General features: G+C 40.6%; 1 protein-coding gene and 1 pseudogene across 3 annotated transcripts; one reads left to right on the top strand and one right to left on the bottom strand.

Moving 5' to 3' along the window:
- Positions 1-13,349: 13,349 nt before the first annotated feature.
- Positions 13,350-14,378, bottom strand: LOC115858021 (ADP-ribose pyrophosphatase, mitochondrial pseudogene; annotated as a pseudogene).
- A 9,086-nt stretch (positions 14,379-23,464) lies between these two features.
- On the top strand, positions 23,465-138,247 carry PCGF5 (polycomb group ring finger 5). Of its 3 annotated transcripts, none has more exons than XM_030865068.2 (10): positions 23,465-23,538; positions 74,668-74,962; positions 91,814-91,910; positions 97,724-97,779; positions 97,893-97,952; positions 100,416-100,564; positions 115,776-115,874; positions 118,517-118,606; positions 125,995-126,054; positions 132,477-138,247. In XM_030865068.2, the coding sequence occupies exons 2-10, from the start codon at positions 74,851-74,853 to the stop codon at positions 132,522-132,524; spliced, it is 771 nt and encodes a 256-aa protein (XP_030720928.1). In that variant the 5' UTR covers positions 23,465-23,538; positions 74,668-74,850; the 3' UTR covers positions 132,525-138,247. The 3 variants fall into 3 exon arrangements, with proteins under 3 accessions (XP_030720928.1, XP_069899985.1, XP_030720927.1); XM_030865067.3 differs by lacking the exon at positions 23,465-23,538 and adding an exon at positions 72,433-72,576; XM_070043884.1 differs by lacking the exon at positions 125,995-126,054.
- Positions 138,248-144,179: the final 5,932 nt, after the last annotated feature.

The following is a 144,179-nucleotide window of genomic DNA, read 5'->3' as shown; positions in this document are numbered from 1 at the left end:
TTATAAAACAATTTCCCCAGAGAGTTTATGCTTGACTCAGTATTGCTCGATCTCTTAGCTTGAGTGATTTATTTCAGAGTCCTAGTCACTCAGAGATAGCTCATATGAAAATGGTGTTCCTCGTTCTACATGATCCTTGAATTTCTGACTAATTTTTGATGTGAATTTGATCTGATAGAAGTTATATGCTTTCCTATTTCTGTCATTTGTGGAATGTCTCCCTTCTCCTGTGAAACTCTTTACCTCTCTCTAGTGATTTTGTTTACTGCTCTAGTGAACAGCATAGGATTTTTCCTCCAACATCTAATTTGTACAATTGGTGACATTCATTTCTTAAGAAGGTATTTTTAAACTCTTTGTATTATTTAGAAAATGAACTACAGGTATTTATTTCAATCTAACAATTTAATCTTATTTCCTTTTTAAAATTAAGCAACTTAATGGATTTCTTTCCTTCCTTTTCCTCTCCCTCTAGATCCTGAATTCAATCATGTTGTCACTGTTATGTAACAGTTTACCCACAGCTACTTCCTGTAGCTATTCCTAATCACCACTCAGGACAAAATACAATATGTTTCTTTCCTGTGGATTTAAAGACTAACTTTTTAAAGAAAGAATCTGTGTTATCCCAAACTCTTTATTTCTTTATCTGGTCCTGATTCAGGAAGAATTGCTACAATTTGTATAAATCCTTCTTTGAGGCTCGGTCCCTGGCTATATCATTTGGTCTAGTTTTGTAGCTTCCCTTCTTATTACAAAATACCAGCTCATGCTCATCATTCGATCCAATAAATGTGTGTTGAACACACACTGGTATAAGTGCTATGGGGACACATATCAAAGATGATATAAAAGCCTAGGCACACCATGGTCTCTGACCTTCCAAGAGTCCATTCTAATGCAGGAGACCAAGGCTGACATGAGCAACTCCAGTTGGCGTTTACAAAGTGCTTTGGGAGCACAAAGGAGGGCGACAGGAACTGTGGTGCCATTGCTGCATTACCGGAGGTGACTATGCCTTCAAGGTCTCTATTAACCTCTTGTGTAGACCTTGCTTCCCTGAACTATACCCATCTTTGCATCTAAGAGGCTCAGGTGATAAGTACAAGGGCATTTGTGTCTATCCACCTCAAGAGGCCATATTTGACACCCTGTACTTCCCCATGTACACCCTTCCGGTGGGTTCTTTGGCTGTTGTCATTCCACACTGCGTCTTCTAACGCATGCCCAGAAGCCCACTGTACCCCAACACTGCGACCATGCCTTCCAGTGCCTTTGGTGCTGGGCTCTACTGCCCTTACTGCAATCACTAAAGGAGTTCTAGAAGCTGGGAAAATATTTTAATCCAGTCTTTGAGGTCTGAGAAAGTAGTCAATTACAGTTACTGGGTGGGCCAAAAAGTGCCTTCGTTTTTTAAGTAAAAATAAAAGACACATTTTCACCAAGAACTTTATTGAACAACATATTCACCCTTTTGTTCCACTACTTTCTGCCATTTTTCAGGCAACTTCATAATTTCATCTTCCCAAAACTTTTTATCTTTTTGAGCAAAGAACTGTTCCAGGTGCCTTTTACAGTCTTCCAGGGAATTGAAATTTTTTCCATTAAGAGAATTTTATAAAAACCGAAATAAATGGAAATCCGAAGGTGCGGTGTCTGGTGAATATGGTGGATGAATCAGAACTTCCCAGCCAAGCTGTAACAGTTTTTGCCTGGTCATCAAAGAAACATGCGGTCTTGCATTATTCTAATGGAAGATTATGCGTTTTCTGTTGACTAATTCTGGATGCTTTTTGTCAAGTGCTGCTTTCAGTTGGTCTAATTGGGAGCAGTACTTGTTGGCATCAATTGTTTGGTTTTCTGGAAGGAGCTCATAATAGAGGACCCCCTTCCAATCTCACCATATATACAACATCACTTTCTTTGGTGAAGACCAGCCTTTGGTGTGGTTGGTGGTGGTTCATTTCACTTTGCCCCACAATCTCTTCCATTCCACATTATTACACAGTATCCACTTTTCATTGCCCGTCACAATTTGTTTTAAAAATGGAACGTTTCCATTACGTTTAAGAAGAGAATCCCATGCAGAAATACGGTCAAGAAGGGATTTTTCGCTTAATTTATGTGGAACCCAAACATCAAAGCAATTAACGTAACCAAGCTGGTGCAAATGATTTTCAACGCTTGATTTGGATATTTTGAGTATGTCAGCTATCTCCTGCGTGGTATAACGTTGATTGTTCTCAGTGAATGTCTCGATTTGATTGCTATCATCTTCAACTGGTCTACATGACCCTGGAGCATCATCAGCGAGAAATCTCCAGCACGAAACTTTGCAAACCCTTTTTGACACGGTCGATCAATCACAGCACCTTCTCCATACACTGCACAAATCTTTTTTTCTGCATTTCAGTTGCATTTTTACCTTTCTTGAAATAATAAAGCATAATATGCTGAAAATGTTGCTTTTTTTCTTCCATCTTCAATATTAAAATGGCTACACAAAAATTCACCAATTTTGATATCTTTTTTTTAAATGCACACTGATATGACAGCTGTCACATACAATCTAACAAAATTGTTTTGAATGAAGTTAAAGACAACTAAGTGCTACTAGAGCCATCTTATGGAAAAAAATGAATGAAGCTTTTGGCCAACCCAATATTTTTAAGCACTTATAATGGCCTCTTTTGCTTAGCCCTCAGGAGAGGGACTTGGTGAAAGTTCTGCAGAGTGAGGATGGAGATGGGAGAGATGACCTAAGAGTCATCATCATATGCATTAAGCACTCATAAGTATATTTTTTTCTCCTCACAGTAAATTCTCTGCCTTCCTAGAGGCATACTGATCCCAGAGGTTGGGAAATTTTATCTCCTCTCTGTTGAGCTGTACTACTTAGGGATCCTAGAATCTGACTCTCAGCTTCAAAGGTGCTTCGAGATTTATCCCAGGAATCAAGTCTCCCATGCAAATAGGAGTCTTGATGGAGATGACTTGACTATTTCCACGTGATGTGGGTGGACTAGTTATACGTTTCTAAGATCCGTGAGGGAAGGGACAGTGTATGTTTTGCTCATCACTGTAACTCTAATGCCTGGCACATAGTAGGTACTCAATAAATATTTTTGCCTAGCAAACCTGATAGAGTGACCAACTGTCCTGGTTTGCCTCGGACTGAGAGGATTCTGAGGACATGGAACTTTCAGTGCTAAAACCAGGACAGTCCTGAGCAAACTGGGACAGTTGGTCACCCTACTTATCAATAAACCCAAATGGGCGAAAGAATGAGTGTCCACATGTATTGAAAAATTCAGTTTAGTCTACTGCCTTTGTACTGTGTGTTTCTTCCCTGTGATTTTTGTTTACTATTCACACAAAACACTTCACTTGTGGTCACCAAATGTGTGGAGGTTTTCCCCCACACCAAACAATTCTCTGATACCAGGTGGATGTCCTACAATTTAACTCAATTCTGACAGTATGAATCCCATAGTTTAAGGGCTCAGATCCCATAGGTTAAGGGCTCAGTCCCACAAGACTGCCCACCCACCCCCAAAACCCCCCACACTTCAGAGGCCAGTCAAAAGTCAGGTTATCACCTGTGCTTCTGACCACTGGCTATAGATCAGAGGTTTCAATGACGCTCTCTTTGGGTTTAAGTTGCTAGAGTGGCTCACGGAACTCAGGAAACACTTACGTATTTTTATTAAAGGATATGTTTAAGGATACAGATGAACAGCCAGATGAGGAGATACACAGGGTGAGGTCTGGGAGGATCCTGATCACAGGAGCTTTTGTGCTCATGGAGGTGGGATGCATCACCCTCCCAATGTGGATGTGTTCACCTACCTGGAAGCTTCCCAAACCCCATACTATTGGGATTTTATGGAGGCTTCCTCATGTAAGCATGATCAATCATTAATTCCATTTCCGGCCCCTCTTTCTTCTCTGGAGAATGAGGAGTGGGGCTGACAATTCCAAGCTTCTAATCATAGCTTGGTCTTTCTGGTGACCAGCCGCCATCCAGGAGCCACCCAAAGTCACCCCGTTAGAATAAAAGATGCTCCTAATGCTCTAATTACTAAGGGAATTCCAAAGGTTTTAGAAACTCTGTGCCAGGAACTGGGGGCAGAAACCAATACATATTTTCTGTTATCTCCCACCATGGTTAACTGAGGAATAAGCTGTAGCATTTAGGATTAACAAAGAAAGTGAACATTTTCATTGAGTTTTGTTTTGTAGGTTATTAACCAAATCAAGCTAACTTAATGAAACAGTGCCTCTCCATAATACAAATGATACAGTGATATTTTAGAATCTGTAACAACATTAAAACCACCAAGAGTTTGCAGAACTTATAAATATAAGATTCTCCCTACACTATGCCAACACAATCTAACAGCATCCCAAAGTGAGAAGCCATGAAAGAATTTCCTTCATTAAATTGCAAGTCACTGCAATGTCTTCTCTCCCAAAAGTAATCTGAAAAAAATCAAAGGCCCCGTTGCTCTGGAAATGAAATGATAGTGAAAGAATAGTCGTCTAATAAAACAACTACTTCTGGTGAGAAGTATAAGTCATGAATTTGTATTACATTCAAGACTCGACAATTAATTTTTCTAAAATACCCTGAACAGCCACACAGATTTTCTATTTCAAATTAATATGTATTGCATTCAAAATGTGGGGGAGGGGACAGCAGCATAGCTTATTTAATAAGTAAATAATATCAGTTACCAAAAAGTGTCCTGTAATTTTCCATGATTTACCCAGCCACAAACACAAATTCCTTCAGCATTCCTATGTATTGATAACTTTTCACTTCCAACTGAAATCTTAGTCTCACATGTGGCTTCTGCCTCATTCTTCCTCTATGTCAGACAAGTCTTAAGAGTCTGCCTTTATGATACTTTTCTAATTCTTTTCTTCTGCCCAAGTTGATCCTAGGTCTAACATAATGAGAATAGAAATAAAAAGTGGATCAATTTATAGTATTTTTGGGTTTGTTAGCCAAGAAGTGATGAAAAAGAAAGAAAGAAAGAAAGAAAATACCATGTACTGAGTACCTACAATGTGCCAATAAATAAGTTTACTTAATCCTTAAAATAACTCTGCAAGGGGGGTATTGTTATCCCCATTGACTTATGATGAAACTGAGGCTCAGAAAGTTTGAATGTACTGAATGAGGTCATTCAGCTACCAAGCTGTAGAATTCAGATTCAATTCCAGTCAGTCTATCTCTAAAGGCTATGCTCTCCCACTGTATCTTATCTGGGTGAACATACCCAGGTGGCTTGGTAGTCTATGATAAATGAATAATTTGGACCCACATAATTAGAAAGTGAATTTTCCTGGTTTTAACTAATAAGAAATGTAAGAAAATTACCTTGTATAAATGTGTAATCCTACTTTTAGATTTTATTATGGACATGATTTTATAACTTCCTATTTTGATTAAGGTCAATTAATAAGCTGCCTATATAATAAATTTTGCTTGCCCCTCTCCCCAAAAAATAAAACTCACCACTTTTTAGATAAACCTGCTCTCTTATTTTAGCTTCAGTGTATATTAGTAGATTAAATTGGGATTTTATATTATCTCAGAAGTTCATCTAATTTAGGATATCTCATTTTGGATCAAATTATCTGATACACGATGCAATGGATCACCCATAAAGCCACCATTGCTAAATAATGTTTCTTTCATTCAAAAAATATTTAGCCTCAAATGCTTAGCTTTATTAAAACTTACTTTACCCTGTTATATTCTTTGTTAGATTATTTAAAAATACTAATTTTATTTACTTTAAATTATTTTTAGGTTATGAAATCTAAAATATATGTCATTATCACAAATTAAACAATGCATATGTGTATAAAGAGAAATGTCATAGAAGAGAAGAGGTTAGAGAAACAGGCAGAGGTCAGTTTATGTTGGTCCTGTGGGTCAGATAAAGGACTTTGGATTTGACTCATATTCGGTAGGAAGCCAATGGAAGACTTTAAGCAGGAGAATAACATGATCTGATTTATGTTTTAAGAAAAGCACTCTGGACTTCCCTGGTGGTGCAGTGGTTAAGAATCCACCTGCCTATGCAGGGGACGTGGGTTCGATCCCTGGTCTGGGAAGATCCCACATGCTGCGGAACAGCTAAGCCCCTGAACCACAACTACTGAACCTGTGCTCTAGAGACCGTAAGCCACAACTACTGAGCCCACGTGCTGCAACTACTGAAGCCCACATGCCTAGAGCCTGTGCTCCGCAGCAAGAGAAGCCACCACAATGAGAAGCCCGTGCACCACAGTGAAGAGTAGCCCCCGCTCACCGCAACTAGAGAAAGCCCACGCAGCAACGAAGACCCAACGCAGCCAAAAATGAAAAAAAGAAAAGAAAAGAGAAGAAAAGCGCTCTGGCTGCCATATGAAGGGTGGATCACAAAGGAGGGCAAGAGTGGGATCCAGAAGGCCAGTTGAGAGGTGTGGTCAATGTTAGGGAAAAGACAGTGGTAACTGAAGATGATGGGGAAACAATGGAAACAGACAGAAAGGATCATGTTTGGTATCTTATTCGTGGGTTGAATTGAGGGTTGGGCTGGCTAGGGAGAGCAAAGTGTCAAAGATAGCTCCTAGGTTTGAGGACTGAGCTATGGATGGCAGCATTTTCTGAAACGGAGAATAAGAGAGAAGCAGGATGCTTCCCTTGTTGCAAGATTTATATGTGTGCATACTTGGGGGATGGAGTGGCTCCTAGAATTTAATCCTACTCTACTGCTCACATACATTTTGTAATTTTTCAGATGTGGCCAGTAGACTCTAGGGTGGTCCCCATGATCCCAACTTGCTGGTACTCATGCTTTGTGTCATCTTCTCCCCTTGAGTATTGATACCCATGATTTGCTTCTAACCAATAGAAAGTAGCAAATGTGACAGAATGTACATGAACACATATTCATGGCTCCATTACATAACATTGTAACACATTTTTTTCTAGGAAACTCTCTCTCTGGTTGGCTTTGGAGAAGCAAGCTATTTATTATGAGCTAGCCTATGAAGAGAGCCAAATGGCAGCAACTAAGGGCAGTCTCTGATTAAGAGCCAGCAAGAAACTGAGGCCCTTAGTCCAACAACCTGAAATGAATTAAATGCTGCCAATAACTACATGAGTTTGGAATCAGATCCTTCCCCAGTCGAGCCTCAGATAAGACAGCAGCCCCAGTCAACACCTTGACTGTGGCTTTTTGATACCCTAAGGCAGCTAAGCTGAGCTCAGATTCCTGATCCTGACACATAATAAATGTGTCATTTTAAGTATATTTGAGGTAATATTGCTAAATAGAAATAGATAAGTAATACACCAATTTTCTTAAAAGAAAATATAGCCGTAACAGGATTCAGATTTCTCCCATATATAAATTCCTATTCCTGTTTTGAAAATTTTGCTTTTTATAAGTATATAATATTTATAAATGTGTAAGTCTATATACTCTTTCCAATAACATACATATAAAAGTTTTGCAAATATCTGTCAATTTAACACTTATAGAATTATAAGCTACAAGGAAACTTGGATAGGTGAAGCAACTTGCCCAAGTTCCTACAGCTAGTCAGTGACAAATCCAAGAACAAAACTTACCACACTGAAATGCGATTTTCACATTCACATAACATATGTGAAAGTCTTGACAATCTTGACAATCTTGACAATCTTCCACTTTTAAAGTGTATACTATCAAAACCTTTCGAGAACTCCCAAAAGGCAAAAATTTTCTCACCTAGAAAGTATACTGCCACATGTGAACTTTAGCATTATGAAATGCATCAAAGCTGAATCAGACGGATTTATTGTGTTTGACTCCTTCCTTCACTCTAAATTTTTTAATAAGAAAGGAGAAGATGGTTTTTAGCTTTTATATTTTACTCAAGATCTTATTCAATACACATGCAGCCATAGGAGATGCTGAAAAAGAAAGAAAGCACAGCCTCTGCTCTCAAAAAGCTGCTAGTTTGAAGTGGCACAGATAGATGTCTGGGCTTAATATAAAGCTGTCTGAAAATGTTTCATTTGGCCCTGATAAGAAAGCATAAATGATAATGCATGCAAAGTGCCTGGCACAGAGCAAATGTACCCATTACTGTTATTACCAAACGGAAGGGACAAGGGAGGTGCCCAGGGGCAGTATGTACCAAATTTTAAGAAAGTGATGAACCAAACCTCGCCACCCAATTACTTCATAATTACCCATAATTTAACTTTCAACAGTTTGTCATCCTATTTGATAAAGACCTTTATGAAAAGAAAAGAACGCTCAGCAGCAGTAACTGGAAATGATTCATAAAAGGGAACAATTGCCCAACCCTTGCCAGGTGGAGAAAGTTGCAGAAAGTTGCACCAAAACAAACAAATACTTTTGGCTGACGCTAGAAGGCTGAGTAATATTTACAGGCAAACTGCAGGGTTTAGCAGGCAAAACCTCATAGCTCTTCGATTCTTTTTGGCAGACATATATTGAGCATCTACTGTGGATCAAACCCCGTGCTAGACACTAGGGATGTAAAAATGATTAAGAGACAGTCTTTGGCTCCAAAAAAAGAAATTGTAATAGAGTTCTGTGATCATGGGGTTTCTTTACGGGGTGATGAAAATGTTCTAAAACTGGTCCTGGTGGTGGTTGCACAACCTTGTGAATATAGTTAAAACCATTGAATTGTACATTTTAAACGGGTGAGCTGTATGGTATGTGAATTCTATCTCAATGAAACTGTTAGGAAAAAAGTCACAGTAGATGTTGGTTTCTTGAGTGCTCAAACAGCCTGAATACTTCACACCTCTCTGTGTCCATGCCCTTTGCCATGTGACTTTCCTGTGATGGGTGGGGAAATGAAAGAGTCATTTCCCCACCCATCAAATCTGGGTTCACCTTATGAATTGCTATTTCTCATAGAATGCAGGGAAATGACTTTTTGCCAGTGCTGAGCCTGGGACTCAAGAACGCTTGCATGTTTCCATTTGACATTTGCTTCACTGCCATTGCCACGAGAACATGCTTAGATAGGAGAAGAGAGACATGTGGTGCAGAGCAGATTCTCTTTAATCATCCCAAGGTCATCCTAGATTAGCCAAAAGCCAGCCAACTCCCAGACATGAGCCCAGTCATGACCAGAAAAACCACCCAGTCAAGCCCAACCCTAGTGGTCAACCTTCAAACTTACAAACTCGATATTTTTGTTTTAAGCCACTGTGTTTTGAGGTTGTTTGCAGGAATTTTTTTTTCTTTTTTTGGTAGAAATAGGTAACTGATACAGTGAGATAACACAGCATTCAAGTGTCATCCCATAAACTTGAAGGAAGGTGATAGGATAATGAAGGAAATTCAGAGCTTCCTAGTCACCTTCTACAGAGGAGGGGTGGAAGGATTAGAATACATATATTCAATTGTGTGTGTGTGTGCACAAAAACATACATAAAAATATAAAAATGTTGGTCAGAAGTAGTACAAGGTGGTTGGAAATTCCACAGTGACATTTTAAAAATGAGAACTTCACCTTAATTTTTTCAGCATAAAAGTTTAGCCAAACAACGTCACAGATATGACACTCATAATAAAAAAAATGCATAACCTCAATCTATGCATGAGAAAATGTCAGAGTAATCCAAATTGTGGAACATTCTGGTTAAAACAACAACAACAACAAACTGGCCGGTACCTAGAAGTGTTAAGGTCATGAAAGACAAAACAACAACAACAACAAAAAATTGAGCTACTTTACAAGATTGGAGGAAATAAAGGAGACATGACCATTAAATGAAATGTGGAGTCCGTGGATTCCAGAACAGAAAAAGGACATTAGTGGAAAAATTAGTAAATTTTGAATAAGATCCGTAGATTAGTTAATAGTAAAAAGTAGTAAATCAATGTTAATGTTTTAGGTTTCAATAATTGTTCTATATAAATAAGTTCTCAACATTTGTGGAAGCTGGGTGAAGGATTATATGGGAACTCTGTGTACTATTTTTGTAACTTTTTTCTAAGTCTAAAATTATTTCAAGATAAAAATCTTTTTAAATAAGAAAGTTAGGCCAAGGGTAATGTGATCACATATATATATATATATATATATATATATATATATATATATTTTTTAAAGAGGGAAGAGTATATAAAAAACTGTTAACAGCAGCAAATAATGTGTTGACATGCCAGGTACTATTCTAGATATTGGTGGTATGGTAATCAACAAGACAGAAAAATCACCAGACTCTCTTGTAAATAGAAATATACAGGATAATTTCAGCTGGTGCTAAATACTATGTAGAAAATAAAACAGGCTAAAAGTAGAAACGGATTGGGTGAGCTACTTCAGATTAGGTAGCCAGGAAAACTCTTTTCTGGAAGTGTTATTTGAATGAGATCTGACTGACCCAAAAAACCAACTTTGTGAAGATATGGAAGGGGCATTCTAGACATGGAAAAGCAAAGCAAAGGCCCTGGGGCAGAAGCAAATATGAAGAATGCCAGGAAGAGAAAGGCTAGACTAGCCAGGGTGGAACGTGACCAGGTCAGACTAGAGCATAGACATCATCCATAGTAGGTAGGCGCAGGTAAAGAGTTTGTGTTTTATGTAAAAAATGAAACCACTGGAAGGTTTTAAGAGGGGTTGGACATGTGACTGACATTCTTAAAAATGTTGTTTCATTTTTTGTGGAAAATGACCAACAGGTAGACAAGAATGGAAAGAGGGAAGCCTGTTGGAGGCAACGTCAACAGTCTAGAGAAGGAGGTTGGTGGCTTGATTAGGGTGGTCACTGAAAGTGGAAAGCAGTGAATGATTCCAGATAGATTGTATTGAAGGTGGAGCTGACTAAATTTTGCAGATGAATTGAATGTGGGAGGTGAGAGAAGGCAAGGAATCTAGGATTCCTTGTTTTCTTGTGCAACTTGGAGGGATTCTGGTGCCAATTACCTTGGAAGAGTGATGGAGGAACAGTATTCTTGGGGGAAAAAAATCAAGAATTCTGTTCTGGATACATTAGAGACATTAGACCTTCATTATTTCAGGGTGTGTGTGTGTGTGTGTGTGTGTGTGTGAGTGTATTTATATTTTTCAGGAACTTACATTTTGGAAAAATAATGAAGTTTAGGAACATTCAAAATATGTTAGACCAACCAGGTGCCCCAATGATTCAAAATAAAGACAGGGAGCGTATCTCACCTGGAAAAGTTACTGAGCTGAGACTAATATATAGGACAGATGGCTCCATCCTTAAAACAAGCGGTTATAGAAGTCACAAAGAAAAGTGATGTATTAAATTTGTTCCTTAGCGTGAACAATGGTGGGCATCCATGGGTGAACCATTTTACAATTGTCATCACCCGTGTAAATACGACATCTTTCATGCGGAAAATAAATGAAACCGTGCGCATGTCCTTCAGGTTTAAGAAAGGAAACTCTGACCAAATGTGCACGTAGTTAGAGATATCATAGTGATTTCTTTTTCTTTTCTTTTCTTAAAGGAACAGTGCACAGGGCACCTGGGGACTATAGGAGGGTAACTATTGGAGGGACTACGGTATTGCGGCCAAGGGCGTAGACTGTTGAGCCCAAAAACCTGCCACTCCGCCACTCACTGGTGGTATAGCTTGCAAGTTCTGTAACTTCCCTGTGCCTTAGTTATATCATCTGTAAAATAGGGGGATGATATACAGTAGACCCTGTAGTGCCTGCCCCTTCCCTTCCCCAGATTCCCCTTCTCAGCTGCTGGAGTGTTACCAGAAGATGGCATTCACCTATTAGCCCTCTTTGGGCATTGCCATGGCTGAGGAAAACGGTCTTTCCTAAGGTCACACCCCCTTCCACGTGCAGCCCACATCCAATGACTGAGCAAAAAAGAGTATAAAGGCCTGAACCTTCACCCCAATTCAGGGCAGCTGGAAGAGCCTTCCCAGCTCCAGAGCTCCATGTGGGGTTGACTGAAGGCTTCACTGGGCTTCAACCTCAACATCTCACCCTGCCCAATCCTGCTTCCTTCTCCTCCCTTCCCCAAGAGTGGATCCCAAGACCCCTCTCTGAGAAACATTTTGCAATTCTCATCACCCTCACAGAGTCTGCTTCCTAGAGAGCCCAGCCTGTGAGGTAAGAGTACCCTCCTCCTCTTAGGGGGATCCTTAGGAATAAATAAGTCACTATAATAAGGCACTTAAAAGAGCGTGTGCACACAGTAAGTGGAATATAAGCGTTAGATATTGTTATGGAAGTGTTTTCTTATGAGATTATCAATGCCTACAAAACTACAAATAGTTTTCCCCTTTAGCCATAAAAGGTTCATTACAGTGGTTTGAGTTAATTCTCCATAATTGTGTTACATACGAATAAAGTTAACTTGCTTGTTTTAGATGATGAGAGGGAAGAAATGTATTTCTGGCCTATTTGTTGCTACTGAGATCCCCTCATTGTTGATTGTCAGGGGGCATCTCTGTTTTCAAACTGACTATAAACACTTTCTCATTTATACACTGGGTTTTTTTTTTAATGGAGAAAAGGTAGATGTGAATTATATTTTTATTAGGCTGTGATTACATACATCTCCTTGATAGAGACTTCTTCATGCCAGGAATTGGCATTTGCAGGGTCTTCTGAGATGAGGGTCTCATCCTCTGAGATGAGAGGGAACAAATGTCTTGAGCTTAGCCCATTCTGTTCAGACAGAACAGTTGTGATAACCAGGGAGAGGGATGGATATTAAGCTCATTTTGTCACTGCATTTTTTTTTTCCTGGTTCATAAGTACTTGATCCTTATGGACTAAAATAGAGATGGAACTTTTCCCATAAAACTGAAGGTTCTAAAACAAGAATAACCAAAGAGCTTCTGTACTTGAAAGCAGTGAATACAAGATCACATATAGCTAAATTTGAAAAACAAATGTTAACCCAAAAATCAGATTATACATTAGATTAAACCACAGTCTAACACATCAGGAGAAAGAAAGAACTGACAAATGCAAGCTGTATGAAAAGTAGAGGCTATGGTGGGTAAGAATTTATCTTTGCTTTACCCATAATTCTTCAAAGAGCATTAGTTGTATAATTTGGTTAAAGCCATGTGTACAACGTATAGAAGAGGTCACTGTATTCTTCTTCCAATTAGAAAGCCAGAAAGTTTGTGATTCCATTTCCCCATATGAGTCTAATATTATTCCCTGATACAAAGCTTCCAGCCTGTGAAGAGTTTGGGAAATAATCACCAAAAGAAGTAATCCTCCCGTCCTGTTCAATGGGAGTCCTGAGTTGTTTGCTTCTTATCTACCTGTGTTCATCTGAAGGCCTTTGGCTTGCATGAGACTCCACGCCATTACCCATGGCAGTCGGGGTACACGTCTTCGCTCCAGTGGGCTCCTCGTTTCTCGGCCACAAGTTGAATAAATTGGGAGTGGCTGGCATAAAGCTTGAGTTTATCATTATTGTCCACCCATCCCCCTTTCTTGGCATCGTCGCCAGCTTCCAGAAGAAGATGATCCATTTCCTCCCCTGTTTCATCACGGTAGTTCACAGCCTCTGTCCCCATCCACATGTTATCGTGTTCCAGGGATCATCCACATAGCCTTTATAGACCACAAAGTGTTCCTGGCTGAATAGTTTGTGCAATTGTTTCTTCGACTCCTGTGTTTCTGCTCTGGCTTTCTGTAAGGAGTTCATGGCTCCCTCACCAAATTCTCTCTTCATTCTCTCTTCATTGTGGTACTAATCTCCTCTCCCGGATCCACCATCCCCCCCCGGGATGGCCCATGCCCCACAGTCCTTCCTTTTGATGGCTACAAATTGCAGGATGTTTCTCCCAGAAACAGGGTGGGTAACTGTACTTCCCTTGCTATCCTTTTTCCACCCAGTTAAGATGGGATCTGCAGCATGATTGGGGCCCCAACGCCCCAAAAGCCCTCAGCCAACCAGCCCTGGCTGAACTGCAGGATTTCTAGGTCTACCATTTTCAACCTCATACCAACCATTTCTGGCTCCTTCTCTCAACATGCCCATCCTTTTCATTAAATTTAAAAGAGAAGTTTCTTCCACCCAAAAGAGGGTCTGCCCACCTGGGTCCGGCCAAGACTGAGCCAGAAGTGTACTCGACAGCCTTGTATTCCGGCCACTCAACCAGCCAGCTCACTTTCCCGTTGGGGACCTGGCTTTGCCCCACTTTAGAGCCAGGGTAAGACGATGTCCTGGCCTTCTTGTGGGGCGTCTCAGCAGGGCCGTTTGAAACGGACATGAAGTTTGGAGGAAACCCATGTGAGGAAAATGGGCTCTAGCCGGCTGAGATGTTAGGGCAGCTGCTGGGCCTGACTGCCACAGAGGCCAAGGCCACAGAGAGAGACACGGTCGCTAAAGCCTTTGCCAGGCCATTTTTGGCTGCGTTGGGTGAATGCCAGCCATTCACCACCCAGTAGGCTGTAAGGATTTCCATTGCTCTCAGGTGGGGCGCTTCCAGTCGCAAGGGCGGGGCTCCCGACCTTGCCAGTAGGGGGCCAACGGCACAGCTGAGCAGCAGAGGATGAGCGCCTCACCACAAACCCCGCCCAGCGCCCCCTTGGGGCCATTGCTGCGTTTGTACTTCGCTACATTGAAAGATTTCAACGTCTGGAAGGGATTCTAAAGGGTTGAGAACATTGTTCAAACACCACCAACAAAATCAGCACACAACAAAAGTGCTTTCTTGCTTAGCAGGGTGTTAGTCTTCTGGGTAGACTTAGTTCACTAGTCTAGGACCAGTATCTGTTTGGGAGAAGGCAGAAAGAATGTGTTGGAGGCTCTGGGGGACAAAAGGCTCCTTATTTGGGATGCTCAAAAGCCTGGTGAGGGTGCCCTTGAAGGAGAAAGCTCACTTGGTGCACCCTGCATGGTCCTGGTGAGAAATCCATGAGGTGTGCACACATGGTATGGGGGATGGTTCCAAATCTCAGGCCCATCATTTTACCAGCTGAATGGCTTAGGCAGGTTGCACAAGCTTTATATTCAAAGGAGTAATGGCTACCGCATACCAGGAGCTGTCAAGCACAGAAGATTGTACTGAGGTCTGGACCATATGGCCTCTGCTCTTAAAGGATTCTAGTTGAGGAGGCAGCACATACATTTAAAAATAGAAGTAGGGACTTCCCTGGTGGCGCAGTGGTTAAGAATCCACCTCCCAAGGCAGGCGACACAGGTTCGAGCCCTGGTCCGGGAAGATTCCACATGCCGCAGAGCAACTAAGCCCATGTGTCGCAACTACTGAGCCCGCGTGCTGCAACTACTGAAGCCTGCGTGCCTAGAGCCCGTGCTCCTCAACAAGAGAAGCCACCGCAATGAGAAGCCCGCGCACCGCAACAAAGAGTAGCTCCTGCTTGCCACAACTAGAGAAGGCCCACGTGCAGCAATGAAGACCCAATGCAGCCAAAAATAAATAAAAAAAAAAAAAGGAGTAACATGGGAAGGGCAGTGCACAGTAATCCTTAAGAGTTGAACACAATCAGGTTCAAATCCCAGCTTTCCCTCCTTAACTGGGATCTTCTTGGGCAAAGTTACTTAAGTTACAAAAGCTCACTTCAGTTTCCTCAAGTGTAAGATGGAAATAGAAATATCTACCTCATAGAATTCTGGTGACAATTAAGTAGGCTGTCACACGTAAAGCTGTACATAACTCGTCCATCATACATATTCAGAAATGCTAGTTGTCATTACTATAGTTATCATTAACTTTTTGACCCTGCACCTTGCAAACTGTAGATTAGAACAGGACAGTTGAAATGATCATGGGAATTGAGTGGCTCACATACAAGATCAGAGTTAAATAAGCTACGATTCACTGTCTGGAAAAAATCAGGCTGAAAAACAACAGCGTCTAGGTCCTGAAATGATATGTGAAGCAGCGGTACAGGCTAAGTCATTATATCTAAGAAAACAAACCCTAGGGAAAGGTCTCTGAACATTTGAAACAGATAGTTTTAGGACAAATGGAGTACTATATACTCTAATTTAAACCCAAAGGATATTTAACATTTCCCAAAATTTGTTCCATGTTACACCACTCCTATGAGAAAGATGTTCAAGGAATAAATGATTTGATGGTCAAATATGTTTGGGAAATTCTACATATTTTATCACCCTCCTTTAAGAGTTTAGGATTCATAGAATGTTTTAAAGATCCTGTGAATTCCAGTAGAAACAAAGCAACCCAACAGTTTAATTCTGTTTCATCCAGTATTTTCCAAACCACCTGACTAGAGAATGCAATCGCTGGTATTATTTTAAGAACACACGTCCTCAAGTTTAGAAGAGTTTCAAAATACATATGTGTGCTTGGGGGTAGATCTCTCATCCTTTCAAGTTATCATCATCATCATCACTATTGGAAGACAGCTACTGAATACTCACTCATCACCCTCATAAACTGAGTGAGCTACGCTTCCGAAAGGCTTGAAACCCAGAAACAGCTGGGACTATAGAGAACACAATGGTAGAAGAGAATTGAAAGCAGACACATATGAGACCTGGTCATCATTAACCATTGTCATCATTGTTGAGAATTTGCTGTGTGCAAAGTACCACTAGAAAAGAAAGATGATCATTAAGGGGCATGGTCCCAGCTCTGAAACTCATGTCTTCTTATGGCTTCATTTTTTCAATCATGGAATTCCTATTCTTCTGAGCCTCCCAGAAATGTATTAGGAAAACCACTGATATGAAAATTTAAATATTTTGGGAGAAGACACTTGTAAATTCCTCATATTATTATTTCCAGGTATCATAATCTAACTCACAAGAAACGAAAGAAGCAGAAGTATTGGGTCTGGTTCTAGCTTCCCCATCATAGGCTGTGTAGCTCTGCATCCGACCTTGGCTTCCTTGGGTCCTGATTCTTCATATAAAAGGAATCAGATGGCCTCTGTTATCTACAAAAGTCCTTCTGGCTTTAAAATTGTATGATTCCAGGATGTATGAAAATCTCATCATTGGAAGGCCAAGGTCAAATGCTATGAAGCAAAAAGACCAGATGTTCAAATATAAACAACCAGATGCCAGGGGGCAGTGACACTTGAGGAAGGCAAGGGAGCAAGGAAGGCATGGTGTGTCAAGTAAATTCAGAATTAGACTGGACCAAGTAAGAGTTGATGGAGCACCTGGTAAGGAACATCAAAACCAGTAATGAGGGGTTTGTTTTGCTTTTAGCATCATCAAAGGGAAGAAGACTTAAATCAGACCATTTGATGATCACAGTGCAAAAGGTGCCCTAAGGGAAGAAAATGAAATACTATAATAGAGACCAAAAGAATTATTTGTTGGGAAACCACTGGGGAGATTCTCTTTCCTAAATTGTCTTCTGAGGCAGAAAAACAAACAGAGCTAGACAGAGAGAATGTTCTGGTCCCATCCACGAGAAAGCCCTAAAGGAACTCTAAGCACAATCAGAGAACAAACCTTTGACCTGTCACTTTGAACTATTCCTGGACTAGAGATTGCATGTGTGATTCCCATTTTATCAAGAATATTATGGGGACGGGGAAGACCAGGGTGATTACAGGGCCCTAGCAGTGCAAGAATCCCTGATCATCCTTCCAACCTCTCTTTGGGAAGCAGAAGCAAGTGGTACCAAGGCAACTGGATTATCATGAATTACCCACCTCTTCCCAAAGTGATGCTAAGGCTCAACTTCTGAAAGAAATCTGGAAGGAAGGCAGAGACAAGGGTTTCTCCTCTCTTTAAAGTGATGATACTCATAAGAAATAACAACAATAAAATAACTATCATTTACTAAGTGCTTTCTATGTACCAGTCTGTGGCTTACAGGTTCGCCCAGGTTTGACTGCCCAGTTTTGAATCCTGGTTCAGCCTCTTCTTGGCTTGTTGATCTTGGGAAAGTTTCTGAACTCCTTTGGACGTTAGTTTTCTCATCTAGGAATAATAATGGAATCTATGTTAAAGGGTCAATGTGATATAATTCATTTAAAGAGCTTGGAATAATGCCTGACCCATAGTAAAACCTCAACAAATAGTACCTATTACAATGATTATTATTAATTACTTTACATTTATTATCTTACCTAATTCTCAAACAACCCTATGAGTTAGGCACATATACTAATAAGATCACCAGTTAACAGACTGAGGACATGGCAGTTCACAGAAGTTAAATAACTTGCCTAAAGTCACACAGCTAGTTACTGGTATATGTTTCAGAATTGGAAAAGCTTGACAATAATAAACTTGTATTTCACTGATAGTATAAATGCATGTTGGATTTGACTTTATATGGCAAAATGTCACCACTTTATTATACCTATTAAAAAAGTTAAGTTATATTAAATGGTTCTGCTAGGTTCACTTGGTATAAGAGGAAGAGATTGGCGAGAGACAATGAAACCGTTAGCAACCTATTGTAGTGACACAATTGTAAAGAGAAAATGCCCTGAATCATGGGCCAGTTCAGACTAGAAAAACAAGTCAGAGATATCCTGATGTGGAAGGGGGAGGCCTGAAGAGAAGGAAGCGTCAAAGACCACCCATTTTAATCTTAAAGGGCCCAAAGGATGGTGGCAACAGGTAGAAACAGGGAAGTCAGGAGGACAGTTCGCATGCGGAGTTCGCTTTTAGATGGACAGAGCATGGGGTGATGGCTGGGAATTCGAGATTCTGCCACTGACATCCCTGTGCCTTAGTTTCCTCTCCTACAAAATGAGGAGCTGATCTAGAATTAATCCTTTGGATTCCTTCCAGCTTCCTAGAGGATGCATGTAAATGAAATAGAGGAAGTGGAAGAAAGATATTGGGGCTTAAAAAGTCAGTGAGTGCTCAGGGTATTGGGTCATTAGTCTGGCTTTGATGTAAAAGAGGACAATGGGACAATGATTGACATTTTTAAGATTAAAGAAAACTGTGCCTTTTAAGAAATTACTTAGGTGGGATAATTAATACAGTCTTATCTAGAATGGAGGCTGTCTCCAAATTAACCCAAGAAATCTAAACTAAAATGTATAAGAATCAAAGTCAAGTAGGCTTTATTTGTCAGAGAGATAAACTTCAGTTTGCGTGGTGTGATGTGAAGGTGTTACGAAAGTCCAGCTGCCCCCAAAATATCTTTCTGATCCTCTTAAAATGTTGCCTGGATTTCCACCATTAAAATAAATCCCTTTGAATGCGGTTTGTCTTGTAAAATGCACATTTATTTCACATTCAGCTGTTGTCATGCTTTCTGGTGAATTAGTGAAGCAGGCTGACAACTGGCTAAGGACAACCAACCGAGGAGACAAAGCTTTGGAGGAGGAGGTGGAAGGGATCCTTTCGATATGTGTGGCATTGCTCACATCAGTCAGTTCGACGATGTGTGGGCTCCTATTGTGCCCAGGTCCTGAGCTGCGTTCCAGAGGTGAAAAGGTTAGTAGATTGTGGTTCATTGCCTCAAGATTCTTACAGTCCAGAGAGTGGGCTGCATGAAGGTCACGGAGCTGGGGAGTTTTGAAAAGCGGGACCAGAGACTCAGAAAGGAAAGGTGGAAGGACAAAGAAGATTCTCTACCATCACAGTCTCATTGAAGGATTGGACACTTGATTCAAGGAAGGCTTTTTCTTGATCTCAGTGAGTTCCCCTAAGGAACCACCAGAATTTAAACTGGCGGGTTTGATACTCCATTGGCTGCAGAATGACAGATCATTCCAACTCCTTTAATTCGATGATTTTTTTGGTCCTTTGAAATTTAAATTAGTAAAATTTGACTATATCAGAACTTGTCAGCTATATTGTTGACTATGAAACACACGTCCATTGCTATTTTTCATGTCCCTCTCCTCTTGTGGAACTTCACATATGCAGGACTGACTGCACAGTGGGATTGCTGAGGCTGGTGGAAATGTAGAGGAATGGGAGCTAGAAGGATAACTGAGCACTTCTTTAAACAGCAGACCAGAGGAGCACCACAGTCTCATAGATGGCATTCAACAAGCACCCTGAGACATAACTTCTAGTAATGGAGAGGATATTCAACTACGGCTTAAAAGATTTGGGGGACCAGTTCTGGCTCTGGTGTTTGCGAGCTGAATAACTCTAGGAAAACGTTACAATACTCACCTATATTTATTGAAGACAGACTATATGACAGGTACTGTGCTATGTGTTTTACTTGTAAAAACATTTAATTCTTACAACAACCCACTGAGGTAGGTTCTATCATGTTTCCTGTTTTATACGTGAGGAAACTTAAACACAGATAACTTCAAGATCATATTACCTAACATTTGTCAAAGCAGGGATTTGAATACAGGTAGTCAAACTCTAACGCCCGTGGTTAACTACTATGATACTCTAGTTACCTAAGTCTTTGAGGCCTCAGTTCCCTTAAAAATGGACATGTTGGGTCAGACAATGTCTAGATTTCTTTCTGGCTTTAAAATGTTATGATTCCAATTATATGAATTATACCTGTACTTAATATACTTAGGGTTAATCTCTGTTTCTGAGTGGTCTGTCTTAGAGAACTGAGCTCCAAAGACAAATTTCTGAAATCTGGTCTTATCTCCTAGCCATCTCTTGTGTTTCATTAGAGTTGGACCATATTATTCGCTGCTCCACCAAGAATGTCCTTCCTCAATCTCCATCTACAGAAATTCTATCCAGCCTTCAAAAACCAACTGAAATGCCACCTCTTTCAAGTAGCCATTCTCAGTCTTTGGAGATTTAGACTGGAGGTGTATTAGACTGTTGGGGGTTGGGATCTAGAAAAAATATCTGTGTTAATGAAAGGAAAAGATGTAGGATAAGGAGAAGAAAGGGTGGAGGGAAACACTTGGAGATGAGGAAGGTTAAGAGGACCATCAGTAGTGTCGTTGGTGACCCACACCAGCAAACCCTTTCCTGAGATGCACAATCATGAAGCCACCAAAGTGCTATTCAATGATGCCTAGCTACTAGGTGTGAGGTGAGGATTAAAATGAGATAACATAGGTGAAATAGTGTCTAGAGAGGCAACAGTGTGATAGTTCCGAATTCCGTTACTTGCATAGGAACTTGCTCATCTCCTTCATGCTGAAGAAGGCTGCCCTCCTGCCCAGGAAGGAGTAGGACAAGCAGAGGTGGGACGGGACTCAGTGGGGAAAAAAGAGGTCAGGAGGAGGTATATGGGAACACAAGGAGAAAAATGAGAGCCAGAGATAGAGAAGTAAGAGAGAAAAAGTAAACATACAGGAGTCATGGGAGAGAAGAGGATGGAAGAAGAAGTGGAAGCAAAAGGGCAAAGAGAAAAAGAAAGAGGAAGGGAGTTCTGGGGTTTGGAAAGAAAAGGTTTGTGCTGCCCTGGCAAAACCCAACCCCCAGAGGAAGAGTCCTGGAGGTAAGCAAGTGAAGCACCCAAGTCCAGAGCGCTCTCAGATTCCTTCTCGTTTCTCTGTTCTCATCTGTTATTGGAGGGGTTCTAACCCCTGCCCTCTGCTGCTTTCTACCACTGGGTGGTCCTGGAAGGTGAGAGGAAGGAAGGAGCCAGGGGATTCCTTCCACTCTCTCTGCTTTGGGAGGCATCTCCAGCAGTAGTTGCACTTCCTTCATGGCTCCAGCTCCCACTGGACAAGGCTTCATGGTTCTGGCAGCCTCCTCTCTTTGCCCCTCCAGCCCTAGGGGAGGAGATGTTCCCAGCAGTTGCTAATCTCAGGGTTGCCTCACTTTCTCCTGGTTGTAATTCTAGTTCTTTCAACAGCTTTGTAACTAATGCACTGCATTAAATTATCACTATTGAAGTACCTGGAAAAGAAAACTTTACTTTCAGTTGTATTCACCCTTGGAGTTCAAAGACGGCTGTCTCAGGGAAAGCCATGCATTTCGTGAGAGAAAGAAATCCAGCCAACCCAAGAGTTACGAAGGGTCAGGGGCCAATTCTCCAGTGTTTGATTAGAGAGTGATGAATCCACAGGGGCTGCCAGAGTTGAGGAACTCTAGCCAGGGAATTATCTGTAAAATGACTGGGTTTGTGGCCATTCGTGTCCATTCCTTCATGACTTACTGTACTCACTTTGATCACCTTGAGCCTCCGTATAAGGAACATCTCAGTTTTATTCCTCCAAGGGTTATTAAGTGCCCATGAGGAGTATAGAGGGCACGTAGCTAGGTGTGGTGAGGCGGAGACACAGAGACATATTGGGAGGACATTCTCAGTTTTTGGAAGTGTTTGCGTTTTGCAAGATAAGGTTTGTGGATGGTCTATCAAGAGACCCTTTTGATACTCTCGTTTTTGCAGTTCCAGCAGAGCTGCAGACACTCAATTTTATTCTTCAGGCGTTCATCTCTCCCATCCTCAGAGCCCTGTTAAAACCAGGTTCCTGTTCTTAGGAATTCACAGCCTAGTGGGGACACAGAGTTGGGCACACGACTGACCCTCAGGCCAGGCTGATGGCAGCCACAAGGGAGGATTCTGCACAGGGTTCGGGGAGGCTGCACAGAGATGGTGGACAAGTTGAGTCTATTAAAGTTTGACAGGTCGAGGGGGCTACGGGTCTTCTGGCAGAGAACAGAGCAGGATCAAAATCAATTGTGAAAGAACAGGGGCATCTGAGGTGTTGTCTGTAGACAAGGGTTTTGGGGGTGAGGGTTGGTCACTGGAAAAGAGGCTGAAAGGTGGAGGCCCAGCTATGGAAGGCTCTGAGACTAAGGAGTTGGGGTTTGAGGCAACGGGAGTCATCGGAGGATCTTGAGCATCATGTGGCAAGGTCAATTCTGGGGTGGCAACTTTGAATTCTGCGCGGAGGACGGATTTACACGCAGAGAAGCTGGAGACAGGCGAAGGAACCGAGAGGTCTCAGAGATGGCTCATACATGGGAAGCCTCAGCTTGACCATCACCAAAGGGGCATGTTAACCTCAATTGAGCGGCTTTTCTCTCCACCAAGGGCAAGCGTCCTCCGTGTGTGTGTGTGTGTGTGTGTGTGTGTGTGTGTGTGTGTGTGTGGGCGGGGGAGGGGGAGGGGGGAGGGGAAGGGGTGGGTGGGGGGTTCCTTCTACGGCTGGAAGATACGAGGACTCCAGCCTCCGAAGTTTCGAATTTCTCCTTGCCAAGGTCGGGCCCCTACAGGTGGGCGCTTTCGAGCCCCGGGCCAACGTGCGGGCCCCGCGCCCGGCTGCCGCCGCGGCTCGTCCCCTCCAGGCCCGGACGCCGCCGCGGGCCGTGCCGGGTAGGGCGCTCCGGGAGCTGCGCGGCGGCTGCTCGAGGAGGCCTGGCGGGCGGCGGCGAGAGGCTGTGCCCCAGTTTGTGTCCAATCAGGGAGTGCGGGCTGTGCCCCGAGCCGGGCAGCAATGCGTAAACAAACCCACGGCAACTCCTCCGCCCCCTCGGCGCACTCGCCCCGCGCCCGCCGCCGCCGCCGCCGGCTCTGCTCGCCTCGCGCCCGCCCGCCGGGCCGCCCCCCCCACCGCCCCGCCCGCGGCCCCGCCCCACCCCCGCCGGCGCGGGCGCCCTCACCTACCGCCCCACGCGCGCGCGCTCGCGCACCACGCGCCCCGCGCGGCCCGCCCGGCTCGTGGCCTCCCGAGAGCAAGGTAAGGGCGATGCGCTGGGACCCGGGCGGTTTCCCCGCCCGGCGTGGCCGGGGGAAGTTTCTGGCGTCGCCGTATTCCGCTGGGCCGGGAGGAGGCCCCCGGCGGCAGGGGAGCCTAGTGAGCGGGAGGGGGCCGCCAGACGCCTGGGGGTCACAAGTTGCCTAACCTGCCATCGGGGCGGGCCGGCGGGCTGCGCGGCGGGGCGGGCGTCGCGCCGAGAGGGGCTGGAAGCGCGGCGGGCGAGGGGAGGGCCCCGAGGAACTTTCTCCTCCCCGGAGGGGCTCCTGCCAGCCCCGGCCGCGGCCCGGCCGCCGGAGCGGCTGGCTCCCCGGCTGGAGGGAGCCCGTGAAACGTGTTTGAAGAAGCTGACGCAGTTTGTGACGCTCGCGGCTTCCTGACGGGGACCGGCAGCGGCAGCGCCTTCTCCGAGGAGGGACGAGCCGAGGCGGCGCTCGGGCCCTTCCCCCCGCCCGGAGCCGCGCGCCCCGGCGCCTAGTTGGGGGGCTGGGGGCTCGGGGCGCGAGCATCCAGTGGAGGCCGGGAGTCGGGCCCCGGCAGCGCGCGTCGCTTCCGTTTTGATTAGCTCGGGTTATTATATAAGATGTCACGGAGAGGAAAGGGGCGAGCGGGCGGCGCGTTGGCCTTCCGCGAGGGGCGGGGAGGGGCGGGAGTCACGGCGAGCGGGGACCCACCTGTGCGCCCTCCTCGCCCCCTGCGGGTGTTGCCCGCGCGCCTGCCGGGGACGGGGAGGTGCGGGGCGGCGGCCGGGTGGACCGACGTGCCCGCAGCTCCCCTCCCGGCCCCGGGAACATTCGGGCAGCGGCCGAAACGTGCTGTTTCTTCTCCGCCGCCTTGCCTGGGTCTACTCGTTTCTGGCTCCGGGCGTTTGTACTTTGAAACATTTGTTTAATATTAAAGAAGCTGCGTGTGCGGCCGTCCTAGTGCGCTCGGAACGTGTGGCCGTGGGCTCCGGGGCGGTTAATGAATCATCGCCCCGCAGACCAGGCGCCGATGATTCCTGCGGGGTCCACCCCGCGCATACTCCCGGTGTGCCTCTGACCCAGGGACGGCGACCCTTCCTCGGCGGTGACGCCTTGGAGGGCCGCGGGAGAGGGAATGCAAAAGGGCGGCGGCTTATTTTTCCCCCTCCTCCCGCAATTTGGGGGAACTTTGGGGGTGGCAGAGTCCCCACGTTTCCCGAGGCTTGTTTCCCGTTGTTAGAAGAGTTAACAAGATTCCACCTGGCTGTGTTGATGAGTCGGTGGAGGAGCGCTGATTCGCTGCAGGGTTGGATCGTCTCTCATTCAGAATCTGGATGGCTCTGAAGGAATCCTTCTAGTAATTGCCTCTACTTAAGTACCAATAAAGTAATCAGCAAAAAGTTTAAAAGTTAGTGGATCTTAAAAGAAAAATCAGTGGCTCCTAAGTAGAGGAGTTCTACTTAAAGGTTTAGGTTTGGGGATTTGTTTTTGTTTTGTTTTGTTTTAATAAGCCAAATCCTAAAAGGAACCTAGTTTGCCAGAAATTAAGAACTTTTGACCACTGTGACCACCCTTGAAGACTCAACTTGACTCGTTCCCACCATACCCCACACTTGTAGGATTAAGAATAAAGTTTTCTCATCATGTAGGACTCACCTCAAATGGCATCTACTCAGCAAGGCCCTCTTGATCACCTTAAGTAACCTCTCACCCCAGGGACCACCCCCAGTCCTATTTTATTTTCTTCATAGCACTTATCGCTATCTGAAAGGATTTTCTTGGGTGTTCTTTAAGTCCTGCCCCTCTGCACTAGAAGGTAAGCTCTACTCTGGCAGGAATTTTTGCCTGATTTGTTCATTGCTGTAACTCTAACACCTAGAACAGTGCCTGGCATATTAGGCAGTCAGGATTTGTTGACTAGTGAATGAATGAATTCCTTTTTCCTATTTCTTGGTGGGACTATCTTTGACAGTTGAAATTTACTGCCTTGCGTGGGCAAGACACTAAGATGGTGCAGTTCTAATTTCTTCCAGTTTTCTTTTGATTGATTCATTTCCTCCTCTATGCTGTTAACTTACAGCACGAGATGGGTTTGAGCATCATATCCTAAGATGCTGAGTACAAGGCATGTGGAGCCTTGTCGAGAGAAAGGGTGTTGGCTGTATAAGTTAATGGATGATTAAAAATATTATCTGTGCTAGTTGAAAAGAAAGGTACAGGATATTGAAAGGGAATCGACAAAGTCAGATTCCCACAGTGCTATATGTTTCCACTTGTATTTGAAATACTGATATTTCTATATTCCTCCCTCTCCATCGCCTGCACACCAACCTCAAATTGAGCTGCAGTTTGGGAAGGTCCATAGTAGGTAGCATTTACTATGAAGTATTAATTTAACTAAACAAATACAAGATATACATCTCTGCAGTGGCCTTAACTCTGTTGTTGTTAGTGTCAACGGCTTAACTCCATAGAAGAGTAGATAGAAGGAGTTATTTTAAATTATATTTTAATTTTAATATCTTAAATGAATCGTAAAGAATTAAGTTAAAACTATGTCAGTAATATAATGGAAGAAGGATTAGAAGGTCGTGCTTCATACTACCTCCTCTGAGGATAAATTTTAGTAAACTTTTTTATTATAAATAACAAACTTTGGAGGCGTATTAGTTGGCTTTATACTTGTAGGAATATTTTCAGAACTCAGTGCCTCCAAAGTCACTGCCAAAGAAGAGTGTGCCCTTTCCATAGCAGTAGCTGTGAGCACTTTCAGAAGTGTAATCTCAAGAGTGAGCTCAGACATAATACAGGTTGAAAGCTAAATGGGACCTTGAAATTGGTTGGCATATTTCATTCCCTTTTTATCAGTCCCTTTACTGAGGTAACTAAGGCACAGTGAGATGACTTGCCCGGTGTGCAGGTCTGGGATTAGAACCAAGGGTTCTGACTTCTTGTTGGAAGTCGTCAAATCAACCAGAGCTCCTATAGTTGGGGAACGAGTGGTCGCTATGGTTAGTCGACTGTCCGCCTCTTGCCGGTGAACTCTCAGGGAGTGAAATGAGGTCGTATTCAACTTTGTAGCCTTTGATGTGCCTTGGACATCTAGGGGCTCAACACATAGTTGTTGGGTGTAGTTGGACAAACGTATTTTAAGTTGAAAATATATTTAAGAATTGAGAAACCAGAAAAACATATCTCTTTTCCAGAATGAAGATGTTTTTGATAAGAAAGTCAGAATGTTGGCAGTAATTAACCTTAGAACTTCTATAGTAATGAGGTTGCTGTTTAATTTTCACGCCTCCAGAATTTCAAATAAAATGGCTTACAACTTGTAAGTGTGTGCACTTGCTTAGGTGGCATAATTATTCACTGAAGAAACAATCGGAGGCTGTTTCAGGACACCTGGTAGGTCTTGCCTTTGCCATGGTGTCCAATTAGAAAAGCCTAGACTGTACAGCCAGATAGAATAGGGACCTAAGCTCAGCTCTGCCCCTAACAAGCAGGGCTCTCTGTAGCAAGTTACTTAACTTTTTTGAGCATTCTCTTGTCTCTGAATGGGGGTAGTACCACCTGCCTTGAAGGATTGTTGTGACGCTGGGGTAAGGTACAGAAAGTGCCTCGTGTACACTAGGCCGTTAATAAATGGCAACAGTTATATTATGATTTCTGATTTAAGAGACCAGGGGAGCAGCTTAATTTCTTAAAGCTTCAGTTTTATCAGCTGGAGGATTGGTGATTGGCATGGAAGGAGGGAAATTAAATGATCTCTAAGATCTTATCTAACTGTATAGTTTAAGGAACTGATAAAGAATGCACAGTTCTACAATTTTAGTTGAAATGATTCATATATCCTTGATCTAACGAGCAACTGCAAAAATGGTTAATTTCTAGGCCTTCCTAAGAATTTGGCTTAATTAGCTTTGGTGATATTAAGTACATCTTCATTATTTTATATGCTATATGGTGGATACAGAGTTAACTTGAATATATCAACCTCTCATTCAGCTTACTGTATATAAGGCAGTATAAGGAGTATATGGGTTAATCAGACATAGGTACCCTTTCTTTGAGAGGCTTAGGCGGCATGTAGGGAGCATAAGACAGGTGACCAAAGGTTTTATTATATGGAGGCACTGTTATAGAGGCATAAAGAAAATGTTTTTTTTGCTTTCCGTTTTCTGTTTTTGGCCGCGCCGGGCGGCATGCGGGATCTTAGTTCCCCCACCAGGGATCGAAGCGTGCCCCCTGCATTGGGAGCACAGAGTCTTCATCACGGACCGACCGCCAGGGAAGTCCCAAGAAAATGCTTTGTGATTTCAAGGAAGGAACACACTATTTCTAGGCAGAAAAATTGGGGAAGGTTTAGTTAAGGGATCTTGAGCTTTAAAGAACTGGTGGAACTTAAACTGGCAGAGGTTTAGGGCTCAGCCTGTGCTAAGACTTGAAGGAAAGAGTATATGAGCATATCCAGGATGGAGAGGAGTGTGGTTAAGCTGTAGGGTGAGGAGCCTGGAGGCAGGATAGTGGGACGGCACGCCGCCTGGCAGCGTTAGGACCATATTGTGGGCATCTTGAGCACTGGGCTAAGGAACCTGTTTAGTAGGCAGTAGATAACTATCAAAGGTAGTTTGAGTGGGGGACTTAAAGCTATGCTTTAAGAAGATTAATCTGTATTGGGGGAGTCATGGATAATCCCACTTTGAAAGCTATTAAAATAGTTCCTGGGAGAGAAGGAGTGAGAACCTAAATTAGAGTGGGGGCAGTTGGGTGGGTAAGACCCTGTAGAAATAGTAAATGCAGCAGGACTTGTTGGCTAACTGGATGAGGGAATTGAGGGAGAAGTGAGAGACTGAAGCTGAGTGACTTTGGATGGTGATGGCAGAAATGGAAATAGTCGGAAAGGCCACTATTAAAGCACCTGTAAGTAGTATGCAATCAGTAAGTATTTGTCTAGTTAATGGAAGTTTGGATTTGGATATGTTAATTTCTTTGTGCCTATGAAGCTATCCAAATGGATGGCAGCCATTTAAAACAGAGATGGATTTGAGGGCATCCTTATGAGGGGGGATGGTGAAGCTGCGAGAAGGGTTCAAAGTATGGGTGAGAAGAGTAAAAGACCAGGGCAGAGTCGGAAAAACCATGTTTGTGGGAGACAGAAAGAAGCTGACAGGATGCCGAGAGGAAAGAAGCTGGAAGAGAACAAGGAAAAGGTAGGGTAAAGAAAGGGGAGGAAAGAGAATTTAGACGGGACAAGTAGCAGTGTCGAGGCACTGAGATTGAAGACTGAGAAAAGGTCGTTAGATTTGTCAGTGAGACCATTGCCAGTAGCCTTTGAGCATCAGGGGTAGTTGGGCAGTGGAGATGGAAGTCAGCCAGGTACCTGAGAGGTGCCTGAGCAGGAAGGAAGCGGAGAGAGTAAGTATAAGTGAGGATTGGTCTGTGAAAATTGGAGAGGACTGTAACTTGAGGTGATGAGAGGGCCAGGGAGCCAGTCTTAAAACCAAACCGTGAGAAAGGCCCGAGAGCGTTGTGGGCCGAGTGGTTGTCAGTGGAGAGGAAGAGGCTGAGGATCTGGAGAGGGAGCGGGAGGGCGGTTCGCGCGCCAGGTCAGTGCTCCTCAAGTAGGAGGCACGGGAGCTGGATAAGGTGGCCACACGTCCGATTGCCCAGGACAGTCTCCGTTCACACCTGTTACCCCAGCTCGGTTATAGGATAACAAATAACGCCTGTTTTTATTCTAAAACAAAGTCCCTTTTCTAATACTAAATCATTTGATCATGACAAAGATAGTTATTCGTGGAAAAACAGATGTGACATGGAGGGAAGAAGATTAAATGAAGGCAAAAAGGAACAGATTTAGAGAGGAAAGTTGGAAGCTGGGAGGGAGTGTGACTGCATTTTAAATGGGTTGGTTCCCCTTTTTAAGAAGGAAAGAAAAACGGAGGAGGCCAGTTCTGTTTGCTGAGAGGACGTTGAGAGTGAGAGGCAAAGCTGGGAGGTGGAGGAGACGGGGAAAGGTTTGGAGTAGCTGTGGGTATGAGTGTGACGAGAGCCAAAGGTGATAAGGGCCTGACAGGTCGCACAGATGCCTTAGCCTTGTGATAGAACGAGTCATGCCTGTATTTACGACTTTTCCAGCAATACTGAGAAAATTGGAAGTGGAGATGGTGTGAGTATCGTTGAAACTGCCAACTCCATATGGGTCCCGGGTTGAGTAGGAAGGCAAGCGAAACTAGTGTTGATGGGCTGGGAGAATGAGCAGGAGATGTGAGATTAGACTGTGTAGTGGCTGGTTGGGCAAGAACGAAGGAAAGGGAGAAATGGGAGTGTGGAGGGGAGTCCTGGGGCTGGTGGCCAAGGGCCTGAGGGACTTCTTGAGTAGCTTATCACGATGGAGGGATGGGTAATGCGCAGTGATGTGAATTCAAAGTCTGGCTGAACCTGGGAATGGTGAAACGACATCAGCATGAGGTAGAAGCTCATTGATCTTCAGGAACTATGAGGCCAGGGTGTCAAATGATTATTATGTATATCAGTGTCAATAGCTGTTGTAAAAATTCTGGAATACATTTATTAAAGCCTTTCTGAGCTTTTAGTCTGTAGAGTTGGAGAGTACCCTAAAAGAGGGAAGTTATTCCTTCATTTAAAAGATGAGGAAGCTAAAGTCTCTTAAAGGCTTTCTAGGAAAATTGAGACCTGCCCCAGACTGCAGATGTATGTGGCAGAGCTGTCTCTGGAAAGAACCGGAATCCCTGAATTTCAGTTCAGTATTGCCCTCCACGACAGAAGAAGTAATTAAAGTATCCACTGAACAAAGTTTTACAATGTGTCCTCACCACACGGCCTGCCTACTGCTTGTAGAGCACCAGTGTTTGTGGGCACAGAAAGCCACTGAGGAGAGCTGTGGAGTCGTGTCCATGTGCTCTGACTTCTGACCGAAAGGCAGGTGATGGCGTCTTTGAGGAGGACACATGAAAAGCACCCCTTCTTCCCCACTAATTAAAAAATAGATAAGAAGCAGCAGGTTGTCAAAAAATTAACTTCGTTATTGATGCAGCCTAGGCTGGAAGACACAGCTTGGTGTGAACCCACATTGGTCTTGTGCACCTTCTACACCCTAGGCTAGACTTTGAAACTGCCTACTTGATGGAAAGTTTGAGGCTGCAGAGCAGAAATACCCAGGTTTCTGCCTTTCACTGTTCAGACAGAGAAAGAGAAAAGAGGCCAAATCTCTCATGCCAAATATCTTTGATAGAAAAACTCCATCCATTTGTAAACTGAGAAACAGACCCATGGCTGTCACACACCAAGCAAATAAATTGCTCCTCCTCTGTGGGGAGAGTATGGTGCAGGGCGGGAAGACAGGCGTGGATAGGGAATATCCCCCCTTTGGAAACCCTCTGAGTGGCAGAGAGGCATTTGTTCCCCTTGCAACAGGTTATAGACCACTCTTAACCTTTGTGTTTGTGTTTGAATTAAACTGACTTCTGAGGCAGCAGGTGCATTTTTATGTTAACTAGCAGTGAGTGAAATGACTCAGAAGGTTTGAGCATAGTCCTGAGTTCATCGATTTCATAGAAATGTCTAGTTGTTTTCTCATTCCTCTCTGGGGAATCTCAGGAAGCTCACAGATATCATCGCAGAGACCACCAGCTTTGATATCCTGTTTCTGAATCCAGAACTTTAGAAAAGTGGAAAGTTCTTTCTCCTCATAACATGTTTAAGGAGCCTTTCATTGGACATACGGCACTTGGAATTTGTCCTGATTCTGTCACTGTTAGTGACCTTACTAATTAACTATTACGTGCCTCAGTTTCCTCATCTACAGCATGGGAGAACATAATGCCTGTTCTGTTTCCCAGGTATTTGATGTGAAAGCTCTTTGCAAATAAATAGTGTCATGCAAATAAAAGGTATCAATATCACCATATGGTATACAAGGTAAATTTTGAAGTTTAAGAACTTTTTAAAAATAAAATGTTTCAAATAAAACAACTAAGATGACTATTGAAATTTGATGGGACCCTGGTTTAGGCACTGAAGGTAAATCATGATAACTTTTCTCCCTTTATCCATGTCAGTGTGTATAACAGTTCTGGCCAAGTGTGATTAAAGCACTGTGTTTCATGACAAATGAAAAATTTGCCTTTTTATCTGTTTCTCTTTTAACTGTTAAAAAGGTCTTTTTTTTTTTTTTACTGTAAAATATAACACATATATAACTTTTGAAATGTAAATGTATAGTTCAATGAATTATTAAAAAGTGAACATCCATGAACCTACCTCCCAGCTCAAGAAATGGGACAATTTCACCCCCCACCCCTACCCACCATAGGAGTCTTTTTTCTTTGTTAGATGCTTGCTTTTCTTTTCAGGGAAGTGTTGAGTAGTAGCAGGAGGCAATTATAAATATTGACAGGTCCAGAATATGTGCTTCTTTGAGTGGAATTAGATCAAAGGTGTAATATTAGTGTTTTACTCTGTAGTTATTTCTTATAACTATGAATTCAGTGTTTCGGACAAGTCCTGGGTTTTCAGCCTTAAAGATCAAAATCTTCAGGCTTAGAGCCTTCAGATTTGAATGGGAGTGAAAAAGTTGTGATCCTTTGGATGTGAGAAAATTCATGCATAATTATTTGTTCTGATCATCCCTCCTTTGCCTGTTTTTAGAAGCAAAATAACTAAGACTGCAGTGTTGATGATGACTTCGTACAGTAGTCAAAGGTCTTCTTGGAAATACTTGAACATTATCAAGGCAAATACCTTTCAGCTCAGGCCACTGTAGGCTAGATTTGAAGTCGCAAGAAGGAGTCAATGAAAACAGCTTTACTGCATGAAAACAACCTGTATTTTCTTCAATTATAATCTAGTGTTCTAAATTCTACCATCTTTTAAGGCTTAATTAATGAGTCAATAAACCAGAAGTATTTTGTGGTATCCAGAAAAGGATTCTGTTTTGTTTTTTATGCTTTTATGATTAAGACAGAAAATGATGGTAAACATTAAAAGAATTGGGAAAGTATCTTAGCTAATCAGATGCATCGATTAAAAACAGAAAAGGTGTAAAGGTTTCAAAAATTGATAAGGAAAAAAAAACTGATAAGGAAAGGATCATCTTTTGGGGGCAGTTTCTGTGGTTGTAAGATTGAGTTATTGGGATTTAGAAATTTGGTGGACTGGACCTGTGTTTACTGTCTGTCCCTCCTGAAGCACCACTATAGTGATGGTAAACGAGATGGGAGACACCAACACATTTTTGGAGGATGAAAAGCAGACAGACCTGTGGCAACTGACTTAGTGTAGTGGAAAAAGTTGATACCTAAGTGCCCTTAAAGGAGATTGGGAATAGATACTGGGAAGAAACAGCCAATTTATCCCTCAGAATCCCAGAAGGGCTCTGGAATTAGAGGCTCTGGAATAGGGCATGGGGCTGAAAATAAGGGATTGATTAAGAGTTCATAAAAGGAACTAGACTCTCAGTTCACTTTCCCCATCCCATATAGCAAGAGGAAGTCCTGGACATTTTTTCTCTGGAGAAATTGGAATATATTAACAGTTCTGGATTTAGGGATAGCAGAAAAAAAGAAAAAAGAAAAAAGAGGGTAAGGGTGAAATTCTGAACTGAAAACAGAGGAATTTAATGAAATTATGCATACCAAACAGTGAGACCTGGTGTGTTCTTTTTAACCCACCCGCAATCCTAGGATAGCCAGGTAATCACCAACCCAGGCAGCATATTGAGGAACTCTTTTCTGGGCAAAGTGAACAGCCCTAGAGAAAAGACCTACAGATACTGATATATGAGGTCCCACAATGAGAAAACTGACTTAATATCCATTCTTCCTATGGTGAACCCTCAGCAACAACCCACCTCCCCCTATTCTGTGAACATGGAACTTGCAACCAGTTTTTTAGTACCTTAAATACAAATAGTCAGTGAATATGAGACATTTGAAGAAAGCATTCAAGAAGAAAAAAGGCAGGAACCAGAACAAATGAGAAAAAAATCATGGAGGAAACAGAAATGCAAAAAGAAGAAGAAAAATTGAAATAATCAAAATCAATCCTCCTAGAATTAATAAAATAAGAACTGGGCTGTAAAAAAGTAATAATTAGAGAATAAGAAATAGGTCTTGGAAACTAAAAATAAGATGGCAAAAAAAAAGTCATTGGAAGGACAGAAGATAAAGTAGAAACAAAAGCAAAAAGGAAAAAGAGGGAAAAAGTAGAATTAGAGGGTCAGTTGATCAGGTATTATATCATATTAATAAGAGTTCCAGGCAGAGACTACAAAAATAAAATAAAAATAAATCAAACAAAAGTTTACAAAAAAGAAAGAAAAAAAAAAAGAGATTACAGGGAAAAGTAAAGGAGAGGAAATTACCACAGACATAATACAGGATATTTTCCCAGGACTGGAAGACATACAATTATAGATTAAAAGAGTTCACAAAATAGCCACATGAGTGAATGAAAAAAGATCCACACGATCCGTGTATAAGACACATCATTGTAACGTTTTGAATACTAAGGAAAATGGGAATAAGTTAAATTCTGTGGAGGATAGAACAGATCACATACAAAATGATTGGGAATTGTAATGGCACCTAAAGAACAATGGATTAATTCTTTCAGAATTCTGAGGAAAATTATTCTTAATCTAGAATTTCAAACAAACTGTCGAGTGGGAGATACAGTAAAGACATTTTGAAGGTGTGAACGTTCTCAAAAGTTTACTCTCTGTGCATCTTTTTACAGGAGGCTATTGGATAACATCAAAATGTGGGCATAAATGTACTGAAACATACAGACTATTAAATACCCTGACCATGCATGACTGCAAAAGACGCTGGGAAAAAATGTTGACATAACTATATCTTAGGAGTCTGGGAGAGGATAAGCTAGTGCATAATAGGACATCACTAATTTTATTAATTACTAAATTAAAATCAAAAGTAAATCAAGAAATATTAGTATATGCATATTGTTTAGGAATATAAAATTTAATATCAAAAGAGAAATAGCTAACTATTTTTAAAGTAGATTGCCTTTGGGAAGTGGGTTTGGGAGTGAGTGGAGACATGAGAGGTTACTGCTGTGTTTTCATTTTAAGCCTGATAGTACTGTTTGTTTAAGTAATTTGCATGAGTTATATTGGTAAAAATAAAGTTAGTAGGGAAAAAAAAGTAATGCAGTTCTAATAAGTGAATTAGAGAATGATTTACATGGATCCAGAGCTTTAAAATATATACATTTAAAGTTAAGAAATATTGTTTTGAAGTTAGAATCCTCCCTCACAACTGATTCCAGCGCTCTGGAATCACCCTGTCTCAGAATCATTTGAGGCAGCTTTAAAAATCAAATCCTCCCTCCATCCCGAAATTCATTGGACTTATTTGGCTTTGGCTGGGCCCCAGGGAATCCTTAAGTTTTAGAAGAACCCCAGCTGCTTCTGAGGTATATCTAGGGCTGACTCCTAGCCAAGTAGTTTAAATACCCTTGCTTTTGCTGCTTTAATGTTTCCTGTATTCTTCCTATCCTCTCTCACTGCTTCTGCTTCAGGTCTGATCTTCTCTGTCTCTCAGTTCTGAACCAATACGGTCTATTTGGGGTTGGAAGAGTAGGAGGAGAGAAAGAAGAGACATGGGAGAGGTCATTTGGATGACTAAATAATGAGAATGGCTGTACAGAGAGCCGATATTTGTTTCCTTTTGTTTTGCAGAAACTATGTAAATTGATGGCCTTATCTTGAATTTCTGATGGAGTAATGTTAGAGTTCAAGTTCAAGTAAATTTGAACTTTATGACATTTTGTTATTTCTTTACCTTTAGTGTTGCCTCCTGGGGCTAGATCTGTTGCACCCTTAGGTTGCCCTCAAGTTTTTTTTATCTCCCCTAGGTTTTGCCCCCAACGCTCCCAGCTGTGGTCTATCAGATGTTTGCCAATAGCATTTCCATTTTGCACCTGGGATCATCAGCAGTTTTCATAGCTCTCTAGTTTTCTGTGAGGGAATTCTTAAAAAGGAGATTAGCAAGCAGGAGATGAAGGAATATAAGAATTATGTAATTTCCCAAGGTTAGAGGTCTTGTTGAATTAGGCTTTGACTATAGAGATTTTGTACACATTTTTTTTTTTTTTAATATAGATTTATTTATTTATTTTTGGCTGCGTTGGGTCTTCGGCGCGGTGCACAGGCTTCTCATTGCAGTGGCTTCTTTTGTTGCGGAGCACGGGCTCTAGGCGCGCGGGCTTCAGTAGTTGTGGCTCACGGGCTCTAGAGCACAGGCTCAGTAGTTGTGGCGCACGGGCTTAGTTGCTGCACAGCATGTGGGATCTTGCCGGGACAGGACTCGAACCCGTGTCCCCTGCATTGGCAGGCGGATTCTTAACCACTGCGCCACCGGGGAAGTCCCGGATTTTGTATACCTTAAAGGAGAAATGTTTGTTGTGTGGATGAGAGAAACAGTTGAGACCTAAGGGAAGAACTTCTTTAAAAAAAAAAAAAAAGAAACCTAACTTTAGATTTTTTAAAATATCAATAATTATAGACATAGTTTCTCTTGTACCTTTTCCCAGTCCCATTTCTGCCTCCCTAGATTGAACTGGTCTTGTGAATCAGGCATCAGTGATCTGCTTGTAACTGTTTCACATCGGGCCAATGCCCTGCGCCATACAGTGAGAGGACTTACCTCTAGCATTCTGTCCAGTATATAAAGAGCTGTCCTGGCTGGTTTCTGAGGGGTTGCTTTACATTTAATACATTTGTGCAGCAGGGCCAAAGTGTGATCTTTATCACACTTTGATAAATCCCATCAATAAGTCTTATTCAGGGCTTGCCCACTTAGTGCAAGTCTCTTCTAGGTCAGTGTGTCTCACACTTCAATGTGCACGCAAATCACTTGGGATGGCGTTACACTGCAGATTCTAGTTCAGTTGCTCTCAGGGGAGGCCTGAGATTCTGCATTTCGTATAAGCTTCCAGGGAATGCTGTTGGTCCTCAGACCACACTTAGAGGAACAGGGTTCTGGCTAGTGGTTCTCAACTCTGGTTGCTCTGTAGAATCATCTGAGGGCTTCTAGGACCTATCCCTGGTGATTCCCATACAATTGGTCTAGAGTGAGGCCAAGATGTGATATATATGTGTGTGTACACATATATGTGTTCATATATATGTATTGTGTGTATACATGTATATGTGTGTATGCACATGTGTGTACGCATATATGCATGTGTACGTGTGTGCTGCATTTATACGTGTCTGTGCATATGTGCATACACACGTGTGTGTGCGTATATGTGTGTATGGACATATGTATATTATCTAACTCCCCAAGTAACACTAGTGTGCACATAGGTTTGGGAACCACTCTTACAAGCTCTGCACAGTTTAGCTGTGACTCACAGGTAAAGATCTTCACGTGTGGACTTTGTAGCAGTCTGGGAAGTATCCATAGCCTTTACATATGGACACACCTGCTTTATGGATATAGTCTATGGAGAAGCGATTCCTCTTGGATTGCTTGGTTCCTAGAGAGCAGATAGAGGTGGCTCTCAGAGGGGGTATACCTAAGAAAAAAAAGGCCTTTTCGTTAAAACCACATGTCACTTGATATAGGAAAGATATTTAAAGTGACGAATAAATACAAAGTTGGTATCTCTTTTTTCAGGGGATCCTTCTGTCTTCTACATCCTTTCAGTAAGAGATCATGGGAAAATTATGTTATAAACTTTGATGCTTTATGTTTTCTCCAGAGAAGGCTATACATTTACTTACTATGTATATGTTTACCTATAAATATATGTACTTGCAAAGTTTCGGCATAGCTGGAATTCTAGTACTTTTCCTTTGCCACATACTTAGAAAAATTTAGATTATCTCCTATACGTTTACTTTTAGGTCTTAACTTGTCCTAAAAATTGAGTGACTTACCATCCTGGTGAAGGGACAGTTATTATTGTCAGGATCTTCCAATGCTGATAGCAATTGATGACTCGATTTGCTCAAAAATCATAGGCCTTAGCTCAGTTCAAATGTTAATTGTTTTGTGATTATTACAAAGATGATCCTGGAAGCAGATGATACAATTTTCTGTATATTAAAATTATGTTAACTACAATTTCTTGGAAACAATAAGCATTAAAACCAATGGATTAAAATTAAATATAATTGTGCTGCTAAGGAATTGCAATCCTCTCCTCCACCTCCCCACCATTCAGTCATAAAATAGGACTTTGATTTTATTTCCTTAACATTACCTTGTCTACTTCATGGCCTCTGACTTCGGTCAGATTCTCATTACTTCTCATTCATGTTAATTTCCTTACTGGACCTCCCTCCATTCTTGTTCCTAACAGCCATTCTGCCAGAGTCCTCTATTGTGGAGGTAAATCTAGGGCTTTCCCTTGTCTGAGGATAAAGTCTGAATCTCCAGAGTATCATGTAGAGCTCTCTCACCTGGCCCTACCTTTTCTCTACACTCATCACCTGTCGCTTCCCTAGACAGCAGTTTATTCATTCCTTAGCTGAGATTGAAGGTAGGGGAGAAAATATTGGAGGCTTGAAAGAAGGTAACGGCATGGAAGAGTGGTTTAGGAGAGGGGGTGAGTAGATCGCACTAGGGACATGAACTGTGATTGCTGGGCAGCAGTGACGGTCTCCTGAGGTAGGTGATGACAGATGTAGAGTGAGACTGGCTGGCATTGGCTGCAGGGGTACAGGTGTGGGGAATGTGAAGCCTTGCATCCTGCCAGTTGCCCGACTACGTCATCCCTCTTCTTGTCTCTACTCTTGCACATGCTGGGTCTCCATCTAAAACACTTCCCTTGTCTTTGCCTGGAAAAAAGTCTCTTAAGAAACCCTCTTGGTACTCTCCTCCCCTTTCCAGACATTCTCCCTTGACCCCCATGATATCTGGTCATCTCCCTCCATCCTGTCCCCACTGTTCCATTAGCCAGCCACGCCATGGCAAGTATCTGTTCATACTTGTCTCTACTAGACTGTGGACTTAACAAGGGCAGGGATGCGATCTTTTGATGTCCAGTTCATATCACAGTGCCTGGCACGAAGTAGACACATATAATAAGTGCTGGATGAATCAACACAAGATTTCTCTGTAAAGTGTTGAGAATCTGTTCTTGCTGGATTGGAGGTCACTCTAAAAGTGAATTCCACTTAGTAGTAAATGACACGAAAAATTGTGTTGCTTTAAGTTTTAGTCTGATCTACCCCTACCAAATATCCAGGTTAACAAGATCTTTCCAAATGTACACACATATGTGCATGTGTGTATACATACATACTTATGTACATGAAAATGGAGGAAAGTATAAATAAATATTAAATGTCTGGGATAATAGATGTCACAGAGGCCTGCGCACTGCACATGGTTTATCTGTTCTCTTTCAGATGGGCCGCCTTGGCTAGTAGGAAACAGGTTAAAACCTTAAGGAACATGTGAGCCAGTATTAAACACATCTATGTTTTCAAGCTATGAGTATAAAAATGTAGTTTTGAAAAGGTTTTTCCCAATTGTGTAGAAACATACAGAGATCTTAACTGCCAAAAGAATTTCATGGCATTTACAAATGAATGAAACCTGGAGAGAAATTAAGGGATACTTTTTTTTCCGGAGGTAACAATTTCACATTTTTCCTTAGGAGTGAGGGGACTTGAGTTAAAGGGCTGTGGTGTCAGACAGTCTCCCTACCTCCCTAAGCTTTAGTTTCCCCATGTATAAAATATGAGATTTGGTCTAAATTATTACCAAGGTCATTTTGAATCATCTGTTATTCTGGAAACTTATGAAACATGTCCTGTAACCATGGAGAGGAAAGTTGATTGGTGACTCCAAAAATAGACTTATTTTCTCCTCCTGCAAATGTTGATGCACTCCCATTGAGGAAGTCACTCTGTGTATATTGCCTTAACCAATTTCTTGACTTTTTTTTTCTTATTGCCAAGAGCTCAAAAGTGGATGAAAGATTGTCTTAAGAAACACCAAACAAATAGCCCTTGTCTCTTGTTTTAAATATAGAACTGAATTGTTGTGCTCTTTTGCATTGCTGTTGTAGGTATTCAGAAAGCAGAAGGTGGTGATTTGGTAAATTTAGAAACTATTTCGCATCAGTTCCTGCTGTCTTTTGTGTTTGTGTGAGAGCCCCATTCAAAATATGTCTTATTTATTCTTCCCTTAAAATATACTTTCCTTCATTTTTGCCTTTCTGCTGACAACAAGTCCATGTCTATAAATACTTCCAGATTTTGTCAAGATCCTTAGGTAACAATTACTTTCCTCTATTAACATATAGGTAATCTAGTGAGGTATCATTATGTTTTATCCCTAAGCCCTTTGATTTCTTAGTGTGTTGCAGCATCAGCCTGTCCTTAGTGCAGTGATGTCCTGAGGGGGCCTCCTCCAATCACTCTGAGGTTGCAAGGTCTGTGTCCACGCCAAGACCTCAGGGACTGTCCCCTGTCTGGAGCACTCCGCCTGGAATGAGACGTCTTGACCTAGTTGGGCCAAGTACAGTGCTGGTAGGCAGAGTCTTCCTGTCTGTCAGCATCTGTGCCTTATCCAGCCCTTTGAAGCAGAGAATCAGCTCATTAAATGAACATTTAAACTACCTAGAGAGGTTACAGAAACTTCATTTTCACTGTCTCTAGTCTGTAAGAATATATATCCAAAGTATCACATCACTGACTAGCTGTGTGAGATTAGACAAGTCACTTACCCTCTCTGAGCCTCAGTTTCCTCCTCTGTGAAGTTTGGATTTGATCTCTAAAATGACTTTGGCTTCAAAAAATTTTTTTTCTTTCTTTCTTGCTTTGTCATACTCCCTCTGACCCTAAACTGACTGATGGCAACTGGTAGTCTTAAACTTCAGCAAGTATCAATTCTTTCTCATGGTTCTTCCTCAAACCAGTATGGTTCATTTTCCCACTGCACAGGCATTTATGGAGATTTTTAAAAAGGATTTATGATGAATTTAGTCATTTATTTTTCTGTACATTCTGAGACCAGATGAACTCAACAACTCAATTTGTTTTGTCTGTGTACCTGGATAATAGCATAAAAATAAAGCATTCTTATTTTTGTAGCAATAACAAACATTTTTTTCTAGCAAACATTGCTGTCTTTATAAATGAGAACTGAGCTAGTTAGATACTATTGACCTCAGCTGTGGAGCAATGTTAAGTGAGCAGTCCTTTGATATTTATCCATAATTCCTCATCACCAGTCAAGATCTTTGTTCTAATAAGTGGTTTCAAACTATTGAAATTAAAAACAATCGGTGGAAAACAAACAATCTGTGGAAATAGGGTTAGAGAATGTTCTAGGACAGGACAAGTTTATTTTATTTATTTATTTATTTTTTGAGGTACGCGGGCCTCTCAGTGTTGTAGCCTCTCCCGTTGCGGAGCACAGGCTCCGGACGCACAGGCCCAGCGGCCATGGCTCACGGGCCTAGCCTCTCCACGGCATGTGGGATCTTCCTGGACCAGGGCACGAACCCGTGTCCCCTGCATCGGCAGGCGGACTCTCAACCACTGCGCCACCAGGGAAGCCCAGGACAAGTTTATTTATTCATTCAAGAAATAATCACTGAGTGCTTTCAAGCTAGTCTTTGGATTATCAGTGAACAAAACAAAGATTCTTGACCCAAAGGAGTTTATTTTCTAGCAGGGGAAGACATATGCTAATCAGTAAGCATAATAAATATTTGTTATATGGTTTGTTATAAGGTGGTCAGAGCTATGGAAAAATGAAAAAATTGAGCATGAAAGGGAGATGAAAGGTGATGGGGAGTGGAGAGCTGGGTTGCAGTATAAATGCCATGGTCAGGAAAGGAGGTGTGATGGGCAGAAAGGCTCCCAGAAGGTCCATGCTCTAATCCCTGGAACCTGTAAATAGGTTAAGTTCTGTGGCAAAGGGACTTTGCACCTTTAATTAAAGTTACAGGCCTTAAAATATGGAGATCATCCTGGATAATCTGGGTGGCCCTTAGAAGTAGAGTAAGTGGTTTGAGTCAGACAGATGTGGCTGAATTTGGAGCAGATCAAATGTAAGGGAGACTCAACCCGCCAGTGCTGGAGAGGGGCCACGTGGAAAGCATGAGAAGAAAGGAGGGCAGCCTTGAGGAGCAAAGACCGGCAAGGAAACGGGACCTCAGTCCTGCCGCTGCAAGAACCTGAATCTGGCCAACAACCTGAATGAGACTGGAAGCATACTAATCCCCAGAACCTCCAAAAAGGAATGCAGCCCTGCTTACCCCTTGATTTTGGCCTTGTGAGACCCTGAGCAGTGGACCAGCAGAGCCTGGCTATACCCAGACTCCTGACCTACAAAACTAGGAGGTTATAAATGGATGTTGTTTTAAGCCACTGAGTCTGTGGTAATTGCTCATGGCAGCAGTAGAAAACTAGCACAGTGGCTGAGGACAGCTAGTCAAGGGAAAGAGTATTCCAGCAGAGAGAACAAGGAGAGCCAGGTTCTAGAGTGAAGTCCACCTGGAGGGTTAGAGGGGTGGTGAGTGGCCAGCGTGGCTGGAGTGGAGGCAGCAAGGGACGAGTAGGAGAAGTAAGTGAGAGAGGCAACTGGGGAGGAGGGTAGGGACGCTAGGGGGCTTCGGCTTTTATTCCCAGTGACCCAGGGGGTCCTTGCAGCATTTCGATCAGGAAAACAATGTGATTCAGCTTAATTTTTAAAAAGATCATGCTGGCTGCTCTGAAAATGGACTGTAGGGGAGAAGCCAGAGACCAATTAGGAAGTGACAGCAGAAATCCTGATGCAAGATGGTGGTGGCCTCGACCAGTGGTAGTGGAGATGATGAGAAATGGCAAGATTACAGATATTTTTTGAAGATAAAGTCTACTTGTTTGCGACTTAGATGTGGGATATGAGAGAGAGAGAGAGGAGCCAAAGATGATTCTATAGTTTGGGGCCTGAACAGCTGGAAAGATGCAGTTGCCATCAACGAAGATGTGGAAAGCTGTGGGTGGAGGAGATCTGTGATGGGGGAGAATTGGAATTCAGTTTGGACGTAGCGAGTATGATGTCTGTTAGATATCCATCTGGATCTCTGCGTGTGGTTGGCAGAATAACGGCCCCCAAAGATGTCCAGATCCTAATCTCCAGATCCTGTATATGCCACCTTAGGTAGCAAGAGGGAGTTTGCAAATGTGATTAAGTTAAGGACCTTGAGATGGAGCGATTATCCTGGTTTATCTGTGTGGGCCCAGCCTAATCCCATGAGTCCTTAAAAGTGGAGAACCTTTCCTTTGGTGGTCAGAGGGAGATGCAACTCCAGAAGAATGGTCAGAGAGATGCCACGATGTTGGCTTTGAAGACAGAGGAAGGGGGCAGTGGGCCAAGGAATGTAGGTGGCTTCTAGAAACTGGAAGTGGCAAAGAAACTAATCTTCCCCAAGAGTCTTGAGAAAGGAACACAGCCCTGCCAACATCTGATTCCAGTGAAACTCGTATCTGACCTGCAGAACCGTAAGATAATAAATTTGTGTTGTTTTAAGGCACTACATTTGTGGTAATTTGATAAAACAGTTGGACCTGAGTTTGGAGGGGAGGGAGAGAGGTCTGAAAGCATAGAGATGGTATTTAAAGTCCCCGGGGGCTGAAGAAGATCACCAATAGAATGAGTAGAGAGAGAAGAGAAGAGGACAGAGCACTGAACCGTTGGCACTCAACATCAAGAGGTCAGGGATAAAGAAGGAAATAGCAAAGCACACCACGAATGATCAGCCAAGGAGACAGGGCAGACGGAGACAGGGGCTGCCCTGGGAGGCGAGTGGAGAAAGCACATCAAGGAAGAGGGAGTGATCACTTGTGAGAGGTGCTGCTGATCGGTTCAGACGAAGAGTGAGGCAACGCCAATGAACAGATTTGCTGTGAAGGGGAGCAAAGAAGAGGGGTGGCAACTGTCAGGAAGAGCAGTGTGAAGAGAACTTTGTATTTGTTAAAGGTAGCATTTAGGGCATGTTTGTATGCTGAGGGGAGCTATTCACTAGAGAGCAAGAGTTGACGGTAACAGGAAAAGGGGGAATTGCGGGGAAATGTCCTCAGGTGGGCAGTAAGGATGGTACGTTTGTAGGGCATGAGTTGGTATCTGCTCTTGGTAGGAGAACGGTGAGTTCATAGTGGAGGGTGGGTGAATGTGGTGGGAGTGTGTGGGCATTCTTTTCTGATGCTTCCATCTTCTTAGCAGAATAGGAAGCAGATGAGAATGAGAATGGAGAAGGTGGTTTGGGGGATTAAACAAATTAGCGACATGTGGTAGGATCACCTGGCAGCATTAAAAGCCCATTAGAAATCTGTGATCATGAATTGAAAGGACTAAATGCCACCACACACCTTAGAGAAAAGTGCCTCCTAATATTAGATATCGCCTCCCTCAAAAAAAAAACAAAAAAAACAAAAACAAATATTAAAGGAAAATGTGAAGTGCAGAGTTATGCAAGGAAAACCCAATATTTCCTTATTTTCTTACCATTTCTATCACTGCCTACATTCCTTGAGGATAACTTGCCTTAAAGGGTAACTAATATTCCTAAATTGTTGAAGATAAATCATATTTTACTAAATCAAAGTTAAATGCTGTCCTAGCCTGGGTTCCTCTGAGTAACAAAACCTGGACAAGGCTTTATGGACAGTTAGTTTATTTTGAGGAGTAATCCCAAAGAACAGGATTGGCCCCTGGGAAGAGTTAACAGGGAAGGAAGGAAACTCAATCCAAGATTTGTTCAGCAACTTGGTCACCACTGTGGGTAGCTGGGACTTGATCCCAGAGGGGACCCTCCAGGAATGTGCCTGAGAATTGTCTGATGGAGAGACAGACTGGGGGAGGGGCTAATTCATTTTTCATTCACTTGCTCCCATCCCTTGCTGGTCACAGGTTGTCCCATGGGGTGTTAAGTCCATCACAGCACTGTGCACGTGTCAAAATACTCAGTGGTTCCTGCAGGTGACATGAGGGTGCAGCTAAAGTCCCATGAGGGTAGCTTGACGACAGGATCCCCAGCACCACATGGAAGGAGCTAAGTCTATACTTGGTGAATACATGGTTTTCATAATTCATCTTCTTGTTCATTTTTTTCCATGCCGTGTGGCTCATCTCGCCCAGCGAAGCCGCTTACTAAGTGAGGAACTCTGAGGCCTTGGGGATTCACGGGTGGATAAGACACAGTCCCTCCCTCGAGTCTCCCAGTCTGCCGTGGAGCTTCCCGGTTCTTTTCATCCTCTGCATGACGTGGAGCTCCACTGGAGTCCTTTTTAAACAGAAGAATAACGTGATATGGTTTCTAAATTAGAAGCAGGCAGGGAGTCATTAATAGCAATGCATAGGGTGACAGACCCACCGCAAAACTTGTCTCTCATGGTTTCTATGGGTCAGGAATTTAGAATCTGGTTGCCTATGTGGCCTGTCTCCATAGGCTCAAAGGCTGGCAGCAGCAGCAGCATCTTAAGGCTTTGCTCACTTACCTGGTGCCTGGTCTGAGACAGTTGGGCTCCTCGGACATGTCCGTCTCTCTGTGTGACCTCTGCATGTGGTTTGTCCAGCATGGAGGCGTCAAGGGACCCAGACTTGTTACATGGCGCCTTGATGCTCCCAATGAGCATGTCCTAAGAGAGAAAGATCCAGAGGAAAGCTATGTGGCCTTTTATGATTGACCTTGGAAGTCACGTAGAGTTACTTCTGCCTGGTCACAGGCCTGCCCAGATTCAAGAGGAGGGTTCACAGACACAGCTCTTGAGGGAGGAGTGTCTGCACCACGCTGTAAGGAGCCACGTGGGATGGAAGGTACCTGTTGGTGTGGCCGTCTTTGGAAAATAAAATCTCACGGACAGTACTGCTGACATTTACTGAGGGCTTACTGTGATCCAGGCATTGTGTTAAGTGCTGGATGTGTGAATATTATTTACCACCCAGCAGGTAAATAGTTTGTAAGGTAGCCCCCTTTTTACAGTGGAACAGGGAGACTCAGCTAGGTTAAGTGACTGGTGTAAGCTTACAGAGGATTTCCGAATTCAGTGATGAAATGGCTAAAGTCGGTGAGGAGGAGGTGGGAGCTCCCTTCCAGAGGGAAACGGAACCCCGGGTCCCTCATCCCTTCCCTCTTCTTCCCTCCAGTATGAATATATTTCCATTTTGTTCAACTAAATTTCAGTGATGTTTTCCTATACCACTTTCCCCTACTGTGCACGTAGATCATTTCAGTTATGTTTTGAGTCTGTGGATTGATAGGGAAACATAAGTATTATGAAAAGACACCAAAACTGATTTTTAAAAACTTTCTAGATCATAATCTATTGGTATGTTGGAAACTTTTATATATAAAAAGGACACACTTCCTTATACTGGTGCATCTCAAACTCTTTTTTTGCACCCAAAAGGCCCCCCTGAGAATCACCTAGGTCAGCGATTTTCAAAGGGGATCCTCTGTCCTGATAGGGAGGGAGCTGGTGTCGCTCATAAATGCTCTCCTCCCTTCCCCTGCTTGCCTCCAGCCCTGAGAACGGCCAGCCTTTTGCATCCAGAAAGGCAGTCACTCTGAATCCTGTTCATTTTAAACCTCGTTATTGAGCATCTCATAGACACTGTCACTCAATATGTGTTTAATGAATGATTTCCATACATGTAAAACCTCCCAAACTGCTGATGCGTCTGTGGTTTTCCCCGCATTTAAGCATCCAGTTTTTAGAAATCAGAAACATGTTTTTAATCGTGGGCACCTAGGTGCCTAAAAGAACAAGTAGGTAATTTGTTGTTTTGGCCTCACAGCACTGATTTAAACAGCTTCAGAGGAAGTAGAAACATTATTCTCTTTGTCTGAATTCATCTTGCCATTTAGAAGAGTTCTTTCTTCAGGTTCTTCTCAAGATGACCCATTCATTCATTCATTCATTCATTCAATAAATGTTGATTATCTACTAAGTGTCAGACACTGGGGGAATCTACAGCAGTGAACAGAACAGACAAAAGTCATCTGCCCTCATGGAGCTTACATTTTAATGGGTTGAGACAGTCAGTAAATATATAACGTGTATACTTTGTCAGATGGTGAGAAATGCTGTGGAGAAAAATCAGTCCAGAGAAGGGAAATAGAAGTGTCAGATTATGTCACACTACCCAATTGTGTTCCCGGGCCTTCCCATCTTCTCCAAGTAGAAGCCACAGTCCTTACCATGGCCCAGAAGGCCTTGCATGACTTCGCCCCTCATCTCCCTGACCTCAGGCCCTCTCAGTTCTCGGCCACACTGGCCTCCCTTCTGTTCCTCGGGCATCGGCGTCATTCCTGCTCACGGCACTTTCGTGTCTCTCTGCGTAGCCACTCTTCCTTGTGGTAATCATAAGACTAAGTCCTCATCTCTTTTTGGTCTTTGCCCAGGTGTCATCTTCTCAGTGGTGCCTTTGCAACTTAACATCTTACTTTAAATTTCAATCTCCCTCCTTACCCAGCCCTGGCATCCCTTCTTCTCCAGGAGGTCATAGCCCAGCAGAGGGGGTGACTGGGTGCCACCAGTTGGGCACAGCCATTGGCAGAGCAGCATCACTGGCTTTCACTCCAGGGAGCAGCTCTGCCTGTAGTTGGAGAGCCAGCTGTGTCACTCAGTATTGTCGGCAAAATCTCAGGAAAGGCCCTGCCTGTGGCAGCACCATGGGACTCTCCCCAGCCTGTTCAGGAGCGTGATCTAACCCTGAGCTTCGTTAGTGGGAACTCCCGGAATGGCATCTGCCTTGGTCACACTGGGGGAGAGTACCTCTTATGGGTTGCATGTAGTCTCCTGAAGTCGAGGGCCCTCTTTCAGATGGATTATTTCTACCCCATGATTTTTGACTTGGTGTGTATGGTATGTTTAGTCTGTTTCTTCTCCTTGGCAAGGACATTCTTGTTTTCCTTCTCTGGGAGAGATTTCTCTCTTTCATCGCCCTCTGTGACTGCTTCATCTGAGTTCTCAGCATTCAGTTTCACTGACTATGCTGACCTTTTATGTATTTCTTGTTTTTGTTCAGAAACCGAAACTGCATCTCATACCATACATAGCTTGTCTGTATCTGCCTCATTCCCATTTTATTAAAAACTTTGCTTTATTCCCCCCTTGTCTCTATCACTTCCTGGTCTTACAGCATTAAAAGGAACCTCCCTGCTTCCCCAGGCAGAGTTCCAGAGTCTGTGATTTTCATGACATCATAAATAAAATTTAAAATGAAATTGTCACAGGTGGGGTCCCCTGGGAAGCAGACTGTGAAGTGGAGTTGAGCGCTCAGGGTGTTTGTCAGCCCTTCGAAGGGAGGGAAGGAAGCAAGGGGGCCAGCCCAGCGGCAACCTTGGCGGCCCCCTGGGGAGCTCTGGGGCTAGAGCGATCCATTGGAGTTGGCTTGACTTGGGCTGAGATGACCACGCCTTTCCATGTGAGCATCCCTCAGTCAGTGCATGATGGCGACCTTGGAAGTGTGTGACCTTGACCTTGGATGAGAGGATCTCTGCACTGGAGGCCATCCCCACAGCAGCCACCGCAGCCCTGCGAGCGTGGCCAGAAGGACCTCGCTGGCGGGCATTCGGGCTGTGCCACCCGCTCCCTCCGCATTCATGGAGCTGTGGCTCCAAGATGGGGTATAGTGTCTCATTAAAAAGTAACCTCCGTCGTCAGTTCTGGTTCGATGTTGCAACGTGCTTTACTTCATTGAAAGCAAAGGATCTTAGAGCCTAAAGAGACCCTAGAGATCCTCTATCCAGCGCTGGTGTTTATCAGATGGAGAAATGGAGTCACAAAGGAGAGCAGATCTCAGTTTGGCTTCCCCAGAAGGAGACCCCAAGACAAGGATTTGAGAGTAAGCGGTTTATGTGAGAGGTTCTCCCAAGAATGTCAGCAGGGAAGTGGGCAAGTGGGACAGGGCAGAGGAGGAAGCCTTAAATCAAGGTGCATTTTCAAGAGAATTACTGCTGTGGGTACCTGGAGCTCAGTCCCTCGATGGAACTGGGGGAGACAGTCCACACACTTGAGAGTTATCCTCCCTAAAGGGCAAGGGAGCAGGGCTATTTGCCCTTGACTGAGGGCTGTTTCCTGGAGACATTAGCTGCCCTGCATTCCCAGCTCACTCTCTGCGCCAGCCCAGCCTGCGCCCAGAGCCACAGTCCAAGCACAGGGCTCACAGAAGGCTGCCTGCAGCATGGAGAGGGGAGGCTTGAAGACTAGGAGGGGTGGGGGACAACAACGGCATCTTCTGCAGGGCCTTGCCCCAGGTGGGACTAGAACTCAGGGGTCCCGACCACGGCCGGGACTCTTGACACTGAGGGTTGGACATCTTCCGACACTGTGCCCAAACCCATTCTAGGTGATCTAGTGAGGAGAGTGAGGATGTAGAAAGCACAAGGGAGATAGTCCCTCGTTTTGAGAAACAACCTAATTGGAGGGCCAAACACACGTGCGTGTCTGAAAGAACACACAACATGATTTCATGAGTGTCGGCATCAGCGTGTGTGGGTGATATCGTACTGAGAGCTGAGCGTTGAGTGTGTGAGGTGCTGCTATGAAATGGCTGCTCCAGAAGGAAGGGAGCTTTGTGTTCTGTTTTGTTTTGGTTTTGGGAGGTTGAGTCTGGAACAGTGTCTCAGGGAAATTTTGAACAGGGATCTCCTGACTGAGAGGCAGGATAGCGTACTGGTTAAGAGTTGGGGGCCCTTCGGGTGGGCCGTCTAGTTTTTCATCTTACTTCCATCACTCCGTGACCATTGGACAGTGAGCTCCTCTGTAAAGTAGGGCCATAGTAGAATCTCATTCACAGGGCTGTTGAGCACAGTCAGTGAAGGAGTTACGTGAAAACATTTAACCGAGAACCTGCCGTGTAGAAGGAGTTTGGTAAACGTGAGCAGTGGTGGTGACGATTGTTGACAGAGGAGGATGGAAAGGTAAGGTCGTGTGGGAGAATGGTTAGGACATGAGATTCGAGAAGGAAGAGGAGAAATGCTGTGAAGTATTAATATACCTTCTGGGATGCTGGGGAAGTGATGGGGAAAGCTTTCCGAAGTTGAGAAGGGCTCCCCACTCAGACCGAGTTCTCACGGGAGCCTAGGTCCCATCAAAGCAAAAGTTTATGGGGAAATCCAATATGTAAAAAATATAAACAGAACTGCTTGCTTAAAGGTGGCGTGGGGAACTGGGGTCCTATCTCTTCCCCTTCCCCGTCTACCCACAGCCCCTGAGGGAATTCTGAGAAACCCCAAGCTACAAGAACAAAAACAATTTCTACAGAAAGGTTTTAAAAAGCTACTGTGACACCTCATTTGTTCTGTATTGAGTTTGTTTTCCAGAAAAATATTTTTTTAGAAATTCATCTTGGATGAAATTTTGCTTAAGTGTGTTACTTCTTTGCCTTCTTAACAAGGCTGAATGAAAACCTTTTAACCTGTTCTCGATGACTTTTGATTGTAGTGATGAACATTTCGTTATGGGTCTGTGCTTTAATGTGGTTATTTCCAACCTCAGAGGTTCTAAAGAGTTAGGACTGTTTACTTGCGTTATGCTTTTCAAATTGTTAGCAAGAAGCAGCATGGCATCAGGGGAAGGTCCTGGACTTGGAAGCCAGGCTGTCCAGGTTTGCATCTCAGCCTTGCATCTTCTTAGCATTGTGACCTTGGGCAAGTATACTTAACCTCTCTTTGCCTCAATTTCTTCTTCTGTAAATTGGAAATAATAATCATACCCCAGAGGGTTATTGTGAGAAATAAGTTCTGTATGTTCATTGCTTAGAATAGTGGCTACATATAAAAAGTGTCATACAAGTGTTATTATTGTTATTGTTAATGTATCTGTTTTTAAAATTCTGTCTTCTCCATTAATGTAGCATAGTGGTTTAACCGGAGGGCTCTGAAGCTGAATAACCTGGATATGAATCCCACCACCATTGTGATCTTGGGAAAGTTAATTTAATTCTCTGTGACTGAGTTTCTTCATCTGAAAAATGGGGCTGATAATACAAACTAGTTCACAAGATTGTTGTGAGGATTAAACAGGATGAAATTTGGAAAGCCCTTAGCACAGTATCTGGCACATTGTAGCATAGCCATCATTACTATAAATTATTAAGGCTCTAAATGAGGGATACTGTAACTGTAATGTAATATAGAGCCAGAAGTTTTTACTATATTGACCCCTTAGGAAGAAGCCTTTAGAAGGTTCCTTCTTAATTATTTTTCAGTTAGTAGAAATTAAGTTATTGATCTTAAATATTTCATTATGTTTTTTAATATTAGAATAAGGGATGGATGGGCAGAGGGATTAACCATTTATGCTATAGAATATGATGCTTATTATCAAACTCTGACTCAAACTTTTAGATGTATTTATGTTGAAAGAGTTAGATTTTTTTTTTTTTTGGTTAAAAGGTTGACATGATTAGTATTCATACAAAGGGATATTTTTAAAGGAAAATAAACAGTACAGAAATGTGTTGGTGGAAATGACTAGAAGCAACACAGGTAGGCAGCAAATTTTCTGAGATAGAAGAAGAGAGGCCAAGTGTGATAAAAGCAGGCAAGCAAATAAAGAGTGATTTTGCAGCCTTGGTGGGGGGTGGGGGGTGTTCATCTACCAGTCACCAGTGTATGCCTTGCTACTAGCATTTTAAGGGCTAATTTAGGTCTCTGGACCATGCCATTATCAGGACTAATCATACATGAGGGTTTTGTATAGTCAAGGTTTTACTGCACATTAAAGTGTTAAGAAAAATCATCCGACACTTGGGAATGAGGCACAAGGGTGGTTGCATGTCCTTTCAGTGATACGCTGAAGCATTGGCAGACATACCCGGTCACGGATCACATAATTTGCTAGGAAACTGTACCTTTGTTTAACTTACTATTTACTATTGATTAGGACCCAGATTCTGTGAAGTTGGATGTTCATTGTAGATTGATAACTTGCAAATAATTTTTGTCTGATAGAGAAGATAACCCTCAAAGTTATAGTTTTATTGACCTATAGCATATTAACCAGTTTTATATATGTATTAACAATCTTATTTCAGCATTCTGTCTTTCATTGACTATATACACTTCAGGCTTTCCTATACGCCACTGAACCGGATGTATCATACTGCTGGTTTCATCATTAATGATTTAAATAAATTTTTGACACATGCTCAATTTATATTTGTATGAGACTTACGTTTTTAACTCCTTGACAGTGTATCCTAACAAACTATCTATCTGTTAATGGGAATTTCCTTTCTTACTGTTTCCTGCTTTCTCTAACATTTTTGTTTATTTTACATTGTAATTTCAAAATTGAAATGTATTTTATAGCTCTTTCATTCTTTTGATGTAGGCATTCTGTGAAGAGCAGAAGCAAGTGTAGGTAGTCAGAAGCTTTAAACCTGATATTTTTTAGGCTATTTAGTTGTGAACCTAATGATTTCAGTAAGATCCACATTTCTAAAATGAGTGTTATGTTAGTATGAGCTAATGTGACACTTTTATAACAAGTTTTCATAATGTGATTTTGCAACTAGTTGCTGTTTATTGAAGGTGTTTGAGTTTATGGAGCATGACATAAAAAATTGTAAAAGTGTTCCATTTAGTGTAACCAGAACTACAAATGAGGTAGTGATAAAATTTAAAGAACATGTTTTTAAACATGTCTAGTTATTGGCTTTTATAAAGAAATTTTTTAAAATTATGAATATAGTGTTTAATTTGTATACATTTCTATTCTTTACTCCTTATAAAATATTCTGACAAACCTTGCAACAGAGAAGAGGGCTATTTGCTAGGGATGTCTTAGGATCCCAGAATTGGATAATACAGTACGTTGAACTTAACGACCTTTAAGGTCATTTGAATCATTGAAGTTATGTGATCCTGGGGTTTTCATGAAAAACTTTTTATATTAGTCCCTTCTCCTTTTGTTAGAAGTTTGCTCTCAGTTGTTTTAGAGCCTCTTAACTAATATGTACTTAGTAGATATTTGTTTAATTAATATTCAGTTCCTCTGGAATGTAAGCTCCATGAAGACGGGGCCATGTCTGCCTAATTCACCTGTGTATTCCAGGCACCTGGCCCAGTGCCTGGTACAGGGTAGGCCTGCAGTAAAGTATTTGTGGGGTGATTGAGACTACATACTCACTTTCACTCCATTACAAAATAAGGACCGTGTTTAGACCTTGCTAATAGATGATTTCAGATGCTGCAAGTGCTGACTGCATTTCATCCAGGGCCTTACCAAGCTAGAAGAACCATAGAGCCATCTAGCATAATCCTTTACATTCTCTTCTTAGTCATCTATATCAAACTCTTTTATTTTCTGCAGTGTTTTTGTTTGTGTTTGTTTTTAACTAGGCTGTTTGGAAATTACTAAAATGGAGAATAAATTGATATGAAAAGGTGGAGCCATTTCTACCCAGGCAAACCTTTGCCTCTCAGGAGTTTTGGAAAGCGACACACATAAGAACCCAGAAAATGCTAAGAGGGATAGCTCAGAGAATAAAACTTTTCGTACATAGCGAAAGTTCCCCCACTTCCAATTCATTGTTCCTGGGTCCTTTTTCTCTCTCTTCCTTAAACCCCATTCCCCTTTGACTGCCTCAGTTTCTTTTTCTGAAAATGAGTGCTTTTGGTATTGATTTGGTACTGTGTAGGTCACCAAGTTCAAGAAGGGTATAAGCTGCCTTTATCTGGGCACAATGTTGAAGGTTTCTTTGGTGCTCAGATTTTAGCTTCTTTTTCATAAAATGACAAAAAAAAAAAAGATTTTCTTAAAATTCAGAGTGTGTAGCTATATTTAACTTGAGTATATATCTAAATTATCTCGTAAGTTTGTAATTTTTATCTATATAAACAACTTTTTAAAATTTTATGGGTGTAAATCAAATCGTATGTAAAACAGGTTTAGGACCCTAGTCCTTCCAAGTCCAGTGAGATCAGATCTGTAAATATAACTGTTTTTAAAGCATCTAATATATTTCTGTCTCTCATTAGAGTCACTAAGTTGGGCAAAATCTTTATTTCTTTGATTCTCCATGTCATCCATCCTTGAGCACAGTTGCTCCCAAATAGTTTGAAAGGACACTATGAAATCAATCTCCTTTCTTGCTGAGTTTCCAAATTACTACAAAAATTTAATCTCTATACACTTGGCTTCATTCAGCTAACAGGGAGCGGATATCCGCCACTCCTCCCCAAATCAGTCATTGTACTCTAAATCCCTCATAAACAGTCTGCGAGTGAAAACGTACCTGCCGTCGCAGATATCCATTTTACAAGTGATCAGCTGGTATTCTGAAGTTCATTTATGAACTAATGGTTATGAACCAAGCCCAAGGCACATTTTTTCCTCTAGAAACGATGTTATAAATATTATAAATGATGGCTTTCACAGGACAGCCCACACAGCTCCTATCTGATGGGTGGTTGGTCATCAAATTAACCATCCCTCCATCCATTGAATACCTAGTAAGTTCCTACTGTGTGCCGAGCACCGCGTCCTGCATCAGACTGCATCTGAATCAGTTACAATATATTTACAGTTAATAGAGATGAAAGGTACAGTGTATTAACATTTTGGCAACCTCCATCAGCTTAATTAATAAGAAATTGGCTTTTTAATCTTTTCCCCATAAAATACCGTCCCACAGATATTTATTGATGAACTACTATATGCCAGGTCCCTCGCTTGTCACTAGGAATAAAAGAGTGACCATGATGACCCCTGCTTTCAAGTTGCTTAACAGCAGAACTTGAAGAAAAGCAGGTTTGATTAAAGGAGAATGGAGAGGTAGGTGCCAGTGTCTTCTGAAGCACTTTCTGGGCATTTTCGAAGACTTTTTCTTATGCTAATGGTGCTAATGCTTTGTTGCGACTCAGCCCCCTTCAGAACTTAGCATCTAGGAAGGGAGAATGACTTCTGTGAGAACCAGCACTGGATGTTATAAACATGGCTTTTAGGTTGATCGGCTATGACAGGGCTCTTTTTTTTTTTTTCAAACCTCTCAACCCAAAGAGAACCTTTCGGAGACCTTTGCCTGAGGATTCAATGGGAGTGGAAGGAGAAGGGAATTAGGCAGAGTGTTCTTGAGTATGGAGCCTGCAGAGGAAAGAAACAACCTGAGATGGCTGGCAAAGGGGGAAGCGTGCTTGAGCCTCGTGCTGAGCAAGCACCCTTGGCTGCTTCCCCACGGCAGTCCCTTCATTAGACGCTGGGTAGTTAGCTGTCCAGAGTGAGACGGACAGGTGGGAGGCACCAGTCAGCGTATCAGAGTAAACAAGAAAGCCTTGGTGATGGTCTGGGAGGGACTCCATGACCTCACCACCTCCAATCTCCCCCTTACTCTCTCTGCGCCAGCTTGAGCACCATCCTGCCTTAGCGCCTCTGCACGTGCCGTGCCCTCTGCCTGGTATACACTCCCCCCAGCCACCCGTACAGTTTAATCCCTCACCTCATTCAGGTCTCTGCTCAGCGTCACCTGGCTAGAGTCCTTCTCCAACCATCTGTTTTAAACAGCACTCCGTCTCTGTCAGCTTTATTTTGCTTCATAGCACTTAACTACTGCCTGACCTTGTTTGTTTATTGTCTGTTTCCTTCTAGGAGAAGGTAAGCTCCATGAGAACAGGCCCTTTGCCTGCTTCACTGCTCTATTTCCTGTGTCAAGAACACCCCCTGCACATTGTAGAAGGAATTAGGAGCTGCACTTTCAAAGAAGAGGCTTGTAGCCTAGAAAATGCTTTTTCCTGAAACTCTTATAAAGAGGAGTTTTATTCAGCCTGGCACTTACCTGTATTCAATTTCAAGACCACTCTAGGTGGGGGAGGGTACAGTCGGTAGTGGTATTCTAACTCTTCTAGAAGGTTGGAGGATGAGGGCCATTTTTAATTGCATTACTTTTTGATCTTTTGCACTTTTTTTTCTATTTCCAACTTTTTATTTCTACAAATTCAAAATCTGTAGAAAAGTTGCCAGAATAGTTCAGTGAACACCCATGTACGTTTCACTTAGATGAGCTGTTTGTTAACATTTTGCCACATTTGCTTTCTCTCTCTCTCTCTATATATATATACATATTATTACAGATCTCACTGAAGTATTTAAGAATAAGTTGCAGATGTGACCCTTCACCTCTAAACACTTCAGTTTGTATCACCTAAAAGGAGATATAGTTACCTTATTCTGGAAATGTAACATTGATACAGTGTCATTAGCTAATGTGCAGACCTGTCTCAATGATGAACTCTTTAACAGTAATATACATGTAACAACAAGAAGGAAGTCTCAATCCAGGAAGAAGCCTGGGATCACACATTCCATTTAGTTATCAAGCCTGTTTAATCTTTTTCAGTTTTTCTTTGTCTTTCATAACATTAACATTTTTGAAAAGTACAGGTCGTTTGCTTTGTAAAATGTCCCTCAATATGGGCTTATTTATGTTTCCTCATGATTAGAGTCAGGTTTTACATTTGGGGGCAGAAATACTACATAAGTGCTACTGTATCCTCCTAAGTGCATCGTCTCAGCAGGTACATACGTCAGGTGGTCCCGTTCCTAGTGATGTTAAATTTGATCACTTGGTTTAGGTAGTGTCCAATAGATTTCTCCACTGTGAAGTTACCTTTATCCTTTTGTAATTCATAATAGTATGTGGAGAGATACTGCAAAGCTGTGTAAATATCCTAGTCCCCCAACAAACGTTCACCTAATGGCTTTAGGATCCCTGGAGATTCTTGCCTGAACCATTATAATGATGGTAGTTGCAAAATGGTGATTTTTCTAACTCTTTAATCATTTATATAGTTATAAGTTGGCCTTCTATTGTAAAGAAGAGCTTCCACTTACCCCATTCATTCATTTGTTATAAATATGGACTCATGGCTTCTTTTCTTTAAATTCAGTGTGTTATAATCCCTTACTATCATTCATTTTGGTGCTCGGATCGTCCTAGACTTGGCCTAACTGCACTGACCCCTAGCATGTGGAGAGAAATACCTAATCCCAGGAGTAAGAAATATTTTTAGTACATTCACAGTGCTTCTGAAATTTTAATTGCATATGAATCACCTGGGGCCCCAGATTCTGCATTCCTAACAAGCTCCCTGGTGGTGCTGATGCTGGCGGTCTGTGGACCGCAGTTGAAGGAGCAAAGGTGTAAGGGTTTGTAGGCTGATCTGGAAGACTTAAAACTGTCTTGCTCTCCCTGTTTTACCACGAAAAATTCCCCTCATTAACATGGAAGAGACTGATTTTTTTTTTTAACAATTTAGTGACATTTTTTCTTTTTCAATTAATTTTTATTGGAGTATAGTTGATTTACAATGTTGTGTTAGTTTCTGCTGTACAGCAAAGTGAATCAGTTATACATATACATATATCTACTCTTTTTTAGATTCTTTTCCTATATAGGTCATTACAGAGTATTGAGTAGAGTTTCCTGTGCTATACAGTAGCTTCTTATTAGTTATCTATTTTATATATAGTAGTGTGTATATGTCAATCATCAAAAAATCTACAAACAATAAATGCTGGTGAGGGTGTGGAGAAAAGGGAACCTTCTTGCACTGTTGGTGGGAATGTAAATTGATACAGCCACTATGGAGAACAATATGGAGGTTCCTTAACAAACTAAAAATAGAACTACCATATGACCCAGCAATCCCATTCCTGGGCATATATCCAGAGAAACCCATAATTCGAAAAGGTACATGCACCCCAATGTTCATTGCAGCACTATTTACAATAGCCAGAACATGGTAGCAACCTAAATGTCCATCAACAGAGGAATGGATAAAGAAGATGTGGTACATACATACAATGGAATATTACTCAGCCATAAAAAGAACGAACTAATGCCATTTGCAACAGCATAGATGAACTTAGAGATTATCATACTGAGTGAAGTAAGTCAGAGAAAGGCAAGTATCGTTTGATATCACTTATATGTGGAATCTAAAAAAATGGTATAAATGAACCTCTTTACGAAACAGAAATAGGGTCACAGTTGTAGAGCCTGATCTTTTGAAGAGTGTATGAGCTCTGGTAGGCATGGGGGAGAGAAGAGCCATGCCTCTGCTACTTGATTCCCAGAAATCATGATGATGAGGAAAGCTGTATTCCTCTCACTCATCTTATTTTTGCATTTCTCTAGAAATCCTGACCTTCCAGGGAGCTGGCTTCAGCTGATTCCTGGGATCAGGAGAAATAGTGACAACCTCAGTGGAGGGTGTCCCTACTGGTATTCTCCATTAGTCAGATGGAACTTTATTAGTACCAAGGGGAGATAGGTAGTTTCAACTCTCCTCATCAAAAAATAAATGTTCATTTTCTTCCCCCCCCCCTTTTTTTTTTCTGTTGGAGTTATGAGCTTCTTGTCATTGGTGGATTTCAGTGGCCTTTAGTCAAATAATTTCCTTTTTCCCATTAAAAGCTATTTCTAGACAGATGATTGTTTGCACCTTGGCCATCTGCGGTTTGTGACCACTACATTCATAAAAATTCCAAATCTATGTGGTATTTTGTACTGCTTAGTCATCTTGTATAATCTATTTACATTTTTATCAGTAATCTTTTTTTTCTAACATCTGGCCTCTAACTTTCATATTTCCCCTACTTTATCCTATTGAAAATTGATGGTGTTTTCCTTATAGAAGCAAACTTTACAAGTGTGGGAATCCCTCTATGGTGGTCTTAGAGGATGCATGACAAATCAGAGGACACCTAATCTTATTGGCTGAATGTTTGTGTCCTCCAGCATTCCTGTGGTGAAATCATGTCTCCCCACCCCCAATATGATGGTGTTAAAAGGTGGGCCTTTGGGAGAAAATTAAGATTAGGTTAAGTCCTAAGGATGGATCCCTCATGAGTGGATTAGTGCCTTTATAAGAATCATGAGAGATGGGACTTCCCAGGTGGTCCAGTGGTTAGGGCTCTGGGCTTCCACTGCAGGGGGCATGGGTTCAAACCCTGATCGAGGAACCAAGACCCCATATGCCTTGCAGTGCAGCCAAAGAATCACGAGAGAGCTTGCTTCCTCTACTCTGCTCTTCGCATGTGTGAGGATACAACCGTGGTCGGCCACCTGCAAACCAGAAGAGGGCTCTCTCCAGAACCCAACCATGGCGCCACCCTGATCTCAGACTTCCAGCCTCCAGAACTGTGAGAAATGCTTCTGTTGTTTATAAGCCGTTCCAGTTTATGGTATTTTGTTCTAGCAGCCTGAACTAAGACACCTGCTGTTATCAAGTTATAGTCATCCTCATTTAGCAGGTACTGATCAGGCTTGGGGAGTGAGTGAGTGTGGAACCAATGTGCACATGCCAGCTCATTTAACAGAGTTCAGAGGATTTCCAAAATGAGTGTTTGTTTTTGTTTGTTTGAATCTCTACCATTTGTATTTTCTGCTGTTTCTCACATTTAAGGAGACAGGTGATAATAGTAGTAGACTTCAGAAAAGCTTGGGTACTTTCTCACTTACGAATGCTTTACAACTTCGTACATCCCAGGGCTCTCCCTTAGCTTCCCCTTCTTTCCGGGAGGCTGGCCCCCACCTCTCTGCTGAGGGGTGCTAGGCCCTCTTCCCCTTATTGCAAGGAATCTACCTGCTATCAGAGCCCCCTTCTCTGCCAGAAAGTGCCATTGCTCTTGTGATTCCTCTCATGGTCACAGCAGATATTTGTGTGCTCCTTGAACTGTGCGGAGTTAGTAGGGATTTTATTCTCCCTCTTTGAGTAATGTGTGTATTACAGAAGGGTATTTAATGTAGCCACACTCTGAAAACATTACATCTAAAAGCTAACCTGGCAATCTCCTAGTAAGATACATCAACAAGTAGATACCCTTTAAGTGTTCTTTGTTAGAGTATGCCACCTGAAGGTTTCTAATATCAAGGTGTGTAATTGGCTTAGCCCAGTAAGAGATGATTGTCCCACAGAGGTTCAGTGGTTGCCATAGAAGCATGGGGCCAGCAGAACCTGCAGTCTGTGCGGTCCGCTGTTAGTGTGCTCAGGGGCTTGGCCGTGGCTGGGTGCCCAGGCCCTGGGGGAAGCAGAAAGGCTATCCTAGTGCCTCGTGCTAGACACCTGGTACCGATTAGACCACACCTGCTTTCTGCTGTTTGCTCCCTCTCTTTCCCTCTCCTGTGAGTTACTCTTTAAAAAAAAGCACGGAAAATCAGAAATGCTTCAGATTCTGACCCATATCTCTGTGTATCTTTGTAACTTCTCAAAACTGTGTTTGCCTTCTGATGATACTCAGAGTGCAGGTTTCACCTCGTTCAAATGTAAAAGCATAAGTGGCTCATTCTGACCCTGAAAAATTCTCAGGTGAGCTGCTTCACCAAAACCTCTGTGGGACTATGACAGCATCCTTCACAGTGCCCCAAACAGTGTTTAACGCGGAGGTACTAGGAAGAGTTTGTTAAATAAATGATCCAGAGCAAAAAAGAACGGCAACTGGGTGCATTTTATTTTCATTTTCCGTCTTATCAGCCTTTTCAAAACATCATTTTGATTCCAACAAACTGGGATCCCTCGTTCTCTTTCCAGTGCTGTGTTTGAACACGGCTCGAGTGTCAGTCCCTGGCTGTTTACACTCTCACATATGCATAGACTGGTGCTATCTAAACACAGAAATGCCTTCTTAGTTGGCATGATCAGCTGGGGAAATAGGTTATTCAGTTGAAGAATACTCTGGAAGTTATGTGCACCTTTACGTGTGCCCCAAAAGTCTTGAGATGATTTCCCAGGTGTTTCATGACAGTGTGCTGCATTATTTTACTCAGTGTATTGCCGTGAGGTTGTTATAAAATCAGCAGCATGTATTGAGCATCTGCTCGGTTCACGAACCTATGCTGGGTCCTGTCTGTCCCTGCCTCCAGGGTGTTTTCCCACCTGACCTGGTAGACCGCATAAACACCAAACCTCAGTACTCATCCTAAACTCGTTAAAACATCAGGTGCACAGGTCTCTAGCAGTTCTCAGAAAAGAGAGACTCAAATGAGGTGGGAAGGCTGGAAGAAGGAACAATTTGAGAAGATGTAGAATTGTAGTTGGCCTTCCTGGATGGTGAGGAGGAGGAAATAGAGCATCCCATCTGGTGGGGAGCGGTGTAAATAAGCCCAGGGTTAGAGGTTGGTGTTCACATTGTGTTTGCGGGACAGTGAGAAGCTCGCTGCAGCTGTGGAGAGGAGGTGCTGTGTTGGAGAGAGTGGAGCTAGGGTGATGAAGGTTGTCTGGTTCCAGGCTCCAGAGGTGCTGGGCTTATGCAGAGCAAAGTGGTCTGGAAGGTGGTCCAGCAGCACCAGAGCACTCCTGGAACTGCCCTGCTGGGTTCCACGCCTCCTCCATCCATCGTGAGCTGTGTGGTCCTAGTTGTCATGCAAACTCTCTGTGCCATGATTTCATTTGTTAGATGAGGACATTGCTGGGTACTTGGCAGAGCTCACTACATTATTTGTTGTTGACCAAGGGAGAGAAGCAGTGGCTTTAGAAAGCTGACTCTGACCTGCAGGATAGGTTGAGTGAAGCTTGAGGAGGGTTCGTGGGGCTGCCTTTTGCCTAGATGGCATCTGAGATAGGATTTCAAAGGTGTCACCGAATTCCAGCCTTTATGTACAAGAAGGAACAGGAAAGCATAGAGGATGACGTGTTGAGTGAGGCCATTCCGTTCCCACCACATCTCCATTTCACAGATTTTTAGGAATGATCATGCTTGACAGTCATTCAGGAACGATTTGGTCAGAGTAATTGGCAGTGCCCCTTAACGGCCACAGGGAACTCTTAGGCTGGTTGGTTAGAGGAAATGAATTATTGGGCCAGAAGTAACTGGAAGTTTATTTGCTTTTTATTTTGTACCCACTTGGTTAATATTTTGTACTGTGTACCTAGAGGCTGCTGTGCAGACAGGGATGAGATAGAGAACTGAATCTGAATAACTCAAAGTGGAAAATAACTATGAATATCCCTACAAGGATTGTAGTGTCTAACTACGGTTAACTCATGCATGCCACTTCTCTCTGTCTGTTGTCTTTACACTTTGGGTGGGTAAGAAAATGGAAGGCACCTCCTTATATAAAAACAAGAATTCTGTTTCATGCCTTTTCTTGAAGCTTTTCTTTCTTTTAACTATAAAACCTTTAGCTGAAAGTAAGTTGAATTCATCATTGTACTAGGAAGTTTGCATTTTTACTAAGCTTGGTGTCATCCGTCTTTGTAAAGATATAAGTTGCACTTCAGTCCTGTCTTCATGGTAGAAACTGTATGAGAAAACTTACAGCGTGAGCATTATACTACATGAAGAAACAGCATCTTCAAAGGATAACACTACAAAACACTCACATTTTTGTTTATCACAGTAAGTTTTACTTCCTAAGTGCTACTTGTCTATATTTTGATTCTGAATATTATAGATGTTACCATATGTGGTATAGAGTGTTCTTATGTGCAGTTTAAATGGTTTCCAGAGTCAAGGTTTACAAATGCTAGTAGTTCTGATATATTGCTCCAAACATAATGCCAGGCATTGACGGGCAGCATCAGCTGTTAATTAGTCTTGATACTTGTCTCTTATAAAGCACAAAAGAGATAATCAGTTAAAAGTGAGTGTGACTCTAGGGCTTCCCTGGTGGCGCAGTGTTTGAGAGTCCGCCTGCCGATGCAGGAGACACGGGTTCGTGCCCCGGTCCGGGAAGATCCCACATGCCGCGGAGTGGCTGGGCCCGTGAGCCATGGCCGCTGAGCTTGCGCGTCTGGAGCCTGTGCTCCACAACGGGAGAGGACACAACAGTGAGAGGCCCGCGTACCGCAAAAAATTAAAAAAAATTTTTAAAAAGTGAGTGTGACTCTAATATTTGAAGAAATACATCTCTCTAGTTCTTAGCCCATGTAGTCTTTAAAATATACCATGCATATGTGTGTGTACATGTGTGTTTGTGTATATATGTATCAAGTAATCTCTGTAACTGTTCTGTTCTATGTAGCACAAATTAATTCTATGCCAGATATTGTAAATATCATGTGAACTGATCAAAAAGAATATCTAGAATTAAGTGCAGTATAAATTGATTTTAAAACAACCATATTCTGGCTTGTACACTTGGGAAGATTACATTAATGTGAATGGGGATTCACTACTCCTCCCTTGCTTTTCAGTTCAGTTGACCCCTTTCCTTCTTTGTCTTCCTCAGACCCTAATGTAATCACCCTTAGCTTTCTCTCAGCCTCCATTCCTATACACCATGTGTCTCCACACGTGTTAGCCTTTTGTTCAGTCCATTCATCCGTTTGTCAATCATTGCTGTCTGCAAATCAGTACTACTCAAAATATGGTAACCAATTCAAATGGATTCTCAGTGCTGGGTTTTTTGTTTCTTTGTTTGTTTTTAAATCCTTCTCTATGTGCCTGGACAAATTCTCTCTCATTTCCTGTAGCCATGATCCTAAATTTGATTAGTGTCCCTGAATTCTTTAACCCAGTGGTAACTGAGTTGTAGTCCCTTCTGGTGGAAACATCCCTGGAGAGAGTTTCCCTCCCCTGCAACGTGCAGTTCTGGTGCTGCTGCTGCAGTCTCTGCTGCTGTCGTTATGTGGCCGTCTTCTCTCTGCGCATCTGTGTCTTCACATGATGTTCTCCCTATTTGTCTGTCTCCTATTCTTATAAGTACGCTAGTCCTCTTTTTTTTTTTTTTGCGGTACACGGGCCTCTCACTGTCGTGGCCTCTCCCATTGAGGAGCACAGGCTCCGGACGCGCAGCCTCAGCGGCCATGGCTCACGGGCCCAGCCGCTCCGCGGCATGCGGGATCTTCCCGGACCGGGGCATGAACCCGTGTCCCCTGCATCGGCAGGCGGACTCTCAACCACTGCACCACCAGGGAAGCCCATACGCTAGTCCTCTTAAAGTAAGAGCCCAACTACTCTAGTATGACCTCATTGTAACTTATACCTTCAAAGACCTTTTCTCCAAATAAAGTCACATTCACAGGTTTCAGGGGTTAAGACTTTTATATATATCTTTTGGGGGCACACAGTTCAACCCATAATAGGCATTCAGAAGAAATCTGTGCGGATGTTTATTTAACATGTAATATTTAATCTTTAATGTGGCAATTAAAACAATGACATTAATGAATAAAGTACAAAAGTATGAAGTGTTCACGTTGTTGTTGAGTATGGGTATTATAAATGTCAACTTTTAACAGTTAGATTCTATTTATTCAGTTTTATTAATGACTAGTGTTTATTGTTGGATACTTCTAAAGTGAATTAACTTATATGACATAAAGGCTTCATACAAGCATTCATGCCAATGCTAATAAATTCAGTTTCTAACTACAGAAATTCTTTCCTTTTCCAGTAGAAATGAGTACTTCACCTAAAACTTCAGGCTTCATTGGTAAAGAGCGTTAAAGAACAAATTGTTCAGGAAGTACTGTAAAGGAAATGGTGGTCTACTAATTTATAATCATCAAATTCCAGTTAACTTCCCTGTCAGTATTTGTGATAAGTATCATCCTTCTTAAATTTTAGGAAGTGAAATATCATTGTAAGTTGTTCAAATCAAGAACAATTCTTGACAAAACTCACCTTTTAAAAGCATAAATGAATACATGTAATTACTTCTCTTCCTTGGACTTTTCTGCAGTGTTCTTAATTTAGTAAATTAAAAATGCCAGCATTTACATGATCTAATGTCAAAGCCTCTCCTTTTGTAATTCAATATAGTAGTGAATGGTCCTCAGTCTTGATGACTTGAGTGAAAAGTACTTTGAAACTCTTTTCCTCTGTGCACAGATCCTTCTTGATTTACATGTAACAGTCATCCAAAAAGCTAGAAGGGGCGAATATCATTAGTACTTGGGCTGTGTAAATTTCTTTGTTCAGCATCTGTAGAAATGGAAGCATCCCTCCTTGTCCCTAGGCTATGAGGCCAGATCTAGTTCCCAGAGACTCAGTATTCTTATTTCAAATGTGCTCTCTCTTGTTGCAGCTGTTGTCCTTCAAAGGGCAAAGGAGATGGGAAGGTGAACGCTCACCTCCCTGTCCTTCAGGGCTTCTTCTGAGACCAGGGTCCAGGCCGCAGTGAGGCTGAAGATGACATGTACACACACTCCATCATGGCTTTCCCAGGTCAGGCCAGCTTGCAGCACTGTCCATCAGTATGTAAGCAGAAAGCTTACCCCTCGAAGCCCTGTGTTTTCTCTCAGATCAGCACTCTAGAATCCCAGGTAGAATGGGGAAGTACTTCTTTAAATGCCACTAGGACGATTTGGTGTTTTGAAGTCAGAGGTGGGAGACTAAGCCTGCTCTTTGGCAAACAGGAGAGAATGTTTTTGTTTAATATTCCTTTTCCTTTTGTTGGTAAACTTTCTGCATCGTGACTTAGGGGAAATATCAGATTATGCAGACCTTTACAAAGAGGAATAAAAGGTTGTTTCTAACTCTCCTAGCTGTTTGATGATGACGATAGTGATGAGATGACCCCCTTCTCATAGTTAAACCACTGTATCCTACTCATTGCCTGGAAAATAGAAATCTTAAAGTTAGTTTAAATTGTTGCACTAAAAACATTTTGGTTTGAGACGGTCGTCAGAAGCTTATTGCCACTATAGAAGTTTTCAACCCTGGGATATAGGGAAGTTTTTAATTGCTGTCATCTATGCATGTTCACAGAGATATTCTCTAGGTCAGGAGCTGGCAAAATACAGCCCAAGGGCCAAATCTTGCTCACTGCCTGTTTCTTAAATAAAGTTTTATTGGAAAATAGCTAGCTACATCCATTTGTTTACATACTGTCTTTGGCAGCCTTTGCCCTATGTGGTCAGAGTTGCATGGTTGAGACAGATATCATATGGCCCACAAGGACTAAAATGTTCCCACCTGACTCATTACAGATGCAGTTCACTCTAGGTAATGCTCCCAAATTGTACAACCGTATGATTGAGGATTTTCAAGGCCCATTAGAGATGATGTATCCCAAGTCTAAAGCATTTTTATAGATGGGCAGATCAGGGCTCGTGAAGTGACTTGCCAAGGGTCTTACTGTTTGCTGGTGATTTCTTTTTCCTTTTTTAAAAAAGGAAGATCTTTTATCCGAGAACTTTTTAAAAATTGTGATAAAATAAACATAACACAAATTTTACCATTTAACCATTTTTAAGTATACAGTTCTGTGGCATTAAGTACATGCATATTGTTGTACTGCCATCACCACCATCAAGCTCCAGAACTTTTTCATCTTCCCGAACAGAAACTCTGTACCCATTAAACAATAACTTTTCGTTCCCATCGCTGCCCCCCACCAGCCCCAAGCCCCTGGCAACTCCCATTCTATTTTCTGTTTCTATGAATTTGACTACTCCAAGTACCTCCTATAAGTGGAAAAATATGATATTCATCCTTTGTGACTAGCTTATCCATAACTTTTTAATTGAAGGAACTATGCTTTACAGAAACAGGAAAATCCTAGCCTTCTCCCTGACTGACTCACCACTTGTCTTGGACCAGGGTAAGCTGATCAACTTTTCTTAATATCCGAGACTATACCCAGGTCACTCAGTTGAAGTTTTAAATGTTCATAAAACTCTACACTGCTGTGTACATCCTATTTCTTGACTTCATCTTGATGAGTAATTTAAGCCATGATTTTCATATTTTACACACTTACCACTTAGAGAGTAATCTTTTAAAATTCTTAGAGGAGGAGGAAGGGTACCTGGCAGGAAAGTTAGGTGACTGTTACCTCCATGTACATCGTAAAAGCAGATAAATTGTATGAAGGCATTTGTTATAAGTATTTGTTTCTCATCAGGCCTTAAATTATGTCCTATGTTTTCATTGTTTTGTCTAGGTATGAAATTCTTAAAATTAACTCAGCAAGCATTTGTTAGCTTACTATGTACAAAGTGCATTACTTATAGTGTCTCATATAATCCTCATAAAAATTCCTCTGAGGTATGTACTTTTAATTATATCCATTTAAGCAGTGAGAAAACTGAGGCAGGAAACAGTTCTTTGCCCTAGAACACAGAGTAGTACGAGATTGTACCAGAATTTGAACATGGGCAGTTGGCTGCGAAGTCAGAATTCGTTTATTTGCTTATACATTCCTTCATTCAACACATATTTAATGAGAGCCTATTATGTTTTAGACTTACTTTGGCCACGCCGTGCGGCCTGTGGGATCTTAACTCCGACCAGGGATCAAACCCACGTCCCCTGCAGTGGAAGTGCAGACCACCAGGGAAGTCCCATATTATGTTCTAGACTTGATTCAAGGGATACAGCAGTAATGATAAAGTCCTGGCCCTCATGGGGTGTATGCTCTGTTAACTGTTTTCTATACAGCCATCTTGTATTCTCATTCATCATCTAATCCAAGACGCTTTGATACTGGTGCTTTTTTCAGCTTCTCTTCAAGAAGGTATCAAGGGCTTCCCTGGTGGCGCAGTGGTTGAGAGTCCGCCTGCCAATGCAGGGGACACGGGTTTGTGCCCCGGTCTGGGAGGATCCCACATGCCGCGGAGCGGCTGGGCCCGTGAGCCATGGCCGCTGAGCCTGCGCGTCCGGAGCCTGTGCTCCGCAACGGGAGAGGCCACAATAGTGAGAGGCCCGCATACCGCAAAAAAAAAACAAAAAACAAAAACGAGGTTCTCTTGACTCTGGGTACAGTGTCCTTTCTTCTAAACCACGGCTACCTGTAAAGTTAGGACTTTTTCAATTCGTGTGCCTGCTTTTCTCTGATAGTTGAATGTCGATGTCACTAAGTTTCTATATTGCACTTGCGCCAATTGAATTTCATATCTTTTTTTTTGATAGAACATTTTTTCCCTAATTTTTCTATAGTCACTTCTAACTTAGAATCATCTACATTCAGATTTGATGGAATATTCTAAGTTCCTGCATTTGTGCATTTATGATCTTCAGGGATTTAATCTGACCTCTCAAAATAACAGTTGTGGCTCTGTGCTGATGTTTTAAACTATGGTAGCCCTGATGGAGTAAATCCAGTCTTTCCTTATAGTCTGTGCCTATTTTAGTTCCATTCTCTGTTCTTCCAGTATAACTGGAACTTGCCCCAGACAACTGTTGACATCACAGTGAGGAAACTACAGCTGTTTTTTTCTACCTCTCAAGGGAGAAAAGAAAATTTGGTTCGTTTGTCCCTTTAGCGTAATGTATCTAAAGCACTTTAAAATATTTATTAAGCTAGTTGCACAGTCTTCAGCAGACTAATCTTGTCTCTATTCCTAATGCTATTTATCTGTTCTCACTATTAGTAATTTGACTTCTCATTTTTTCTCTGGCTTTCTCATTTATTTTTCATATCCATAGCTTTTGGTATTTTGCCTTGCTGTCTTTGTAACTGGCAGAATCTTAAGCATGCAGGGCTAGTTTCTTGACCACCCATAGTACTTCTTTCAACTGGAGTTTTTGTCATTTGATTCTCTTTCATTTGACACTTTTTTAATAAATTTGGTATACTGCTCCATAATTGTTTCTTGTGGATAAGTCTCTACTCCCTGGTGTGACTTTAATTAGTAGTCCTGGAGGGCAGGGATTAACGTATCCTTTGTAAGGATCCCTCCAAGAAGAAATCCCCCCCAAAATACACAGAATGTCTTAGAGTGTGTGCAGTTATTCAGTTTTTCAGTCAATATTTATTTGAATGATTACTGTTTGCCATCCACTCTGCTAGGCATGCAGTCAAGTGATGGATTCACTGGGCTTATGTGCTAGCAGTTGGTTCAGACAAGTTAACCAGGTAATACAAGACAGTGTAACGTGGGACTTGAGAGAAGAAGGATGAGTTGCGCGCGCTCTCTCTCTCTCTCTCTCTATATATATATATATATTTATATACACACACACACACACACACACACACACACACACACGGCACTATATGTGTGTGTGTGTGTGTGTGTATATAGTGTATGTACATCAAGGAGGCGCCTCATCTACTTTGAGCTTTCTGAGAATGTGGCCTTTGAGATCATCAGATACCCAAAGAATAAATAAGGGTTGGGCAGATTTAGCAAGGGTGGGGAGGGGATTGGGATAGAATTGGGACAGGATGCTCATTTGAAAGAACAGCCATCTCTAGCGCTAGAGGGTAAAAGGTTCGTTATGACTGCAGCATGGAGTTCAATGGAGAGGCTGTAGAAGTGACAGGGATATGGGGTGGGCTTATTAAGTATTGGGGCTTTATCTTAAGAAAAAGGGTTTTTTTAAGTCAGGGAGCAGCATGATCAAATTTTCAGTTAGAAAGCGTCCTCTTCTCTGGCTGTGCTGTGGAGAGTGGTTTGGCAGGGAAGAGCTGTAGGGAGACAGTCTTAAGAGTTCATTGAAGTAATGGGGATGGGTAGAAATGATGGTGATCTGAACCAGGGTAGGTTAAGTTAAAGGATTCAAGAGACATTTAGCAGAGACAGTCCTTGAGAATTATTGATTACAAGGGAGGGTTATGTTAAGAGAAAAAGACACATGGTCAAGGGTGATTGGAAGTCCTTCAGTTCTCTGTTCCTTCCCATTCCTCCATCATTGATTTTAGGCAGTCATAGATTTTGAGCTGTAATATCCATGGCCATAAAATAAATACATTCAGGCCCAGTAGGACACTTTAAATTTTAATATTTTCTAAAATCTCTGTAGGATGACTTTTAGATTACAGAGGGTAGTTTTATGTTAGAGATAGTCTATGTTAAAAGCTTAAATAGCATACTTAGGTATATAAAATAATTGACAATCATGGAAAAGTCATTTAATATTTCAGGGAAATGTAAAGATGTAACTCTTTTAAAATGTTATGCTATTAAACATCTGTTCATCGATGATGTATTTATTAGGCAAGGAAGGAATGTGAACTTTTCAGTACAGAATTACCCATCCATGGCCTAGCCTTAACTGAAATAAAACTCTAGACATAAAGTATAAAGTAATGAAAACATTTGTTAGGTACGCAGATAGCTCCAAGTAGTTCCAAGGGTTGTCAAGAGCCAATTGTGGTTTCCTGGAAGAATCTGGATCAATGATCAAATGAAACAAGCTATCACTGTGGGATTTTGCTGCTTTGATGGGAAATCACCACTGGCCAGTTCACTGCTAAGTACTCTGTAGTCGCCATTTCCCTCCCTCCCTTCATTTATTCTTCCCTCCCTTTGTTCCTTTATTTCCTTGTAAGTTAATCTTTTTCTTACCTAACCCCTCTTAACTTCTTGGGTTTGAGAAGTTCTCTTAAGACGTGTAAATAATATGGAACTGGTACCTTTGTTTTGGTCTTGGCTTTACCAAAATGAACTCTGTGATTATGAATTTGTCACTTCTCGGGATCTTGGTTTCTACATCTGTAAAATGAGACAGCTCAAGTAGATGAGTGATAAGGGGACTCTCAGCTGTGATCTTTTACCTGCCTTTTCTCTTTCCTGGTCCTGTATATCTAGTTGCTCCCAGGCCTTTGTTTACTTGAGGGTCCCACTGGTTTTTGAGATTTGTTATCAAAGCCACCCCCTCATACTGAGGCTTCTATGGTTTGTTCCAGTCCCCACAGTCAGAACCAAGGGACTAAGGGGTGAGCTACTGGAAAGTAGAAAGCAGTCGTAAGGGAGGAGATGCCACACAGCAGCTAAAAGTCCTATGTTTAAATCCTCAGAACTTACACGAGTCAGGAAACTGGCCCCTTCTTAACATTCCCTCTCGCCATTTTTTTTGTTATTTTTTTAACCAGACACATGTTTGAGGTTTTGTTTTTTCTTTTTTGTGTGTGCGCATTTTTTTTCTTGGAATGGGCAGGGTGGGGTGGTAGCTGAAGAGGGGAAAGGAGAAACTACTGAACACTTTACTACAAACCATGCTGCCTCAGGACACGAAGCACAGATTTTCTTACAAAGGCTGTCATTCTCTCCCCGCTTCCAGGTCCACCATTTGCAGTTTCATTATGGCAACCCCGCCTCCATGTCTATCTTCAGGTACTGCTCTGTAGCATATTTCTGACCCCTCCCTCCATTACTAATGTAAGTCCTCCTAATATCCATCTCAAGCTCATCTCCTCAGGGAATGCTGATTAACCCCACTTAGTGTTGATCACCAATAACACTTAAGCCCCCTGGACTTCATTAAGTGTTATTCTTTAAAATAGCTTCAGATGTAAATTAGGAAAATAAGTCATAATGTATATGTTGTAGTTTATACAGTGAAATCTTCCATTACATATATTTTTTTAATATCTATTTTATATATTTATTTGGTTGTGCCAGGTCCTAGATGCGGCAGGTGGGTTTCTTAGTTGCGGCATGCATGTGGGATCTAGTTCCCTGACCAGGGATCGAACCCAGGCCCCCTGCGTTGGGATCGCGGAGTCTTAACCACTGCGCCACAAGGGAAGTCCCCCATTACATATTTTAAATATACTAGAAATAGGGTGACTTTTCACATATTGATATGTTTAGTTAGTTTCCAAGATGAAAGATCTGGAGAGGAATCCTGCAACTATAAAGTCATTTTATCGGACTTGTTTTCTTTGCTCGTTGTGATTGCCAGGACTTGCTGAAGTTGGTCCCAGCTTGGAAATTGGCATGTATACTTTTGCACAATGGTTCTTATAAGGACTATGAAAATGTGGTCATTGAAAACTGTTTCAGAAAATGTATTGCTCCTGCTATGATGTTAAAAATGGTAATTTTTAAAGGTTATGTCCACTCTACCTAAGTTTAATTATTAATTGGATGATTTTTAAAGCTGTCTTGTCTACTTCTTGGTGTATTTTAAATTTGAAATGGATGTTTGAACACTTGCACCCTGCTCGACCAGTGGTCAGTGGGTTCCTTGGTTTGCCACTAGAGCCATCTCCACTCTGGTATTACTAAGGTGACTCATGTCGTTTGGAGGTAAGGCAAATACTTTGCACTAATTTCCCCCCATCCCTTCTCCATTACTGTCAGCTCCCTAGCCATCACTGCCCTCACTTCTCCAGAGGCAAAGATGATGTAATTGCAGCATCTTTTCCTCTTTCTAATACACAAGATTGAAAGTTGCCCTTGGCAGATACCCTTTGGGGTGTTCTTTTGAACTTTTGTTTACTGGTGTACACCATGCTGATTTGCCTGCTATTTTAGGATTACTGGATTGCAGTCTTCTAAGCAACAAAGAACCAAGTCTAATTTATGTTTAGCAAAATACTGGTTGTAGTAGAAATTTGTAAGTTTGTGGAATGCAGTATATTAGGATTGAATGACTTTGAGGAATCCTTTAATGTATGCTTTTGAATAAATTTTTTGCGCTTGTAGTTCTTAAAGTCCACTAGAAAGAGAACTGGGGTTGGTTGGTTGGTTGGTTTTGAACCTTGCAAGCAGTAAGAACTCTTCACCTTTCCACGAACACCCCCCACCCCCATCGTTCTCCCTTGCTTCCAGTTGTCCTTGATCCTGATCTCCAGACACCACGCCCAGTAACAAGTTCCTTAGTGGTTCTTAAATAGGGTGCAAATCAAGCGGCCTTCGTCCCCACCGCGGCCCACGTGGGGCTAGTTTGGGGAAGACGCAGCTGAGTAGACAATTTCGCAGGGTGACTCATTCTCAGCACCGACCATCGCTTGTAAACCCGCCAGGGAAAATATGCCAGACATTGTTATGATGAAAACAACTGGGAGGGGTCGGTGGTGAGGAGAAGAAGAACTGAGATAAAATTTGGTCAAATCTACCGTCGCCCTGGAAGCCGGGCGGCGAGGCGGCCGGGGCGGCCGGGGTACCTGCGAGGAGCTCGGGCGGGCGGGCGTGGCCTGCGGGCGTGGCGGCGGGGGGCGTGGAGGGGGCGGGGCCGGCCGGCGGCTCCGGCGGTTGGAAGGGGGTGGAGTTGCCCTTGGAGGCGGCACCGGCCCTGGGCCCGAGGCCCGCCGCGCCCTATCGGGCCCGAGTCGAGTGGCCCCGCGGAGCCGGCGCGCTCCCGCCTGCAGGGGGAGGGCGGACGGGGCGCGGGGACCGGCCAGGCCGCGGCAGGCGCTGTTTCTCTTTCACTTTCCTTCCTTCTGAGGCCGGCGCGCTGGCGGCGAGGAGCGGCGGTGGCGGCAGCCGCGGGGTAGGTACCCGGCTGGCTGGAGAGCGGCCGAAGGGCCGGAACTCGGCCGCCCCTGCGCTCCCCGCCCAAGTTTGCGCCGGGAGCCGGAGCGGCACCTCCAAGCACCTGCCGCGGCAGGCCCCGTCTGGAGCCGGGAGAGCTCTTCGGGGGGCGGGGATGGGGGTGGCCTGCCGGGGTCTGGGGGCTTTGAGGTCGCGCCTTACGGTCGGGGGCGGAGAGGGTGGCGGGCGCACGGCCCTGGGAGAGGCGGCGCGTCCTCCCAGGCGCAGCCCCGGCCCGGCCCGAGCGGCGCGTCCGCCGGGCCCTGGCCCGCGCACCTGCCAGGCGGGCGGGGAGGCTTGTGCTGGGACCGCCTAGGGCAGTGCTACCGGGTCCTGCCGGAGGACGAGGAAAAGTTCCCTCCTGCCCCCGCCCCGTCACTGCAAGTACTTGCTTCCTTTAACCTTCTTGGTGACAGGGCTCTATGGCTTAAGATCACAATCCCACCCCGGGGTCGGGACTCTGCATGTCCGGTTTCAGAGGACTTTGTCTGACTTTGGAGCTTCGTAGCAAACCTGTGAGAAAGGCAGGGCCGTTAATCCCAGTATATAGAGGAGGAGGCCGAGATCCAGGCACGGATAATAAGTGCCTTGCTGCAGGTCATACAGGGGCTCAGGACCAGAACCCAGACCCCCTGTCTGATAATTACGCTCTCTTTCTGTTACACCCTCGACACAATTTCCTGAGCGGATAGGATGATTACTTGCAGAACCTATTCCGTGCATATTCTCAGTGGCGATGTGTCTGTCGATGCAAGATGGAACGATACCTTTTACCTCTCCGGTTGCTTTATATTTAACTTATGAGTTAATAGCTGAGATAGAAAAGTTTTTGTTTATAGAATTAACTTGGGAAATCCACACCTTTTTTTCATGTTGTGTCCTCTAAGAGGACACGTTTGTTGTAAGAAACCTTTAAAACTTTTTAAAGTAACCATATGGACAAGCCATCCTAGACGTTTCTGGAAAAAAAAAAAGTTAAAAAAATTAATGACATTCAGTTTTTACAATGTGCTAGCTATATGTATGTTGTCTCATTTAATCGTCACAACTGTAGGAGGCTGGCATTCTTGTTTTCATTTTACAGTTTAAAAAACCGTAAGACTTAGAGACGATAAGTAACATTGCCCAGGTTATACATTTACTAAATGTGACTGGTGTCTGTTTAAGATTTTGCAGTCTAATAGAGGAGATTAAGAATGAATGTAGCTGTAAATAAAAATAGAAGGAAAATGTAACAGGAGAGAAATAAGGGTAAAAAAAACCGGGGAGATTACACTGAGGATAGCTTTGGAAAAGGGTTTGAAGAATAGGTAGGCTCTAGATAGGGGAGCAGAAGAGCTCTTTGGATGGAGGGCATAGGACCTGCAGAATGGACTATGGAAAGAACCATCCTTTCAGTTTTCCTGAGCTTTGAATGATATGTTAAGGTCAGCCTGTGGAGGGTCTTATACGACAAGCTGAGAAATTTAAAGGTTTCTCTGTTACAGAGTAAAGAGGAGACACTGACATTCTTTGAGAAGAGGATCCAAATGTGATAGAATAAACTTGGTAGAACATAAGTTGGGCTGCAGGTGGAGAGGTAATATTTGAGTAGGATGGCTGTGGATGGAATGGAAAAGGACATCCATTTGATTTGATTACCGACTAGGTGTGGAGTACAGAATGGAAATAGGGAGCATTTTGATAGGGAGGATAATGGCTTCAATTTTGAATCTTTTAGCTTGTGTTGGCAGGAACTCCTAATAGAGCAGTCAAGCAGATAGTTAAAATGCATTACTCAAGAGGTAAAGATATCAAAACCAGAGTTAATAGCCTCAGGTGTCATTTGTATAGATATGATAGTTGAGGCCTCAGGATTGGATGAATTTGTTATTATTCTGACTTAATCATAGCAGGTTTACAAATTAATGTTACAGTGAGGGAAATGTTCTATTCACCTGTTCACCCAGTTTGGAACATGTAATACTTGTTGCTAATACATTGGTGTTAATACAGTACGGGTAATTTGACACCTTTTTCTCTCGTCTTTTTAAAATTACTGTGGAAGAAGATATGGGAAAGCAGAACCACCAAAAGGAGTGATGACCAGCGATCTCATGAGAAGTCTGGATGTTAGTTCTCATGCCTCAGGACATCCAGTTGGGAACTCCACAGCAGCTCCTGGGATCAGACTTTCATCCACTTAATACCCCTGTTTGCCTGAACTACTAGAGCCAGTCCTAGCTAACCACGAATGGCTACCCAGAGGAAACACTTGGTGAAAGATTTCAATCCTTACATCACTTGCTATATCTGTAAAGGGTATCTGATCAAGCCAACTACAGTGACGGAATGCCTCCATACCTGTAAGTGTTCTTTATTTTGTCATCTACCTATCAGAAGTTTTGGGTTATACTTCTTCTTTTAAAACTACCACATTTTGGGGGTTTTCCTCTAGATTTTAACTTTTAAAACAATGAGTATTCTGAGAATTAACTTTGAATTTATTTTCAGAATTGAATTTCTCACTGGGATACCAGTGGTATGAATTTTTTCTTGTTTCTTTTTTAGATTGTTATAGTTCACTTTTATCTGATTTTAAAATGTTCTGAAAATCATAAGCAGTTATTGGTTAAACTATAACAGTTTTTTTTACGTGAACTATTTCAGGTTTTCGCTTTTTAAAAATTTTACTGAAAGAATTAATATGCTCAGAGATTTTTTTAGGATCTGCATACTTTAATTCATTGTGGGTTTTTTAAAATCACTTTACTGAGGTATGGTTGACGTAAAGAAGCTGTACGTGTTTAATGTGTATAACTTGATGAGTTTAGAGATAAGTATATACACATGAAACCATCACCCACATCAATGCCATAAACCTTATCCATCACCTCCAAAAGTTTTCTCTCACCCTCGTTTATTATTATTATTATTGTGATAAGAACACAATGTAAAATCTACCCTCCTAGCAAATTTTTAAGTGTACAACACAGTATTGTTAACCGTGGGCACTATGCTGTACAGTAGATCTCTAGGACTTACTCATCTTGTATAACTGAAACTGTACCCTTTGACCAATGACCAACAGCCTCAGCATCCCCTGGGAACTTGTTAGAAATGCAGATTATCAGGACTCCCCCCAGAATTACTGAAGCACTCTGGGAGGAGGCCCAGACATCTGTGTTTAACAATCCCTCCAGGTGATTCTGAAGCACGCACAAGTTTGAGAATCACTGTTCTAATGAATGATCATATCTGTGGAACTCCTGACAAGTTTCTTTTTCACCTGTCCTATCAGTAGAGAGACATTTTTGTAGCCACTTAGGCCAGTATTTCACCTATTTTTTGTGTTTTTGCCAATATGAATTTATTTTCCTATTTCAATGAAGGTAATTCCAGTACGTTCTAGTTTAATGCCTGTTATGTGCACCAAAGTAGATACTGTATATACTTGATTTCATTTTAGCTTTACAGTAACCTTGGAGCAGTTTGGAGGGGATGTGGGGAGACAGACAGAGTATAGAGATTATCTTCACTTGTGGGTGTGGAAGCTTAAGAGCTAAGTCACTTGCCCAGTCCCGCAGCTTATGAGTAGGAGACCTGTATTCAGCTCCAAAGCCCATGCTCTTTCTAAGATAACCTGGGACATTTTTTTAATCCCCCCTTCAGCTATTCTCCCTCTGCTTAACCTACATACTATTATACCGGTAGTTTTAAACAGGGTTGCAAAAAAAAGAATCACCTGTTAGTTGTTAAAATGGCAGATTTTATAAATATTTTACCACAAAAAAAAAGTCACCTAGGATGTTGTTTAAACATAAACTTTTTCACACCTCCACCTGGAGAGATTGGTGGGTATTGTGATGAGGTCTGGACATGTGTATTTTGGCAAACCTCTCCAAGTGATGTTGATGTATACTTTTTGGAGGTATTACTGGGCCCATGCTGTTCAGTTACCAGTTAACTATGAACTATCTTGAAATGCTCATTTACTGTTGCACTGTATCATTATCTAACTTGAACAGTTATCAGTTAAACATCATCAAACAGATATTTATTGAATGCCTACCGTGTGCCAGGCACCATTCTAGGCACAGAGAATAGCAGCAGTGAACAAGGTAGTCAAAAATCTCTGCTCTCAAGAAAGGGGAAAACCAATAATAAACATATGCCACGTTAGATTGTGTTAAATGCTATGAAGAACAAAGAAGGATTGTAGATAGGAGAGTTGGGGTCATTTTATATAGTGTGTCAGGGTTGGCCTCTTTGATATGATGACATTTGGACAGAAACCTGAAGGGATTGAACTCTGGATATATGGGAAGAGCGTTCCGGGCAGAGGGAAAAGCAAGTACACGGCCTTGAGGTGGGAATGCCCTTGGCAAGTTTAAGGAACAGCTAATCAGTGAGAAGGCTATTGCTGCAGGTCAGCTGAAAGATTATGGGGCCTTCAGCCAGGGTAATGAGGTGTGAGATGGAGGCAGGGAAGAGTGATTGACTGTGGATGTATTTTGGAGGAAGAACCAGTAGGACGTGGCTACTCTAGAGTGGGGACTGTCTTATACTTTCCTATTTCCCACTACACGAAGCATGGCACCTGGACATGGTCCACAATCTGTTTTGTTTTGCTTCTTCTGACATTAGTGCATTGTTTTTATAATTGGATTTGTCCGGCAAAACCTGCCAGTTCTGTTTGGCAGATGCGAAGAAAGCACAAATTCTCCAGTTTTTATCTATATAATACAGATTTTATATCTGTTCTTCTGAAAGAAAATTTTCTTTGGGACATAATGAAATCCCAGTTTAAATGTTATTTTTTTTAATATAAATTTATTTATTTATTTATTTATTTAGGCTGCGTTGGGTCTTCGTTGCTGCGCGCGGGCTTTCTCTAGATGTGGCGAGCGGGAGCTACTGTTCATTGTGGTGCGCGGGCTTCTCATTGCAGTGGCTTCTCATGTTGCGGAGCACGGGCTCTAGGCACGTGGGCTTCAGTAGTTGTGGCACGCAGGCTCGGTAGTTGTGGCTCGCAGACTCCAGAGTGCAGGCTCAGTAGTTGGTGGCGCACGGGCTTAGTTGCTCCACGGCATGTGGGATCTTCCCGGACCAGGGCTTGAACACGTGTCCCCTGCAATGGCAGGTGGATTCTCAACCACTGCGCCACCACGGAATTTCCTAAATGTTACTTTTTTGAAGGAAAAACAAAAGATTCTAGAAGTATAAACAATAAGTTTATAAGCAAGGGTTATGTTTATGTTTGCAACAGCAATTTAATTAAGGTCTAAAGGGATAGGTGACCGTTTAACAGCTCTTATCATTCTGGCCTGAAAAATCCCTTGGCAGTCAGCAAGCCCCTTTACTGAGAGAGAATGAACATGGCAGAATTGTGATTAAAAGACACAAATATGGCCTCTTTCATCCACAGAGAACACAGAACAGTAGAGTAAATGATGGTGGAGTCAGGCACTCAACCCAGTGTCTTAGGAGACCTGAGGATTCTGTAGTGCTAAGCTTTATGCACTTTCTGGTCCTTGGATTTCTATATATTTCTTGGTTCATATTCATACTGGGGCTTATAGGCAAAAGCTATCCCACTTGCAAAATATCCCCCTATTTGTATTGATAAAATAAATAGTACTGTAAAGCATGTTCCTTAATCATTGGTTGGCTCTATGATGTTACCTGGTTTTCTTAGGTATAAGGTGGGACAGATATATGTGGTACAATGATTTGGGATCAGTATAGATCCCAAATAGAGAACATGGCCCAATAGAGAAGATGGCCAAATGGGACAGCAGGAGAGTGAGAAGTGTTAAGTGACAATGAGGTACCCCCAGATAGTTTTCATCTTGACTTTGGCATATAAAAAATATCTTATTAAAATAACTTTGTACATAAACTATAATTTTATGATACTATAAGTAAAGAATGGGTAAACAGTAGTTCTTATTATGGAAACTCACAATAAAAGAGAAAGATTTTGTTCTTACTATTCGAGTTTGACATGTGTAAATGGAGCTTTATTATTGGTGAGCAGAAGCAGCCTTTAGGACCAGTCCCTTCAGAACTCTGGTTCTATTCTGAAGGAATAGTAGTCAAGTTAGGGAATGTATAAAACATCAATAAATTTGGATGCTGTTAAGTGTGATGAAAATGAGGAAACAGAATGATGTAATAGCAGATATATGTCAGGATGTTGCAGCAGAATGAATGCCAGAGAAGGAACCAAAGAGTGTTTTCTGCAATTCCTGAAGCCATGGGCCCAAGGCCTTCTCAGGCGGGGACATACACGCTTGGGCCTGGCTGCAGTGGAGGTGCTTTGGGGTGGGAGGTGTAGGGATCATGAGTGGCTCTCCCTGCTTTGATATGGATAAACGGAGTTCCTTTACTCTTTCAGATTACTCTGCACATGCATCTCGACTCTTTCTCTCTCCTCGAATCAGTTTGTTGATCCCTGTTCTCCCATTAAGAAATTCGGGAGCTAACACTGCCTGGCTTCCCTGTGGATGTAGAAACAAGGGCCAAAATGACAGCAGACTGTCTGACTGCAGCAGCCCTTGGTGTCCTTAGCACTCAGCTCTGTGGAAGACAGAGAAAGGGGCAAGGCAGTCAGAAGGAAGGGGGAGGCAGAGATGGCAGCGCGGAATGTCCCACACTTCTGACAAGGAGTCGCAAAAAAAAAAAAAAAAAGGGGGGCTTATAAAAGCCCCATCTTTAAGTAGGCTCATACCTCAACTACTAATACCAGCTCCCTTCAGCAGACCAAGGACATTTGATAAAAGGATAATAAAACTTTAAAATGAGGTAAAATTTTAAAATACAGATGAGTTTTCCCTTTAAATGATCCCTTAATGCTAGATGAACTAAATCCACATGTCTATGAGGTAATTTTAACAACCTAACAAACGTGTGGTTTGTTAAGTTACATGTGGTTACATGTCTGTGAGGTAATTTTTACAACCTAACAAACCTAAGGAAATAAATTTGTTCACACAAATAATTATTGAATTCTCTAAAATAAAGAATTAGATGTCAGGCACTTTGCTAGCCCGTGGAGTAGCGTGGTAAATAAGATAAATTTGGAACTTAAACTCTGCTGCAAAACTCATAAGCCAAGAAGAAATTTCTACAGGTTTATTTGGATCTATTTTTTTCTATTCTATATGAACTCACTTCCTCTGAGACTTCAACTGCCTATGCTGATGTCTCCCAAATCTTTATTCTAAGCATCAGAATCCCACTGGATGTCCACTTAGATGTCCTGAAGCCTCGTGGAACTTAACATTACCTAAAAGTGAATGACTGGGATGCCAACATTCAGTTGTCCAAGCAAGAAATATGCTCCATGCTTGACTCTCTTTACCCTCACTAACAAAACAGGGGCAAAGTTCTGTCTGGTCTCTCTCTGTAATCTCTCTTGAATCTGTCCCTTCACTCTCATCCTCTGTGACCTTTCTCACTCAGGTCCTCATTCCTTCTCACCAAAGTCCCTGCAGCCCACTTCTAAGCTGTGTCAGTGGTGATCATTTACAAGGGCTTACTGTCTTCATCGCTCAAGCTTCAGCCAACCCAAAATTTCCTAAAGGTACTCTACTGCCCTCAGGATAAATTAAAGCTACGCAGCTGTGACTGATTTCTGCCCTCTCCCTCCCCCCACCACCTGACACACACTGCACACACATGGTTCAGCTGCTTGCTCTGCTTGGAATGTCTCCTGTATGCCTGGCTAGCAGCCGCCCATCCTTTAAAGCTCATCTACTCCAACATATGCCACCTGTCTACTCCCATAGGCCGATTTAGCTTAAGTGTATCCTTAGTACCTGGTACTTGAGTGTTCAGTAAAAGCTGAAATGAATAAATAAATGGTCAATCAGTTGATTAGTTTGTGTGTTTTTCCTTTCCAAGATTCAAATGCAGTGAAAGGTACCTTGAAAGGCACGTAGATAGTGTGGGTTAGGAACTACGGATTTTGAAAAACTGTCTTCTGAAATATAGGTGGGAGCTTTGTGGGTCATGGGTAGGGAGAGGGAGAGACGCAGGATTGGGGAGTAGAGATCGGTGGTTCTAAATTAAGGGATGCTCTATCTCTTGCACCAGGGTCCTGAGAAATTTTTGAGGTTGCTTAGAGTGTGTTTGCTGGCGGTTGTATAGGTTGTTGACTTAAAATGAAAGACTTTTCACTTAAACTAAGAACAAAGGAGCTTTGTTCCAGCAGCTAAAATGTGCAGAACACAGTGCACTGGTTCTTAACTCTTTTGTGGCTGGAGGCCTCTTTAAGAATCTGATGATTCTTTCCTCAGAAAAAAGGGAAGTTTATAGACATGGAATTCTGTGGTACAGGAAAAGAAAGCTTTCTTCTTTCTGCCTTTTCAGAAATTATGGTGGTAGTCCCTTAACTAAGATGAATTCTTTGGAAAAACATTGTTGTATTTAGTTTTCAATTTATGTAAAGAAGAAGGGTTAATTGATAATTAAATAGAATTGATGTGACAGTTAAGGGACTTGGTAATTTTATGTAGCACTGTGTAAGAATGAAGGAATAATTTAATCATAAGATGGTAAAATTTAAGTTCTACCATCATTTATTGTTTTTTGAACAAGTGTCATAAATACACAAGTATTTAATTAAGGTACAGAGAACTCTTGATATGTTGATACTGAGTGTTTAAAAATCTTATGCCACATATACTTGCTGTTCAAAGTGCAGTCTCCACACCAGCAGCATCATCACCTGGGAGCTTGTTAGAATACACATTCTCAGGCCTTACCACAGACCTACTGAATCCGGATATCTGGGGAGAGGGCCGGAAATTTGTGTAATAGCAAGCCCTTCAGGTGATTTTGTGATTCACTAAAGTCTGAGAAGCACGCTCTGGACCAGACATTAATAATAACCAGCACCTCTAGAAGTAGGCAGTTTGTACTTTTAATCATACAGTACTTGAAGTAAATGCTAATAAAATTAAGATAATGGCTGTTATTTATTGAATGTTATATTGGGGGTCATGGGCTTTATACATGCATTGCCTTATTTAATCTTCCCAAGAACCCTTCTAGTTAAGTCAGTCAGCAAATGTTTATTAGCACCTACCTTGTGCCAGTGATTACTCTAGGCAGTGGGAAGACAGCAATAAACAATACAGATATAGTCTGTCCTCCTAAATTTATGTTTCAATAGAACAGACAGACAAAAAGCAAGTGAATGATGTAATTTTAGATTCTATGTATAACACATGCTATGAAGAAAAATAAGACAGAATAAGGTCTTGCTTGGAAGTTACCATCTGAGCAGAGAGCGTAAGGAATAGGAAGGAGCAAGCTATGAAAAGTTCGAGGGAAGAGTATTTCAGATTGGCATGCTAGTGTTTTTCACAGAGACAAAACTCAGAAAGGTTAAGTAACACAGCTAATAAGTGCTAGAGCTAGGTTCCTATTCCGGTCTGACTCAGGTACCTCTTCATAATAAATTGGGATATTTGCTAATTTTATTTTTTCTTCTTTCTGCTAGTCTACATTTTCTAAAATTTCTTTAAGCAGCATGTGAATTTTCAAAATATATATAGTAAGCCTCTTCTATGTTTTCATGACTGTATACCTGTCATTATGTACCCAATCAGGATCTGAATTTATTAATAATTCTGAGTGATAGCCATTATAATGAAGAAGAGATATCAATTGAACTTTCCAAGAATGTATTCTTTATAAAATTTGATTTTTAGAGTCAAGACTTACTTGTTTTTAGAGTAATAATCAAAGGCCTAGATAGGAACTGTACTTAAACCTAAATAGAAACCGTACTGGAAACTGTACTTTCAGTAGGTGCAAATATAATGTTCTAGGGTTGTGGTAGAAATGAGGTCACTGGTATAACTGATGTTACATATTTCAAACAATATTTTGGCAGAAACTAGTCATTCATGAAAATGATTATAGTGTTCATTTTGATGATTCTTTTTAAATAGGAAAGAATAATTATAGGCCTTAAACAATCTTGGTGTCATCTATTATTGGTAATAATGTTAAGAAGAATTATATCAGATATATGGTTCTTTTAGCTTTTGAAACTATGCATTAGGTAGTAAAGAATGTTTGAAAAGTTGAGCAAAGATTCATAGTGGACACTGAAAGACAAAACTAGGGTATAACAAATAAGTTGTCTTCTGTATTGGTTTCTGAGAACAAATTATATCAAGGTCAGGATGAGTTGGAACTAATACCAGTGATGGATTGAGAGAAAAATATGTAACCTAAAAACCAAATGTATTCAGAGTTAGAAATCTTGGTCGGTGTACAGGTATGTTTAAGAGTCTAGCACAAAGGTTGAGTGTAAACATTATGAACAAGTAGAGTCCAACCAGTGTAGAGGAGGCAGAAGATAATTTCTGTTTGGGTACTTTGACGATCTATCATATCTCCTGGTGTTGTATAACATACTGGGTTTTGCCAGACTTGTGTGTATATATATATCAGAAATTCAGAAACCAGTGAGCAAAGCTATATTCTCTCAGAATGCTCAACTGCTGACATTACTCGGTTAACAGAAAATGATCATTTTATTTTTGAAAATTATGTAGCTTATATTGAATTAACTCATTTTAATTGTCAAGAAAATTACTAGTGAATTCAGAATCTCTTCCCTTGCCTTAGTTGAAAATCTAGGCTGATTTCTGACTTGACTACAGTAGTTCACCTGTAAGTCCTAAAATCGTGGCTCCCTCTTCTATTCCTAACCCTTGTGTCCTCATTTATTCCACAAATATTTACTGAGCACCTCCTCCTCCAGGTACTATTCTGGGCACCTGGGACACATCAGGCAACATAGTAGGCGGTAAGTCAGAGTGTATAAATGACGGTACGCTCTGGTGGTAAATGCTACAGAAAAAGGGAAGGTCAGGCTGGGTACAGGGAATTGGGCAATCAGTGAGAGGGTATGACCACTTAAAGGAAGCCTGTGCTCAGGGTAGGCATCATCAGGAAGGTGGCAGTTGAACAGATTTAAGAAGGTAAAGGAGTTGGCTGATCACATACCTGATCCCAGCCAGTTGGGAGGGAGTTGGACATATGAGTCTGGAGATGATCAGCATTTAGATCATATTTAATCAGTGAGAGCGCCAAGGGAGTGAGCATAGATGGAGAAGGGGTGATGGCCAAGGCTGAGCCCTGGGCGCTGAGGGGGAGGAGGCAGTGAGGTAGGAGGAAACAGAGTAGGTCCTGGGAGGCAAAGCAAACACATAGTGTCTAGGAGGAGGGACTGGCCGAGTCAGTTGTGTTGATAAGATGGGACTGAAAGGCCCAGGCTGAGCAGCGCAGGCACCATGGATAATCTCGCTGAGCACTTTCAGTGGAGTGGTAAGGAGTGGAAGTCTGGGTGGGTGTGAGAGGATGGAAATGTTTTAATTTCATTGTTTTGATAATTGTACAATGATTATGTAAGTCTTTCACCTTAATGAAGGTAAAGAAGGGGTGAAAAAAGAATGGGAAGAGAGGTATTAGAGAGTATAGGTAGCTCTGAAATGGAGTGATAGCTGACAAGGGAAGTAGGGTCAACAGAAGTTTGATTCTTTTTTTTAAAGATGGGGAAATAATATGTTTGAATGTTGATGGGAATCTTCAGCAGATAGCAGAAGACTGACACAGGCGAGAGAGAGAAGCAATGGAGCAATGTTCTCGGGTCGTTGGAAGAGGGTCTAGTGAACAGAGCAGAGATTGACACGTGAAAGTTCTAGAAACAGGCAAGACCACAAAATTTAGATGTTAGTGAGTGAGTAGGTATGGTGATATAAATTCTGTTTCCTTTTTTTTTCTTCTTTTGTTTTCAGTAGAACAGGAAGTGAGGTCATCAGTGGAGAGTGGAGATGGGGGAGGATAAGTGAGGGCTTGAGGAGAGAGGAGAAAAGGTATGAAGTATTGGTGAAGAGCATATGGAATTAGGGCATTGAGGGTGACTGCCTGGCAGATGAAGGACCCATTTTTGAGGGTCATGGTCATGAATTTAAGGTGAGAGACCAATCAGCATGATGCATGTTTTTCTCCCACAACGTTCAGCTGTAATCTTGCAGAGCAGAGTAAGCAGAGAGTTGGATTTAGCCAGGGTTAATAGTTTAACTGAGCAAGTATGACAGAAGAAGAGAAGGGAAGACGAGTTGAAGTAGAGCAAAGCTATTTAGAGTCTGTGTGAGGAAGTGATTATTCTGATTGGTCATGGAATTTATGTTGATAAGGAGGGGAATGAGATCATTATTGCACTCACTGACCTACTAGAGTCTGCCCTCACCCCAGAGTCCCACTTGACTCCATAAGCCTGTCTGTGGAAGGCCCTCCTGGACTTCGTGGTCTCCTGACCTGCTTGGTCTCAGGTTCCCCTAGTGTGCTGAAGCCCCAAGACTGTGTCCTGATCTTGTCCAACAAGCTCTGCCTTGCTGCCTGTCCCTCTGTCCTGGCAAAAACAAGAATAAAGCATTCTCCTCAGTAGAAAGTAATGCTATCCTTAGTGTTCTCCATGAAATTGCAACTCATGTAGGCCTTTGAAAGAACTGTGCCACGTGTAACGTAAGATGTTCATTAGTTCCTTATGTGAGTAAAACTAGGAGATACTGTCTCATGGAAGCAAATTACAGCTATTCTGAAAAAATTTAGAAATAATGTCAGTTTCACATGTAAATATGTATCAAAAGCAACAAACTGATATCTCTTCTCTCTGCAGATGCCCACAGTTTACTTATAAATTGTTAGTAGATAACAGGCAAATTTTTCAAAGGTGAACTGTATAAAATGAGTGTTATTAAGAAGGGCACATAAAGATAGTGATGTGCTTAAGGAAGGAGGGAAAAATATGCTTCTATGTTGACAGATAAAACCAACACACTCAGGTGATTTTAACGAAGTCAGCCTTTGATCACTTTTAATAAACAGAGCATTACTAATGAATGACATGACCAAGGACATGAGAGAAAAGACTGTTATTGTTTTATTATCAGTGATAGCAGAATTGGTGCTCAAGAAGAGAAATTTCTGTAGATCACTGTGTCATTAAAAGCTGGGCAGTTAGCTTTCTATGAGAGATGTGGGCGGACCATACATCCAAGATAGCAACAACAGATGGGCTTTGTACCTGTTGTGAAGAACCCGCTCCCCTCAAGAACTTGAAAATAAAAAAATAGGATAGCCTTTTAATAGTTAAACTGTGGAATCAATATAAAATGGTGCTTCAGAGCAGGTATATGCAAAGTGATCCGGAAGAGACACAACAGGGTTTCTCCTAGACCAGTGGGACTGTGCTAGAATTGTATTAAACATGTAAAGTTAAGGAAGGAGCATATAATGTGAAAGTGTTGGTCAATCTTGGACCCTCAACCCCAGAAAAAGAAGTATCATACATGCAAAGATAGGCAGTTCCCATTCAGGTGAAGCAGTGTGCCATAAATATCATACTTGAGTTGCAAGACTATCTCTAGGGTGAACATGGCTGCAGAGGGTTAATTACCAGTACATGATAGATACTTCAAGTTCCATTAGCAAGGTCATCTGTTATTTAAGACAGATGCGTCAAACTAATCATGGTCTGATGCCACTCAATATTTGGTTACTGATTTTGATGCATATGATTTTATGCTCATCCAGCAATCTAACTTACAGTGGTAGCTCATATTTATTAAATATAAGTTACCACTCGCTTACACATTTTACGTATATTATCTCATTTAATCCTCCTAAGAACCCTGTGAGGTAGATACCCTTATTATCTCCTGTACAGAGAAGCACAAAGTAATTTGCCTAATGGCAGAACCTGGGATTCAGATCCAGCTCTCTGCCTCGAGATTATCTTTTATCTAGAACAACTGTGCCATACTGCCTGGGCTTCTCATGTAAGTCTGCATTATAGAGAGAGAACACATTCATCGCATATTCTTTTGATTATGTTTTGTCCTGTGTCAGTGATTCCCTAATGGTGAATGAGAAAGTGGCTTCTGGTTAGGATTTGGCAGAGGGCCAAATCCTGGAATGGGGCAGCCTCACTGAGGCACTAGCCAGTAAGGATTTTGTGGCTGGGTTTTCCCAGTTGTCTTCTGGCTCCTTCAGTGAGAGCTTTGCACAGTTAGAGTCCTGGTGCTAATCTCCCAGAGATTTTGATTTAATTGGTCTGGGATGGGGACCATGAATCCGTTCTTTTAAAAAACCTCATTGGTGATTGTGGTGCCCATCTAAATTTGAAAACCACTGCTTTAGATGACACAATGACTCTTTCCCTGCTAATCTGTATAACAACCTAGTTCAAATCTAAGACATGGTAAAAGGAACAATTTCACTTAGTAAGCCTTGGGCAGAAGTTTAATGATGGTTGTGATGAGCTAAATATAAAGATCAGTTAAAAATATGAAATCCTGGTGCTCGGGACCAAATGGTATTGATTTTAAGATGTGTTGCATAGTGGTTTGGATTTTAGGCCTTGAGCTGCACATCCAGCCTGGGGTTGGGTGCCATGTCTGCTACACAGCTGGGCAGATGTGGGCAGCCTGCTCAGGCTCTCCGGTATCGCATTCCTCCTTTGCCAGAGGAGGATGATAGCAGTCCATACAGTAAGCCGTACAAAGCCCTGAGCCTGATATTTGGTTAATGCTCAATAAATGTTGGCACTTGTTACCATTTAAGTGTTTTTGCAACTGGGGATATCTTTGGTGAGCCTAACTCCATTTCTGACCAGGTGTTTCTGCTGGCTCCAGCATCTCTCTGTAGAGTGGCTGGTGAGGATGAAGTCTCTCCTTGGTCTCCACACACAGTCTTAACCGCAGACTGGGACCTTTTTAAACATCATTCTTGGACCAGTTGAGTTAACCAGTACAGCAGTTGAGCAGTTAGACAGCTTAGTGTTAAATCTTTAAGATATTTTTAAAATGTGTTTTTCAGCTCGTATAAAAACCAAATTATAAACTAAGAATCAAAGGTCAGTTTTGTAGTGATGAGGTTTTTTTTAAGCGTCTAAGGGAAAGCAAATTCTCATTTTACTTTTTTTTTTTTTTCAGTTTCAGTGAAGTTCTGGCCTGTATTTCCTCAGGTTCTAATTTATAAAAGTTTGTGCTTTATTTAACAGCTTTTAAAAGCATGTGAGAGATGTATTTTCTAGAATTTTTTAATTTAAGGACTATATAAGCTACCTGAAAGGGCTATTTTGTGCAAAATATTCATTTTAAAAGGAGTTCTAATTCTACAAGTGGACATATCTAAGGCTCCCAAATTAAGGGATAAGACATTCTTTTTCTGTATGCCTTAGATGTATAGATATAAAATTAGAAGACAGTGTAGCATATAGGTATGCACTGGATAAGACAGTGGGCTCTTGATTCAAATCCTGGCTTTCGCCACTTACTGGCTCCATGATTTTGGGCAAACTGCTGAAGTTCTCTTTCCTTTTCTTCATCTGTAAGAGGCCTAATAATATTACCTAATTAATGGGGTTTTAATGAATATTAAATTATGAAATTGTGTCGAATTAAATATATTTTGAAGTGTTTGGGTGGTACCTGTTACATAAACCTTTTTTTTTTTCATAAACCTTTTAATTGTTAGTGATTATGATGAAAATGATGACATCCACCACCAAATCATCTGAACAAAAAAGAAAACTAGAGTAAAAATATATTTCAACATCTTAAATTTTTCTCTTAAACTATTTGAAAAAAATTTAATTAAAGACAATTACGTGCCTTAGCCTCTGTAAAAAAATTTTTTTAATTCTTTTAATGTAATATTTTATGTAGTAAGGTTAATTCCTATGCCCTATGGGATGGCTTATCTGTCATGTTTACTTGGTGGTCAGATTTAGCAGAGATGCTAAAGATGTTTTGGGGGGATGGTATTTCTACATTACATTCTTTTCCTTTGTAAAGTTAAAAACATTTTTTTAATCTGCAAAATTCGATTTCATATCAGAAATCCTGGATTCAAGTCTCTGTGCTGCCATTCATCAGGGAAGGCAGGTTACCTAGCTTGTAAAAACCTCTTCTTCATCTGCAAAAGTAGAATAAGATACTGTATCTCAAATGTTGATGTGAAAAATAAATTCACCTCCTGATGGGGCTTTCTATCTCCCTCTGTTGAGCACTATTCAGTCGAAATAAAATGTGAGCCACCTGTGTAATTTTAAATTTTCTAGTAGCCACTTAAAAAAAAACAAATGAAATTAGTTTTAATATATTTTATTTAATCCAATGTCTAAAATCTTATCAGTTCCACATGTAATTAATATAACATTAATGAGATTTTTTTCATTCTAAAAATCTGGCATGTGTTTTACACTTACAGCACATCTCAACTTGAAGTAGCAACATTTCAAGTGCTTGGGAGCCACATGCCGCTAGTGGCTATCGTGTTGGACAGTCCCGATCTAGAATATAGATTAATATTCCCCATCAGCATCCTTGAGCACTGGGGCTGCCTTGGCCTTAAGCAGCCTTATTCTTGAAACTGTGTGCACCTCTGGACAAATGAGCCTCACATTTCTTTCTTGAACAACCTAGATTAGTATCTTTGCCCCTGGGAGGATAGGCTCCTGCCCTTAGCCTTTTGGCTGACCTAGATGAAGACTTGCTCTGGGCATGTCATGTGCCTCTCTGTTTGGCCAAGGCCGGTAGACAACCAGGAATTCCTGAATACCTTGAGCATGATAAACCTTTTGAACGACAGAGCCCCAGGGCAGGATCAGAGATTCAGGACAAGATCAGGCTTTATAATACCCCTTCATTCTTGCCTCTTATCTGTACTATTTGCCTTCTTTCCCAAATTTCAGAGATGTATCTAGTGTCCCTGGGAAAAGAGCAAATACCAGCAATCTGCAAAAGAATTCAGCTTTTTTTCCTTCTGCCTCAGTGTGGCTTAGCAAGGCAGCCGTCCCTCCCAAACATTAACTTTTTAAAAGACATTTAGAATGTTTTGGAGGCCAAGAAATTTGGAGGACAGATATATTCATATCTAAGCTTTTTCTTTTTTAAGGTTTTCTAATACTGTCTTCATCCAAATTTTGTGAGAATTATAGTAAAGGGTTGTTACCCTAATGGATGTATGTCATGGTAAAAAGAGGTAGAGAATAGGGGACTCGGGTGTACTCTTACAACAAAAGAATCTGCTCAGATGTTACCTTCTTAGGAAGTCCTACCCTGATCACACATGTGCTCTCTCCCTCCCCCTCTCTCCCCCTCCCTCCCCCTCTCTCCCCCTCCCTCTCCTTCCCTCCCTCCCTCTCCCTCCCTCCCTCTCTCCCTCTCTCTCTCCCTCTCTCTCCCCCCTTCTCTCTCTCCCCCCTTCTCTCTCTCCCCCCTCCCTCTCCTCCCTCCCTCCCTCCCTCCCTCTCCCTCTCCGTCTCCCTCTCCCTCTCTCTCTCTCTCTCTGGCACGCACACACGCACCCACTCTATCATTTTTGTGTTTGTTTTGTAAATATCACTTATTACTAACTAAAATTCTTTCACTTCCCAAATAGAATATAAGCTCCATAAGGGTATGGACTTTGTTTTGTTTACCCCTGCACCCCCAACTTCTAGTACAGTGCTTGGCTATTGAATCGATGAATAAATAAGTGAAAGGAAATACCAAGATACTATTCTCTGGATGTACTGATAATTTTAAAATTATTTACTGAGGAGAATTCTTCCCCGACCATTGTTGCTCTGACCAGTATGTGTGATGTGTTTGAACTTTCAGACCTAATCTCAGTGGTAGGAATCCTAGTGTGTACTCTTGATCAATTGTTTACATAAACTTTTACTTGTTTTAGATAGTGTGGGGCTTAAGGAGGGGGGAAAGTAGTTTGTAATGGAGTTGTAAAAGGGGGAGCTGATCAGTACCAGGTGAAAATTTAAGATTACACAGGGTAATAAAATGGAGGAGGGGGTATTGGAATAGGGAATTGGACTGAAAAATTCTTATAGTTCAGATGCTGTAAATATGTCAAAGGTTTTTGAGCAAGACAATTGATAGGTAAGAAGCTTAGGGAAAAGGTGGGAGAGATTCATAACCAGAACGATTAGTATTATTTGGAGTATTATTTGGAGGAGTGGCAGGCTGTATAGGCTTGTGGCCAAAAAGCCACAAATCATATTTTTGTTGTCTTTGTTTATAATCTTTATTTGAAATCTTAATTATCCCTTTCAGTTTCTCAGTCATTCTTTCGGTTTACCTCTTGTGCTTTTGTACCAGCTTGATGTCACTACCCATACTTCGTGCCCCTTGGAATTATGGTATCTGTGAGCACAAACTCATCATACTCTGCACAGGCCAGAAGTTCCGTTGTAACTCTTGGCTAGTCCCAGGAGCACCCTGCCAGTAAAAAGTAATCCAGACATACTGGAAACTCTCAAGTATTATTAAGAACTATTTATGTTGCATTCAAATAAACCTTTAGTAAAAGAAATAAATGCAGACTTACCAGCTTTTTTTTTTATAATATGTATATTTTTATTTTGCCATCCATCAATTTTGCTAATTTATCCAAGATCCCCGTGGATACCAAAATCTTCTGAGGCTCAAGTCCCTTACAGTCGGCCCTCCATATCCGCGAGTTCCACATCTGCAGATACCATCGGTCTTCTAAATAGAGCTACATAGAAAATCCATGGTTTCGTAATTAATAATTTCACACACATAAATATTTGAATTTGAGATTCTGTATGTTCAAAGCTTACATTTATGAGTACTTTCTAGCCCTGTTAATTTTGAGATAATTTTAACAGAATATTTTTTTCATATTTCCAGTTTGGGGGTAAATTTCTAAAATCTCTAAAGATAACATACTAGATTTTCAGGTTTTTTCAACATTGCATGGAAAGTGAATCTTTAATTTACACAGATTTTGTGCTTCAGATTTGATTTTTATTTGGAGAAGAAAGGATGGGCCTGACTTACCAGCTTCTACCTTTCCTTGTTCTACTTCTTTAAATGAAAACCTTATCATTTTATGTAAACGCATCAGCTTTTTTTATAGTGCTATGAATAAATTGTTTGGTTTGTGAATATATTTAAAAAACAATAAGCAAAATAGTCTATACTTTTTATATTGTGGCAGTAGGCTTTATTTCAGTTGGTTCTTTTCTATAGTGTTATAATTTTAAGGTTTTATTGATTAAAGAATGGTATTTTACATGTAGTAGATAATTTTTAAGGACTATTTCTAATTACATTAAGTTCAAATGATGCATTTTAACCTAACATCCTTTTTCTTCTCAGTCTGTAAGACTTGTATTGTCCAGCACTTTGAAGACAGCAATGATTGTCCAAGGTGTGGCAACCAGGTTCATGAGACAAACCCGTTAGAAATGTTGAGGTACGTAAATGTAGTTTTAGTTCAGCTAACTTAAATAAATTACATAAACTCTTAATTTTTATTATGCATCATACTTGTTAGCGCTTTGACTCAGTTAATGTAGGTTTTATGATTTTCATTTTAAAGCATTTTATTTCAATTTAAAGTATTTTATTAAGAGGACATGAAAAACAAGGCTGTGCATATTAAATATTTAAGAAACACATTTCCAAGTTAAAAATTATAACTTTATCTCAGGCTCTGAGTTACTTTAGTTGTAGTTATTTTCAGTATTTTAGATTTATTTATTTATTTTCGCTGTGTTGGGTCTTCGTTGCTTCATGCAGGCTTTCTCTGGTTGCAGTGAGCGGGGGCCACTCTTCCTTGTGGTGTGCGGGCTTCTCATTGCGGTGGCTTCTCTTGTTGTGGAGCACCGGCTCTAGGCACATGGGCTTCAGCAGTTGTGGCTCACAGCTCTAGAGCGCAGGCTTGGTAGTTGTGGCACATGGGCTTAGTTGCTCCATGGCATGTGGGATCTTCCCGGACCAGGGCTCGAACCTGTGTCCCCTGCATTGGCAGGAGGATTCTTAACCACTGCGCCACCAAGGAAGTCCCCTATTTTCAGTATTTTAATATTCTACAAAATACTCTATATTTGCTGAGCTACACGGTAGTGGAAAGAGGGCAGACCTGATGGTCAGGGATACTAATCTTGATACTATTAATTTTTCAAGCTGTATCATATATTCAAAAAGAGTGTACAAACATTTATGTAAAACTTAAAAGAATTTTTAAAATGACTACCTTTTTACCATTTACTTACTGGTATAATCATTATACCAAATAATAATAATAATATAAAGAAGTATAATCATATATTTTTAAAGATAGAAGTGCTACATAAGATCTTAATCCAAACCCTTTTTCAAGATTAGAAATTGAAATTTATAGAAGTGACACAACATTGCCTAAGGTCCTAGCAAACTCAGATGTTACTTCCCAGCTACAAACCAGGTGTCCTCACCACTAAGCCCATTTTCTTCCCACTGTTCCTACCATAGCTGTACCATAGATCAACTGTGCAATCTCAGGAAAGTACCCTGTTGAAAAACAGAATTAGATATTCTCTAGAGAGCCCTTACTAACTTCATCTCTATGTGATGTTTGCCATCATTCTATAAGTCTGGATTTGTAAGTCTTACATTTTAGACTTCTTTTCTATGTTAGTACCTATAGTTGGAATAATTTGTCTATAAGTAAACGTCTGGCCCATTGGTTTTCAAAGTGTGGTCCCCAAACCATTAGTATCTTATTAGAAACGGCAGTTCTTGGGCCCCGCCTCAGACCCTCTGAATCAGCAACTCTGAGAAGGTGCTGTAAGTGAGGGGCGTCAGAGGTATGAAGGGAGGGACAGATGCCAGCTTTAAATAAAACGGTAAGGATAGGCCTCATTGAGAAGGTGAGATCTGAGCACGGAATTGCTGTCTCTGAGGGAATTAGCCATGCATAAATCTGAGGAAAGCGTGCCTGCTCCAGGTCAGGGCAGCAGCCAGTGCACACGGCCTGAGTCAGTCATGAGTTAGGAGGGCACCTGCAACTTGTCTGAGGAGCAGCGTGGGAGCCTGGGTAGTGGGCCAGGAGCTCAGAGATTGTGGACCTGACCTCTGACCTGAGCAATTAGAGAATGGGCTTGTCATTAACGGAGATAAGGAAGACTAAGGATAGAGCAGGTTTGGGGGACAGGTAGATGGGGAGTTTGGATTTGGACAAGTTGAGTCTGTTAAGTCTGTTAATCATTTCAGAGAAGAGAGAAGTTGGCAGGTCTGTGATTTCAAGGGGAGAGGTCTGGCTGGGGTTAAATATCTGGCAGTCTTCAGCATGTAGACAGTATGTAAAACTGTGGCACTGGATGAGATCATGCACGGGTGTGAGTGCAGAGAGAAGAGTAGAGGACCAAGGATTGATCCCTGGAGCATTCCAACATTGAGAGGTCAGGGAGAGGAGGAAGAACCAGCAAAGGAAACTGAAAAGGCACAGTCAGTACAGGAGAGGGAGGATCCAAGTGTGTGGCTTGGAAGCCAAGCAAAGAAGAGGGAGTGATGGACTGTGTCTGATGTTGTAAGGTGAAGACAGAGTTGACGGTTGGATTTGGCAACTTGGAGGTCATCAGCCTTGACAAGAGCACTTTCAGTAGAGCTGTGAGGCAAAAACCTAACTGGATTGTTACAGGAGAGAAAGGGAGGAAGAAGAATTAAAAACAGCGAGTATAGACAACTTTCTCAAGTTTTGCCACAAATGGGAGTGGGAGCAAAGAAATGGGGTGGTAGCCGTTCAGAGAAGTACAGTCAAGAAGGTTTTCTGTTTTGTTGTGATATGGGAGGAATAATGGCATGTGTGAAGGGACTAATCCAAGAAAGAGCAAAAAGGTAATAATAGAGTTGGGGAGAGAGGGCATTGCTGAAGCAGTGTTCTTGGGTGGTTGAGAGGGAGTGAAATCTAATAGAAGAGACTGGCTTCCTACAGGTCATGTATAGCAGCAGGTAGGAGGGCAGAGTAGACATGGGTGCAGAGGCCATAGGTAGATGTGGTGGTCAGAGTCTGCAAGTTTGTGTCTCTCTGAGGAGAAGATGTTTATCAGCCAAGAGTAAGGGGGGAAAAGGCGGGTGTAGGGGTTGGCAAGAGAAGAAAGTGTGTTGTCCAGGAAAGTAAGAGAATAAATGGACTGGGAAGTGTAGTGTGAGTCCTGGCAACCTGAAAGGCGCACCTGGGTTGTAGTTACGAATTTGAAGGGGTGTGGTTGGGCTTTCCAGCCCATGGGTAGAAGGTGATGGAGAGCTGGATTGGACTGGTGGTGTGGTTACACCACATGATTCTGAGCAAGTGAGGGAGGGACAGGGGAGTCCAAAGTGCATGCAAGCTGTGGCTCTAATGACTGCTGTGGGGTAGTCCTGAATGGACGGCGAGGGCAGCGAGAACATGACGTTGGTGAGGGGTGATGTCCTGCGGGGACAGGAATGGAACTAGTTGATTCCTGAACTGTTTGTGCATAGTAAGAAGAAAATTCTTTCAGAGAATTTCGGAATGGGTATGTAGCAGATGAAGAAAAGAAAGCAATTACTAACGCCAGGGAAAGAAAAAAATTGAAGGAGGGGATATCTTTAATCAGAGTACACTGTGAATATTTAGAGAATCCTAACCATGTAAACACTCATTATTTTTAAAATGACAGTAAGACTATTAGGAAGATGAGAGTTGGGAAAACGTATGTTGGGAGGAAAGGGGCATGGCAGGATGATATCAGAGAGCTAAACCTTTATCTCCCACAGAAGGAGGTCAGAAAGACCTAGACAGCAGAGAAAGAATGGCTTTGTTTTTTAATCTATCATCCGTCTATCATATATATAGAAATATGAAAGTAAATACTAGATAAAACAGCTTGGATTTGAAAGCAGTTGCCCCTGGGGTTGTAGGAATCAGGAACAGAGAGAGCGGGGCATAAAAATGTTGTGTTTTCATATAAGGTTACAGGGAAGTTTGATTTGTAAATTATACATGTGTATTACATTAATAAAACAAATATTAAGAAGAAGAGAAATAATACTTCTCTTAAACACTGCTACTATTAAATAGTCTGGGAAAACTCTGTGAAGGAGTTAGTAGGTAAGTCCTGAAGAATCAGGTAACATCGGTTTGGTTGGAGAGTAGGAACTGGAAAAAAGTCTTTGAGCCAGGATGAAGAGCATGAGGGAGGAAAACAGATTGGAAAAGGCGAGGCATTCTTGAGGATAATTGAGTGAGTCAGTTGGCTAGAGAAGAGCAACAAGAGAGCAGCACCAGTTACAGTTTGCAGGTTGAACTCAAGTTATATAAACACGTGAAGCCAGGTGGTAGGAAGAAATTAGTTCTCGAGCAGGCAAATAATGATCAAATTAGTGCTTAAGGAAAATTCACTATGAGCATGTCAAGGTAAAGGGAAACATCTCTATGCTGTCCTCTAAATAGGGTGGTAATTGAGGGAACGGAAGGATGGGAATGTGGAAAGACTGGGTGGGAGGAACATTGAGAAGCAGCTGTTTGGGGCTTGGTGAGTAAATATGTGAAGCAGGAGAGACAGGTAGGTTAAAATAATGCTTGCATTTTGAGCCTGTTTGGGAATGATACGGTATCATTTCTAAATTTAATTTTTAGAAAGTAAGACAGGTATTCAGTATTTTGTTGAAGGAGAATAGATAAGAGAGTCTTGACATATATGAACAAAAGGAGGTGCTCGGGATACTCAACATCTGTTGGAAGTATGGCGCTTGAGCTCAGCAGAGAGATGCAATGTGTGTTTGTGTATATATGTGTTGTCTGCCTGTATGTTAGTTTTGAAGTCACACAAGTGGATGAGATCTTCAAGGAAGGCGGCCTGTAGAAAAGGTCAGAGGGTGCAGAGAGCAGAGCAAAGGAGAATACTCAGATGTAGAGGTAGTTGGAAAAAGAAAAATATCTTGGGGACAAAGGGAGTTGATAGAAAAAAAGAAAAACCAGGAAAGGAAATTCTCAAGGAGGCAGCGTCAGGCAGCACTGATAAACTGTTGCAGAGCAATGAGGAGAAAAATGACTTTAAAAGTAAGATTTTTTAAATTTTAGCTCTCAAAAAAATTTTAAATCTATTCATTATGGAAGTTATGGATGATTTGAGGAGTTCAGTCGAGTAAAAGAAGCAAAAGTATGTGACAGAAATAATGTCAACTGTGATTTCTTAGTTTTTCCAGTTGGAAGAAGAGGTTGTGTATCTGCTAACAGCTTGAAAAGACAATAGGTTAAGCCAAGGTTTGGGGGCTTTTTAGCTGTGAGAAGCGTAGCCGTGTTTTCAGTTGGAGGAGGGTCATGCCGCCGAGCAGGATGAAGGAGATGAGCGGAAAGGGTGTCTCAGGAGCAGCAGGACAAGATGAAGAAATGAAAGCCGTGGAAAGGAACAGTTGTGCTCAGATACAGCAGGAAAAGGAGACGAGAAAAATGTCAAGGGAAATAGTTGCGTTTTTTATCTAGGAAAAATGGTCTAAATTTCTCAGAAGAGAAGACTGGAGATTATTTCTTTCATAGGAAAGAGCCAGAGTTGTGGTAGAGATTCTGAAAGCAATAGCTGGCTGCATCAGCTATTGCTGTATAACAAACCGCCCCTAACTTTCATGCTGAACACAACAGTAAAAGCACTTATTATTCCTCACAGTTCTGTGTGGCTCACAGATCCAGGTGGGTCTGCTGGTCTTGGCTGGGCTCGCTCTGGTGACTGCAGTCAGAGGCTGGTCAGTTGCTGCCCTGCCGATCCTGGCCTGGGTTCTGTCCTGTTGGATTGGACTGTCCATGACCTAGTGTGAGATGGCCTCAGTAGGGCAGCTTGGCTCCTTGGACATAGTGTCCTCCAGACTCGTTCTAATGGTGGCACGATTCCAAGAAAGCACACCAAAGCACGTGATATGCCTCATAAGGCTTGCGCTCAGAGCTAAGCAGTGTCACTTGTGCCACATCCTTTTGGCCCGAGCACATTTCAGGGCTGGCCCATATTCTCGGAGTAGAGAAATAGACTCCATCCGTTTATCAAAGTCCTGTTCAGAGGGGCAAGATTGTAGAGAGAGCTGGGGACGGGACCATTTTTGTAATCTGTGTTCCACTGGGACAGGCTAGAAATAGATGTGCTCCACTCGCAGAGCAGTTGGGTGTGGTACTTGTGCCAAAACTGTGTATGTTCTATATTTTGTAGTATATGTGAGATGCAGATCTTAAATGGTTTACCTATTGGATTTTGATGTCTTCATTGTTTGTATATTCTCTTTTTTCCTCTTTGGAAGGTTGGATAACACATTAGAGGAAATTATATTTAAGTTGGTCCCTGGACTACGAGAACGTAAGTTGCTCTTTGGGTTCTTGCAGAGTTTTGTGTTTTGTGAAATCACCATTTCTGTTAAAGACTTCATGATTGTGTTTCTATTACTTTTATAATTTTTTCTTTTAAATTAGAAGAACTTGAGCGTGAGTCTGAATTTTGGAAGAAAAACAAGCCTCAAGAAAATGGACAAGGTGATTTTTTTTTTACTTCTATATCTGATGGAATCTCTCAAATTGGTCAGCTTTTTGTAGCTGTGGTGAACTAATCTGTCTCTTCAAGCTCAAGTTTCTCCTGTACAAGGGGTACAATTCATGTACCCCTTTACATTCTGAACCTTTCTCTGATTATGAACTTTTTATATAGAATCATGAGATTTTAAATAAATGCATGTAAATCTGGAGTCAGTCCAGTTGAAGGTAATTGGAAATAGAGGAAATTGGGAAGAGAAAAAGGAGATAAAACAGAAGAGTGACCGTTGATTATAGCAGTATTAGCTGGAGAGCTAAAGGAGACTGAAGTCAGAAATAGCCATAGCCTGCAACTAAACAGTGAGGCGTTTGCTGTTGTATTTTATTTTGTGTGTTTAATAGGAGAGGGAACTGGGATGTGGCTGAGAGCCAGATCAGAGGATCTTGCCGTGCTCTGATAATCTGGAACGAACTTTTCATAGGTAGAGCTCAGATGATACAAATTTATATATCCTAAAATTTGAAAAATATTTCTAGACACTTATGGGAATTTTCCCCATCACCTATGCTAAGTGACCAAATTTCCCTTTTGGGTCCCAGGAGCCTCAGAAATCAGCAATTTTTAATAATTAAGGAAAGTGGCAAACATTACTGGGCAGAGTAATGTTTTTAGCATGTATATAATTCACACAAAAGAAAAAGAAGTACAACGTATCTGAAATTATAAGTAGTATCCTTTCTTATTGACGTTAAATATGAGGTTTGTTTCAAGATGGCCTAAAAATACCATGGAAATCTTTCAAGGATATATGTCTGTTTTTATAGGCTCACTTGTGAGCTCAGTCTTCCATCCCTGGTTTTTCTATACGATTCACAGGATTGTCAATTACATATCATTAAAATGGCTTTCTCACTTCATATGTAAAATGGGGATCAGAGTTTTTTTAGTTCAACTTAACTGTGCAGGGCTGGCTTCCTATAGCAGGGGAGGTTTGAGAATAGTTTTGAATGATTGGAATAAGGTAGCAAGGGATTATTTTTAATCTATAATCAAAACACTGAAATGGGCAAAGAAGCCAAGCCTGGCAAAAAACGACTTAACTAAAGGCTTGTTTTACCCAAGTGTAAATTGCAATTTAGACAGTAGTGCTATACTAAAAATATAGGTAAAATTGACTGAATGTTCCAGTTTTTGCCTGCTTTTTCAAGAGGACAGGAGCCAGGCCTTGTCATCAGAAGCTATGGGGTCGGGTTAGTCCATGACTGTGTGTCTTACAGATTGACTAGCCAAGGACTGTAGCCTACTTTGTGTTTATCTCCCTTTTCCCATATTTCTGCCTTTTTAAAGTATTTTATCATATTTGGTCTTTAGTTTGGGTGAAGAATTTGGACCTTTTCTTGGAGCTGGATCTTGGTTCATAGAAGGCAGCTCCTGTCTATGTGGGTTCCATACAAAAAGGCAGAAGAGAGAGCCCACCTGCCCTGTATGATAACATCTGTAATGCTTTCACTACAGTCATTAAAGAGGAGCTAAGTGGTCTTTTTTTTCCCTGGGATTTTCTATACTGTAATGCTTGGCTGACTAATTCTTTCAAGTTTCAGCTTACAGACATTTTATCTGGAAATCTCCCCTGAATCTCTGCTTCACCCCAGAGTTTGGGTTTATTAACTCTGTTATATGTGCCCACCTGGTCTATCTTACCTCTTATATCAGAGTCCTTATCGACATCTCCGTCTGTTTTCTTTACTTGCCTGTACCTCCTCCTAAATACTCTGACACGATGAGGGTGAGGATGATAACACTACAGTTTCAATATTGTTTCCTCAGGCCTAGTTAGTCTTAACAGAGTTCAAGGCACTCAGTAAATGAATGAATCAACAAATATAGTTGCATTATATGTAGCCTTCTGGTATTTCATAGGTTAAATACATTTGTTTATAGTATGCTACTCAGATTTCTTTGATGGTGTTTTAATGCTACATAGTTACATATATGTTAAAAAAGCTAATTCATTCTATTTATTTCACTAGCTAATTTTATGAATATCTAGTAATTTGAAATTTTGAGAACTTAGAGAATATTTTAGTTTGAAAAGAGTACTTGGTTTTAAGTTTTGAATATATATAGAATTTGGAAGTATTTTTATATCTTATCAATTTCTAAGCGGTCTCATCACTAATGGCAGTCATTTTTGTGACCAAATATAGCTAGTCCTGAGTCTTTCATTTGGATGTCCCAGTGAGCCTAGAAGTCGTAAGCTATGTTCATAAGTCACTGATGGGTTTTTTAAAAATATTTCCATTGTTGAGTGGTTGGGACATTTAAAGGTACTAAAAGTTTCAGTTATATATTCTTCATCAAAAACTGTTAAGAAATGTTTTTTAAAGTTTGTTTTCATGGTTAGTATATTGTTGCTTAACTATAAAATCAAACTGAGTTAACTTAGCTTTATTTAAATTATACAGATGATACTTCAAAAGTTGACAAACCTAAAGTAGATGAAGAAGGTGATGAAAATCAAGATGATAAAGACTATCACAGAAGTGACCCACAAATTGCTATATGTCTAGATTGTTTACGAAATAATGGACAATCAGGGGACAATGTAGTAAAGGTGAGTGGACAAGTACAGTTGTTTTTTTCATAATCATTTATAGTAAACCTTTCATAACGTGTTGATGAATTTTCCTACTGTTTCAGAATGTGTGCTTTCAAATTTTTTATTATTTCACATTTTTTATTAAACAAATAGAATGTCATTCTCCTACAGTCTCTTACCTGCAAATAGCCAAGCAGTTGCTTACTTCAGGCTCCTGATTTCTAAACCTCACAACTGAACCGTCCTGGGTCACTGCCACCACCTAGTGGCCAATGAGGAGAATCACGCCTCTATTTCTCCTCTTTCAACCTCCTTTTATACCTTTGTTGGGAGTTCATATACACTGTTTTTCCCTTTTTAAGTGTAGTCACCAACTCAGACTCAGATCGTTTCATGTTGGGAAACATCCTCAACCTTTTATTCATCCTCTTCTGATTTTCTCTTTTGTTTCTCTGTTTTTATTTGCAATTCAAAAAAGCTATCCATGTCATGGCTAATACATTTTATGAACAACATAATTGGTTTTGTTGGATGTCATAAAGTACCCGTGAACTTTTCCTTTACTTCCCCTGTGTGATCTGTAGGCCAGTGAGTTGAATTTTTTTTTTTTTTTGCGGTACACGGGCCTCTCACTGTTGTGGCCTCTCCTGTTGCGGAGCACAGGCTCCAGACGTGCAGGCTCAGCGGCCGTGGCTCACGGGCCTAGCCACTCAGCGGCATGTGGGATCTTCCCAGACCGGGGCACGAACCCGTGTCCCCTGCATCAGCAGGTGGACTCTCAACCACTGCGCCACCAGGGAAGCCCAAGTTTTTTTACTAATACATTTAATTTTTTAAATGTATTTAAAAAATTCATTTAATGAATTTTTTACTAATACATTTAATGAAATTTTCCTGTCAGGAAGTTAAAAACAAAATTTTTCAACTCTGATTAAGTTTTCCCAGCATCTTGCAAAAAGAAATATGTATTAGCATAGTGATTCAATGAATATTTATCCACTATGTGGATATTAGTCAGTGAAGATGTAAATAATAAGTTTTTTTCACTCAGGGACTTTTGGTTGGGTCTTATACATACAAACAGTTATAATACAATAAGGTATTTCATTTAGTTAAGAGAGGTTGGTTGGACAAGGCATGTATTAGAGTACAGCAGTATTTAGAGAAGTGGCCACTGTACCTATTTATCCTTCCAGGCTTCCCTATTGGCTTTTATGCTCTGGTGCAGCACCCTTTCCTTTTTGTCAGTCTTTTCATCAATTTTTAATAACTTTACATTTCTCTCTTATTCCCAGTCATTTCTGTAATCCTCTTTTGGGGATGTTTTTCTTAATAGAGATTATGATCATTCTTTAGCTCTCTAGTACATGAGTTATTATCTTGTAGTGAAAATTAAGTCAATAGAAAGGTGGAATATCTCTTCATAAATAAATGTGAAGTCTACTTCTCTGCAGGCTTTCTAGTATGAAAGTTATAAAACATTGCATTTTAGAAATTCATCTGAAAAATTAACTACCCCCTGCCTTGATATTCTTTTTGGCCTCTTGGACGCTTTGCCATTCCAGTTGACTTTTTATCTTTTCACTCTTTCCTTCATAGACTTTTCTCCATCCTTCTACCTTCATTCTTAAAACCACTTTTACAGCCTACATGATATATACTGTGCTCCCCAATTCTCACCTTTTCTCTCTGGCCACTCCTATACTGTCTCCACTGACTCTACTACTTCCTGTCTTCTGCTTTATATATGTGAGTATAGCTAATACCTAGTCCTCCACTCAATTATTCTCTCTCTACAGTCATCCTAGGAGGTCACTTCTATTTTTTGTGTTTTCAGCTATTCAAAGAACTTTCAAATCCCCCTTTCCAAACCTGCCATCTCTCCCAAGTGGAAGTATTATATCTCTAACTACTTTCAGTATCCTAGTTGGGAGTTTCACTAATACATAAAACTTAACACGTTTAAAGACAAATTTGTCATACTGTACTTCCACCTAAGTTTACTCCAAATATACTGTTTCAGTTATCACTACCATCTTTTTTTTCTTTTTTAAGTTTTATTTGTTTATTTTTATTTAACACCTTTCTTGGAGTATAATTGCTTTACAATGGTGTGTTAGTTTCTGCTGTATAACAGAGTGAATCAACTATGCGTATACGTATATCCCCATATCCCCTCCCTATCCCACCCATCTAGGTGGTCACGAAGCACCAAGCTGATCTCCCTGTGCTATGCAGCTGCTTCCCACTAGCTGTCTATTTTACATCTGGTTCACTACTATCTTTCAGCCAATCATAGAAATTCAAAATCTTGGATGTTTTTTACCTTCTACCCTTCCCCTTCAACCAGTCATAAGTCCTGAAAAATTCCCCTCAGTCCACTGCTGCTCACCTTATATCTAGATTTTTGAAAGTAGTCTGAACTGTTTCCTGTATCCTTAATTTCTTTTATTATGCAGGGCTGAGGCTTCAGCCTGCGTGTGTGCAAGCACTCATGGCCACTGTCAGGGTCAAGTAGTAGGCACTTTGGGCGCTGTGGGCCATATGGGCTTTGTTGCAACTACTCAGCTTGCTTATTTTAGCAGTAAAGCAGCCATAGACGATAGTGAACAAACTGGCTTGGCTGTGTTCCAATTAAACTTTACTAACGAAAATAGATAGCCAGATTTGGCTTGAGGGCTATGGCCATAGTTTGCCACATTCTAGAATCAAGTATTAACTCCTTGTGTTAGCATTCAAGCTCTTTCACTAACCCCTATCTTGATGAGTTTATCTTCCATTATTCCCATCAATGAATCTGTCTCTCAAGACACAGGATTATTGTCATTTATTTGTGAATACCAACATAAAAGTTGGCACCCATATTTGACAAAGGATTTGCATCCAGAATATATAAAGGCTTGTATTAAGAATATTTAAAACCCTCTAAAACTTTGAATAGTCCTTCCTTTTTCTTCCCTGTTCTCACCACTGTCCTAGACTTCTGTCAAGACCCAAGAGACCTCTATTTTTTGTGACGTTTTTTCCACCTTAGTGAATCCCTTCTGAAATTCTAAGACTTGCATTTATTTATTAAATCAGCATTTATTGTGTTCCTAAAGGTACCAGGCACTGATATTGTCTTTTCTTTTTTGGTGTGTGTTTTTTCCTTGAAACTGGATTACATACCGCTTAAAGACAGAAAAATTATGCCTGCATTCCTTTACAGCCTTCTCAACCATCTCATTCCTCTGTAGTAGGATGAGATTCTCAAATGTGGTGGTGTAGTAGTTGCATGTATGGTTTATACAGTATACCTACTTCAGTTCAAAAGTCAAGAGCAAGAAGGTAATGAAAATAGAAGAGTAAGGACTGCCAAAAATTTGCTCCTCCATAAAAGCAGTGAAAAAACTGGCAAAAACTTTCAGAGTCAATTAGTAGGCCCTAAACTGTCACCTTTGGCTGACCTTGAGGCTCTGCACAAGCAGGAAGTGAAGACTTAGGCAGAATTGTCAACAACCTGGTTGAGTGTTGGAGGTGTGCCCCAAAACTCATATAGAGTCCCTCAGCAAAGACTAGGAGACTTAACTGGGTCCAGGTGTATAAGGAAATCTCTGTGCAGTTGTTAGCTGACCACTAGGTAGAAACTTCAGTGGCCACATACTGTAAAGAATACAGGCTTTACAGAATTAGTTTAGGAAAGTTGTTAAACAATGAGAAACAAGAAAAAGCCACAACAGCAATCCCTGAGGAGCAGGCAGGAGTTTGATTTCCAGTGTTAGCACATTATTTTAAATGTTCAGTTTTCAACAAAATATTATGAGACAGATAGAAACAAGAAAGTATAGCCCATATATAGGAAAAGAAGCGGTCAATAGAAAATGTCCCTGAAGATGCCCAGACACTGAACTTGACTAAATATACATTTTAAAATCATCCATTTAAGATATGTGCAAAGACTACAGTAATCAAAACAGTAGGGTACTGGCACAAAAACAGAAATATAGATCAATGGAACAGGATAGAAGTCCAGAGATAAACCCACATACCTAGGGTCAACTAATCTGCGACAAAGGAGGCAAGGTATACAATGGAGAAAAGACAGTCTCTCCAATAAGTGGTGCTGGGAAAACTGGAAAGTTACACGTTAAAAAATGAAATTAGAACACTCCCTAACACCATACATAAAAATAAACTCAAAATGGATTAAAGACCTAAATGTTAAGGCCAAATACTATAAAACTCTTAGAGGAAAACATAGGTAGAACACTCTGACATAAATCACAGCAGTATCTTTTTTGATTCACCTCCTAGAGTAATGAAAATAAAAATAAACAAATGAGTCCTAATTAAATTTAAAAGCTTTTGCACCGCAAAGGAAACCATAAACAAAATGAAAAGACAACCCACAGAATGGGAGAAAATATTTGCAACTGAAGCAACTGACAACGGATTAATCTCCAAGATACACAAACAGCTCATGCAGCTCAATATCAAAAAAAAAAAAAAAAAATGACCCAATCAAAAAATGGGTGGAAGATCTAAATAGACATTTCTCCAAAAAAGACATACAGATGGCCAAAAAGCACCTGAAAAGATGCTCAACATCACTAATTATTAGAGAAATGCAAATCAAAACTACAATGAGGTATCACCTCACACCAGTCAGAATGACCATCATCAAAAAATCTACAAACAATAAATGCTAGAGAGGGTGGGGATGTAAATTGCTACATATATCTGGAGAGTACTGTAATTTGAAAAGATACATGCACCCTCTTGTTCATCACAGCCCTATTTACAATAGCCAAGACATCAAAGCAAATTAAATGTCCATCAGCAGAGGAATGGATAAAGAAGATGTGGTACGTATATACAATGGAATATTACTCAGCCATAAAAAAGCACAAAATAATGCCATTTGCAGCAACATGGATGGACTGAGAGATTATCATGCTAAGTGAAGTAAGCCAGAGAAAGACAAATATCATATGATGTCACTTATACGTGGAATCTAAAAAAAATGGTACAAATGAACTTATTTACAAAACAGCAATAGAGTCACAGATGTAAAAAACGAACTTATGGTTACCAAAAGTGAAGGGAGGGGGAGCAGATAAACTAGGAAATTAGGATTAACAAATACACACTAATATATATAAAACAGATAGCTAATAAGAACCTACTGTACAGCTCAAAGAATGGGCTTCCCTGGTGGCGCAGCGGTTGAGAATCTGCCTGCTAATGCAGGGGACACGGGTTCGAGCCCTGGTCTGGGAGGATCCCACATGCCGCGGAGCAACTAGGCCCGTGAGCCACAGCTACTGAGCCTGCGCGTCTGGAGCCTGTGCTCCGCAACAAGAGACGCCGCGATAGTGAGAGGCCCGCGCACCGCGATGAAGAGTGGCCCCCGCTTGCCGCAACTAGAGAAAGCCCTCGCACGGAAATGAAGACCCAACACAGCAAAAATAAATAAATTAATTAATAAAAACTCCTACCCCCAACATCTTAAAAAAAAAAAAAAAAAAGCTCATGCTCTTATTTGCTACTTCTGGAAATAAAGAGTAAATGCAAGTCACTAGCATCTTCCCCAGAAATTATCTACATGGGGTCCCTGTTTAGTGGTATTCCCACTGCTTAAATATGTTTAAAAAAAAAAAAAGAATGGATATAGGTATATGTATAACTGATTCACTTTGCTGTACAGCTGAAACTAACAACACTGTAAATTAACTATAATCCAATAAAAAAAAAGTTTTAATATGCAAAGAACTAAAAGAAATTATACCTAAACATCTACATGAAAGTACAAGAACAATCTCACCACCTAGAGAATATTAATTAAAAGATAGAAATTATTTTTTTAAATGTTCTGGAGTTAAAAAGTGCAATAAATGAAATGAAAAATTAACTGAAGGGATTCAGTGGCAGATTTGAGTCATAGGAAATGAACCCCAAAACTTGAAGATAGATTGAGATTACGCAGTTTGAGGAACAGAAAGAAAAGTAATGAAGAAAAATGAGTGGATACCTGTAGGATAGCATCAGACTTACCAACATACACATAATGGAAGTCCCCAAAGAAGACGAGAAAAGGACAGAAAGTATATTTGAAGTTTTTGGCCAAAAACTTCCCAAATTTGATGAAAAACTTTAAATATCCCAGAAGTCCAACAAACTCCAGATATGATAAACTCAAAGAAATTCATAGCTAGACTCATAATGATCAAACTGTTAAAAGACAGAAAATCTTGGAAGCAACAATAAAGAAGTGACTCATCAGTTACAAAGGATGTTCAATAAGGTTAGTAGCTGATTTCTCATCAGAAGCTATAAAGGCCAGAAGGCAGTAGGATGACATATGCAAAGTGCTGAAAGAAAAAAACCTGTCAACCAAGAATTCTATGTCCATCAAAAACTTACACCCTTCAAAAAGGAAGGAGAATTTAAAATACTGCCAGGTAAACAAAATGTAAGAGACTGTGTCACTACCAGATCTTCTCTGCAAATAATGAAGGGCGTCCTTCAGGCTTAAACAAAACGACACTTAGTACTCAAATCCACATTAATAAATAGAGACCACTAGTAAAGGTAACTGCACAGGTAAATATAAAAGGCAAAAGTAAAGTATGTTTTGTGTGTAAACTTTTTTTCTCCTATCTGCTTTAAAAGATGACTGCATAAAGCAGTAACTAAATTTATGTTAATGGGCACACTAAGTATAAAGATGTAATTTGAGACAGTAACAGCCGGGGGCGGGGGGAGCAGCTACATAGGAGCAAATTTTTCTGTGCTATTGGAATTAAGATAGTATTATTCCAGAGTAGACTGTTATAAATTTAGATGTCAGTTGTAATCTTCAGGGAAATCACAAAGAAAGTCACTTGAAAATACACAGTAAAAGAAATGACAAGGCAGTTAAAGAGGCATTTTGTAGTATATCATTTCAACACAAAATAAAACAGTAATTGAGAAACAGAGGAACAAAAAGGCCTAAGATACAACAGAAAACAAATTTTTTAAATGGCAGATATAAATCCTACCCTAACAGTAATTATCTTGAAATGGATTAAACTTTCCAGTTAAAGGCAAGTATTGGCAGACTGCATTAAAAATACATGATACAACTCTTATGTTGTCTGCAAGAGACATAGCTTAGGTTCAAAGACACAAATGGGTTGAAAGTAGGGGAATGGAAAAAGAAATACCGTGCAAACAGTAGCCAAAAGAGCAGGAGTGGCAATAGACTTTCAGACAAAAATTATCAGAAACAAAGAAGGACATTTTATAATGATAAAAGTGTTAATCCATCAAAGAAATATAGCAGTTATAAATATAAATGCACCTAACAACAGAGCCCCAAAATATATGAAGCAAAAACTGACGGAATTGAAGGGAAAAATAGACAGTTCAACAATAATACCACTTTCAGTAATGGACTTCAATACCACACTTTTAATAATGGATAGAACAACTAGAAAAAAAGGTCAATAAGGAAACAGAAGATTTGAACAGCACCAAAACTAGCTAGACCTAATAGACATCTCTAGACTGCTGTACCCAACAACAGCAGGATACACATTCTTTTCAAGCTCATATAGAACATTCTTCAGGACAGACCTTATGTTAGGCTATAGAAGAAGTTTCAATAAACTTAAAAGGATTGAAATCATACAAAGTATATTGTCCAACCACAATGGAATGAAATTAGAAATCAATAACAGGAGGAAATTCGTCAAAATTCACGAGTGTGTGGAAATTAAGCAACAGAGTCCTTTATTAACAGTGTGTGAAAGAAGAAATCACAAGGGAAATTAGAAAATCCTTTGAGATGAATGAAAATGAAAGCACAACATGCCAAAACTGATGGGATGTGGCGAAAGCAGTGTTTAGAGGGAAATTTATACTTAGGAAACACCTACATTAAAACAGAAGGAAGATCTCAGATTAATAACCTAGTCTTCTATCTTAAGAAACTAGAAAAAGGAAAAACTAGAAGTAGAAGAAAGCAATTAATAAAAAGATTTGATTGGGGAAAAATGAAAGAGAATAGAAAAGCAGCAAAGAAAGTTAATGAAACCAAATATTTGTTCTTTGAGAAGATGAAAATCAGCAAATCTTTTACTAGACAAAGAAAGAGGACTCAACTTACTAAAATCAGGAAAGAAAGAAAGGATGTTACTAGCAACCTTACAGAAATAGAAAGGATTACAAGAGAATGCTATGAAAAATAGTATGCCAACAAATTAGATAACCTAGATGAAATGGAAAATTCCTAGAAAAACACAAACTACCAAAACTGACTCAAGAAGAAATATTAAAATCTGAAGACCTATAACAAGCAAAGAGATGAAATAAGTAATTTAAAAGAAAAATGTTCCCGCAAAGCAAATCCCAAATGTTTAAGTAAGAATTAACACCAGTCTTTCATAAACTCTTCCAAAAGATAGAAGAGGAATACTTCCCAACTCATTCTGTAGGCCACTTATTACCCTGATACCAAAACCAAAGACATCACAACTTCTGTGCATCAAAAGACACAATCAAGAGAGTGAAGGGCTTCCTTGATGGCACAGTGGTTGAGAGTCCGCCTGCTGATGCAGGGGACACGGGTTCGTGCCCCGATCCGGGAAGATCCCACATGCTGCGGAGCAGCTAGGCCTGTGAGCCATGGCTGCCGAGCCTGCGCGTCCGGAGCCTGTGCTCCGCAACGGGAGAGGCCACAACAGTGACAGGCCCGCGTACTGCCAAAAAAAGAAAAAAAAGAGTGGTGAAAAGGCAACCTACAAAATGGGAGAAAATATTTGCAAATCATAACTTTAGGGGTTTTTTTGTTTTCTTTAGACTTCCTTTTTTTTTTTTGAATTTTTTTTTTTATACAGCAGTTTCTTAGTAGTTATCTAGTTTATACATATTAGTGTATACATGTCAATCCGAGTCTCCCAATTCATCCCAACAACAACAACAACCCCCCCGCCGCTTTCCCCCCTTGGTGTCCATACGTTTGTTCTCTACATCTGTGTCTCTGTTTCTGCCTTGCAAACCGGTTCATCTGTACCATTTTTCTAGATTCCACATATATGTGTTAACATACAGTATTTGTTTTTCTCTTTCTGAGTTACTTCACTCTGTATGACAGTCTCTAGGTCCCTCCACGTCTCTACAGATGACCCAATTTCGTTCCTTTTTATGGCTGAGTAATATTCCATTGTATATATGTACCACATCTTCTTTATCTGTTCGTCTGTCGATGGGCATTTAGGTTGCTTCCATGACCTGGCTATTGTAAATAGTGCTGCAGTGAACATTGGGGTGCATGTGTCTTTTTGAATCATGGTTTTCTCTGGGTGTATGCCCAGTAGTGGGATTGCTGGGTCATATGGTAATTCTATTTTTAGTTTTTTAAGGAACCTCCATACTGTTCTCCATAGTGGCTGTATCAATTTACATTCCCCCCAACAGTGCAAGAGGGTTCCCTTTTTCCACACCCTCTCCAGCATTTGCATAACTTTAGGGGTTAGTATGCAGACTATATAAAGAACTCTGAAACTCAACAACAAAAATAAATAATCCAATTAAGAATTGGGCAAAGGGGTTAAATAGACATTTCTCTAAAGGTGATATACAAATGGCCAACAGGCATATGAAAAGATGCTCAATCAACATCACTGATTATCAGAGAAATGAAAAACAAAACCACAATAATATATCACCCTTTAGGATGGCTACTATCAAAAACAAAACAGAAAAAATAGCAAGGGTCAGTAAGGACATAGAGACATGGGAACCTTTGTGCACTACTGGTGAAATTGTAAATTGTGCAACCCCTATGGAAAACAATGTGGCGATTCCTTCAAAACCTAAACAGAATTACCTTATGATCCAGCAATCTCATTTCTGGGTATATATGCAAAAGAATTGAAAGCAGAGTCTGGACACCCATGTTCATAGATGCACTATTCACAATAGCCAAGGAGGTGGAAGCATTCCACATATCCATCAACAGATAACAAAATGTGGTGTATACAGTGGATACAGCCTTTAATCATTCAGCCTTTAAAAGGAAGGAAATCCTGTCATGTCCTACAACATGGATGAACTTGAGGACATTATGCTAAGTGAAATAAGCCAATCACAAAAAGACAGATACTGTGTGATTCCACTTGAGGTATCTATTCAAATACATAAAAACAGACAGTATTATGGTGGTTACCGGGGCTGGGAGGAGGGGGGAAAAAGGAGTTGTTAGTGTAAGGTTTTCAGTTTGTCCCAGTGAAAAAATTCTGAAAATCTGTTTCACAACAGTGTCAATATACACAACACTGCTCAAGTATACACTTAAAAACAGTTAAGATGGTAAGTTTTGTGTTCTGTGTTTTTTACCACAATTAAAATTGCAAAAAAAACTTTAGAAGAACGGAAAATTATGACGTTTTCTTCATGAATACAGATGCAAAAATCAACAAAATACTAGCCAACTGAATCCAGCAACATGTGAAAAAGGATTGTACATCATGATCAAGGTTGGTTCAATGGTGATATACCATATTACTAGAATAAAGGTGTGAAAACTACATAATCATCTCAGTAGATGAAGAGAAAGCATTTGACAAAATCCAGTACTCTTTCTTGGTAAAAACACTCAACAGATTATGACTAGAAGGGAACTGCCTCAACCTGAAAAAGGTATCTACAAAAAACCCACAGCTATCATCATAGTTAATGTTGAAAGCTTTTCCCCTTCGATCGGGAATAAGACAAGGATGTCTGCTTTCACCACTTCTATTCAACATTGTGCTAGAGTTTCTAGCTAGAGTAATTAGACAAGAAAACAAAACTAAAATCATCCAGACTAGAAAAGAAGTAAAACTGTTTCTGTTTGCACATGGTATGGTCTTGTATATAGAAAATCCTTAGGAGTCCACAGAAAAAGTATGTTAGCGAGAAAACAAGCTTAGCAAGGTTACAGGATACAAGAACTAGGAATAAATGGGGAATGTACAGTCCAAAAATGAAAGTTAAAAAAGTGATTTCATTTTACAGTAGCATCAGAAAGAATAAAATACTTAGGAGGAATATGTTTAACCAAAAAAGATGTAAGATCTGTGTACTGAAAACTACAATACAGCAAAAGAATTTAAGAAGGCCTCAATAGATGGGAGGGCATCCCATGTTTCTGAATTAGAAGACTTACTTAATATTGCTAAGATGGCAGTCCTACCCAAATTGCTCTTCATATTCAATGAAAATTCTAACCAAAATTCTAACTGCCTTTTATGGGACCTGGAATAGTCAAAAACACTCTAAAGAACAAAAACATGGAAGGACAATTTCAAAACCTGCTTCAAAGCTCTAGTAATCAAGACAGTGTGATAACTGGCATAAGCGTAGGCATAAATGAGTGAAACGGAATTGAGATTCAGAAATAAATCCATATATCTATGATGAGTTTATTTTCGACACGGGGCAAAGTTAATTCAAGGAGAAAGAATAATCTTTCAACCAGTGATGCTAAAAGAACTGAATATCCATATGTAAAAAATGAACTCGGATCCCTGCCTCATGCTATGTGCAAAAATTAATTCACAACGGCCCAAGCACCTAAGTGTAACAGCTGAAACTATAAAACTCTTAGAAGAAAACATAGGGATAAGTTTTCATGACCTTGGATGTTGCAGTGGATTCTTAGAGGTGACACCATCAGGACAAGCATCAAAAGAAAGATAAATTAGACTATCAAAATTAAAAACTTTTGTACATCAAAGAACACTGTCAAGAAAGTGAAAGGCAACCTGCAGAATGGGAGAAAGTATTTGCAAATCACATGTATGATAAGCCTTTGTATCCAGAATGTATAAACTGCTTTTACAAGTCAACAACAAAAAGCTAATCTTTTTTTTTTTTTTAAGTGGGCAAGGGATTCGAATTGTATATTTTCGGAGAAATGTCTGATAGCCAATAAGCACATTAAAAGATCCTACACATCATTAGTCATTAGGGCTATGTAAATAAAAATCACCATGAGGTACCACTTCACATCCACTAGGATGGCTATAATTTTTAAAAAAGGAATGGGTAGAATGTGGAGTAATTGGAACCCTTATACATTACTGATGGGAAGGTGAAGTGCTGCAGCTGCTGTGAAAAAGTTTGGCAGCTCCTCAAAAAGTTTAACAGAGTTACCATATGACCCAACATTTCCACTCCTGAATACATGCTCAAGAGAATTGAAAACACATGTTCACACAAAATCTTGTACATGAATGTGCATAAGAACATTATTTGTAATAGCCAAACAGTGAAAACAGCCCAGATGTCCATCAACTTATGAATGGATAAAATGTGATAAATCTACCCATTGGAATAGTAGTCAGCTATAAACTGGAATTAAATACTGATACATGCTACAACCTGTACAACATGAATGAACCTTGGAAACATTATGCTAAGTGAAAGAAGCCAAACACATATTGTATGATTCCATTTATATGAGATGTCCAGAATAGGCAGTTCCATACACACAGAAGGTTAGATTAGCAGTTGTCAGGGTCTGGGGACAGGGAAGAATGAGTAGTGACTGCTAGTGGGTGTGGAGTTTCTTTGGGGTGATGAAAATGTCCCAGAACCAAATAGTGGTAGTGGTTGCACAGCCTCACGAATATACTAAAAACTACTGAATTGTATGCTTTAAATAGTGACTTCTGTAGTGTTTGAATTATATTTCAATTTTTTTAGAAGTCAAAAAAAGTCAAGCTTGACAATTGGGTTAGCTGGTGGAGATACTAACCATATCATTCTGAAGATGAGAGAAGAAACATTGTAAGGTGTTTGGGCTTAAAAACAAACAAAAAAATCCAATAATCATTATCACAAGAACTAGAATTTGTTGAAGTGTGTCCTAGAACTGGAAGCCCATCTAACTTGTGACATGGACCGCTATCTGACTTCAGATCTAGTCTTTATAACTCTTCTAAAAACAAAGGGATAAAGAGTAAAAAAAAGCCTCTAGGGTAACCACCTTAGAAGCAGAAAGGAGCCTTTTTGGAACTGTTCCTCTTCTGGCCTGAGTCAGAAGGGACCGGTTAAAAGGCAAGGGGATTGTTCCATGAAAGGGGAAGTTAACATTCTTCGAAACACAAACCAAATCTTTTCCATATATTACTTCTTCAAATATACAGGTGTGCTAGAATGTTGATCCCCTCAGGGCAGCAGAGCAGGGTCTGGGCTACACATCCACTGCCCCAGGGGTCTCCCTTTTAACCCCGCTGTGTGTAGTACGAATGTTTCCATTTCCTACGTGTGTCATGAAATGAAATGGTTAGGGAAGAAGCACTGCTCTTAGGGTCATCTCTTTAAGGTTCTCCCCACCTGCCTTATCATCGTGTACTGATCGCCCTTAATTGTCATTGCCCCTCTTAAAATATGTCAACTACTTTTCAGAGAGCTATACAGCAGTTCCCAAGTGCACTTAGCTAGGAAACAACAAGGTTCATTTGGTGTAGTTATATTTTTATAGAGAGAGAATGCATAATTGTTATATTTTTATTTCCAACGTACTTACAAATCAAATATTAAATAATCCAAGATGGAATTTTGTTAGCGATCGATGTCAAACCTTATTGGATTATAAATTCCAGAAATAAGCTTTTGCCTACTTTTTAAAATCTTTGCTCTTCTGACATCTCTATACTTACTAATAATTTTGAGAAGGTTATAACCAATGACGCCAGGTCATTTCTGCAGGTTCTTTCAACGTTAGACTTCCTCACAGATAAGAATGCACTTAAAGGGTCTTCCAGTACCTTCACATTATTCTCTGACTTAACTGGGACCTATGAAACATGCTAACAATTATTTATAAGCTGTTTAGAGCAAGAAAACAGATAGGAAACCTTGATGAGGTTGAGATGATGTGAGCAGATAACAGAGAATGTCTATGTGTGTATCTATCACTTTGTTTTCATGCTGACTAGAATGTCAGTCTTCCCATTTGAAATGGGTAGAATACGTCTTGCTTTAGATGTGACTTTTAACTTGTTTTCTTTTGATGGATACTTTACCATCTGAATTGTGATCAGGTGTCATTTGTAGGTTAGTTTCTGTTGGTCTTGGCTGGGAAATATATTTTGCTAGGAATATATTTTGACTGTTCTACTTTTTGACTTAGTGAATTAAAGAACATCTCCAAATTGTTGACCTAATTTCCTAAACATAAGTAGAAGTAACACTTTATACCTTCAAAAAATTCAATTGGGGGCTTCCCTGGCGGCGCAGTGGTTGGGAGTCCGCTGGCCGACGCAGGGGACACGGGTTTGTGCGCCGGTCCAGGAAGATCCAACATGCCGCGGAGCGGCTGGTCCCGTGAGCCATGGCCGCTGAGCCTGCACGTCCGGAGCCTGTGCCCCGCAGCGGGAGAGGCCACAGCAGTGAGAGGCCCGCGTACCGCAAAAAAAAAAAAAAAAAAAAAAATTCAATTGCTGGGGTTTGTTTTTGGTTTAGTATTGATAACTTTTAAGGTTTGGGAATATAGTTTTGTTTCACAAATTGGTTCATGTTTATCATGTCTGCAACCTCATTTTGACTCATTTTGGGTGTCCATTCTAGATTGGTTTTTATATTTTAGTGATGTTCAGCCTTAATGAATGAATTAGTACTGCTAACGAAATGCAAAAAATCAAGGCATGTACAGCGTTGTTTTTCCAGTAAAGTACTGCCACAGCCCATCAGACACTGGCTGGGCGTATTTCTTCCCAACCAAGAGTTCATACTACACGACTTCTAGTTGGTGGGGATCTTGTGGCCTAACTGGCTTCTCTCTGTTGAACCCGAAGTCTCCTCAGATCCCCATTTGAAATCACTGCTTTAAAAAAAAAAAAAATTTTATGTTTGACGGTTTTTTTAATGTGCCTAATTCTTTCAAAAGTGACAAAATATTTTATATGCTTTTTGTGACTTTATTTTCAATTAACCTCATGATGTATTCTTTCCCAAAAGGTTTAGAGGAATGCAGATTGCATGTTTGCAAGGATTTTCCTAGTACACAATGATGGTACATGATATTCTTGAAGAATATCATCTAAGTACCCAAGAATTAGGAACATTTTTACTCACAAGTACTAAAGAGCTCTAAATTGAAACATTTTCAGAATACATCTTGAAAATACTCAAAATGATAGTGGAAATGACACCTGTAGTGTTATTAAAAGCGAGGTAAAATATTTTCATTAGTAATCTTTATTTCCTTTAGGGTTTAATGAAGAAATTCATTCGCTGTTCTACACGTGTAACTGTGGGAACGATTAAAAAATTTCTAAGTTTAAAACTAAAACTTCCAAGTTCTTATGAGGTAAGTTAATAATCTAATCTTGATCATTTTGATAATTCTAATCTGAAGTAAAATTCTAATAAATTAATTTTGTGGAAACTTTGGTTACTTTCATGTTAAAAATTTTTGGAATGTAATATTCTATTTCTGTAATCTGTGTTTTTGAATTTAACGTCCTGACTAAAACATGATACTAATAAACCTAACGTTTTATGATTAGAGGAGATATTTAAATAACATTAAGTATTCTTGAAATAAATATCCCAGCTAAATGGATACTTTTTTTTTTAATGCCAGCATGCTTTATGGTATGTCTTTTTCTTTCAATCTGAGACCTTTCAATCCATTTTAATGAATTCTTTATAGACTTCTTTTTCAGAATGTAAAACATGGTCTTTTTATCAAAGGGATTTTGTAATGTTCATTTAGTTCTGTAACATGCAAAAATGATATTTGCTTAGACCTAAGTAAAACCAACATACTGCATCTGCATACATGTAGTCTACTAGTTTCTTACAGAAGTCAGTTGCCCTGGTGTTGATCACTGTACAGCTTGTAATGTGTGCAGTGTTAGAGAATGTTTATGACCCTATAGCTCTGGCTATCCCTTACAAGGAGATGTGGCTACCATTTCTCACCTGCCCAAACGGCAGTCTTGCAACTTGTGTCAATTTCCTCTTCCCCCCTTTGAGTTCCTCTAGTCGCATCTAAAACAACTAAAGATCGAGGCTAGCTTCCAGTATAAACAGAGACATCAAAGGAAAAATAGTTTTTCAGGCTTATGTACAATAGTATTCATATGAACAGTCATAGTAGAAATTAAACAGGATTTGAACATAGGTATTGACAAGTATTAGGTCTGTATTTTGAGGAAACCTCTGAACCTGACCTTATTTTAAAATGTCTTGCAGATGACTAATTAATCTATGGATTAAGAATTCTTATGTGTTTGGTCCTATAAAAAAATTTCCAGAGATAGTAACTTTTACATTAGGAAAAAAATTGTGAATGTTAAAGCCATATGTACTTGACAAAAAGTAAAAGAAAAAAAAGATTTATAGATATAAACACAGTGAAATAGAAAATGAAATTGTTTTTATAATTTGGTTTTGTTCTTTATTCTCTTCTTGCAAAATACCACTTGCAGTTTTATTTCCTTACTTTCAAGTGTGACTCATTGAGTTATTTTCTAGTTTTCAGGAAGTTGTTAGAGCTGAGAGAACTGTTGCTCTCGTACAGTCTTACCGCTGGCACTTACTACATACATTTCTCTGTAGACTTTTCTATAGAAAGGATGGAAGGGGGAGAAACTGAATTCACTGACATCTCCTTATCTATCCCAATGCAAAGAACTTTCCCTATGATTTTTAGTAATATTTACTGTTCCCCCCTTATTTTGCTGCCCCACATGTGAGGGGATGATTTAATGACATTCCTAACAGCTGAAGCGTCTGTAACAGCACTGGTAACTGGGGCAGGATGGTTTGGTTTTCAAATGACAATAATGGAAGCTGCGTACCTAGTTGGGAATTGCATCCTAAGTAAGTCCCTTTACCTCTTTGCTTATGAATTTATTTTACAGGCAAGATAAAGAAAATGAAACTATCTACTTTGTTCTTTTAAAAACAAAATGGTGTCTGAAAAACATTCTGAGGTCCATTTAAGTCACCATAAATCATCCAAAAATCAATATAATTTAGCTAATAATTTATCTAGTACAATTGGAACTATACTCATTTTAGACTTAAAGTTCAAAACTCCAGTCTCTGTCTAGCCAGACAAGAATTATTTAAAAGCCATTCTTCCTCCTTTCCATACTTTAAATCCTATCAGTTTGCTTTTAATCTCTAGAAAACCGAAATGTTTTATTTATAGGGATCTATAATAAATGCTTGTTTAATGATGCTTTGTTGAATTCGTAAATCACAGCCACAGCTCCTGTGGCCTTGCTAAGGACTGGGGGCAGCAGGGATTGTTCGGTGGCTGCAGCTCTAGAGCAAAAGTGAGCACTGATAAGTATGACCCTTTTTTGAAGTTCCATACAAGGTGGGAAGACGGCCTGGTAAATACTATGCAGTTTACCAGCTAAGCAGAGCAGAGAGGTGGAGAGCCCTGGGAGATGCAGGCCTGTGGCCTGGTCCTAATTGTTCTGTCAGCTTGAATACCTTGAAGCCCCCAAAAATCATGTATCCATATGCATTCATTTACCCGCTGCAAATATAAACTAATGCAGAGGAGGAAAGCAGCTCCTTCAAATGAGAGATGAATTCATAAGCCACATGTGCCATGAGGAATTGTAAGGTTTCCACAACTTCTTCTCATTCAGTAAGAAATCACAGAAATATGTCTCAATCTCAAAGGCTGCACAGAGACATAGACTAAGAAGGTTCACATTGCGTTTCAAAATTAGGTGATGAACCTGAGATAGAGGTATGTGGGACAAGACAGCCAGTGATTCATGTTAATTATATCTGAATTGTTAATACCTATGAGATGAGGCCGTGCTTTTAATAGAAAGATCCAGTGTTCTTCTCAAATAATGGACACTACTTCTATTTTGATATAAGTATTTGAATCTTTTTTGAAATTTGGGAAAAAAATGTAAAACACTTATGAATTGAGAATTATTTATGTTAATGGATCTGTAACTATTCTTTTTAAAGTTGGATGTGCTGTGCAATGGTGAAATTATGGGGAAGGATCATACTATGGAGTTCATCTACATGACAAGATGGCGACTAAGAGGCGAAAACGTAAATTGCTTTTATATACCTACGTGTATATTTAGTTCTTTACCATTATGTTATTCAAATTTAACAGTTACTTAGACACTTTAAAAAAAAAAAAAAAAAACTAGCTTGGGAAAGAAGAAACTGGTTCCTCTTATTGTTTCTCAGCTACTCCATGATAGTTGGTCCCAAGTACAAGGCCGAGATCTGTGTTAGATGTGGTTTTGTTATATTTAAGGTAAGTTTAAAACATCAGTTTGAATATGTTCAGAACTCAGCTAACCTAGAGACGGAGGAGATAGCACTTACATTTTTTTAAACCCCAGTAAATTATGGGAACTTTTAAGTTCTGCCCTGACTAGTATGTTTAATGGTTAAGATATTTTTTGTTTGTGGTAGAGGAAACAGATAGGGTAGAATCTAGATAATCTTTTTTTCAGGTACCAACTTTACATTGAAAGTATAAAATCGGACCGAAGGGTAAGTGAGTTTGCAGTGGTTTCTGATGCCAGAATTAGATTGCCGTGCCTTAGGCCCCAGGCAATATGGGAGAGATGATTAAAAGGAGGAAACTAAGAAAATTTTTTTAAAAACCCAAAAGGAGTTTGTATTTTGAACTATATCTTTGATTAGGTTAATTAGAAGGTTCAGGTGTATTTTATCTGAGTTATATGTCACATTGATATCAGGGAAATTTGAGGGGCTAGGGACTGTAAGGCTGGTATGTAGCAGTAAGGAATACAGTAGTAATTATAAAAAACACAAAATTAAGAAATGCAGCCTCACCCAATTACAGTGGCTCAAAAACATACTTATGTTGAATGTAAACATCTATGGAACTTTTTTTTTTCAGAAGAACTGTCTTGGTATGATAACAATAATAAATGAAGCACGTAACTTCTTAATTCAGAATTTTTTTCCATTCACATCCCACTTGGATGACGCCTTCCTTGTGAGGCTGAGTTCTCGTGACCAGGAGGAATAAGTTATGTTCTAGTCCCAGCCACCAACTGGTTGTGTGCCTTGAGGAACTCATGAAACCTCTCTAGGGCTCCTTTTTTTTTAATTCTAATTGTCTTTGTATTTGGTAAATTACTACTTGCCTATGACATTTTATATATTTTTTAATGGTTCTACATACATCACTCTCATTTAATCCATCTAACCAGAATGTTTTGGGTACCAAGTACAGATTACAGAGGTAGTCAGTTCTCTTGCCTGGCCCTGCTGGGGCCTAAATATTGTGATATTACACATAATAGTAATACCACAATATTGGTATAATTTTAGCTTTCTTTGATAGTTCACTGGACACTTCAGTATGTGTTAGTGCTTGATATCATCATTATGAATAGGTTTGCCTTAAGGTTGGAGAGCTGTAACTCATCATCCACTGCAAGACATCTACTGATACTCACTTGTCCTTCACCAGATCCCTTCCCAGAGGTCTCCCACACTGCCAGTTATTTTAATGTCATAGCATGGAAGAGCTAATTCATAGAAATTGTTATTAATAAAGAGAAACCAGTCTTCACTACAGTTACGCTTCTGATTACACATTTCCGAATAGTTTAAATTCCCTGGTTAAGGCATAGTTTAATAAAAATTAGTTCAGAAAAATGGTTTAGTACCTTATTTTTATTTGGGTAAAAACAACCAATAAATAGAAAAAATGCCACATTTTATACTTAGTACAACAGTAAAGAAATAGCCCGTTTCATTTTTTTGGCATGACAACCCTGTTTTTTGTGTGTTCTCCTCCTCTAAACCTGTTTCTCCCTCAGCCTTCACATTCTCATCAGTTCCAAGATTAATAGTTCCATTTTTCCAGTTTCTCAGACCCAAATCCCTAAAGTCAGTCCTGATTAGTTTCATCCATCCTTAGCAAATTCTTTGACCTCTACCGTCAAAATACAGTAATGAGAATCCAGTTACATCTTATCACCTCCTCTTCTGTCACTCTGGTCCAAGCCACTGTCACTCTTCTCCAGAATTTCTATAAAAGTCTCTTAACTGGGCTCCATGCTTCTACTCTTTTTTTTTTTAACGTCTTGAATTTCTCACAGCTGTGTCTTTTAGTTTTTTTTTACATCTTTATTGGGGTATAATTGCTTTACAGTGGTGTGTTAGTTTCTGCTGTATAACAAAGTGAATCAGTTATACCTATACATATATCCCCATATCTTCTCCCTCTTGCATCTCCCTCCCACCCTCCCTATCCCATGCTTCTACTCTTGCTGCCACCTGTGCCCCCTCCCATCTTCACCCAACACAGCAGCCAGAGTGACCCTCTTAACACAAGTTAGAACATGTCGCTTCTGTGCTCTAAATTATCCCGTACCATCTAATGGCATTTAGATGAAAGCCAAAGTCCTTCCAGGGACCTATAGATGGTGGACCCCACACAGTTTTCCCCAAAGACATCTTTGCTCTTACCCTTTGCTCCCTCCCTCTCGCTTCACTGGCCTCTGTGTTTGTTTCCTCTAACATGCCAGGCTTGCCCTTGCCTCCCCAAATATCCACCTAACTTGTTCCCTTTACCCCCTTCACCCAGAGAATTTTGCTTCTACATCCCCTCCTCAGTGAGGCCTCTGACTTCCGTTAATAGTCCAACCCCTCTCCTGATCTGGCACTCTTAACCCCTTGTCATGCCTTGCCATTCTCCACAGTATTTCATACCGTCACTATACCTCTTCTGTATGTTTATTGTTTGTCCCCAACTAAAATGTAGCCTGAGGGCAGGGATGATTATTTGTTCACTGCTCAGTCTCCAGCACCTAAAGCAGTGCCTAGTACAGATACTCAGTAAGTATTTGTTTGAAGAGTAAATTGAATGAAAGTTTTGTCTTTTATAAGGTAGTAGTTAGGCAAAATATAGCTTAAAGGTCATTTTGTTTATTTCAGTCTGTTTCCCGTTTGTTTTCTGTTAAACAAATTTTAAATTTTTGCTCATGTTCCAGTTAATTATGAGTTATTATAATTGATGAATTCTGACAGTTGGAGTGAATGGACAAACTAACAATAAAACAATTCTTTCTTGATTAAGCCCCTTCCAGCATATTTATTGCAGTCACATCCTTTCCCATCTGTACCCTTCATTGCCAGCAAGATGCCAGATTGTCTGAAAAGCTCTCGTTACTGTCTCTACTGGCATTGCTAACTGGCTGTGTCTTGGGCTGGGGTCGGCATATTTCCTAAACTAATGACCGCCTTATGGTTCTTTCACTTACTTCTGATACTTTTTTATATTAAACATTTTAATCTACCTGGGATTTGTTCATTTACACACACACACCCCTACAACAAGGCTAAGACTCTAAAACTTATTCTAAGAATTTTTTGCCAGGAATAGTTTATTGAATAATTCATACTTTGCCTCATTGTTTTGAGATGTCACCGTTATCTGTGCATATGTATCTAGACATGTGTACACATGCAGATGTGTATATCTATGTTCCTGGACCTTGTTTTGTTCTTCTGAGTAGGGCTTAATCCTACACCAGCATTGCACATTACAGCTTTTATAAAAATCTGATCACATAACACCCCTATCTAAAACTCCTCAATTGTCCATTTTCTTTGGGATATATTTAAATAAAGTCCAAACTAACTTAAAAGGAAAATAGTTGGGCCTTCTAGGTTACTTTATGATGTCTATCAGCATCTGTTAGGAAAAAGCTCATTTTTTTTTTTTTTAAATTGTGTTGGCTAGTTTTCCCCCTTTATTGTTTAGATGAGCTTGAGAATGGGATTGTGATTGGCATTGTATTAAATTTCTTGATTGACTTGGCTGGCATTTGCAGTCTTTTATTCTGTTTGGTGCTGTGGGGTGCCCTCTGAAGTTCTGGACTCTTCTCTGTGCCTCTCAGTAGAGTCTGTGGTTTTCTTCCCTCTTCATGTTGGATGCCACCTCTGCCTTTCTGGGTCTTTTGCCTCAGGCAGGATCCCCCGTATTCAGATCACCTCTTGGCCTTGTCCTCTTGCTAGACTCCTGGGGGGAACCTCGGGGAGTCAGTTTTGCCTCCACTCCTCAGGAGCAGGACATTTCTGCCTGTGCCACACAGCATCTGGGCCACTCCTCCCCTTTATCCTGGGACGGTTTCACTTCAGGCTCAGCCTGCTTTCTGTCCTCTGTGCTCTTTCTGGATCCTTGTCTTCATTGTGATTTTTTTTTTTTTTTTTTTTTTTTTTTTTTTTGCAGTACGCGGGCCTCTCACTGCTGTGGCCTCTCCCGTTGCGGAGCACAGGCTCCGGACGCGCAGGCTCAGCGGCCATGGCTCACGGGCCCAGCCGCTCCGCGGCATGTGGGATCTTCCCGGACCGGACCAGGGCACAAACCCGTGTCCCCTGCATCGGCAGGCGGACTCTCAGCCACTGCGCCACCAGGGAAGCACATTGTGATGCATTTTTGAAACTTTTATCTTTAGGAATCAAATATCCAGTCAAACTTAGCTAAGTCCCAGAAATTTTTCAGTTCATAACAGTATTTGCACCTCAAGATTGGTGTTCATCTTTTGCTTATTAGTGGGAGAAAATGTACCTTTTTTTAAACCATTGCTTCGCAAACTTTAATGCAAATCACAAAACACCTGGGGAGTCTTGGTAAAATACAGATTCTGATTCAGTAGTTCTGGGGCGAGGACAGAAATCCTGCATTTCTGACAAGATCCCAGGCGTTGTCTGTGCACCTGATATTTGGGGCCACGCTTTGAGTAAGATGATTTTAGGGGACATGATCCATGACCACTGACCTGCCCTGTAGTTTCCACATCCGTAAATTGAGGTGTAGAATTGAAGAATTAGACCTCAGTTTGGAAGGGACTTAATCGCCAATCTAATTACATGGATTCTGTTTATAATATCCATGCAGTGTTCATCACATTTTTTGAAACATAAATGGGATCATACGTATTGTTTTGCAGCTTCTTTTTCTCATTTGTTAATATGTCTTGTGGAGAATCAGTAAATTTTATAATAATTATTTGTAACAAGTTGATAGTATTCCACTTGTGTGGCTGTAGCATAATTTGATTAATATGCTCGTTTGATTTGACTCGTTTAGATTTTTTTCAAATATCTTGGCATTACAAACAATGCTGTATTCCAGTGTATATATCTTTTTGCATATGTGGAAGCATATTTATTGGCTAAATTCCAGATGTGGATTTACAGCAGAGTATGCATGTTTTAAATTTTGATAGGTACTGATAAATTGTCCTCTAAAAAGTTTTTAGCAGTTTATAGTCATACCAGTAATGTATGAGTGCCCATTTTCTGATACCCTCACCAACACTTCATATTTTCAATTTTGTATTTCTTGTGTGAAGTTTCTTTCCATATCCATTGCCCCTTTTTTCCATTGTGAACTTTATCTTTTTCTTACCGGCTCCTAGGAGCTCTTTATGTATTCTGGATATTCATCTTTTATTATGTATTTTGCAGCTATTTCCTCCCTGTTGTATCACGCTGCATAGTTTTGCCTCAGTTTTTTGGTCCTTAAAATTGGGGTAATAATACCTATCTTGAAAAATTTTAGTAAGAATTAATGAAATATTATATAATAAGGTACTTAGCAGAGTGCCAGACATAATAAATGTTATTTTATTAATAGCTTATGTATGTTTGCTTTCATTATTATTATAATTCTCTCCTCCTACACTTAGTCTCATGTCTGCAAACTAACTGTTAATATCTCTGTCTCTTCAGCCTCAGCTTTCACCATGAACTCATGTTCTTCCTGCTTACCTTTCCTTGGGTAGGTTGAGTACCTACTCTCAGGATTCCCCCTTTTCCCAGATAATCCTGGTTGGTTTTATCTCTTCCAACAACCCCCCGCCAGTCCCTACCTAAAGTTACTGCACCACGTTTGCCTTGCTTTGCTTTCTTTGCATTACCAAGCAATTTTAGGAAAAGCAAACATCTACCTTGACTGATACCAGAGATTAATAGGAAACAAAACAAAAACAAAACAGAACAGTGAAATTTGCCTCTTTCTACCCTCTTTACTTGTTAAATGCTATTTGGGACTTGCATAGTTAGGCAAAGTCTGGTAGGCCGCAGTGTGGGGAGTCTTCAGAGAGAAGGGGGAAGGTTGTCAACGATAGTGCTGGGTGTGTCTTACAGCATGTTGATGAGCCCAGTACAGAAATTCAAGGACTAACTTTTAGGGAAAAAATTGCTAAAGTCTTCCAGGAAATGGAAAATATCTAAAATTTTATTTTTAAAGCTACCAGTATATTTGTTTTAATAATTGCTTATTTAAATATTCTTCCAAAGTATATTTTAAAAACCTGCTCTGGGATGTTAGATTTATCCTGGTTAATTTGTATCTCACTTTTTTTTTTTTTTTTTTTTTTGCAATACGCGGGCCTCTCACTGCTGTGGCCTCTCCCGTTGCGGAGCACAGGCTCCAGACGCGCGGGCTCAGCAGCCATGGCTTACGGGCCCAGCCGCTTCGCGGCATGTGGGATCTTCCCAGACCAGGGTACGAACCCGTGTCCCCTGCATCGGAGGCAGACTCTCAATCACTGCGCCTCCAGGGAGGCCCCATATTTTTAATCTTTTTTTTTCTGTTTTGAAGAAGCACACGATGTTGAATTCATATATGCATAATTTTAAAGTGTGTTATGTTTCATAATTCCATTACAGTTCAGTGTTTATGCTTAATAAGGGTTCAGGATAATATTGAAAAATCAAGATTTGGGAATGATTTTTTAATATGAATGGTTAACCATTAAAAGATGGTAGATTTAGAAATGAATCTACTCACTGGTTTAAAAATATGTTAATTCATTGATTTACTCATAAAACATTTGAGTGGCTGCCGTGTGCCAGTTCTGTGCCTTAGCTCTTAAGATTGCAAATATGAATAAGATTCAGACTCAAAGAGCTCACAATCTAATGCTATTAAAATAGTTATGGAGACTAAGAGTCTAATCGGAGGAATATAAAGAACCTAATCTAAAACAGAACATGGATCACTTACAGGCTGAGGCAAGTTCCCTGCCCCTCTCAGAGCTCTGAGATCCTCAGACAGTGTTCCCTCTCAGGGTGGTTGAAGAGGTCTAGCAGAGATTGCTCACAGGAAAAGTTGGAAGAAAGAGGGTGCCCCTCCTGGATTGAGAAGGCGAGGGTTTTCTCAGGAATTTAGTATTTGAAGAGGAGATGGAAAGGACAGGTCACCGTTTTGGTAAATATTTGCAGAATATTAACAAAACTCTTATCTAGAGACTAAAATAATTTCAAGCTAAAATTTACCAGTCACTAAGTTATTAAAGACTTTTTCCAAAAACAACTACCATATTCTGGAAAGTGTTTACTTAATCATGTTGACTCATGTTTGACGTTAAAATATTTTAAATATGTATCCAGTTGTGGATGCCTCTTATCTGATGAGTTCATCTCCTCCGCAGTTTCGGTGTCTGAACTGCTCAGCTTCGCAAGTCTTCCCTCAGGATGGCCCTTTGTATCAGGTAAGAGGCACTCACGACTGTACATATGACCCTCTGATGCCTGCCTGCCACAAAGGTGACTGCTTTCACCCCAAACTCAAGTTCCTAAGACATGTAACTTTGCAAAACTAAGACTTACTTGAGCTACAAAAACTTCATCTTTTCAACTTATATCCCCAAAGTTTCCCATTATTTTAGTTCTCTTGAATTATCTTTTTAATTTTGCCAAACTAAAAATGAAGTTATAAATGTTCAGGCCATTATTTATGCATCAGGAATTGTTAATAATTACCGCTTTCAGCCCATGAGAAATCTCTGCTCCATATTGGATCTCTGCTCTATACTTAACACTTCTTTGTGTGTGTGTGTTTTTAATTAATCATTCACCCACAAGTGAAAGATAAAATGCCAGATTAGGTGAAGCTAAATAACAGCAACAGCTCAATGCAGTTGTGAGCTCGCTTACTAGGCCCTGTCCTAAGGACTGTATTTGAGTTACCTCTTCTAGCGCAGAAATGATAGTGAACTGATTTAGTAATGCACTGAGCAAACGTGAACATACCTGAGAAAAGTTTATCTAATATAAGTACATTTTAAAAATTTGGAAAACAGAAGAGACTAAGTGTAGAATAGTAAGGATTACTGTTGAGTGTAGAGATGATCTATGATCAACCTTAATCCATGGATTAACCATGGCATTTCTTAAAAATCTCCATTGTTCTTTTATCCCAGAAATTAAAGTAGTCTTCATAATTATTTCCTTGGAGCCAAGAAAGGAGAACTGTAATTATATAACAAACTTAACTAGCAGACTTAGCTCTGATGTTGCAATTTTAGGGTTGGGACAAATAATTATATGTTAAGTATTAGAAGAACCACTTCAAATCGAAAATGTTAAATTAGCATTTTATCTAGAATTTCCCTCAGTCTCATTGTCAGTGCTGTGATTGTGGAAATCTCCACACTGTCATTAAAATGTGTGTTTCTTAATACACACTTTTTAAGTCCTGTTGTTTTTAGTCATGGAGTAAGCACATTTAGCAACTATAAAGGCCAACAGAAAATCATTTAGAGAAAAAAAATCATACTTCTCCTTATATTATGCAGTTGAGGGTGAGGGGTGAGTAAATAATTTAACTGAGCTGGTGAGATATGCGTAGATGTTTCACTGACTTTAGCTTCACGGCTGATTTTGAGATGCATTGTAGTGATGCTCCTGCCTTTAGTTATAACTCATACATACGTGGCTTTTTGCTTTTACTCTTGGCACTGATGTCTATTTATTTCCTGAGAAATAAAGATATTCTTAAACTCTGATCTAAAGTTTTAGAGAACTAGAGTAAGACCAAATTTTCAAAAATCCACACACACTTCCTTTTCTAACTTCAACACTTCATTATAGAGTATAGTCCTGTCAGAACATCTTTAGCCAAAATTCACCTAGAAAATTTCAAGGAAAAGATTATCACTATTATAAGAAAGTATTATTATATGTGTAGCTTTATGCTATTAAATTTTTTCATTTTGTGAAAATTTCATGAAATAGTTTTCTAGGAAAATAATAGTGGACCAACATTCACCCAAGAAGAAAATGTAAATCACTAAATTATGGAAGACATAAAAAAAATTACATTACAGATACCTAAATATAAAACTACTTTTAATGGTCACGTTCCCTCATATTTTCAAGGAATAGATCATTCTCATTCTAAATTGGTTTAAGTCATTGAAAAAGATGGAATTTTTCCAAATTCATTTTACAAAGATAACATAATCGTGAAAGCAAAAACTGACAGAGAACCTGCAATTAGAAAACGAGTATCAAATCTTATTTTGAACATAAAAACAAAGATGATAAAAACATACTAAATATACTAAAATAATATGCTAGAAGAATAATAAACCAAGACCAAGTAGTATTTTTATCAGAAATGCAAGAATGGCTTCATGCTGGGGAGAGGGAAATTATATATATATATTATATCCTAAAAACACTAAGTCAAATAAATACTAGTAGATGCTGAAAAGGCATTTGATAAAATTTGAATGTTAAGTCCTAATTTTTCCTGCAAGCTTCTTATTTTGAAAAATTTCAAAACAACAACAATGTTGATGTAATACAAAGGAGTATCATTTACTTTTACTTAGATTTACCAATTAACATTTTGCTACAGTTTTTGCCCCCCTTTCCCTTTCTTCCTCTTCTCCTTATCTTGTTAATCTCTTTATAAATATATCTGTTGTTTCTTTACAGAGCCGCTTGAAATTAAATTGCACGTATCATGACAGTTGACCTCTAAATACTTCAGCATATGTTTCCTAAGATCAAAGACCTTCTCATATGTAACCACAATCCCACTTTGTGCACAAGAAATTTAGTACATTAAATATTATAGTGATGTCAGTTCTTCCCATAATTAAATTATGAAGTTTAATATAGTTTCAAACACATTTTTACCAGATTCTTGTTTAACTTGACAAAGTCAGTCATTCTAAAGTTCATCAGGAAATATAACTTGGTGCCTCTGGTCAGTCCCATTTTTAAATGAGTGATCACGGGGCACATTCATGGCCACCTACTGAAATGTATTTTAAAGCCGAAGTAATTAAAATCTGGTACTATCTTAAACATAGACACATAAATAAAAAGAATAGCTCAGGAACATGAATCTATCAAGAGTATTTCAAATTAGTGGAGGGTAAAAAGATTAACAAATATCTATTGAGCCCTTAATTATGCACTGGGCAATCTTCTAGGCCCTGGGAACACAGAAGTAAAAATGAAAAAAATTCATTTCCTTCATGGAGCCTATACTCTAATGATAACAGATGAAAGATAAATGAGTAAAATGTATAGTGTTAGAAGAAAAATTAAAGTAGATAAATAGAATATTTTAGATAAGATAGCCAAGGGAAGACCTCTTTGAGTTGGGGATTTTTGATCAAAAAGAAGTGAGAGTAAGAGCTATGTGTCTATCTGGGGTAGGGCCCTCTAGGCCGATGGCACACAGTGCAAAGATCCAGAGATGTGGTCGTGTCTGGTGGTTTGAGGGCTGCAAGGCGGCCAAGGGCCTGGAGCAGAGACAGTAGTTGACCGGGTATCGGGGAACTTGGAGCATAGATGTTGGGGTGGGATATGATCTGGTAGGGTTTGTTTTCAGTTAATTGTCCTGAGACTTTTGGTGGTGGTGATGGGGTGGGGGGAGTCATTCCATACCTCCCATTATAGGTGTTTTTCATGGCTAAAATGGTACACATTAAAAATGATACCATCAAAGATCAGGAAGAGAATATAGCTAACTAACCTCAGAGTGAGGATGGCCTTTCTCATTGTACTTGTAAAAGGAAAGAAAACAAACCAAGTTGACTAACTAATACTGAAAAGTACATGGCAAAAATACCATAAATAAGGAATATTTGCAATATATGACAGAAGGATTTGCTGCCCTAATACGTAAAGAATCCATACAAATCTGTAGGACAGAGTTCACCTGTCCGTAGAAAAATCAACAAAAGACATGATAAGACAAGTCACAAAAGAAGGAAACACAACTGCCTAGTATAAAGGTAGTTAACTTATTTAGAAGTCAAAATGGAAGAAGAAATAAAATACTACTATATGCGTATTAAATTTCCAAATTAAGAGAGAGGAAAGGAATAGTACTCATTATTGATGAGGCTCCTGAAGAATGAGCACTCATATTTCTTTCAGAAATGTAAAAATAGAACAACTTTCTTAAAGTCCAGTGTGATAGCATTTACCAAAAAGCCTTTTAAAATGCTTATGCTGTCTGAATCAGCAGTTCTACTTCTAGGAACCAACCCTAAGGGTGCAGGGGAGATAGGGTGGGGAGTGGGGAATAGATCATTGGGTCACAATAAATTTATAATAGCAAAAAAAAAAGAAAAGAAATAAAATATGCAGTAAAAGATTTGTTGATAATTTATTGTACATTTCTATAAAGGTATCATATGTAGCCTTTAAAAATGATCATGTATGACCATATTAAATACTGTAGAAATAAGTTTATGGAATTTTTTTAATGGACAGAATTCTTTTATGGACAAAATTATTTACCAAACAATATGTGTAGCGTGATTCCAGCTTTAAAAAGAAAAACAATGTAGATAAAAAGACTAGATGGATGTACATTAAAATGACTGTGGTGGTTATCTTTGGGTGTGGGATTTAAATGATTCTCCTTTTTTTCTTGGTGGTTTTCTATATTTTCTAAATCTAAAACCAAGTTACTTTTATGGTAAATAATTTATTTTTTAAGAAAAATAGTACATCAACCAGCCAATTTCTATCATTTTCTAAAATTATCACATTTGAAATAATATATACTTTGGAAGTATGGATTCTTTTAGTAAATGATGAGACTGAGGACTGGCAGTCTCCACTCAGTGTAGTCCCATAACACTAAGAGGAGTGATAGGCCACATTTCATTACAGTGCGTGCAGTGCCATTTTACTTCAGAAGGCAAACTGAAACACAAATAGGACTTAAAGTATACCTTAACCATTTCCAGTTTTGTAACACCAATAATTCTTAAACTTCACGTTGTCATAGGACACACACACATACAAATGGTTACTTGGAGGAGAAGAGAAAACCATTTTCAGCCAAAAACTGAGAAAATCCCAACCACTGACAACCAAGGCATTTTACTTCCCTCTCTTCCTACATCCTAGTAGAATTGGTGATGGATTCTTCTGTGCATGATGAATGGATTTTTGAACGAGTGACTTAATTATTTGCAGAAAGTATGCAGATTCAACAGGAATGGAAAGCAAAGCTAGAAAGATTATTATAATGAGAGGCAAGCTCTGGGTTGGGTCAGGTAGGATGGGAAGTAGTCAAGTTAGGTTAATACGATGTCTAGGTAGCAGTCTCCAATTCTGCCTGAACTTCAGAAAACCCAGGGAGTTTTGTAAAATACAGATTTCTGTGTCCCACTCACAGATATTCTGATTCAGAGGAAACAGAAAAAAGTTTAAATAAAAACAAGGAAGCGGGCTTCCCTGGTGGTGCAGTGGTTTAGAGTCCACCTGCCGATTCAGGGGACCCGGGTTCGTGCCCCGGTCCGGGAAGATCCCACATGCCGCAGAGTGGCTGGGCCTGTGAGCCATGGCCGCTGAGCCTGCGCATCTGGAGCCTGTGCTGCGCAATGGGAGAGGCCACGACAGTTAGAGGCCCGCGTACCGCAAAAGAAAAAAACAAGGAAGCAAAATTTAACCACAATAGATTTAGACCATGGAAACCCTGAGAGACTGTGACTTTTACTCCAGTCCTTAGAAAACTGTAGGGCGTCACCTTACTTCTTAAGCTGGGAACAGCAAGATGTAGGAATTTTCATTCCTACCCTCCAGTCCAACCCTGAGCTGAATGGTGAGAGAGACTTCCCAGGATGTAGCATGGCAATGATACCTACAGAAACAGTCATTTTCAGGGTTCTGGAATCTCAGTCTACCACTTTTGTCTATAGGAAAGAAAGACAGGATTTTTGCATTCACCTACACAGAGACAAGGGGGGAAACAAGTCAGTAGCCATCTCAGCCCTTCCTTGTTTTCATAAAAGTAGCTCCTGGTAATTTCATTTTAAAAAGGGGAATCTGCACCTTTAAGAAAAGGAAAACCATTGTTTCTTCAGACCCTTTCTGACTTTGATGTTTGAGTTCTATGTGATATGACAAAACAGGGGGTAAAAAAGGCACAGAAGTAGCAGTGTGGCTTTTACCACAGGAAGCTGTTTCCTCTCTAGGGCTGTATGTTGATGTATGATACCTCCCTACATAGAGCAAAACAGAAGGACAGTCTGAACCATTCAATTATATAATAGTCAAGTCAAAATATTTAGTAGTATCAACTATTGAAAGGAGGCGGTTTCGTCTAACAATTAGTTACTTGTGTTTCAACATTTTTTAAATGACAGTTAAGTTTTAAATCCTGAAAAGAAGTGTCAAAGTTAAGATGTGTGATTTGTAAGCACTATCCCAGTTTTCCTAGATCCATAGCAGGAGGTCTCTGTTAATTCGTGGCTCAATGGGCTCTCACAAACAGCAGCCCTGACGGAGTCCAGCCTGCGGGCTTGTCTTGTTCAGCCCCACAGGTGAATGCAGGTGAGAGCTTTCCATCCTCCACACAGGCCCTGCCTCACCCTAAGTATTAACATTAGTACTATTCACATACGCAAGCAGTATGACGTCTGCGGGCCTTCCAGCTTCACCTTTGTTGCCAGTTATGGAAAACTTGACTGATTCTAGAAAATAGTAGCCGTTTAAAACTATAGTCTTAATGATAATTACAACCTTAATTGTCGTAATCACCAGTACCAGGAAATATTGTAAGCTATAACTGCACGTTCTTAAAGTCTTTTATGTATAATCTGTATTATTTTTATATCAACAGTCTTATTCATCATCTGTTTTTATTTTATAGTCATACCCCATGGTATTGCAGTATCGACCAAGAATTGATTTTGGTTAGACCACGGGGCCTAGATCCCACTGAATGAATCCTGCACTACGTGTTTACTCATCGACAGACTGCACAGTGAACGGTGTGTGGACTGGAGGGACACAACCAGATTTTCAGCATGCGAATAAGGCCATTGTCTGTCTCTAAATTGTCAGTTGCATTTTTGTTGTTTCTATTAAGAGCAAACCAAGTGCCATTCTGCTACTGAACCATCTGCATAAGGTATCTGTGCTGTCTCACAGTGTACAATACAAGTCATGGTTGAAATCAGTTAGGTGTGCAGCCACGATCCAGCCTTCTGAATAATTTGCTTGCCTGTTCCAAGATTGTTCTAATGTTTGATTACACTAGTAATATGGCTCAATCTTTGTGGTGTTGCAGTTTTCACATACTTACTATTTGATTAATTCTTGTTTAAGTAGAGTACTGTACAAGGAACTAATAATTATTATATCTTGAAATTATTTTGTATGGGAAATATATTTAGAAAAGTGGTCCTTGAGCCACTGTCCTGTTCTCAGTAAGCTTTTTGTGTGCAAAATAGTTCACTCTTGAGTGTGCAAGTCCTTTGGGGAAGAATTCCAATTGTTCTTTACATTAGAGCACATATAATTGTAGGCATTTTGAGTCATCTGTCTGTGTAGTCTACCAGTCGCACAGGGAGGGCCTGTTCACCCTCCAGAAAACGTATGTGACTTCCTGGAGAGCTGAAGTGAGATTCACAGCCATTTGAAATGTTGGCAGCTGGTCACATTTACTTCTAACAAAATTAATGTGTAAGTGAGGTTAATCCTTCATAATGCCTTATGACGAGCGGGTGCTGCCTCATGAAACGCCATCGCCGTTGTGTAGCCCACTTTACGTGTGCATTGTTTTACTGTGGCTCTTATCTAATGAAGTACATTGTTTCCCTTTTTCAGTTGGCCTTAGGTGTGTGTCACTGTGGCATGCAGAAGGTTATGATGATTTAAGTATTAGGATTTTTAGAGCAGGTAACATTAGCTATTTTATGGATTTCAAAAATCTCAAAGCAATTGTAGATTAAAACTGTTAGTAACCTGTCACATTTCCAAACCATACGTATAAAATAGACAAAATGCAGTGTAATAGATAAATATGCTAACCAGAATTAATGGTTTGAGGATATTTCATTTTAGATCCTGTAGTAATCAGGGGGAAATGGGATTATATTGTTTTATACATAAGTTCTTTAAGGTCAGAGCTATGATAATGTCCTTGATTTTGCATTTTTTTTTTAAGTCTTCCACTCATTTTGAGATGAGTCTGCAAGTCAAAACAAGTCTTGTCACCTTAAATTATATGAAGAACTTCATTTTAAACCTCTTAACATTTACATTATTTTTCATAAACTTCTTTGGAAATTAAGTTTTACTAATTGCTTTGAAACTTAGGCCTATTTCCTCAGTTTCAAATTTAACCTCTGAAATACTTAGGAAATAATCTTGAAAGTTAGGAAGAAATATTTGTTCTAGAAATCTGACATGAGCACAATCTGTGTGTTACACACATAGTTTTTATACTGTATACATAGTAGATGTGCTACATTTTCCAGTAAAATGTATCACAAGGTAATGCCTTCTGAATCTCAAAATGCTTCTTAGAAATAAAACAGTGTACGACCAAGAAACACATACAAAATACAGCTAAATCTTGATGCATTTCACAATATAAAAGGCTGAAACGTCATAATTATCTTTTCCTTATACCTTTGTTTTAAGTCAAAAAGTCTAAAGTTTTCTGTTGTTTTTGGCCTGACTTGTGAAAAAGGTTATGGCAATACTTTTAAAATTTCACTTTGTTAGACTGTGTTTGTGCTTGGAGGGGCTCACAAAGAGAATTTAAAAGGCAGATTTTTGTTAACTCTTTAAAAATGGTTGGCACAGACCGTTACCCTAAACCAGAAACTGAATTTACTCCCCAGCTACAGAAATTACTTTGCTACGCTGTCAAATGCAGTTCCCTGACATCCCTAAGAAATTTTTAGATTTCTTGTAAACTTGTCACATCTAGGTCAGTGATTACTTATGGAAGCTGATTTTAATTAACTCAAAATAAATTGAGAGTGCATTTTAAAAACCACAAATGAGACCTGGATGTTTTTGGGTCCCCAGACAAAACTTGCAGCCTTAAATGAGTTTTATATACATGATCTCATTAAATTTGGCTTGTTGCCTCATCTTATATAGTGTCACTGTTTTCCAAGGAAATATATAGGAAGCAATTATGGAATTGAGAATACTTTTATATAAAATTCCTTTATTTAATGTTAATATATTAACACTTTTATTGAAATGCAATGGAATATGTGCCAAAACATGTGAAAACCTTGCATAAAGAAGGGCATCAGTTATATGGGGAAAGGTACACGTTTTATGATGGTCCTGAATAATGTGGTATTACTATTAGAACCACAGACTTCTTCATATATATTCAACTATGGTTTTCTAAGTATGGGACTACTTTCATGTCTAGTAATACACTAATCCCTAGTTAATTATCCCGAGTCAGGTTGTGGAATTTGTAAGAAACGAGGTATAGAAAAATTTACAGGCAAAAATATACAGGTGGTTAGTTTTACAAACTTGGGGTGCTAATAAGATAAACTCCTTATACAAATAGCCTATAGGAATAATCATCTGAATCTGCAAAATTGGAGAATAAAACTAAATTAAGTTTTTCTTTAATCTCTTGTTTCTTAAGCGACAAACTGAAAGAACTTTACTTCCATAAAGGATTTTGTAATCTGTTTTCTCTGCTTTAGATATGATAGATGTACAGGGGTCAAGGAACCTTGGATCTAAGGAAGGCCTGTGCTTTATTTATAGATATCACTTTAACGGAAGTAATCACATTAGTTAATAGAAAAATCCAAATATGGCCCTTTCTCCAGATTAACAGAATACTTTTAAGTATAAAAACAAATAAACTAAAAGATTCACTGATGAGGTAGTATTAGGTCATTCAGTCTGAGGTCCAGATACCTTGGGGTGATGTCTTTTAACTACTTTTAGAAAAGTATTTTTCTTTATTCATTAAAAATCTGTCCCATATTAATATGCCACATTTTATAAATGTAATGAGTTTGCTCAACTATGTGTAACTTAAAATGATTCTTTAAGGGAAAAAAAGTATGTTATATAACATTGTGAACTGTTTAGCTTTACTGAACTATTTAAGAGAAAGTGCCTCATTGCTAAAGTGCGTTTCTGTTGTAGATTTACTGCATAAATTTTGCGTTTTCTGTCCCTGTCTCTTATCAATGGTTTTGTATCTAAATGGGCTCTTGTAAGTTAGAATAATCTCTTTTTGAAAGATTTTCATAAGAAAATAGTTATCACCAAAGACATTTTACTGTTAGTAACCATGTTAGAGAGACAGTTTAACTGTTTGGAGGTTGGAAATTTTTAGACTGCAAGTTACTTTTTATATAATTAGGCAATAACCTTGAGTAATTGCTAAAATATCACCAAAGAAAGGCTTTAAACTTAATTTTCATGGTAAGATCAATCAAATGCAGGTTTTTCTTGCAATAATCAGAACATACTTCCTTTCAGCTATGTTTCTTGTTTTTCCAGCACCATCTGACAGATCTTAGGAAATCCTCAAAGGTGAAAAAGAGATTAACCCAACAAATAGCCTCCCTCTGGATGAAAAGTGGGAGAAAGACATACTTTGAAAAGAAAATTGAAATTGAGATTTTAAATTCTAATTTGAGAAGCTTTTTATTCCATGGAGGCGATACAGACTAAAATTATACTTATTTAGTTCCTGGGTTCTTAGTAATGTGAGAAATTTTATTACAGACAGACTTTGGTAAAAGTGCGGACATGCTTACTTGTAATAGAAAATAGTGCATTCTGTTGGATTCACATAAGTAAATGCATTTTCTGTATTCAAAAGCAGAATTTTCCTAAAGGCCTGTGGTTTTTTTTAAAGTAACTCTTTGTCTTGTTTCTCAGCAATGACTTTGTTTTTAGAATCTAGCCATACAGCCAAATTCGGCAAGATAAGCCCCAGATGAAGAGCATATACACCAGGTTAAGCCCTGTCCTCACACCGATCTTTTGGGGACCCCATGCTGTGGGCCACCTCAAGTAAAGCTCACATTATGAAGTCTTCCTGACAGGCCACCTGGTAAACCGCATTGGATCGGATAAAGATGGATGCACTCCATTATATACTCTGGTTTACCATAAGGAATTTTCCAGCAGGCTGTGCTTTATACCAGTGAGATACAGATATTGGTTGTGGGAATTACAAAAATGAGTGAGTTTGCCATAACTTTAATTTTCTGGGTTAGAAACATGAAATGCTATTATTTTAAGATATATACCTATCCCTACAGTAAGGAATATAACATGTCTGCCAGATCTGGTTTATAAAAATTGAAAAATATTAAATATACTAGAAACTCAAACCCTTTGAAAGCACAAAATAACCAACTAATTCTGGATTTACTTGATATACCTAGTTCGATAGTATTTTGTTGAAAAAAGTTCAGATCGAACGTTCATTAAAATGTACTCAAATATACATTACAGGGTTTTCATAGTTTTTTCTTAAAACAGTGGCATTTTCCCAAATAATTTAAAAGTGATTCTCTTCCTAATGTAATGTAGTTTTCACAAGTAGTGTGTTTATTTGCTATCCTTACTATATTTTCAAATAGAATTAAAATGCTCGAGCACTTCCTTTTCAGAAAGTTACAAATTAAACAAAAATAAATTATTTTAAATGCTCATTAGAATGTGTCCGAATACTTGTTATGCCCCTTTCTCTAGGATTCAAAACTTGAGTCATTCAGAAATGCTTTTTAATTTTAATTACCTTTAAATCTAGAATCAAGTGAAACATATTAAATACTGGGTCCAGTTTTCTTCCATCGTTCAGAGCTTCATGGAATAAGAAACTAATCTAGTACAAACTGAAGATTAAATATTTCTGGGCAGTGCAGAGATAGTGAATAGATTATGTATCCGTGGACTTCACATCAGTCCAGCAGAGCAGGAGTTCTGCACATTCGAAATGGAACGAGATCAGCCTAACGTTGTTTGGGGTTGGTTTTCTTTCGCTGTATTTTTTTGAGTGGGGATGGGGGCCCAAGTGTCCTTATGAAGCTGTGGTCGGCAAGAGCTTGTGGGGGGAGCACCAGTGTTGTGCTGCGTTCCTGCATCTGGCAGCACAACAGCAAGCACCAGTTTTTAATAGAGTAGCCCTCACACTAAATAAAACCATCATAGACTATACTGTACAGTTATGTTGCTAATTTTCCTTTGAAATATAAAATATTTTAAGTTTTTTTTTTTTTTTGGTCAAAAGTGGTAACATCTTAATACAAATAAAAACCTTTTTGTGGTTGTAAGATTTAGCTTATAAATCATTCAAATTGAAGTGAAAGATTACCAGGTCATTGTTAATGACTTAGTCTATTAAGAATATATGTATTTTTGTAAAGGAAAAGCACTTGTAGATATTTAATCAGTACTATATGTCTGTTTTGCAGAAATAAAATGCTGCTTAGAGATTCTCTTTAAATATTTTTTATTTTTGTGCTCAACTGTATTTTCTGTTGATCTATGGAATGTTCTGTACAAAGCTGTATGGTTGTACTGTTGGGCTAGACACTTTTGTTTTTTAAGATCTGGACTTAGCCAAGTATATTTGACCATGTTAAAAATAGTATCTTTGTTATTAAAATTTTGATTGCATAATTTACTGCTGTCTGTCATTCTTCATTATCAGTAGTTGCAGATCATAAACTTCATTTAAAAGTTTCCATTAAGTATTACGGTAGCCAATTTTATGAATGTTTGTTGAATATTTGAGACGATAAACATTTTCTAAAGATTTCTGAACTGTTTACTTTTAAGATGGCAGACTGCCCCTCGAATAACACTTGAGGTGTGTGTCCACATACACTTTAGAACAATTTTTTCTGTTAAATTAATCTAATCCATATCATCTTCTGAAAGTAACTGAGTACCAAAGAAAGGCCCAAGTGATTTGAAAGACAGACTGCTTTCTTCAGCTGCTTAGGTAACAGCTTTGTTTTATTAATAACTTGCCTGGGGAATTCTAGTTGGGCTGAAGACAGACATTCAAGTCAGAAGGTTGTGATGATTCTTATCTCTGCCCCATTGTTACAGTGCCTGAAGCTTTGTCCTAGGTTAGCGATACCATGGAGGTGGCTAGAGACCCCAGGCGTTCAGCGAGGTAGGAAAGCGGCATCCTCTGAGCAAAATTCCCTTCACCTTTCAGCATCACCCTTCGCAGGCTGTTGCAGCATGGGAAAGAACTTGGGAGGACGGTACGTGGAAAGTGCTCAAAACGTAGCCCGTTTTACTTTTACCCCGTGTCAGGGGCCAGAACAGGGGAAGGCCTCAGGGAAGGCTGGAGGACACAACCAAGGAAAAAAGGAAACCGTTTCCTGCTAATCAGTCTCTGCCATGCCTGCACTTGAGAACGGAGCCAGTTTACCCAGTTCTTAGTGTTTTGTCAACACAGGCTCAGCTCTGATCTTTTCACCAGTTTAGAAAGTTATGGAGGCGTCTGCACCCCAGGTGAGTTTAAGAGCCAGCCTCTGCTTGTTGTGTGGCCAAGGAATTTGCTGACCGTATTTTGCTGGAAGCCATGTAGAGTCCGGCTTGACACCCAAACCCCTGCTGTGGGATTTGGGGTACCAGGATTACCATCAAATGGAGAATCATGCGCAGAAAGAAGAAACAGCAAATGATCGCCCCCCCACCTCCCAAAGCTCTGCTCCTACGGAGCCCAGTTCAGAAGATCCCATCAACTCCAGGAGGCTGCTTCTTCTGTACCACTTAACACTTTTATCACAACCACAGTAATTGATGTTTGTTTGTCCTCCCATTTGATTATGAGCTTTGAGAGGGATGTTGACAGTCATTGTGGTATATCCTCACCCTCACAACACGATTTGCATAGTAACTGGCACCAATAAAAACAATGTAGTGAAAGAATCCAGATTTCGGGAAGCAGAGGCAAAGCTAACAAGTCTCTAGCCATTTCCCCAGTAGTCTCCTGACCGTTCCTCTTCTTATATGGACATCAGTCATATTGGATTAGGGCCTCACCCTTATGACCTCATCAACTTCAATCAAAGGCCCTATCTCAAAGACAGTCACATTCTAAGATCCTAGGGTTAGGGCTTCACTATTCAGTTCATAACAGCCACGTGGTGCCCCATAGACCTGGGTTCAAATACAGGCTCCTTCTGTGGTGTGACTTTGGGCAATTAACTGGTTGAGTCTCAGTTTCCAAAAGCAGGAACAAGATCCCTATCCCATAGGTTTGTGGAGGAATGAGAGGCCACAGGAAGTGCTCAGAGCAATGCCAGTGGAAACAACAAAGAACAGCACAGCCGTTCTCCATCTCCATCTGGTCATCCACAGATTGCAACCCGGTGTTACCCAATGTTCTCTCTGATTTGCCGGGAGCTAAAATGCCAACAAGTAACTCAAATTTTGCTTACCTAGAGCTATTCCAATCACATGGCCGTTCCTAAACTGTATTCCCACTGAATGTACTAATAATATGTAAAGGATGCAGCACAGGGTCTAGCACATACTTTACAAATGTCTTCCCTTACTCTCACCCATTTAATCATGAGAACAGACCAGTGAGATAAGAGCAAAAATAAACAAATGGTACCTAATCAAACTTAGAAGCTTTTGCACAGCAAAACGAAAAGACAACCTACAGGATAGGAGAAAATATTTACAAATGATTCGACTGATGAGGGCTTAATTTCCAAAATATACAAACAGCTCATACAATTCAATAACAAAAAAACAACCCAATGGAAAAACGGACAGAAGACCTAAATAGACATTCCTCCAAAGAAGATATACAGATGGACAATAGGCACATGAAAAGATGCTCAACATCACTAATCATTAGAGAAATGCACATCAAAACTACAATGAGGTATCACCTCACACCGGTCAGAATTGGCCATCATTAAAAAGTCTACAAATAATAAATGCTGGAGAGGGTGTGGAAAAAAGGGAACCCTCTTACACTGTTGGTGGGAATGTAAATTGGTGCAGCCACTATGGAAAACAGTATGGAGATTCCTCAGAAAACTAAAAATAGAGTTGCCATATGATCCAGCAATCCCACTCCTGGGCATATAGCCAGACAAAACTATAATTTGAAAAGATACAGGCACTCTTGTGCTATTTACAATAACCAAGACATGGAAACAACCTAAATGTCCATTAACAGATGAATGGATAAAGATGTGAGATATATATAAAATATATTCCACTATATATATATATATATATAAAGGAATATTACTCAACCATAAAAAGAACAAAATAATGCCATTTGCAGCAACATGGATGGACCTAGAGATTATCATACTAAGCAAAGTAAGTCAGAGAGGAAAAGACAAATACCATGATATTACATGTATATGGAATCTAAAATATGAAACAAATGAACAAAACAGAAACAGACTCACAGATATAGAGAACAGACTTCTGATTGCCAAGGAGGTGGCGGGGGAGAGGGAAGGATTGGAAGTTTGGGATGAGCAGATGCAAACTGTTATATATAGACCGAATAAACAACAAGGCCCTATTGTACAGCACAGGGAACTATATTCAATATCCTGTGATAAACCATAATGGAAAAGAATATGAAAAAGAATATATATGTATAAATGAGTCACTTTACAGCAGAAATTAACACAACATTGTAAATCAAGTATACATCAATAAAATTTAAAAAAAAAAAAAAACAGACCTGTGAGGTAGGCACTCTTAGCCCAATTTTAGTGATGAGAAAGTGATCTAAATAACTTGCAATTACCAGACATGTATTTGGATCTTCTCCGTGGGCCTGTCTGTTCCCTAGGGCGAGTCTGTTCTCAGGGGCCCTGGCTCTTTGCATCTGAGAGCTGAGCGCTCTAGAGAAGCTTATGCTCAGGCCTTCTGGCTGCTCCAGGATGGATCGCACAGAGGATAAACATTTGGCAGCCAGTATGTGCCTAAGATGACTGTGGTCAAATGTTGTTTTGAGCACCCACTGTATACCAGGAGCTGCGTGAGACTCTGGGGATGAACGTGGTGAGCTGAACAGATTTCACCCTTACGCTGAGCTTCCAGTATGGGAAAGAGATACACGTGAAACAAAGACCAGAAATACATAATAGAAAGAGGGGTAAGTTGTCTGAAGAAAATAAATTCTATGGGAAAGAATGGGAGGTCCAGACCTTTCTGAGAAAATGGCATTAAGTGGAGATGAGAGAGAAGCTGCAGCTGGCTAGGAGAGAGTATTCCTGAGAACGAGTAAGAGCAGGGAGAACTCCATGCTGCCCGGCCACCTGCGGGAGGTGGAGAGGGGAGGGGTGACAAGGAGGAGAAGAATGGGAGAGTATTCTGGAGAAGAAGGCAAGGGGCTGGGTCATTTACACACTCTTAGGTCCCCTTGAAAACCTTCTATTTTATTCTGAGCACAATGGGAGGGTTTTACACAGGAGCTTGACAACATCCTGTTTACATGTTTAAATGATCACACGGGGAGCCTTGTGGTGAATAGATGGTGAAGCATAGAAGCTAGAATAGACATGGGAACAGGCTAAAAGCCTAGAACAGTAGCCCAGGTAAGAAAAAGCACCAGGGTCCCAGACCAGAGCCATGGACCTCAAGATGAACCTAACTGGCGATGAAGAGAAGAGGGTTTCTTTGCATATATCACCCCCACCCCGGCTGCAATGTGCCTAAATTTAATGAAACCTAAGTTTTTAGGTTACAGGTGAAGCTCTGGATGGGGGTGGGGAATTCAGACCAAGAGGGTGGGAAGAAGCCAGGAAACTGAGAGGAACAGCTGCACCCAAATTCCCAGCGCTTCCTTAGGAAACCCGGAGTGGGGAGGGTGGCCGGAGCAGCGGGAGGAGGTTTGGATGGGAGAAAAGGATCCTGAAAAGCCTGGTAACCAGGGCTCCCACGGACCCCGCTGCTCTGCTAAGCACCCACCTTTTCCCCGCCAGGCACCTCCTCCCCACTAGAGGCCCGGCCCCACCCCCTGGCTCAGGATGCAGGATGCCGTCCTCAGGAGCTGCTGCTCTCCTCCCACCCAGAGGTGGTCCTTGCCCGCTCCTTCCCCGTAACGCTTTACACAGCCCTGTCCTGTCACGGGCATGGGAGCAATGCGGCCCCAGACTCCAGTAAGGGCTCTAGTAAGGGGTCTCCCCCTGATTCATGGATGGGTGAATTACATATTATCTCCTCAGTGGTGACTGAGACCCTAATGTAAATGTGACACTAAACCAGCAAAACTCACGAGATGTAACTAACACACCTACTTCTTGAATCTGTGCCTCTCACAGCCCCCTTCCACTGGATGAAAACATCAGTAGCCCCGGAACTTTCTCAGCACACTTTAAATCACAAAATATGGTCTCAACTGAGAAATCAGAAAGTCCAGTTCAGTATATTGATCCATTACTCACTATTTTATTGCAAGGTTACACTTCTTCCCTGTTCCTAACTAGGGCCCAGAAAAGGGTTACCTACTTTCCAAAACTAGAGGGTGGTGGTCCCTCCTTCCCTGATTTGGGTACACACTTGGTGGGGAAGGAGGGGAATCTGAGAACAGCAGAGCAGCTTGTAAGCTAGCTCCAAGCAGTCTGGACCTGACTGATGCTCAGAGCCCCCTCTCTCGCAGTACTCTTTCTGGGTTCTTTGGAGGGTCCCCTCCAGAACCTTCAACCATCACTCTCCTTGCCAGGAGCCGTGCCTGTGTCCGTGGGCTGTTCCTGGTGCCCCTGACCTTCTATGCCAGAGCTACAGCCCACAGCCTCTTACTGCAAGGGGCTTCCTCTTCCACAGGCTGTCGTCTTGTACAGGGTCCATTTAAGTGGCTCCCTGCTGATACTCTCGCTGCAGGTCCCTTACAGGACCCCCTATAGGCCACGTAGCACTGACCCACAGTCAAGGACGAGTCTGTGTTTTTAACAGCCCAGCAGGCCCTCTCGCCCTCTGCCCTCCCCAATGGCTCCAGGCTGAGAGGCATAGCCTCTGGCCTCTAAATTCCTGCGGGTGTATTGACTCCAGGCCAGTGTCCCCACAGCTGCAGTATCGGATACCAAGCCTTCCTGGGGTGCTGTTGAAGCCTCGCCCCCCCAGAAGTGGGTGGAGGGGTCAGCAACCCTCCACCTCTCCTCCTTGAGGAAGGGTGTGCGCAGCCCAGCTCACTCTGCATAAACGCTCCCTCCTTATCTCCTGCAGTATTTCTTGGAAACTGTGAAGGAGAGTACACCAGGTGACCAGAAGCCTGGGTGGTTTCTGATCACTGGGTCTGAGCGGACTACTCTCTCTGCCTTCCCTCCACCATGGCTCTCTCCCTGGTCACCTTGTCCAGAGGCAAGATGGCCCTCAGCCTGTCGGCCACAACACAGCTCCTGATGATGCCAGCAGATTGAAAAGAGATCCGCCTGCCCTCCGCCTTGCAGCATCCAACCCAGACTGAGAGACTGAGGCCCCGGCACCAGCCCAGGCCAGACTTTTCCAAAACAGCTGCCCCCTGAGAGATGAGGGCTGGGCTGAAGGGAGGGAGAGTGAAGTCCTGTCTGAACCACCGGAGTCCAATTCAGCCGCTGACTCTCTGAGCGAG

Source organism: Globicephala melas, chromosome 16, assembly GCF_963455315.2.
Source record: "Globicephala melas chromosome 16, mGloMel1.2, whole genome shotgun sequence".
NCBI lineage: Eukaryota > Metazoa > Chordata > Mammalia > Artiodactyla > Delphinidae > Globicephala > Globicephala melas.
Note: the sequence above shows the minus strand (reverse complement) of the source record. Positions and strands in the feature narration are given on the sequence as shown.

Coding starts and splice junctions, on each gene's coding strand:
- PCGF5 (XM_030865068.2), top strand. CDS start 74,851: ATGGCTACCCAGAGGAAACACTTGGTGAAAGATTTCAATCCTTACATC. Junction 91,911..97,723: donor AACCCGTTAGAAATGTTGAG/GTACGTAAATGT, acceptor CCTCTTTGGAAG/GTTGGATAACACATTAGAGG. Junction 97,780..97,892: donor GGTCCCTGGACTACGAGAAC/GTAAGTTGCTCT, acceptor CTTTTAAATTAG/AAGAACTTGAGCGTGAGTCT.